Genomic DNA, 109,585 nt, shown 5'->3' with positions numbered 1-109,585 from the left:
CTTGAGTCTACATAATGATAGATAGAGTAAGTACAGTGATCCCTCGCTACTTCGCACTTCAAACTTCGCGCCCTCAGTCCACCGCGGATTTTTTTTCAACTAAAAAAATAAATAAATGCAGTATGTTAGAGAGCTGTCCTGATCTGATCACGTAGTCTCTCACTCTCACACCTGCCGCTTTTCTTGGTCAGGAAGTGCACTGGGTTGGCTTAATAAAGTTAACGATGATTGACAGACGTTAAGGTTTGATCTTGCCAGGGATGCTGGAAAGCTAAAACTTCAAAGCGCCGCATGCGTCAATCATTGTTTAACTTGTTAAGCAGTTGCTGTGGCATCTCCTTGTTAGTAAGTGAGCAGCTTGAGCGGATTTGAGCAGACTCACTCAATGAAGCATTTAATAAAGACAAGCATTTTTATACTTTATTCTTGTTTAAAAATAATTTGGTGGGACAGTAACATGTTTCAAACTTATAATTACTGTATTACATTTGAAGTGCTTAAAATCAATTTATTAAAATATACATATGGTGTTATACTTGTATAGCACTTTTCCACCTTTCAAGGCCCTCAAAGCACTTTACACTAAATCGCCATCCACCTACTGGTGACGCAGCATCAGGAAAAACGTGCGGTTCAGTATCTTGCTCAAGGATACTTAGACGAGTTTATCAGGGCAGAGAATTGAACCTACAAACTCTGGGTTGGGGGACAACGACTCTACCACTGAGCAACGCCACCCTAAATATTTAAAGTTTTTTTTTTTTTTTCCTCATTATACTTTGTGGAAAAAGTAAAAAATAATGTCTTATATGTATTTCTTTCCAGTGCTAAATCATTGAACACACCCCCGGGGGGGCGCTACTTTGCATTTTTTTCACTTATCGCTACGGGTTTTGGTCCCCATTAACCTCGAAGAACGAGGGATCACTCTACATAGTCGTGATTAATGTTAATTCATTGTTTTAATGGTAATATCATGCTAGCAGTGCTAGACTTCATAATTAGTCTATTACATTTGAAGTGCTTAAAGACATTTATTAATTGCTTAAAAACCATTTATTAAAATATATATATTAGGGCTGTCAAATGATTAAAATTTTAATCGAGATAATTACAGCTTAAAAATGACTCGCAATTCAAACCATCTATAAAATGCGCCATATTTTTCTGTAAATTATTGTTGGAATGGAAAGATAAGACACAAGACGGATATATACATTCAACATACTGTACATAAGTACTGAATTTGTTTATTATAACAATAAATCAACAAGATGGCATTAACATTATTAACATTCTGTTAAAGCTATCCATGGATAGAAAGACTTGTAGTTCTTAAAAGATAAATGTTAGTACAAGTTATAGAAATTTTATATTAAAACCCCTCTTAATGTTTTCGTTTTAACAAAATTTGTAAAATTTTCTATCAAAAAATAAACTAGTAGCTCGCCATTATTGTCAATAATTACACAATGCTCATGGTGCTGAAAGCCATAAAATCAGTCGCACCCAAGCGCCAGCAGAGGGTGACAAAACACCCAAAAACACAAGTAACAAGCGGACAGTACACTGTGCTGTCATTTTAATCTGTTTGAGCGGGGCATGTGGATTAAATGCGTCATATTTTAACGTGATTAATTTATATTAATTATACAGTATATATATATATATAATATATATATATATATATATATATATATATATATATATTAGGGCTGTCAAAATTATCGCGTTAACGGGCGTTAATTAATTTTTTTAATTTATCACGTTAAAATATTTGACGCAATTAACGCAGATTACCCGCTCAGACAGATTTAAATGACGGTACAGTGAAACGCCACTTGTTAATTGTGTTTTATGGAGTTTTGCCGCCCTCTGCTGGCGCTTGGGTGCGACCTATTTTATAGGCTTCAGCCATCCATGAGTATTGTGTAAGTAATTATTGACATCAACAATGGCGGGCTACTAGTTTATTTTTTGATTGAAAATTTTACAAATTTCATTAAAACCAAAACATTAAGAGGGGTTTTAATATAAAATTTCTATAAATTGTACTAAAAGTCTTTCTATCCATGCATCGCTTTAACAGAATGTTAATAATGTTAATGCCATCTTGTTGATTTATTGTTATAATAAACAAATACAGTCCTTATGTACCGTATGTTGAATGCATATATCCGTCTTGTCTTGTCTTTCCATTCCAAAAATAATTTACAGAAAAATATGGCATATTTTGTAGATGGTTTGAATTGCGATTAATTAATTTTTAAGGTGTAATTAACTCGATTAAAATTTTTAATAGTTTGACAGCCCTAATATATATATATATATACTGACCCTAAGAGTTCTTTTTTTCTATCATACTTTGGGGGAAAAGTGAAAAAAATGTCTGATATGTTTCTCTTTCCAATGCCAAATCTGAATAAATACATTGAACACACACACACACACAAAATGAAATTAAACTGGGAGTGTGGGGGGGCGCTACGTCGCGATTTTTCACTTATAGCTGCAAGTTTTGGCCCCCATTAACCGCGAAAAACGAGGGCTCACTGCACATAGTTGTGATTAACGTTAATTCAATGTTTTAATGTTAACATCATGCTAGCAGTGCTTGGTGAGCTAAGTATTTTTGCGGTGTTATTTATGAACCAAAACCTATCATTTCTAGCTCATTATCTCACTAGCTAATGACACTGTAAACGACACATTTTCGTGATTTATATTTTTGCGTTTTTGTTGTTTAAATAACTCATGGAGTGGGCATTTTTTATGGTGTCACTGAAAACAATAGGATTCAAAGGCGGTTAATTACTGTCAAAAACCTAGTCATATGGTTCAGTTTTTGTATTTTCTCGGAAAATACATTCTTAAACTATTATTTTAGGGACGTGACGATATTCAGTGAACAATAAGAAGTTGCCATGAAAACAATGGGCACGTGAGTTGATGCTTCTAACAGTCTGAGAACAGCAGCGCACGACAACTGTTGACTGCCTCACACAATGAAATTACTGCGCCGTTTTTCCTCTTCATTCCAATTCAAAACGGAGCGAAAAGCGGACTAATATTGCCAAAAATGATTCTGGACGCGTGAGTACAGGATTTGAATGTATATTTTGTCATGTTTTGCAGCAACGGTGTTAAAGGAGATTCAAATAGGTTTATTTACATGAGTGCGCTATCACTATATTCTTGAACAAAATGAGATCTAACATGCATTTAACTTTGAATGAGTTGAACAGATGTGGCTAAACTTAAATTCCGTTGGTGTTAACAACTGTCACTGTAATTCATATCAAATAATACATTTGCTTTCAAGGAAAGTAATCATAACACGAAACTACAAAGGATCAAGATGGATATGATAATTTAAACATATGTTGTGAGTTTGGATTTGAAAAGTGAGAAGGAAGTTGTATTACGAAGATCAGAGGGTTGAGAGTGTTAGAGTCGAGTATAGTAATTGTTAATTAGACGAGATGAATTCATAAAAGTTTGCAAAAATCCTGTCACAGACGTACATGGTGTTAGAGGGCACATGGTTGTATTTAAAAAGAAAGGGAAAAAAGACAATAGGCAACCACATAATAATGTGGTAAAAAATATTGGGACAGCAAACAATTACCAAAACAAAAAACACTTAGTATTGATTTAACACAGGTTTTTCAGTTACTTTTTTGCCATGTTCAGTATGTATATTATTCATAGTCACATAGTATGACTATTAAGATTTTGCTTGCATATTTACTTTATAGTATGGATCAAAGGCAGAGTTTGACTTTTGGGGAAGAGGGGGCACAACATGGTGATGACCCCAAAACGCAGTGTCAGCAATAAAATTAAATTACAAGAATATTTACAATAATAAGTTGACAACGAGCGTTTTTTGTTTCCCATCATTCTTGAGGGGAATTCTAAATCAGGCTGCTTAGGCAATACTTTTCGCCAAGATCGTCATCCATTGAATATGGTACGCCTGCCGGTGCCATGCCAATGTAGTTACCCCAGTCAAAAGTTGTATTGTAGATTTGTGTCTTTATTATTCAATCCAAAAAAAGTTGCTTCAATCAAAATAAATATTTTCAACCAAAAAAAAGTCGCTTCAATCAAAAAAAAAAAATGTGTTTGAATGCAAAAATAAATTGGAAACTCAAATAAAAAATGCATGTGAAAGCTATTTTTCTTTCATCTATTTATATATATATATATTAGGGATTGAAGTCAAGTTTTTTTTTTTTTTTTTGATTGAAGCAACTTTTTGATTGAAATAATGTTGATTGGTGTTTTGGGCCACATTTTGGCTAGAACATTTTTCTCTTTATTATTCAATCAAAAACTAAGTTGCTTCAAAAAAATATAGATTTTCAAAAAGAAAATCACTTCAATCAAAAAAAGAAAAATTTCAATCATAGAAAAAAGTTTTTGATTGGGAAAAAATATTTGAGATTGAAAAATTTGCATCTGAACAATTAATTTTTTGATTGAAATAAATATTTCAATATATTTTTCAATATATTTATTTCAATAAATATTTTGATTAAATAAAAAAATTAAATATTTTTAGTCAAAGAAAAAAATCATTAGAAAAAATATTTTCTTCTCTAATATATATATTAAATTATATGCAAAGCAAATGACTGTCTAAGGTGCTCGAAAAATAATTTCGACCCATTCTAAAAATATGTTTTCTGTCTATTTCTTTTATTTTTGTTTTCTTTAGTTTGCTTTACAACTTATATATATATATACATATATATATATTATATATATATATAGTAAAGTCAATTACATGCAATGACACTTTCGAGCCACCGGGGGGCCTTGCCCCTTGCCCCTGCCCCCCCCTTAAAATCCGCTTATGGTATGGATGTACTGAAATCCAAATTCTTGGCCAAAACTGAAAACCACATACTGGAAACACTTTGCCAAAAACCAAAAGACCGAATAATCCACCCGTAAACAATATTTTTTTTTAGAAATTTATTTTATCATTATTTTTCCAATTACAGATAGTTCCCAGTTTACGAAGGCGCTGGCGATGTAGCCCGGGTTTCCGCGTAAATCGGAAGTAACCCTTTAAATACCTCAAATACCCTCTAAATAAAAAAATAACTATTCAAAAACATGTATGTATGTATGTAACTGTCCTTGCCAAGATGTTGGCGCTAAGTCCTAGATGGACAGTGAGCTAAGCTCCGAAATGACAGTGTCAGACGTCCATGTGGTTTGCTGAATTTATCCAGCTGCTCATGACGTCAACACTTGCAGAATGTAAAAAAAAATGAAATTAAATCAGTCTCATCTTCAATAACATCATTTCAAATTTGCGTTGACAAGTAGCTGCTGATGCAGCAATAACAAACGATTAGCATGCATCAGTTAGCATCCGCACATCATCTAAAAACAATCACAGAAACTCGCCCCAAGTGTTCGATATGATTGAAAACGCACAATAAATGCTCCAAAAGGGGTTATATACAGCCGTCGCCACTGGATGATTCGCAAGCCACAAATGTGCATGCAGGCTGTCACCTCTGTCACTTGGCTGCTCTGTGTGTGCGGGGTCTGTAAATGCGCTCGCTTCCTGTTCTACGCTTCCTGCGCCAAATAAAAGCATGCATTACAAAACAAAAGTCAACATTAAAAAAAAAACAAAAAAACAGAAAAGTCAGAATCGTGTAAATTGGGTCCGTCGTATCCCGGGGACTACCAGGGACTAACGATTTAGCTCTCGAAAGCCTCCGCCACAGAAGGCGTCGGTATGCTGGGAGTGACTTTGTTTTAGTTAATGTGATCTTCTTACACTCCTTGTATTGTTTGTAGGACAGGTGACTGATTAAACCTGATGTGGGGAAATTCTTCTGTGTTGCACCCCCTTGAGACACTTCAACAGAACAGATTTTATAGATGGCTCTCCAAGCATCTTTCTTTGATACCTCAAAATACTTCTAAACAGCAGACATGTTGGCTGTATTTGCAAGACAGTGTCAGCCAGCGTGTTGCTTCTCGCGATTTTGATTACATCATAACAAGAGGACTAAGGTTCTTAGCACTATTCAGTTCGGTGACTTCGGTCTTCAAAACATTTCAACCGAAAACTGATCATGCATCTCTAATTTATAGTAAATTACATTTTGCCGTTGAAGAAAATTGAGTTAAGTGTCTGTACATCTATCGATTGACTGTATCTTGAAATTTTGCATGTTAATAAGTTCAAATTCAAGAACCGCTAAAGAGTGCAACATGACTCATAATGGGCTGAATTGATTGGTGAAGTCTTTTTTTTCTCTCTCTCGCAATGCTTCATGAAAAATGTTCTTAATGTTGTACTGTTATGCCATTATTTTTTGCTTCTTTTGTCATTTTAGAAATCAGTGATGGTAGAAAAACAACAGCCATGAGGTGTAGGGTGAAGAACGAGACACAGGAATGACACGAGCTGTCTCGCTGCTCTCTTTGTTGCTGGGGCTCATGGGATATGGTATGTGAGACTTCGTCGGAGGTTCTCAAAGTATGTTTCCTGCACCAGACGTTGTAGTCTGCATAAGACTCACCACATGAAATGTTCTAAAAAGAGAATTATACAGTGGTTTTAGCAATAAACTGCAGAACAATACTGCATGATTTAAGTTACAGCCATGTGTATCCACTAAAGAGGAGACATCATACAGTATCTGTGCTTGTCTTACATCGGGTTTGTACCTAAAATTAGTCTGGGACTAGTGAAGTACAATAGACCTTAACAGGAATCAGCCTCTTGCTTTTATCAAATTTGGGGCCAGAGTAGTCAGTAAAAAAAGTTCTGCTATAGTCTATAGGAAGATTTTTCTTGAATAACCTCTTAAACGGAAATTTGAATAGTTCAAATGGATTGGACGTCTGTCACTGTTAATGGCAAGAAAACATCGTTTACTGATCAAATTTCAAGAAAAAAAACTGGAAAAATAAGGCAGTTGTCTAATTACCATAATTTTCGGACTAAAAGGCGCACCTGACTACAAGCCACCCCCCTACTTATTTGACAAGAAAACGACATTTGTTTATAGATAAGCCACATTGGACTATAAACTGCAGCTGTCCTTACTGTATTATGGGATATTTACACCAAAAGATATTAACCGGTAACACTTTATTTGACAGCGGCATCATAAGCCTGGCATAAGACTAAATGAACCACCATGAAGCTTTGATCCAACTGGCTGCAAAGCTTCAATGTTTCAAGAAGCTTCATTTGGCCATCACTGCTCCCTTGGGAGAGACAGTCAAACTCTGCTGCCACCTGCTGTCAACACTTTTGTCGTCCAACATGCCTCTTAGCATGCATTGCAATGCTACAAACGTAAATAACAATTCAAAATTCATTTTCTGTGCTAATTATTTCTTCAGTTACTGTTCTAGTTGTTTCATTAATTTCTAGTTATGGTATTTGGTAACATTTTATTTGACAGTGATGCCATAAGACTGTCATAAAACTGTCATAATTATGACATGACACTATCATGGGCATTACTGAATGCTTATGACAGATATAATGAAGTGTAATCCGGCAAATTATCGCACTTTTTAATTGATGTAAAAGATCTGAGCTGGACATAAATTGAGTGAGTGACATAATTTGCCGGAAGACACTTCATGACATCGTCATAAGCAGTGGCGGACTTGGCAATTTTGGGGCCTAAGGCGAACATATCCAGGGGCCCTCTTCATGGGTCAGGGGTTAAAAAGGTGCGAAGGGTGTGGAGGAAATATGTTCCGGTACACTAGGCCTGTCCTAAATGACACATTTTCTCCTGATTAGTCAGCCGACAAGTTTTACGATTAGTCGACTAATCTAATAATTTTTTTTAATTTTTTTTACTACTAATTTAGAAATGAAAATTTTGCTGACGCTTATTAATTCACAAAACCATTTTGGAACACTTAAATTCTTTATTAAAGTACAAATAATCATGTTAAAAACAATAATTAATCACGAAAAAACAATGAGGTTGAATGCTGATAGCATCTGCTAGTGCAAAAGAATGGAAAGTAAACAGATGGAGAACCCTGACTTTGCCTTTCCAACATTATTCAAAACAATTCTTTTAAAAAAATTCAAGCATTATTATTACAGTATGCTACTATATGTAATAGTAGTATAATAATTATAATAATTATGCATTGCCAATCATATTTGTCATAAAGAGTGTCATTTGAAAGCTATTCTTAGTGTAGAATCTGTATTCTGTAGTATTTACTCAACATATTATAATATTAATTCTGAAGTGTGTGGGATTAACTCCAGAAATCGTTATTTATATGACGAACATGACGTGCTTTTATTTTGAAATGTTCACCAGAGGTACGTTCGCTAAACCGCTAACCGAAAGCTTTACACTCCATAAAAAAAAACATTCTTCGTCATTGCTTGTGGTGTCACTAATAGATTTAATTTTTTATTCATTAGCAAATGCTGTTAACCAGCTCTTAAGTGCTATTATATGACTGATTGGAACTTTACTGCATTGTTTCGCCACAGGGTGTGCCGTCGTGTATTTTATGTTCAGTGTGAAGAAGAAGAAGAAGAAAGTTAAAAGAGGCTAGCGGCCTGTTCTCAATTTCTCCCTCACTGCACTTTGGCTCTCATGGAAAGCACGTCCGCTCATGTTTTCGAAATAAGCGATAGCCGACGTGCAAAGTAGCAAATGAGCTGTAAAAATAGCGAGCTTAGTGGCGTGAAAAACACGGGAGAGCTAAGTGAAGCTAACAAATATCTAAGCGGAGCTAAGCGAAGCTAAACGGCGCTAAATGAAGCTAAGCGACTGATAGTGCGTGTGTGTGTGGGAGAGGTAATATACTGTAAATGCAGCATTCAAATGGCTTTCTTGGATGGATTTGTTTGTTTGGTATGCTGACATAATTATACATGACGAATAGTTGGGGGTGCTGCTGGCTCTTGTGACCCAAGCCCTTGCTCGTTGGGGCAAGGGCAGCTGGTTGGGGGGCCCCCTACAGGTTGGGGGTCTTAGGCGATCGCCTACTTCGCCTGAATAGTAGATCCGCCTATGGTCATAAGCATTCAGTAATGCCCGTGATAGTGTCGTGTCATAATCATGACGGTCTTATGACAGTCTTATGACGCCACTGCGTTACCTATTAACCAAAATAAATCAACAAATAAGCCGCACTGGACTATAAGCCACAGGATTCCAAACGAGAGAAAAAATTTGTGGTTTATAGTCCAAAAATTACAGTAATCTAAACATGGACAATTATCTGATATTCATTAGTGAATAGGGTTGGGAAACTCTGGGTACCTCACAATACGATTTGCGATACAAAGCTCACGATAGGACAATACAAAAATTATCTATACACTGGTAAAAAAAAATAAACGAATAAATAAAAAAGCTATTTTCATCCTTCTGCTGTGATTTTAAATGAGTTAATCAATCATGCACGTCCAATCCATTTGAACTGGGTGATTCGGCAGCGATGAAACGAATGTTAATTCTATGGCCGACAGTGGCAGCCAGTGCCATGCAATGAATTAATTCTGGGGCATTTTCATTTTCTGTTGTTTTTCGGTCACTTCCTTTTGCTTTTGGGACATTTTGGGGTAACTCCTGTTGATTTTGAAGCATTTACGAATCACACGTCACTTCGTTTTAATTTTGGGTTACTGCAAGGAAGTGACTCAAGAATGTCCCCAAGTGAATAGGAAGGGACTCAAAATCAACAAGAAGTATCCTGTAAATGGCCTAAAATTAACAAGAAGTGACCTGTAAATGCCGACAAAAGACTGGCTGTGAATGCTCTGGTTTCAGTGCCAATGACAGCGCTAGACATCCAATCCAGGCAAAATGAATTGGATGTCTAGAGCCGTCAATGGCAGCCAGTGAGGTAATGTAGACAGTAATCTAATTAAAGATTTTGGTAGCGACTTGTTGGTTTCTGTTTCTTTTAAACAGTGACACCTTTTTAAAATGATATATCGATTCTTGTTGGGAGCATATCGAAATATTGCAATATATCACCTTTCTGATATATTGTCACAGCCCAATTAGATAATGGTGTAAATATTACTTAACCCTTTCCGAACGTATCGCCGGCGACGTGCTTACGCATATCATCTTTGAAGCCTCGTCACGCTGTAAATACGTCAGCCACGTGCTGCTAGTTGCTCTCATTTAAAAGTACGGAAGTTGATGTCCACACCAGTTTTTATTTGAAGTCAATCGACCAAGTAAAACGGGAGATAATGTCATTTGAGTTTTATAGTTTTATTGCACTCATAAATAAGCATTAAAACGCTGCATACACCATGTGTTTATCTCCATATTTCCATCATTTCTTGTCCTTTTTCAAAACCGAAAGCAGCACGAAAGACTACATATCCCAAGAGCCGTTGTGAGGTCAAGAAGGACGAACCTAATGTGAACATATTTAATAATTTGCCGAGCGAGGCGCCACCTAAGCAAAGGGAGGCATGCGAAGCGAGCACCAGCCGGTTGGATTGAGCGAGCGACTTTGAAACGTGCGTTATGTATCGAAAACTAAATTTAGCGCAAGCTAATGGATTATTTCATTAACTCAAGGAAGAGGATGAGACGTTTTTGTCATTGTTTTCCTCGGATGAGTTGGCGTCTCGGCGAGTAAAAGTGACAGCGCGCAAACGGCGGAAGAGCGGGCTGTGCGACGTGTGTGTCGTAGCTTCGTGCTGTTCAAGAGGAAACTTTATTGAGTTGCAAAAAAAAAAAAAACTTTATTGAGTTGCTTGCCTGAATAAATTGAACTGAACTACTTGTCATTAATTTTTAAAATACTTTTTTTCAATGTTATATTAGATTTTTTTTCTTCATTATCAATCTTTTCAATTTGTATATAGATGTGTGTGTTCGAGAAGCTTGATTGCATGTATATACTTTTGATAAGGTGATGGGTGCAATACCTAACCTCACAAAGAGATATCCTCTAAACCCTTTTTGTGTTAGATGATGTATATATATATATATATATATATTAATTCTCTCTATTTTGCACTGTTTTGACCATAGTATGAGTAAAGGCCAAAAACGCCTATGACCATACCTGCTGTTTGTGTTGAATTGTCAAACCTAAAACTATTCCGTCTTATCTTTTTCTATTGAATGTTTATGCTAACAAGTTGAATAAATATTATCAAGCTTCAAAACGGTTGGTCGAGCATGTTTGGTTGTCAATGGGACATCAACATGACAAATTTTGAAAAAAATGTTTTGTTTTGTTTTTGTCATTTTGGGTCCAAAATGTTGATTATAATTGGTCAGTGAAGAAAACAACAGTTTGGACATGGAGTTTATGGTGTCCTGAAAAAGGGGACTCAACCTGGCAAACGCAAAGGCATGCAAATTCGGCCAAAATAGGCTTAGGTGTTAAAGGGTTAAAACACAAACAGTACTTTACATTACACCATACTTAGAGGAATCACTAATATTTTGCCCCTTTCATGTTTCATCTTGCACACTGACGTTATACTTCTTTGCATCCTGGTGAAGCTTTGGCAGGGCTCAACATCTGGCCCTCCTTCCACGTCGCCCTTAGCAACGCCAGTGTGTTCGTGGACTTCAACTCAAAAGCCAACAGTAGCCTGATCAGCCAACTGAGCCTCTCTCTGATCGACATGGACACCAACGCAACCCTCCTGACCAGGACACTGCCGAACAAATCTGTCGGTCGGGTGGAGTTCAACTGCACCTGTTTCCTGTACGCCGGAACTTTCCGCTTCCTGTTGAGGCAGACCAGCACCACTGAGGAGCAGCACTCAAACGGGACGAGGCGTTCGGAGACTACCGCTTGGTGGTGGAGTTCGGAACTACGCGTGCAGTGGCCAACGTTTCACATTGCGGTCGAGAGGGTCGGGAACCACTCGGGAGCTTTCCAGGCAAGTAAATTCAAGTAGAGCTGTCCGATGTTATTTGGTAGCCGATAATAGCATTTTAAAAAATATCAGATCATATCGACTTTGGGTTTTTTTCCATTATCGGTTTTGAGCCATTATGCATGTTGCCTTCAAAGTGAATGTAGAAGCCTTTTGCCTTTGTACAAGGGCTGGTTACAGCTTAGAACAGCAGTTATGCTTATTGATATAGTAGTGCAATATAGGCACTTTTTTTCCATAACTTCAGTTGAAGTTTTTGCTCTTATTTTTCATTGAATGTTTATTTGGAAAACCTGGAAGTTGTTACATTTATCATGATTTAACCATCCAGTAGGGATCACACTATAATTGACCATAATATGTTCACGACTACATACAGTGATCCCTCATTTTTCACGGTTAGTGGGGACCAGAACCCGCTGCTATAAGTGAAAAACCGCAAAGTAGCGCACCCCCCGCACACACACACAATTTTTGGGGGGGTGTTCAATGTATTTATTCAGATTAAGCATTGGATAGAGATATGTATTAGATGTTTTTTTTCACTTTTTTTCCCCCAAAGTATAATAAAAAATACAGTGGTACCTCTACATACGATCGCTTCGACACACGAACTTTTCGACATCCGACGTAAAATTTGACTCGCCATTTGTTTCTACATCCGACGACATGCTCGAAATACGACGACAATGGCAGCACCGCAGACGAATGCACGGCGGATTTTCTTGTGTGACAAATCAACACTGGTTTCAGAAAAGGTTGGTACAGGTGGTGAAACAAGGAAAAAGTTGACGCTTACCTTCTAAATGAAGATGCAAATGACAGAAAAATATGAGCGTAGGGTGGGCATCCGTGAAATGGCTCAACAATACATCTCCATGGTCCTCCTCCGACCATCGTTCGCCAGTCTTTATAAGTTAAGCTGACAATTCTTATTGTGGTAACATCTCCAGAGAAATCGCCAACTTCGCCACGTTTTTATCATTTATTTCACAACTTATTTAAAACAAAAACACCTTCTGTCTGCCGCAATTGACGGTGTTCTCAAGAAAACATTCAAAGTGAAAGTGAAACTCAAGCTCACCGGTCTGTCTCTGGCACGTCAGCCCCGCGTTGCGTTCAGGGTCAGCAAAAAACGTCCGCCACATTAGAACCCGATTCGTTACATTAATACAGGAATTATTATTATTATTATTCCGATTTTGATTTATAATTTATTTGTTTTGCTATGTGTAATTGCCATTTGTAATAGTACCAGCAGTATTTTTTTAAGGATTTAGTGAAGGTTTTTGGGCTGTGGAACGAATTAATGGAATTATAATGTATTCCTATTGGAAAATCCTGCTCGACATACGACCATTTCGACTTACAAACAAGGTCCTGGAACGGATTAACTTCGTATGTAGAGGTACCACTGTATATATATTTGTCTGTATATATATGTATATTTTAATAAATGATTTTTTAAGCACTTCAAATGTAATAATCGTCATAAGTTTTAAACATGTTACTGTCCAACTGAATTATTTTTAAAAAAGAATAAAGTACCGTAGTAGAAAAATGATTGGCTTTATTAAATGCTTCTGTTACCTCCCTTGGCTGTGACTCTTGGAGTGACATGTGGAAATTACAAACTGTTCAGGATCACTTTTAACATGTGCCGTTTATTGCCGCGAACACAACACGTCCGGCTGCCTCGAACGTCGCCACACACGCACACATTCATTCCAGCGCGCGCTTCCTTATCCCCCCGCCCACGCATACGCGCACAAAGCCTGTCTGTTCCAAGGCAGCACTCGCAACACTTCATTGAGTGAGTCTACTGAAATCCTCTCACTTACACACAATGAGTTGCCACAGCAACTGTTTAACAAGTTACACGATGATTGACGCATGCAGCGCTTTGAAGCTCGGTTCTCTGGTAACATCAAACATCAGTGTCTTTCAGTCATGGTTAACTTTAAAAGCAACTCCAGTGCACTCACTGCCTGACCCACAACGAGCAGGGAGAGGGAGGAGAGAGCGTGAATGAGACTAGGTGACCGGCTCGGGACAGCTCATCTGTGTCTTTTTTTTTTTTTTTTTTTTTGAAAAAAAAAAAAAAAAAAAATCTGTGACGGACTGAGAGCGCGAAATTTGAAGAGCGAAGTAGCGAGGGATCACTGTATATTGGTATCGGATTTTTGGAGTTGGATAATATCGGGATATCAGTTATTGGTTAAAAAGTCATTATCGGACAACTCTAACGTCAAGCCTCGATGAAGTAGTTGAATGAATTACGATTTTTCTTCTCTCTCCAGATTGTAATTTCCACCAATGAACACTTCCAGCCTTGCTCCGGCATCCTCGACCCTGCTCTCCTCCTAGAAGTCAGCTTCATGGAGTACAACCACGTTGGACGAAAAGGCATCAACAAGGTGCAAGCCCGCACTCAACATCCAATCAGACCACTCCGTTCCCAGAAGATCACATTTCCCTGTGCCTTCCCTTTCACGGAAAAAGATTTCATACAAGTGTCGCTCCGTTCTCCCCATTTGGCGCAAGAGTTAAAAAGTTCCGTTCCTCTCTACCTGTCACACATCTTCCCTTATAAGCTGCAAGTGGAACGCGCCAATACCTATAGAAGTGGGTGCGACGGGACTATGACGGTGAAGCTTGTAACTCCACCTTGCGCTCATATAGATGGGAAAGTATTGTTGTATCAAGACAGCATTGCTGGAAGAAGGGTCGGTGTCTCATCTGGAATGGTAGCAGGGGGAACAGCAGCCATGGGATTCGGGCAAGAGGAGCCGTCCTCTCCTCCGTTGGCTTTTAACTGGCTCACTCAAGGAGAGAATGAAACCGAATTCAACTGCTCTGTTTTTTACCCGGGAAGGAGTAAGTACTGCTTCCGATTTGTGTTCAACTACAGTCGCTCGCCTAGTCCTGCTCAGACCTGCCTGGTGGTGCACAGGAGTGAAGGTGAGACTCATTTACAGTGGGGCAAATAAGTATTTAGTCAACCACTAATTGTGCAAGTTGTCCCACCTTAAAATATTAGAGAGGCCTGTAATTGTCAACATGGGTAAACCTTAACCATGAGAGACAGAATGTGGAAAAAAAAACCAGAAAATCACATTGTTTGATTTTTAAAGAATTTATTTGCAAATCATGGTGGAAAATAAGTATTTGGTCAATACCAAAAGTTCATCTCAATACTTTGTTATGTACCCTTTGTTGGCAGTAACGGAGGCCAAACGTTTTCTGTAACGCTTCACAAGCTTTTCACACACTGTTGCTGGTGTTTTGGCCCATTCCTCCATGCAGATCTCCTCTAGAGCAGTGATGTTTTGGGGCTGTCGTTGGGCAACACTGACTTTCAACTCTATGGGGTTGAGATCTGGAGACTGGCTAGGCCACTCCAGGACCTTGAAATGCTTCTAACGAAGCCATTCCTTTGCTGTCCTGGCTGTGTGTTTGGGATCATTGTCATGCTGAAAGCCCCAGCCATGTCTCATCTTCAATGCCCTTGCTGATGGAAGGAGATTTTCACTCAAAATCCCTCGATACATGGCCCCATTCATTCCCTCCTTTACACGGATCAGTCGTCCTGGTCCCTTTGCACAAAAACAGCCCCAAAGCATGATCCACCCCCATGCTTCACAGTGGGTATGGTGTTCTTCGGATGTAATTCAGTATTCTGTTAGGTTTTGTATTGGTTTTCTCCTAGTGTCACTTGTCTCTGTGATTGCCCATTGATTTCACCTGTTGTGCCTGCTCCTAGCGTATCCTTTAACCTGCATCCTCACCTGTTCCTCGTTGTGTTGTTAACCCTTTTCTGTGTGTGTGTATATAAGCTCCCAGTTTCTTTTCACTCTTTGTTGCGTCATTTTCAATTTGCAGGTCCACGTTCATGACAGCGTTTTCCCCAGTTCCTCGCGTTCCTCGTCCTGCTTCTAAAGTAAGTTGATTTGTTAGCCTGACTTTTGTTTGTGAAGACTTTTTGGATTTCCCGGTCATTTTGTTGGAACTTTGTTTTTTGTTGGCATCAATTAAAACATTATTGCACCACCTTTTTTGCCTCGCTTCCCTTTTCCTGCATTTGGGTCCACACACCACCTGCCTGCCCGTTTCCTGACATATTCTTTCTCCTCCAAACACGACAACCTGTGTTTCTACCAAAAAGTTCTATTTTGGTTTCATCTGACCATAACACATTCTCCCAGTCCTCTTCTGGATCATCCAAATGCTCTCTAGCGAAACGCAGACGGGCCTGGACGTGTACTTTCTTCAGCAGGGGGACACGTCTGGAAGTGCAGGATTTGAGTCCCTTGCAGCGCATTGTGTTACTGATAGTAGCCTTTGTTACCGTGGTCCCAGCTTTCTGTAGGTCATTCACTAGGTCCCCAGTGTGGTTCTGGGATTTTTGCTCACCATTCTTGTTATCATTTTGACGCCACGGGGTGAGATCTTGCATGGAGCCCCAGATCGAGGGAGATTATCAGTGGTCTTGTATGTCTTCCATTTTCTAATAATTGCTCCCACAGTTGATTTCTTTACACCAAGCGTTTTACCTATTGCAGATTGTCTTCCCAGCCTGGTGCTGGTGTACAATTTTATCTCTGGTATCCTTCACCAGCTCTTTGGTCTTGGCCATAGTGGAGTTTGGAGTGTGACTGACTGAGATTGTTAACAGGTGTCTTTTATACCGATAATGAGTTAAAACAGGTGCCATTAATACAGGTAACGAGTGGAGCCTCATTAGACCTCGTCAGAAGAAGTTAGACCTCTTTGACAGCCAGAAATCTTGCTTGTTTGTTGGTGACCAAGTACTTTAATTTGGAAATAAATTCTTTAAAAATCAATGTCTTTTCAAGTAGGAGAACTTGCACAATTGGTGGTTGACTAAATACTTATTTGCCCCACTGTATCAATACTTCACTATTTGATGTATGATTTCATGGTCCATCTCGAAGAATCTTGGGGGCCCTGGAAACAGTGGAGCGTGTGCAGTGTGAGCTGTGGCGAGGGCGTCAGGGAACGTGTACGCGAGTGTTTATTGCCCTCTGGAGTGGAAGGGAAGCAGTGCACTGGAATGAGGAAGAAACAGTCAATTTGCTCCCTGGAAGACTGTGCAGGTCTGTGCAAGGGTTTGCCTTGATAAAAAGCTAAAAATGCAGTGAAAAATAACAAACATTTTCTATCCCTCAGCATTGCAGGGTCCTTCTCCATCTCTACCTCCGTTGATGGCAGGAGTTTCCCCCCTTAGTGGCAATATGGCAGTGTTTGCCGGAATTTCCCTCTGCCTTGCCGTTATTCTGGCCACCATCGTGATTACCGTCTGGAGGAAGTTTTGCCACAGCCCTCAGTGCAGCTCCGTCCGCAGGGGCTCTGCACATTCCCACGGCGGGCGCAAACTCTCTGAAGAGGCGTCCATTTGCGGCAGCAGCCTTCCAAGGTCGACTCAGATACAAGGGCCTTTCCTGGGTACACCTCTTCCTCAGACGACGGTACTGCCTCTCTCACAGGATCCAGAGAGGCTGTCCCCCACTGGTCAGAAGGTGCTGCCTCCCATTTTTGGGTATGTAGTTGATTCAAGTTTTAACCATTAGCGGATTTTAAGGGGGAGCCAGGGGGGCCAGGCCGAAAAGTGTCATTGCATGTAATTGACTTTCATATATATATATATATATATATATATATATATATATATATATATATATATATATATATATATATATGTCAAACGATTAAAATTTTTAATCGAGTTAATTACAGCTTAAAAATTAATTAATCGTAATTAATCGCAATTAATCGCAATTCAAACCATCCACAAAATATGCCATATTTTTCTGTAAATTATTGTTGGAATGGAAAGATAAGACACAAGACGGATATATACATTCAACATACGGTACATAAGTACTGTATTTGTTTATTATAACAATAAATCAACAAGATGGCATTAACATTATTAACATTCTGTTAAAGCGATCCATGGATAGAAAGACTTGTAGTTCTTAAAAGATAAATGTTAGTACAAGTTATAGAAATTTTATATTAAAACCCCTCTTAATGTTTTCGTTTTAATAAAATTTGTAAAAATTTCAATCAAAAAATAAACTAGTAGCCCGCCATTGTTGATGTCAATAATTACTTACAGAATGCTCATGGGTGCTGAAGCCTATAAATTCAGTCGCACCCAAGCACCAGCAGAGGGCGCCAAAACTCCATAAAACACAATTAACATGTGGACACTTCACTCTACTGTCATTTAAATCTGTCTGAGCGGGGCATGTGCATTAATTGCAACAAATATTTTAACGTGATTAATTTTAAAAATTAATTACCGCCCCCTAACGCGATCATTTTGACAGCCCTAATATATTGTATAAATATATATATTGTATAAATATATACTGTATATTAGAGGAAAAAATGTAATGATTTTTTTTCTTTGATTGAAAATATTTTTTTTATTGAAGCAACTTTTTGGGGGATTGAATAATTTAGACACAAATGTCCTAAACATAATATGGCCAAAATACAAAAAGGATTGCTTCAATCAAAGAAAACTTTTTCAATGAAAAATTAAGTGTTCAAATGCAAATTTTTCTATCTCAAATATTTTTTTTGCATTCAAAAACTATTTTCTATGATTGAATTTTTTCTTTTTTTGATAGAAGTGATTTTTTGAAAATCTTAATTTTTTTTGAAGCAACTTATTTTTGATTGAATAATAAAGACAAAAATGTCCTAGCCAAAATGTGGCCCAAACACAAGTCAACATTACTTTAATCAAAAAGTTGCTTCAATCAAAATATCAAAATAAATAAATAAAAATTAATCAAAGAAAAATAGCTTTTACATGCATTTTTTGGAGTTTCAAATTTATTTTTGCATTCAAACACTTTTTTTTAAATTGAAGCGACTTTTATTTGGTTGAAAATACATATTTTGATTGAAGCAACTTTTTTTTTTTTTTTGAATGAAGCACTTTTTTTTTTTTGATTGAATAATAAAGACACAAATCTACCTCCATGTGGCTCCGCCCAGGGGATACAATTTTTGACGGGGGTAGCTACATTGGCACGACACTGGCGAGCATACCAAATTCAATGAATGACGATCTTGGCGAAAGTTTTGCCTAAGCAGCCTGATATAGAATTCTCCTCAAGAATGATGGGAAACAAAAAACTCTCATTGTCAACTTATTATTATAAATTTTCTTGTAAGTTAATTTTATTGCTGACACTGCGTTTTGGGGTCATCAACATTTTGTGCCCCCCCCACCCCAAAAGTCAAATCCGCCTATGGTTTTAACACACTTTGAAGCATTTGAAAATCAAAGATTAATCAATAAGCTGTGTATCCCCAGGTATCGATTAGCTCAACAGCAGTTAAAAGAAATGAAGAAAAAGGGCTTAAAAGAAGCCACGCAGATGTACCACGTCTCCTCCAGCCCGGTTCACGACACGTCAGTAGAAACCAAAGTTTCGACAAACACCTCACCGATCGCGTTCTCCCTTTCGGAGCTTCCATCGCAAGCTTCCAGGATAACAGCAAACCGACTGAGTCCCAGAGCGGACCTTGTCTCGGCTCCTGGCTCCAAGTGGCACGATCGCACTGCTGATTGGGTGGAGATGGTTAAGAGGAGCGGTGTAGCAGATGTGACAGAGAGACCGATGGGACACGCGTACCTCAAGAATCCAAATTTCCGCAGGACCTCCAGTTTTTCTGACACAAAATCTCAGCTTCTATCTTCAGGACACTTCCGAGACAGGAGCATGACTCAGGTGAACATTTCAGATGTATTTATTGATATTTGTTCTTTTTTTTGGCAACACTTTATTTGACAGTGGCGTCATAGGACTGCCATAAGACCATCATAATTATGACATGACACTGTCATGCATTAACGAGGACACTTCATGACATCTGTCATAAGCAAGAGCATAGGTTTCCATAGGGATGGTAGGGGCATAACACCATCAACTTTTCAGGATGCTCAAATTGTCCCCACCAACTTTTAATCGACCTTATTTGCATTATATGAGACCAGTTAAACAGGTACTTGTCTTCTTATATTTTGTAAGAATAGAGTTGACCCTAAAATTATTATTATTAAGTGACATATTTTCATTATGTTAAGACTTACAGTGGGGCAAATAAGTAATTAATCTTACAGTGGGGCAAATAAGTATTTAGTCAACCACCAATTGTGCAAGTTCTCCTACTTGAAAAGATTAGAGAAGCCTGTTATTGTCAACATGGGTAAACCTCAACTATGAGAGACAGAATGTGGAAATAAACAGAAAATCACATTGTTTGATTTTTAAAGAATTTATTTCCAAATTAGAGTGGAAAATAAGTATTTGGTCACCTACAAACAAGCAAGATTTCTGGCTGTCAAACATGTCTAACTTCTTCTAACGAGGTCCAACGAGGCTCCACTAGTTACCTGTATTAATGGCACCTGTTTTAACTCATTATCGGTATAAAAGACACCTGTCCACAAGCTCAGTCAGTCACACTCCAAACTCCACTATGGCCAAGACCAAAGAGCTGTTGAAGGACACCAGAGACAAAATTGTAGACCTTCACCAGGCTGGGAAGACTAAATCTGCAATAAGTAAAATGCTTGGTGTAAAGAAATCAACTGTGGGAGCAATTATTAGAAAATGGAAGACATACAAGACCACTGATAATCTCCCTAAATCTGGGGCTCCATGCAAGATCTCACCCCGTGGCGTCAAAATGATAACAAAAACGGTGAGCAAAAATCCCAGAACCACACGGGGGGGACCAAGTGAATGACCTACAGAGAGCCGGGACCACAGTAACACAATGCGCCGCTCGGGACTCAAATCCTGCACTGCCAGACGTGTCCCACTGCTGCACGAAGTACACGGCAGAGGTTGCGCTAGACTTTTTCGTTGTCTGTCATTTTGACTGACAGTGTCATAAAAATCCGGTCATAATCTATTTTTACCCGTCACTTACATTTTTAAAATGATAATAATGACATATTCAATAGTATTTAGTTTTCATTCATTTTTAATTAATATTCTGTCCGAACAAGCTTAACAAGAGGCAAACAGACAGCGGAGTGCACCAATCAGTGACGGGCAGACGTGCCGTTAGCAAAGCGACGAGGGCAGGACGAGGGACTTGCGCGCGGAAGTAAACATACGAGGAGAACGGAGTCTATTCAACATGGCTAGCACGAGACAGACTGTTGTCAATGACTCGTGTCGATGTGTTTTAGCTCATTTAAAACTGAATTTACCACGGATTGGAACATATTCTCGGCTCTCCCGTTCGCCATCCGTGTTGTTATAGAAACGACTTTCGGCGCGCAAGAGTGACGTTGCTCGTGAAGAACACGTCACGCAAATGAACAAATCTGATTTGTCGATTGATTTTGTACCTACTCGAGAGGCTGTGTCCCAGACTTTTCTCTCAGTGTTTTAAAAATACAGGGAGAACAGTCTGGCCGTGCCAGGGAAACACTCCTTGACATTTTTCTGAGTAAGGCCAACGACGTCATGCAGAGACAATAGCTAATTAATATGCTCACTCGCCACCCTGTGGTCTGGGGTGTGAATTGCAACCTGTCAAAATGACAGATGGACTTCAGTTTTTTCCGTCACCGTTTTAAAAAACCGGTCAACGTCGGACAACATTCGGTTAACGCGACCCCTGCGTCCAGGCCCGTCTGCGGTTCGCTAGAGAGCATTTGGATGATCCAGAAGAGGACTGGGAGAATGTGTTATGGTCAGATGAAACCAAAATAGAACTTTTAGGTAGAAACACAGGTTCTCGTGTTTGGAGGAGAAAGAATCCTGAATTGCATCCGAAGAACACCATACCCACTGTGAAGCATGACAATGATCCCAAACACACAGCCAGGGCAACAAAGGAGTGGCTTCGTAAGAAGCATCTCAAGGTCCTGGAGTGGCCTAGCCAGTCTCCAGATCTCAACCCCATAGAAAATCTGTGGAGGGAGTTGAAAGTCCGTGTTGCCCAACGACAGCCCCAAAACATCACTGATCTCGAGGAGATCTGCTTGGAGGAATGGGCCAAAATACCAACAACAGTGTGTGAAAAGCTTGTGAAGAGTTACAGAAAACGTTTGGCCTCCGTTATTGCCAACAAAGGGTACATAACAAAGTATTGAGATGAACTTTTGGTATAGACCAAATACTTATTTTCCACCATGATTTGCAAATAAATTCTTTAAAAATCAAACAATGTGATTTTCTGTTTGTTTTTTTCACATTCTGTCTCTCATGGTTGAGATTTACCCATGTTGACAATTACAGGCCTCTCTAATATTTTCAAGTGGGAGAAATTGCACAATTAGTGGTTGACTTAATACTTATTTGCCCCACTGTACATTTTCCCCCTCCACCCACTTTGAAGAGGAGGGATATTAGAAGTTTTTCTTTTCGGCTAGCAGCAGCCACTCTAAGTAATGTAAAAAAAAACGTCAGTGTTATTTAGGTGGGGAACACACCACTAATTTTGCTACTGAAAGTCCGACCTGCATCAGCGTTAGCATAACAATAAACTGTGTGAAATGGCTAACCTGCAAAACTTGAGTAGGAAGCTGTTACAAGAGAAGTGTCCTCCTTTATGTGTTTTCATTAATTGGTAACACTTTATAATAACTATCAGTTTTACTAGTTAACAGATCATTAGTAAACTGTTGATAAATGAATTATTGGTGATTTGTGAAGTATTTGTTAACAGTTTGTTAAGCATTTACAGGGTGTTCCAATATGGTTGACCCCATTCTAAATGCCCATGCTAGTTGATGGATCTTAATAAAACTATATAGACTTTATGTTGAAGGTCATAAGTTTTATTGGTTAAATATACAAAGAAAAGTACAAATATTTGTTGGTTCTATGGCAGATTTTCATAAATGTGCAACATGAGCGCTGCCTGCAAAATGCCTTATCAAAATGCCTTTTCTTTTGAAGTGAACGGCATTTCTTAACCTGAAAAGATAAAACTGCCAAATGTTACACAGAAAAACTTGAAACGTTTCTACACAAACTGTGTTTCAGGTTAAGAACACCCTGTAAATGCTTAACAAACTGTTAATAAATACTTCACAAATCAACAATAAATCATTTATCAACAGTTTACTAATGATCTATTAACTAGTAAAACGGATAGTTATTATAAAGTGTTACCCATTAATTAAACTGTGAGAAATGTAGTGAACTCTGCTGGAAACTAGAAAAACGTGAGCAAAAAGCTGGTTAGAGAGTCTGTTTCACAGGAAAGTGTTGACAGTCAAAAACCACATGCTGCTGCTTTTCTTCTTGTAAACCGCCTGGTTTAGAATGGAAGGAAGTCTACAGGATGTTTAATTTACACTTTTGAAACCAAATGCCTATTCGTGCATTTATTCATTAATCAAAATGTATTAATATTCCACATTCTTTATTTTAAAATACTTTCATTTGCACCATATGCAGACATTTTGCAGATTATCATACAATAAGGTATGAGTCTTATGACGCCACTGCCAAATAAAGTTTTACTTTTTTTATAACCTTAATTTAGCGAGTCCCTTAAAATATTTCAGCTTTATTTCGTATAACGAGTACCAGCAGTAGTACATCGACTCCCTCTAGTGCAGTACTTCTCAAATAGTTGGGCGCGCCCCCCTGGGGGGGCGCAGAGCGATGCCAGGGGGGGCGCATGTGACCTCGGGGAACATGTATTTTTTTTTTTTTTTTTTTGCCGTACTGGAATAAAGTGTACTTGCACATCCACTCAGTAGGTGGCAGTGGCGCTCTCATTTTCAGAGTGCGCGCAGTATTTTTGAACTAAGGAAGAGCACTCAGCACACACAGACAACAAATATGAAGAGCAGTGTGCCACCGCCGTTTTCGAAAGCCTTTTCCGACCGGACTCACTCACGCAGCGACTCACTGTCTTGTCCGGTTCTCACGTCGCCGCCCGAGAAGTGCCATTTTCGGCTTGGGATCGTCACGACGACCGCCCTCACCTACGGTTCTACCTCGGCCGCCGTGAATGCGCTTTTTTCGTGCCGTTTGCCTTTTAGCTTTGACTTTTAATACAGTGGGTGATGAGGAAAGACCACTGTTTACTGTGTCTAAAAATAATTATAGCAGACAGCCAGAAGCCAAATCAATTAAGACGCCACTTAAAGAAAGACCCCAATCTCATTGTTAAGCCGCTTGATTTTTTCAGTGAAAACGTGCCGAATATTGCCAACAATCGTCCTGCTTTGTCAGTGTTATATCAGTAAACCAGTGAGCATTGTTAGCATGCTAATTGCAAAATAACTCATTGCAAAGGAGGAAAATACTGTGAGCAGCAAAAATAAAAACTCTCCTGTCCAAGGACACTTTTTTTTTTTTTCTCTTTTATTCAGATTTGTTTTTTCGGTCAAATTTTTTGGCACATTGTCCTCATGAGTGAATGTTTCTAATCAATTTTAATTTGTTATTATTTACTGATTTTATTACATTTTATTTTTCTGTATCAAATGGTCAAAAATGTACCTTGAGTGTATTTTTTAGTTTGGATGTGAATTTTTTTTTTTAATTCAGGCAAATTGATGCACGTTAAGTCTTCTCTGTTACAAACAAAACAATGTTAATAAAGTTATACTTTATTATAAGTTGATCTATGTTACTTTTTTTCTTTATTAGAAAAAAAGGACACAATGTTAGGCAGATGCGTATTTATAATAGTAATTTTATAGACAAATGATACTATTTACATTGGCGGCAGAGAGTTTGGGGGGGGCGCGAAACATTTTCTTCTTCCTTGGGGGGGCGTGACAGAAAATAATTGAGAAGCACTGCTCTAGTGGCACAACCAAGATTGACTGAATTAAATGTTGAAACATCCTTTTAATCCACTACAACTCAGTTGTAATTAACTTCAACTTCAAAAATATTTACATTTAAATATTAAAATTTAAAAAGTATTTATTTTGAGTTATTTATTTATATATTTGTTTTTCCTAAGTGCAGTTTTAACGCTCAAACTGAGGCTCATGGATACAACTTATTTTCTGAACATTTTAGCCTTCTACGCTAGCATGTCTTAAATCATTGTCTGCCATTGATGGCACGAGATGTCCAATTTATTATGTTTAGGAGTCATCATTCCGTGCCAGTCCCTATCAGTTATAATGGATTGGACGTCAAGTGCCGTTAATGGCAGCCTATTACTTACAATGTCAAACTTACCCTGCCCTCTTTTACCAGTCTTTCCTGTCCTCCCTCTTGCACATCTATTACTGTCAATTGTACACTTGAAATTATTCTCCTGTTCAGGTGGGATCTCGGACCCTTCCTGAAGGAAACTCGTGGACCAAAGAGAGAAGACAGAGGCCTTCATTTAGCTCCTATCCCATTCCAGAGCATGACACCCCAAAGTTGAGCCATTCTAAAGGTCACAGTAGCGACCAAAGGAATCCCAGGATTAAAAATTCCCCTCCACCTCATAGTAATGAAGTGAAGCACACAGGAACCAACACCTCACAGAGACACGTGGACCACTGTAATTTCGGGGAGAAAAGTAGCGATCTGGGAAGCAGGGCTCAGGAGGGAATCTCAGGGATCGGCGGTCCGCTCGCAAGTCCCGACGGTCAGTACGGAGCAAACCTGAGCGTAGAACGAGCCGAGCAGAACTGGAACCGCCGCGGTCCGTCGCCTATCCAGAGGAATATGCTGGCACGGAAACTAAAGGAAGCTCAGGCCTGCTTGAACGACAGAGGACGTCAGCGTAGCGCTACCTTTAGCGTGCCGACATTGTACCACGGGAAAGACAATGATCGACCACGTCCTGGTTCTGGATGCTATAATGTTGGCAACAAAAGCTCTACTTACAAGCTGAGTGAAGTGGAACAAAAGATGCTGGACTTTTCACCAACATACGCAGAAGAGGAGATTTGAAAAACAACAATTTATCACCAATATTTCCATGAGTTCCTTTACATCGGAGATTTGAAATAGACTTACTGTAAAGTGTTTATTAATGGCAGTGTTGTTTTTGGCAGCCCTTTTAATTTTCGTCTTAGTCTTTTGGACGATAATACTTATTAGTCTTAGTCATATTTTAGTCATCCCAAAATGTGTCTAATTTTTTGAATGAAAACTCAAGATTAATTTCGTCTACTTTTCGACATATACTAAAAATGTTTTCGTCTGTAAAATGAAAATAATTTACTCCAAAAATATTGAATAAACATTGACAGACTAGCACATGATGTAGCATCTACAAGGACAACGCCAACTTAGTGATAACACACACCCAGCCGGAAAACAGTACATTATTTTCAATGAATTATACCCACCTGGACGTAAAAAAAAGTTGTCCAAGAGTTTAAGAGGATGCTATTAGCATTAGCCGAATGCTAACATGAATGCTATGCTAACGCCATTTAGTGTGTAATGATCACTCAACACAGACCTTTAAAGTCTAAAGCAATGTTGTATATTCACTCTGGCAGAGAAATGAAAACAAATCTTACCGTGTGTGCAAGCAAGGGTGTGGGCCAGTACGTCACGAGTGACACAACCAGACACTGCTACGATGCAGGCTAACTCCATATATAATGTGACACATTCTGAAAATGACGGAAACTATTGCGTATTTTCTTATCGTCAGACGAAAACTGGCATCCGTCTCGTTACGTTCTAGTCTCCCAAAACACGTTTTTAGCTATTTATCGTAGTGTCATGATCATGACAAAAGTGTTTGTTGAGGAAAACAAAACTGATTGATGGTCCAGTACATTGACGATTTTTAAAAAACGGCGTTTTCAGTTTTTTTTTTCCTGGTGCTGACAGTTTGAACTTTGATAACACAGCGCTGTATAATATATAATACATTCACTAGTGTAGTATTGGATAGCACAAATGCAAGATAAGATATCCTTTTATTCAGGGGCGGAACAAATTTTAACAGAGCCCGGGTGCGATGAGTAAAAACGGGCCCCCCGAGTGGAACGTCTGATGGGTGGGGGTTGCTAGTTGCCAATTATTGGCGGGCCCCTCCTCAAGACAGGAGGGAGGGGGGCTGGTGCTAATGAAAAATTTGTTGGGGGCCCCTCCAGATGACCTGAGGGGCGGGGGTGCTGACAGAAATATTTTAACTCTACAGGTAGTGCCCGGGTTACAACGTGCCCGACTTACGTGATTTTGACTTTAAGACGCCAGAGTCCACCATTTTGTCTGCAGTCGTTTTTTTATAATGTTGATTTTTGTTTTTTGATGCATGCTTTCATTTTGGCATAGGAAGCGCAGAGCAAGTAATACTTCCGCATGTGAGTAACAGCGCATGTACACACGAAGAAGAACATACAGTATTAGCGCTCACGAAGAAGAGTGCATTTGCTCCCACAAAGACGTCGCGCAGCCAGGTGAGATAGAGAGAGGGGAAAGATTACAGCTGCAAGCCTGCGCGCACATTTGTTGCTTGTGAAGCATCCATAGTGGCAACAACTGTTTACACTGTCTATTGTGTATTTTCAATCGTGGTCGAATACTTAGGGCGAATTTATGTGATTGTTTTTGATGACGTGCGGACTCTAACTGATACATGCTCGTCGTTTGTGTGGATTTTTATTGCTGTATCGGCAGCTTGTTATAAACGCAACTTCGAATTGATGTTATTGAAGATGAAACCGGTTTAATTTCATTTTTATTTTAGTTTCATTCCACAAGTGTTGATGTCACGAGCAGCTGAATAAATTCAGCAAACCACCTCGACGTCTGATATTGTCATTTTGGAGTTTGGCTCGCCGTCTAGCTAGGACTTAGCTCCAACACTTGGCGAGGAGAGTATGTAACATACAGTACATATATTACATGTTTTTGGATAGTTATTTTGAGATTTAGATGGTATTTAGGGGTACTTAAAAGGTTAATTCCGATTTACGCCGCCAGCATAGGAACGGAAATTGTTCGTAACCCAGGGACTACCTGTAAATCACAGCTCCGCTAATCTTACCCTTCTTTTGGACCATTACCTCGGCGAACCACACCCCCTTTTACGCCTGCAAACCAGGCTCCCTTGAGGCCCGGGTATGGCTGCACCCCTAGGACCTCCCCGAAGCTCCGCCCCTGCTTTTATTAGTCCTACGATGAGGAAATTGACAAAATAATCTTTGTGTATGGGAGGTGTAAATACAATACAGTTACTGTATGTGATCTCTATTTTCAACAACAGTCTGGACATTATCCCTTAGGACAAACAGTTATTCACTCTGATGCACTATTTTTAGTTAGTGTTTTTTTTTTTTTTTTTAAATACAGTAGATATATTAGTTTAAAAAAGGTTTTTTTGTTTTTTATAAAGAATAAAAAAATTTAAAATTTAAAAAAAAACGTTCAAACGTCGTTCTGTTTCAATTATTCATTGCAATTGAGTAAAATGTAAAAAAAAAAAAAAAAAAAAAATGGAAAAAATGTACATTTCAGATAAATGGACATGTTTTACCTATGTGAAATTTGATAAAATTTGACAAATGTGTGTGTTATATTATAAAAGTTGTTTCATGAAAATGAGACATTAAATGACTGCTATAAATAGGTGAGATGCCATTTGTTTTAATTTTGAGTTACATTACATGTACATCTGATATATATTTCCTATCTTTCAATCATCTTCTGATATTTTACTATCAAAGAGTAATGAAACAGCCCGTCATCAGAGTTAATGAAATACAATATACCGTATCGTACCGTACCGCATCAGAGTATAAGGCGCACCTTCAATGAATGACCTATTTTAAAACCGTTTTCGTATATAGGGCACACTGCATTATAAGGTGCATTGCTAGTAGTAGTAGTAGTAGTAGTAGTAGTAGAAGTGGTTGGGGTTATGGTGTGTTACTAGACAGAGCTGTGCTAAAATGAATGTCATGCCATGATTAAACAATATTGATCCATATATAATGCGCATCGGATTATAAGGTGCACTATCGATTGAAGGTTTTTAGGTGCGTCTTATAGTGCTGAATACAGTGATCCCTCGTTTTTCCCTGTAATGGGGACCAGAACCCGCCAAAATAAGTGAAAAACCACAAAGAAGGCCCCCACCCCAAAAAAACTTTTTTTGTGTGTGTGTGTGTTCAATGTATTTTTCAAATTTAGTATTGGAAAGGATACATACATTATAAGACATGTTTTTTCACTTTTTTCCCCAAAGTATAATTTCAACAAAAAAAAACTTTTATGTATAAATTGATTTTGATAAATGGTTTTTAAGCACTTCAAATGTAATAATTATGATAACATTTAAACATGGTACTGTCCCATCTAATTATTTTTTAAACAAAAATAAAGTAGAAAAATAGTTGTTCTTATTAAATGCTTCATTGAGTGAGTCCACCCAAACCCGCTTAAGCTGCTCACATACACACAATGAGTTGCCACTAGAGGTGGGAATCTTTGGGCACCTAACGATTCGATTACGATTCAGAGGCTCCGATTCGATTATAAATCGATTATTAATTCACCCCCCAGACCCCCTATTTTTAATGTTTTGTACATTGGTTACAAAATTGTTCAAAAATCATCTCAGGCTAAACCAAACTACTATTTCAGTATCAACTTAACAGTTAAAAAAAAGTAAATAAAATGCTCAAGTCCCCATTCTGTATCAGCAGCTTTAAACTAAATTCAATTCATTTAATATTGTGAATCAACCGTTAAAGTTGTTAAAATTGCTCCCGTTATTCCATAATTTCCCTTCTGTCTGCTTTTGACATGTCAAAGTTTTAAAAATATTTCATCATTTAAAGATAGATTCAAGTCAAGATTTTGCCAATTTAGGGTATTTTGGATCAAAAGTAATTAGGTTCGCTACAACAGAGCCTTCTAGAGAAGTCCACTGCTTTAAGATGGCGGCTGTTTACTAGCGCCGGCAAGCCTATCATTTCGCATCTAGTTCTACATATATGTGATATCTACCATAGCCGTATGTTTCCGTATGTTTGTAGCAACTGGGCGCGGTTTGTAGCGGCTATCAGCCGCAGTCAGGTGTTTTTTCTAGGGCTGTCAAACGATTAAAATTTTTAATCGAGTTAAGTACAGCTTAAAAATTAATTAATCGCAATTAATCGCAATTCAAACCATCTATAAAATATGCCATTATTTTCTGTAAATTATTGTTGGAATGAAAAGATAAGACACAAGACGGATATATACATTCAACATACGGTACATAAGTACTGTATTTGTTTATCATAACATCAAATCAACAAGATGGCATTAACATTATTAACATTCTCTTAAAGCGATTCATGGATAGAAAAACCTGTAGTTCTTAAAAGATAAATGTTAGTACAAGTTATAGAAATTTTATATTAAAACCCCTCTTAATGTTTTCGTTTTATTAAGATTTAGTAAAATTTTCAATCAAAAAATAAACTAGTAGCTCGCCATTGTTGATGTCATTACGCCATGCTCACTCCCCAAACCCATAAAATCATTTGGACCCAAGCGCCAGCAGAGGGCGCCAAACAACAAAAAACAAGTAACAAGCGGACATTACACTGCAGTCATTTTAATCTGAGCGGGGCATGTGCGTTAATTGCGTCAAATATTTTAACGTGATTAATTTAAAAAATTAATTATCGCCCGTTAACGCGATAATTTTGACAGCCCTAATTTTTTCTTTTTTTTTTTTATCTGGCGGCATGAATTTAACATGATATTTACTCTCGGTCCGTTCCTCATTCCGTCCCGAGGACCGCGCTGACTGTGTTTTATTTCCGCTTTCATAAATTTGGATGCTTGTGAATCGTTCTCGAATCTTCCTCAGGCGAATCACGAATATTCTAAGAATCGGAAATTTAGCACGCCTCTAGTTGCCACAGCAACTGTTTAACAAGCTAAACGATTATTTCGCTTAGAACGTTTCGGCTTCTTTGGCAAGATCGAACCTTGACGTCTGTCAATCATCGGTAACTTTTATAAGCAACTCCAGTGCACTGCCTGACCAAGAAAAGCCGCAAGAGTGAGACTACATGATCGAATTGGGACAGCTCATCTGTATTTTTTTTGTTTTTTTAATTAGAAAAAAAAAATCCGCACTGGTCTGATCTGCGAGGGATCACTGTATACGGTACTTTGCAGAATGAAGTGACTAGTTTAGTTAACCTTCCCCGCCACCGCTGCCCATGGCATCCAAGAAAAGCAGGGGGCGCACTTTCATGGTAGTGTGCCTTAGGGAGTACCAAAGGCCCCTCCATGTGCCCCACACCACACCATTGTCATTTTGTCCTTTGTATTCCCCTTTGCGGTAGAACTTTCCGTTCAGATTGGCCATGTGGCATCTTTTGGCAGAAAGGAAAAAGCACTTTCAGCATTTGTCATCTAAGCAGAATCTTCGAGTGTTTCTCAAGTCTTACCTGTTGTACCACCAACCTGCATTGTTCTCCTGGGCACAGCTACCTTGAAGGTAACGGTCATTGTCCTGTTGATGATTATACAAAGAGTTCATCTCCTGGATTTATTTTAAATCCAAAGCAACTGAACTACTAACCTGATCCTTAGTGCTGAACTGCATGCCATTGAGGCCCGCGGACCACCGCTCCACCATGCCGCTTCCACCTGCCAAAGCATCCCCAGCTTTTCCACTGTAAAGCCTGTACTTGAGGCGGTAGCGATCCTAAAGATATAGTTTGTTAGATAATACAGGTACAAAAAAATAATGAGTACAACTACAGTATATTACATACAGCTTCATTTGTGATGCGGAAGTTCTCGTAATATGCGTGATTTCGCTGTCCCTCCCAGTCCATTAGGTCAATCTTCACCAAATTCTTACCTTTCCAAATAAATACGAAACAAATCAAGATGATTTTCAACACATAAACACACATTTCAACTCATATTTTAGACAGAAGTGAAAATGTCATTAACTCACTGACTGCCAATGACGGCAATAGACGTCAACGCAAATGAGTTAAATACAATGTTAATACTCAGTTTGCGCAATATGATTAGTCATTATGAATGAATCTACTGAACTACGCTTGGTAACGATATGAAACGTCAGTTCTGCCTAACCTTCCGAAAGCAGAGCATAGATGTGTTCATTTCCCAACCAGAACTCGTCATTCCACAGTTTAAAGTCACCAAAACCGTCCCGATAATCCACCCAGTCTCTATGAAAAGACACGTGTTATTTTAACAAATGGTTTTCATTAAATAATCATGAATCGAACACCTGTTAAAGTCAACTTTTCCATGTCGCCGTTTCTGGAACACCGTCCAACCTCCTCCATCGTCCATGTCGCAGTAGACCAAAACGGGCTCCTGGTAGATTCTGGGCCTGATGCGATAAAACCCGCTGGGTGGTCTTATTCTGTCAAACAGCTCAGAACAATCTAAAAATTCAAGGTAAGATGAAATAGTTGTTTATGAGTCAAATCAACATGAAGGATCATTGCAAAATGACTATTAATATTGATCTAGGTGATCATTTCAAAGGCGATTGGACTAGAGTCACATGGATTTGGACTCGAGACGCAAAGTTGATGACTCGCACCTTGACTCGGACTTGACTCACTTGAGCTGGGAGGTTCCAAGACACGACTTGACTAATGAGAACATGACTCAAGACTCGACAACCTGACTCGAAAACTTGGATCGTAGATTGGTTGCCACCAGCCAGTGATCCGCTTGGAACACCTTAAAGCCAGTTTATTCCCTGCAGACTACTGACAGTAATGTTTCCTTCAACGATAAACCTGAGTGCTTTGTGAGTGGGCAGAGAAACAATGGTGAAGGTATTGACTAACCTGCGACTCGACTGGACTCGACATAGCCTCGTGACTCAACATAACCTCGTGACTCGACTGGACTTGTCATAACCTCGTGACTCGACTGGACTTGACATAACCTCGTGACTCGACTGGACTCTACATAACCTTGTGACTCGACTCGACATAACCTCATAACTCGACTGGACTCGACATAAACTCGTGACTCGACTCGACATAAGCTTGTGGCTCGACTCGACAACCTCTTGACTCGACATAATCTCATGACTCGACATAACCTGGTGACTTGACTCGACAACCTGGTGACACGACTTGTCATAACCTCGTGACTCGACTGGACTTGACATAACCTTGTGACTCCACTCGACACGACATAACCTTGTGACTCGACATAACCTCATAACTCGACTGGACTCGACATAAACTCGTGACTGAAGTCAATATAAGATCGTGACTCGACTGGACAGACTTGTGACTCGAGACTGGACTTGACATAACCTCGTGACTCAACTGGACTCGACATAATCTCGTGACTCGACGTGACATAACCTCGTGACTCGACTCGACATAAACTCATGACTTGACCCGACATAACCTCGTGACTCGACTAGACTCGACATAACCTTGTGACTCAACTCAATATAAACTCGTGACTCGACTGGACAACCTCGAGACTGGACTCGACATAATCTCGTGACTCGACTTGACATTACCTCGTGACTCGACTCGACCCGACATAACCTCGTGACTCGACTGGACCTAACCTCGTGACTCGACTGGACTCGACATAAGCTCATGAGTCGAGACTGGACTCGACTGGACTCGACATAATCTCTTGACTCGACTCGACATAATCTCGTGACTCGAGTCGACAACCTCGTGACTCGAGACTGGACTCGATATAATCTCGTGACTCGACTGGACTCGACATAATCTCGTGACTCAACATAATCTTGTGACGACTCGACATAACCTCATGACTTGACCCGACATAACCTCGTGACTCGACTAGACTCGACATAACCTCGTGACTCAACTCAATATAAACTCGTGACTCGACTGGACAACCTCGAGACTGGATTCGACATCATCTCGTGACTCGACTTGACATTACCTTGTGACTCGACTCGACTTGACATTACCTTGTGACTCGACTCGACCCGACATAACCTCGTGACTCGACTGGACCTAACCTCGTGACTCGACTGGACTCGACATAAGCTCGTGAGTCGAGACTGGACTCGACATAACCTCGTGACTCGACTGGACTCGACATAATCTCGTGACTCGACATAATCTCGTGACTCGACTGGACTCGACATAATCTCGTGACTCGACATAATCTCGTGACTCGACTCGACTCAACTCGACATAACCTCGTGACTCGACTTGAAATTACCTCGTGACTCGACTTGACCCGACATAACCTCATGACTCAACTGGACTCGACATAACCTCGTGACTCGACTCGACATAACCTCGTGACTCGACATAACCTCGTGACTCGACTCGACATTACCTCGTGACTCGACTTGACATTACCTCGTGACTCGACTCAACCCGACATAACCTCGTGACTCGACTGGATTCGACCTAACCTCGTAACTCGACTGTACATAACCTCGACTTGACATAACCTCGTGACTCAATTCGACATAACCTCGTGACTCAACTCGACTCAACTTGCCCACAACATGTAAGACTTGGGACTTAATTGTGCCTCAGCTCATAGTGACTCGTGCAATTGTCTGTCATTTCCTACCTCTGTCATGGACAATCAGGTTTCCTGCTGGTGGAAGAGGCTTCACAAGGGTCGAGTTGGAGCTTTCCAACATCCCGCTGCCATTGTTGGGGCTTGTCAGACTCGGACTCGGTGCAATCGGACGGAAGAATTTATGCCTCTGAAAGTGTTCCACCTGCCAAGCGCCTATGAGGAGTTTGTTTTCCAGTTTCCGTATGCTGCGTTTGAGAGCTGTAACATCTGGACTGCATCCCTTTGGGTGCAGATTTTTGACAAAATGATTAAAAATTCATCGATCCCTCTACACAATAGATTGGTTACCTACCGAGGATGGGTTTGATGAAGAAATTTCAGTTGGCAAAATCAGGAAAAACAGGATAAAAACTGGAAAAGTCTGAAATGATTAAAGGCATAATCTCAGTTTTACAAAAAATAGAATCAGATTTCCAAGCTTGATTAATATCTACCTTCATTTCAGTGTTCCTTCTTGTCTTCTGTAGGCTCTGTGTTTTTTGTGTGATTTAAAAATGGGTTGGGTTGGTTCTGCATGGTCCACATTTAAGAAAATACCTTGCCAAACCAAAGTCCTACTCACCTCCCCTTCAAGTCTTTCAGCTTTCGGGAAGAGTAGCAGATGTCATTCTTTCCATTCCATGAATATTACTCGCATTCTTTATCAGCTTTGGTTTTTCCCAATAAAAAAAAAAAATGGACGTCCATCCGCGTAAATGCCAGCCAATGAGTTAGTAAATAAAATAAGGAGGATCATCAATATTTCATATATTCCATCAACACTTGAGCTCACCTGACTGTAAATGAAAAATTAACCAAATAAAATAAATTATCACTTTGGGCCAATATTAAATAATAAAAACATTACAGGTTAACACAAGCATGATCATAAACAAAAAATAAATAAATAAATAAATCTTGCACCACTTGACACACCTGCCAATAATTCTAATTTCCAACAATTAAAGAAATATATATACGTACGAATCGATCGACTCATTATTGCTCAAATCACAGGTTCTTCATTATTCATCATTTACTAACATTGCTTGCATACTCATTCTGCCCTATCACACTCCTATCTGACCTATATTCCCTACAGGGGCGGAATTTAGGGGGGTTTGACCGCGAAAAAGTTGCGTGCTTTGTCTCATAATGCCTTTTCAAATTGCTGCTTTTTACAAGCGCTACCGTTGTTCGGCCATTCCTTACTACGCGGCGAAACGTCTACACAACGCTCAGCGCGCTTGCGCAAGCATCCGCACGCATGCGCACATCGGTCAGAAGCGGCGAGTGCTCACTATTTTTGTTTTTATTTAGTTTTTTAGAACCTTTTCATTGCCTCAAAAATACTTTTTGCATGTATTACCCTCTCATACTTTTAACCATTGTGGTTTTTTGTGTTAGCTTTGAAGCAGTTTACCACATTAGTCACGTAACGTATTTAAACCGTCCTTATTTGGTATAACTGCATTTAAGTATTTTCTTAAAGGGTATGTCATGCCCTGGGAAAATGTTAATATTCCATCATTTATCCATAAACACATGCCTTTTGTATTCATATCATGCCACTTCGTGTAATTACACACAAGAAAATGAGAGAAATTTGGCTCGATTGTCAAGCTAAAACGACCGGCGCCCGAGATCTGGCAGATTGTGTGCGTGACGTCACGACAAGTGAAGAGAGTGCCACCGGCCACTAGGGGGGCAGCGCCTGTCTGCATCAATATAATTCCTTCTAGTGAGGGGAGAATTAGGGGTGTTTTGAGCTGTTTATGCTGATGCATTGTGTTCGTCCTGCACATATTCCAGGTTCCCTCATGAAGACACATGAGGATGAGAATTCAGAATTGACAGTGAGGGGTGTTTCTTCAACAAGAAAAAGGCTCAGTGCTGTAATACTGAATGGCGGCGATGATGGCAGACAATTTCGTTTCTAGTTTCAGCGACAAATCCGACGTAGAAGGACGTAACGAATGTTCATCTAATGGTGACGAGGAGCGTTATGAAGCTTTAATCGGTGTTTTAGGTTACCAATTTGAGCCCAAACGAACGCCAATGCAGCGTAATGAAACGGTCATTGAGGGGAGCAATGACACTGATGAAACATCGGCAGCAGATCGTGTGGGAAACACCAATGATTTGTTTTGCATTTCTTTTTGTGAAGCTGATACACCGTGACTGCAAAATAAAGGAATGCATAGAATAATTATCATTTATTGCGCTATCATAGCTTTTCGCTCTGCCAACAGACACAAATATGAATGGGATCAGAGGATTTGTTCTATATATTTTACGAACGATAATTTATACATGTGTCCAGTCCTGTATCCAATGCGTGACATTTTTTTATTATAAAAGAGTACTCACTCTGGCCATTTTGGGCTTGGCTGCTCCCCTCCTTTGCTTAACCTTAGCCTCCTTTGCCAGTCAGCGTCCTCTTTCCTGATATCTCGGGACATTTAGGTGGCTGCGCGTGTATGGTCGGCACCGCATCTCCTTTGAGCAGCAATCTTTTAGCAAAACACGATTTCACTTGTCCATAGTTCGAGAAGCTTTCAGGTGGAAAATGCGCACCATAGAAAACCGCGCCGGAGGCTGTGTCTAGAAAATTAGCCCTCTTTGCACGGACGAACTTTACCCATTGTCTGCGTGGTCCAGCTTTTTTTTTCGCGTTCAGGAACTCATGGATACTATATTCCGATAAATAGGTATTTGTACACCACATAGCACAGCAGTTTTGAACCATTCTAGTGATGTTTTGGTCAAACAAACCCGAACGCTACTCTCTCGTCGATCAAAAACAATGGCACCTGGCTCCGCCTCGACTTTCATTCACTTGTCGTGACGTCCCCGCCCCATTCAGCTGTTTCCGGAACACTTTCGGAAATGTTCGTATTTTTCGATCTATTTTCGATAATTGCTCATTAATGTGATTGATTTTTTTGTTAACTTTATCAATATTTGTTCAATATTTGTTATCTTGGCACATAACGGTTCTATTGATGTCTCACACCCCCTTTGCCGCTACATACCCTTTAAGGCATTTTTAGTACGTTCTGCCTGTATGCATCCAAATAAAACAAGTTTAGCGTGCACGGTATTACTTTGGGTGTCAAATTCGACTAATGTAGGACGTATCGCCGAAGTAGCAGATTTTGGCAGAACACCGTCTCTGAACAGAGGAGGCATGATAGTGGTCTTGTGCTGCCGCCAGGTAAAATGAACATGGTCTACTCCTCCTTAAACACTCTGTTTTCTGCATCAATCTTAAGTAGTTTTGAGGACGCCATTTGCCGTACCTTTTCGCCTCTTCCTCCAACTTCATTCGGCTCAGTATTTGGCTGTCACTGCGCGGAGTCTGGAACGCGAGTGTGAGACATGCTGTTCTAAAAATAACTTTCAAATGCTTCACTCCCATTGGCTGGCTCACGTGCGTCACCGCTTAGGTTTTTTTTTTGTTGCCCAACCCCGCTCTGCAAACCTGCAGAAAAAAAAAGATTTTTCACGTTGCGTGAAATTACTACAGAATGAGATCCGGTCCAGACAGCTTGGCGGTCCAGAACCGGACTGAGGTCCGCGGTTCCGTGACCTCTGATACACTGAATAGGAAAGTCAATTACATGCAATGACACTTTTCGGCCACCGGGGGGCGGGGGGGGGGGTCTGGCCCCCTTTGAAAATCCGCTTATGTCCAGAACCTTACCTATATTTCAAATAATTCCAAAAATACCAAGTTGCCAACAATAAAACATAAAAACACACTAAACTGCAAATAAAATCAAAGTGATTCTTTTTTTGTGCGTGTGTGTCTGACGCAGTAGTAATGAAAACCAGATGTGACCGAGAAGAGGAGGAGGAGGAGGAGGTGGCTTACTTTTGCAACAGCGACAGATGGGAAGAACAAAAAAATATCCAGGAAGTCCGAAACTTAATAAAAACCGCTTCGTTAGCACAAAAAAGGTGGAGGCAAGCGTCCGTTTAACCTTTGAACTCTCTTCCTTTTACTCCACGACGAGTCACAAGACAGATTCCCGGTGATTCTCCTGAATGTCAAAGCCAACGGTAAGCAAGCAAGGAGACACTTGAATATCCCGAAGAGAGGAACAATCGGGATTTGAATTCCTGCATGGTTTGTGCGCCTTTTCTTTGCTAATTAACGTAATTGACGACTTCGTTTTGCATGTTCACGCGTGAAAGTTTGCATCCACGCTGCTCTGTTCATTTATTTTTGTGAGGAAACCTTTGCATGCTACTTTTCTCCTCGTAGAAACTTCAGTTCCATCGCAACTCGTTTTTTTTTAAAAGTCATGAACACGGTCCACTTCCACCCGGGTTTGGATTCAGGTGTGAATGGGTGAGGAATTTTTTTTAAAAATAAAACACTCGAAACACATGACTTCCTTTGGGAAAGATTAACCATGAATGAGCATGAGTTTGTTTTACAGCACGGTTTAATGTTTAAGCGCTTTTATGTGTTACTTATTTTTAAATTGATTTTTTTTATTGTAGAAGTGTGGTAAGGATGGATGATGCCAAAGTGGAGATTGACAATGGGCAGGATGATGCTGTGGAACCGGATACAATGTACCAGTGAGTGGATTGAATTGCATTTAGTTTTATAACTACTAGGTCATTTTTTATATGGTGCCATTTGCCTAAATTTGGACAAATACTCATTCAACTTTTTGGTGTGTATTATCACTTGCCGTCTATTATAAAATTGGGCTGCAACTATCATTTATTTTAGTAGTCAATTAATCAATGAACCAGTTAGTTCCAATAATCGAGTAAACGGATAAGGAACATAAATAATTAAAATAACTAAGCTGAACCTCAAATGTAATAAAAAATAAATAAGGATCCAAGTACAACAAAAGAACAATTGGCTAACTTATATAGCAAAAGTCCGCTAGCTTAAATGCTATAAAAACCTAAGTTTTTTTTTTTTTTTAAACAATGCTCTTAACAAACACATATTCCCACAAAAACGCCTAAATATAGCTATAAACTAAATTATGAACTTAAGGGTACAGGCTCCTAAAATCCTATTTTTGTAATTTAATTTACTTCCGGTAAAAAGTTATGGAATTTTGCTATTTCCCCAGTGTTTCATTCATTTCAGTCTATAAAATAACTAATATAAGAAAAAAATAATGATAATTGTTATTTTGAACGATCTTTAATCATGGGTTGTTTTTAAAATAAAATATATTATTTAATTTACAAAAAAAATAAAAGTTTTCTGTTTGTCTTCAGTCTCACTGTCCACTCTGTTGAGTTTGTGTGCCTTTAAGAAAATTCCCCATTTACTAATGACGTCACTGTTTTGCGATAAAATCACAGCAGTAGCGGGGAATTCGACTGTATTAAGCAATTAAAAATCCGATTTTGCAGTTTTATAAATTACATTAATTGTGGTTGACGATAACGTTTCCACTCTGTTAAAGCTATAGATCAAAGACATTCATTGAATTGAATTATTTCAAATGGTTTATTTGTAAAATTATAGAGTTCTCATCAAGTATCCAGTCATGTTAGCTATTATGCTAACCAAGCCAACTTTGTGCTAGCTTTAGCAAAAATGTCCCTTCTGTTAGCGTCCACTCTGTTACATACAAATGGCACCCTATACAAAAATGACGCTGCTGTTTTTCTTTTCCCATATTATTGTGATATTTATATGATATTGAAAGCATCTTATTTTCCAGCAATATCAGAAAGAAGATTGCTCCATTTGTTATGTCCTTTGGATTCCGGTCAGTGTTTTACTAAATTTGAGAAACAATGTCTTATTTTGAAGACTAAAATTCTATATTATCCGCCATCAGTGTATTTGGAGTGGTTCTGATCCTCGTTGATATTGTGCTGGTCATCGTGGACATTTCTCTACCAGCCAGAAGCAGAGAAGTCGGGAACTCTTTGGAGACGGTCTCCCTCATCATTTCCTTCTTCTTCCTAGCTGATGTTCTTCTCAGGATCTATGTGGAAGGGTAAGACATGCAAACCCTGTTAAAGAGGAAGCAATAAAGGAGGAAGGAAAAGGAGTCCTAGCCTGTTTAAGGACGCATTTCATTGCGAAATTATCATTTTTTTCCCCTCTTGTGTTTAAGATTCAAGGTTTACTTTGGCTCCAAATTGAACATCATTGATGCCTGTGTTGTGGTTACCACTTTGGTGGTCACCATGAGCTACACCTTTACTGACTTGTCTGGAGCTAGCCTCATTCCCAGGTACTCCCTACGCGACATGAATTTCATTTAAGAAAAGTGAATGATGGTTTACTGTTGTGTTGAGTCACTTTTTTTTAATTATGATGATAACTGTACATTGTCACTTCTTTTCTAGGGTGGTTTCCTTTTTGCGTTTCTTGAGAGTTATCATCCTGGTGAGGCTGTTCAGACTAGCAGCTCAGAAGAAAGAGTTGGAGAAAGTCACAAGGAGGATGGTAAAAGCGCCTGGCACTGTCTACTAATAGCAAACTGAAGGGAGATGTGAGCGTCTGTTTTTCTCAGGTGTCTGAGAATAAGCGGCGCTACCAGAAGGACGGTTTTGACCTGGACCTCACCTATGTCACAGGTAGAAGCGGCATAGCTTGATAGCAATCCATTGGAGATTTGATTTATTTAGTTGGTTTTTTTTCTACAGATCGTGTCATTGCCATGTCTTTTCCTTCATCTGGGAAGCAGTCCTTTTACAGGAACCCTATTAAGGTATAAGGATTCATAGTGATTTGACATTAGAATTAGGGGTGTGAAAATATATTGTTTAAGTGATATATTGTGATACTTTGTAGCCCAAAAAGTCATCGATACGCTCCCGCCAAGAATCGATATCTCGCTTGGTGTCAAGGTTTACCAACCAACAGGTTGTTAACAAAATCTTCCATTAGAATATATTAGCTTTTTGGCTGCATTTGACAGTGCTAGACATCCAATTCATTTTGACTAGATTAGATGTCTAACGCCGTCAATGGCACTGAAGCCAGAGCATTCACAGCAAATCTTATTGCAAGGTTTCTACGGGTCATTAAAAAGCATTAAAGGTCATTAGATGGATTTTGTAAAAATTCAGGCCTTAATAAGCAATAAAAAACATTAAATGATTGAGGCATAAAAAATTATGCAAACGTGACGGTTAAAAACGTTTTTTTTTTTTTTTTATATAGTATTAGAAATACTACCGGGTAGCCTATATTATTGGCCGATATTATCATTTTAAAATGATATAATCATTTTCAGTTTTGGGCCAATATGCCTTCAAAGTGAATGTAGAAGCATTCTGCCTTTGTACAAGGCTGGTCACAGCTTAGCAGTTACGCTTATTGACAATTAGATGTCTCCAAACTATGATGCTTGGATTTCTTATGTGAGCAGACCATTTGCATTCATGGAGCAAAAATTCAATAAACAATAAATGATTGAAAAATAATACCTGAAGAAGTGTGCCTTTGTTGTTATTTTGAGACAGAAGCACTGTGCGAGCCATACGTCATATGGCAGTGCCTTTTTGGCACTTTGTAATTGCACTTAATCCAAAAAACTGATGTTTGCACTCTTTTGATTTCAACAATTTAGTGGTGCAATATAGGCCCTTTTTCCATAACTTGTTTTGGTTTATTGGAAAACCTTGAAGTTGTTACATTTATCATTATTAAAGTATCCAGTGGGTTATCATGATAGAATTAACCAGAAGATGTTTAGTCCACGATTGCGTATAATAATATCGGTTTGATATTGGTATGGAATTTTTAGAGTTGGATGATATCGGGATATCGGTAATCTTTTAAAAAGTCATTATTGGACAGCTCTAGTTACAACTTCTGTGTGTCAAACTATCTGCAGTTGGGCACGGGCATCCAATTATTTTAAAGTGGCATTAAATGAGATTTGCTGATACCTGTACAAACCCTGTATTGACATTTGCGGGCCACTTCAAGTTCATTTTAGGGCCATTCCAGGTAACGTCCTGTTGATTTTGAGTCACTTCCTATTCATTTCTGGACATTCCTGAGCGACTTCCTTTTCAGTAACCCAAAATCAACAAGAAGTGACCAAAAATCAACAGGAAATCACGGGAAATGCCCCAAAATTAACTCATTGGCTGCAACTGACTGCCATAGACGTCCATTCCGTTTGAAGTGGTGGGGGTGGCAGCGAATGAGCGAATCGTTGATTCGCTGCCATCCCACCCACTTCAACCGGATTGGGCGTCAACTGGCGATAAACTCATTCCGATTAACACCATAAGGATGAAAATAGCTTGTTTTTCTGTTTATTAGTTGTTTTGTAGAATACAGGTAATCGCTGGTTTACGAACAAGTTTCGTTCCTGCTCTGGCGATTTAACCCGGATTTCCGCGTAACTCGGAATTAACCCTTTAAATACCTCAAAACACCCTCTAAATAATAAAAATACTAAAACTATGCAAAAACATCTACTACTATACGTGATTTTACTGTCCTCGCCAAGTCCTAGCTAGGCAGTGAGCAAAGCTCCGAAATGACGATGTCAGATGTCCGTGTGGTTTGCTGACTTTATTCAGCTGCTCATAACGTCAACACTTGCAGAATGAAACTAAAACAAACTGAAATTAAATCAGTCTCATCTTCAATAACAGCAATTCAAATTTGCGTTTTCAAGTAGCTGCTGATACAGCAATAACGAACGATTAGCAAGTATCAGTTAGCGTCCGCACATCATCAAAAACAATCACATAAACTCGCCCTATTCAACCACAATTGAAAATGCACAATAAACAGTACAAAAGGATTTGTATTCATATAAGGCCTGTCAAATTTATCGCGTTTACGGGCATTAATTAATTTTTTTAATTAATCACGTTAAAATATTTAACGCATGCGCGCAACAACCCACTCATGCATTGCCGCAAACAGTCTACAATGGCGCCGTTTTATGTGTATTGAGAGCTAAGAGGCAGAGACAAGCGAGTGGACTGGACACAGGCATTCATTGGGGCCACGCTATATTTTGGCATAAGCTTTGGCATCTCTTCCACAACAATTATAACTATTGTGGCGAGCGACATGGGGAAGAATGACAGGAGATATTTTTCCTAACACCTTGCATTGAACACAACGCAGAGAAGATATACCATTTGCAGCCACCACTGACAGTCATGGTTGCCCAACTTCTCATTATGCATTTGGGCGGAACAGTTAAGTCGCTACAGTAATATCTACTGAAAGCACAACAAAAATAATCTCTCTCAAAAAAATAATGTTCACCAAGAAAACCGCTCAATGGAAAGCGAACTGGCATTCCCAATCAAAATAGCTATGCAAAATAATACTCAGACTTTGGTTAAACTCTATTCAAACATTTCGTTTAGCTCAACAAATACACTAGATGGCAATATTCAGTCACAATATACAAACTATCAGAGGTCTCGTACGTTGGTAAGTCAACACTAAAATGAACGTAAGGTACAATGAACCCGGAAACTACAGCGTCAGTCGAGGGGCAAAACGCACTAGAAAAACTTGGCTAGATCTCTGATTAATTTAAAACTCCCCCTTGACACCTTTTGGTGTATTTCAATCACTATCTTCCACAATGGCAAGGTATTATTTGTAAAATTTTCAATCAAAAAATAAACTTTTATTAAAACGAAAACATTAAGAGGGGTTTTAATATAAAATTTATATAACTTGTACTAACATTTTTCTTTTAAGAACTACAAGTCTTTCTATCCATGGATCGCTTTAACAGAATGTTAATAATGTTAATGCCTTCTTGTTGATATATTGTTATAATAAACAAATACAGTACTTATGTACAGTATGTTGAATGTATATATCCATCTTGTGTCTTATCTTTCCATTCCAACAATAATTCACAGAAAAATATGGCATATTTTAGAGATGGTTTGAATTGTGATTAATTAATTTTTAAGCTTTGATTAACTCGATTAAAAATTTTAATTGTTTGACAGCCCTAATTCATATATACACTGGATGCTTCACAAGCAACAAATGTGCGCACAGGCTGTCACCTCTGTCACTTGGCTGGTCTGTGTGTGCGGTGGACGGGCGCATCTGTACATGAGTGCTTCCTGTTCTATGCTTCCTGCACCAAAATAAAAGCATGCATCACAAAACAAAAGTCAACATTTAAAAAAAAAAAAAAAAACGACTAGGTCGAAATACGTAAGGTCGAAATCGCGTAAGTCGGGTCCATCATAACTCTGGGACTACCTGTATCCAAGAATGATTTCCTGACCCATGTATCGATAATCGTTACATCGCCATATTGTGAGATCATCATTATCATGTCATAAGGTACCCAGAGGTTCCCGCCCCTAGTTGCAATTAGACAAAGCAAGTGATCAGTGATTGTGAGTTAGTATTGTCTTTTCCTGTCATGTTTCCAGGAGGTGGCGAGGTTCCTTGACACGAAACATGATGGCCATTATCGAGTTTATAACCTTTGCAGTAAGTATCTCATCATTTACACTATATTTGTTGCATAATTATGGCTGGTAGCAGTTTTAAGGAGTAATAAGTGTAAAACTACATTCAGACGGGATACGATTCCCCCCCCCCCATCATTGCGCGATGTGTTCCCATTCAAAGTCAATGTACTGTAATCGACGCGATGTCGCCAGTTCTACAGTGGGGCAAATAAGTATTTAGTCAACCACTAATTGTGCAAGTTCTCCCACTTGAAAATATTAGAGAGGCCTGTAATTGTCAACATGGGTAAACCTCAACCATGAGAGACAGAATGTGGGGAAAAAAATAGAAAATCACATTGTTTGATTTTTAAATAATTTATTTGCAAATCGTGGTGGAAAATAAGTATTTGGTCATTACCAAAAGTTCATCTCAATACTTTGTTATGTACCCTTTGTTGGCAATAACGGAGCACAAACGTTTTCTGTAACTCTTCATAAGTTTTTCACACACTGTTGCTGGTATTTTGGCCCATTCCTCCATGCAGATCTCCTCTAGAGCAGTGATGTTTTGGGGCTGTTGTTGGGCAACACGAACTTTCAACTCCCCCCACAGATTTTCTATGGAGTTGAGATCCGGACACTGGCTAGGCCACTCCAGGACCTTGAAATGCTTCTTATGAAGCCACTCCTTTGTTGCCCTGGTTGTGTGTTTGGGGTCATGCTGAAAGACCCAGCCACGTCTCATCTTCAATGCCCTTGCTGATGGAAGGAGATTTTCACTCAAACTCTCTCGATACATGGCCCCATTCCTTCTTTCCTTTACACAGATCAGTCGTCCTGGTCCCTTTGCAGCCCCAAAGCATGATGTTTCCACTCCCATGCTTCACATTGGGCATGGTGTTCTACGGATGCAATTCAGTATTCTTTTTACTCCAAACAAGAGAACCTGCGTTTCTACCAAAAAGTTCTATTTTGGTTTCATCTGACAATAACACATTCTCCCAGTCCTCTTATGGATCATCCAAATGCTCTCTAGCAAACCGCGGACGGGCCTGGACGTGTACTGGCTTCAGCAGGGGGACACGTCTGGCAGTGTAGGATTTGAGTCCCTGACGGCGCATTGTGTTACTGATAGTAGACTTTGTTACTGTGGTCCCAGCTCTCTAGGTCATTCACTAGATCCCACCGGGTGGTTCTGGGACTTTTGCTCACCGTTCTTGTTATCATTTTGACGCCACGGGGTGAGATCTTTCATGGAGCCCCAGATCGAGGGAGATTATCAGTGGTCTTGTATGTCTTCCATTTTCTAATAATATACTAATAATGAGTTAAAACAGGTGCCATTAATACAGTTAACGAGTGGAGGCTCGTTAGACCTTGTTAGAAGACCTCTTTGACAGCCAGAAATCTTGCTTGTTTGTAGGTAACCAAATACTTATTTTCCACTCTAATTTGGAAATAAATTCTTTAAAAAATCAAACAATGTGATTTTCTGTTTTTTTTTTTACTCCCACATTCTGTCTCTCATGGTTGAGGTTTACCCATGTTGACAATTACGAGCCTCTCTAATCTTTTCAAGTAGGAGAACTTGCACAATTGGTCGTTGACTAAATACTTATTTGCTCCACTCTACCTGATAGGCCGCGCGTTGTTTCAGTGTGTTTCTCTAATAGTGTGTCGGTCTGGAATAGTCGTTTAAGCAATTTATGTTGGAAGAAGGTGTGATCTCTCCCACAGTAATAATTTGGGGTAAATAAGGTACAAGTTTTTCATCGTTGTTACCATGCAAGATTTTTCATGAAGATAAAAAATGACATAGACCTAAAATGTGCTGTGACGCTCATGCGAAAGCTTCACTTGGTTAATTCTCCTAAAGTCTTGGCTAAAAACCATGTTGATTGAAGTTGAGTAACAACTTTGTAATTAAAACGAAACAGTCTGAACTACAATGCAAATCCACGATGGACGATTTTCGTATATTGGCAGGTGAGAAAGGCTACGACCCCAAGTTCTTCCACTACCAGGTCGAACGGGTTTTCATCGACGACCACAACGTTCCTTCTTTGGAGTAAGTCTCTTATGATTTTTCAAATGATAAAATTGTAACTCATTTTCTTGTGCAAAGTCATGTACAATTGTGGTTTTTATGTTGGATATTTTACCAAACTAATAAACAGAAAAACAAGCTATTTTTATCCTTCTGCTGTGAGTTTATCTCTGGTAGACGTCCAGGCTGCAACTAACGATTATTTTTATAATCGATTAATTGGACGATTAATTAAACGATTAATCGGATAGACGTCACCTTTTTTCAATTACCTTCACAATTTACCTTCAAGTTGTTTTAGGGATGTTGTAAGTAACAATGTAGATAAAATGGATGACTATTTCCTTAAAAAATATTTTATAGCAACTTCCTGACTTAACCATAATCTACAACTGTACTGTTCTAAATACATAATAAATGTTTTGAGTATAAAACATACAAATAATTTATCAGTACACAAATCAGGCAAAAGTCCTGTTCATTTTTAATTTTTTTTAAGTGCTGCTGATTGACTTTTTTTTTTTTTTTTTTTTTATCTTGTGGGCAAAGCGCTGATAAAAAAAAAATTGTGTCAATGTCTCATTTATTTTCTTTAAACATGCTAAATAACAAAATCGAATAAGGAGGAGGCACTCTGAAATGAATGTTTTCTTTATCAAACAGTTGTTCATAAAAACATTCCAAATCCAATTTCAAAGCACACTCTTGTATGACACTTTACAGTTTGAATGGGAGTTTGTGTTGAAAAGAGACTTTAAGCTTTTATATGAATGTGTTTGTATGTGGTTTCTTTATAAAAAGAAAAGTCATAACTCAAGTGCTAATATGCTTCTCCAAAACACAATACAAATGGACACTAAAGGCACTGGTTAGCATAATCGCTAACTAGCTTAGCGCTCCGTGCTAGGTCGTAACATCTCAACGATAAAGGATACTAACAATACAATTGGCTTCATTTACTCACCTCTGACTGAGGCACATTAGATCCAACAACACACAAGGCCATCCAACTCTCGATACTTTGTGATATAATTGATTCACAAAACTGATTGTTAATGCTTCAGTGAAATTGACGGCGCTAGACGTCCAATCCAATCAAAGTGAATTGGGTGTGCCACAAAAGGCAGCCAGTCAGTTAATGAAGACTCTATTCTAATGGAAGATTTTGGTAGCAACCTGTCAGTGCCTTTTGTATTTTTTAAACAGTGACTCATTTTTAAAACGATATATCGATTAAGGCGGGAGCATATCGACAATCTTTTGGGCTACAAAGTATCGCGATATATCACCTTTATCACACCCCTAATAGGGATATGCTGAAATACACAGCCAGTGTGAGAGAGTGGATGTCAGCTGACCCGCAGAATGTCATCGCCATTCACTGCAAAGGAGGGAAAGGTTATTCTTCTTAGCAGTATGATGATCTTTTGCTTTACTTGAACTGTGCCTGATATATAACTTCCCCCCCTGTTGTTCAAGGCCGGACTGGTACTCTTGTGTGCACCTGGCTTATCGACAGCGATCAGTTTGAGAGTGCACAGGTGAGGCCAACTTTAAAGCGGCGCAAGTAAGGAGAAACATCATTATCCAGTGATGTTTTTTTTTTTTTTAAAGGACAGTCTTGAGTATTTTGGGGAGAGAAGGACAGATAAGAGTCGAAGCTCCAAGTTTCAAGGAGTGGAGACTCCCTCCCAGGTAACACATTGTTTTTTGGTCTTGTATATTCCAACCAGTTTGGTTCAATTTTGACTGAATTATTTACATTTTAAATTTAGTGATAAGCATTTTTTAAATGTATTTTAATTATTAGAAAGTGTTTATAAATCAATATTGTATTTTAATTCAGCGCATTAGAATTATCCATAACCAGATAAAACTCTTAAAAATGGCGCGATCGGCCAGATTTCCGATCACGTGATCAGATTGGGTTGTCCCTAGTTATACTACTAAATGTGTAATAGAAGTTTTTGCCAGGCAGCTTGCAAAAGCACCTCGGTTGCTATGGCGAGATATACGCTCCATATGTTATGTCATATTATTGAAACCTGTTTTATTGTTCTAAATGTATATCACTAACAAATGGAAGATACTTGGTTGGCTATAATGCCTACAGTTCTTCACTTTCTAGTTTATTCTGTGGGTTTTGTGCATGTTTGTACTACAGAGCAGGTACGTGGGCTATTACGAGATCATGAAGACGAAATTCAACAGGAGACTTCCTCCTCCGAAAAGTCTCAAGATCAAAAGCATTCGCATCCACTCCATAGCAGGTCTACTGAGATACAATGAATATTTCCAAGCTATCCTATTGTGACTGAGATTTTCTTAGAGATATGAAAGATTGTGAGTGTTCCTGTCATCAGGTGTGGGCAGAGGTAACGGCAGCGACTTGAAGGTGAAGATAATAGTGAGGAAAGAGCTTGTGTTTCAGTGTGTGTGCGCCACACAGGAGAACTGTCAAGTAAGTCACTTGCTGTCATCTAGAATGGGATCACTCGCAAGTGGTTTTTATTTTTTTAATTGTAGGTGTTTCCCGACGTGGCCGGCAATGCAGTAGTCATTAGCCTGCAGAATGGACCAGAAGTTCAAGGAGATGTTAAAGTCATGTTTGAGTCAACTGCCGTGAGTGGTTTTGCTTTTCTTTTTTTAAATAATGCTATCACGTGGAATTTAGGGGTGGGATATGATAAAGTGATACAATAATTATCTGGGATATTTGACAAAACCACTAATAAACAGAAAAGCAAGCTATTTTCATACCTCTGCTGTGAGTTTATCACTAGTAGACGTCCAATCGACATTGATATTTTTCCCCCTTCAGGGTATTCCCAAAGGATATGAAGACGTTCCATTTTACTTCTGGTTCAATACATCCTTTGTATCGGATAACAAGTACGAACATCGTCACTAATAAATATATATTATGATTACATGTTGTTAAACGCATGCGATTGTGTCTCTGCAGGCTGTTTTTAACCAGAGAGGAATTGGACAACCCTCACAAACCCAAAATGTGGAATTTGTACAAGGAGGACTTCGGCGTCACCATGACTTTTTCGGATATCTAATACTGTGATTGTAGTAATAATAAATGTTCAGCAAGGTGGACTGATCTGAGCTTTTTCTTCAAACCGTCGCTGGATGAAAAGAATGAACTGTGTACATAGAAAATAAATCGATGTCAATTTAGTCCTTGCTTATTAGTCTTTTGAGACAAATGTTTATGTAGTCAATTTCTAATACAGGCGTACTTACATGATATCGACTTTACGACACAGGAGTCTCGTACGCCAATTTGTCTTCAGTCATTTTTTTTTTAAGTCTCATAAAGAGTACCATATTGTACCTCACAGTATCTGTTCTGTCCTCACTAAATGTGAAGTTGTTCAGCTTTACAGACAGCAAACAAGGCAATTGTGCTTTTTGAAGCTTTGGACTTCTTTTGATATTTTTTTTAAAGCTGTAACACACTTGGCCACTTATGTTCAAAACGACACACATTTTAAAAATAACACTTGACAAAAAAGAGTGTTCAAACGTCCATCTAGTCTGCTCAATATGTAAATTTAGTAGATTAAATCAACCTCATTTGCCTAACAAAAGTCCGCTATCTTAAATGCTCTGAATGCTAATGTATTTACGATTCTCATAGCAAATCGCTCACACATAAGTCCACAAACTGTTGCTCTGAACTAGTGCTTCAGCTATCGAGTATTTTAGTAGTCGATTAGGCTTGCCACTCGTCCCTTGAAATACGGAATTGTTCCGTAATTGGGAATTAAAAGTTGCGTTCCGAATTCGGAACGCAGTTTATTCTGTATTTCACAATTGTCCCATGGGGCAACCCCGCGCGGCTCCGTGGAGGGGAGGGGAGGGGCGGGCGGCGGTGCGCCTAGCACATTCACATCTGTCACACGCAAACACAAACCCGCGCTCATAAGTGAACACTGAGCCAACAATAATGAACAAAAAGAGCAGGAGATATTAAAGACAGCAAAATAGTTACAGTATCTGCCTGCCTGCTGCCGTCTGCCCTGCGTTCCACTTCCGGGTTCGTTGCCTAGCTACGGAAGTTACCTCGCTCGCTCTGCTCTGTGCACCTCCCCGCGCGTTTTCAAAACAAAGATGTCTTTATTATCAGACTCTCAGGACACCCTACCTCGTCCTAAAAAAAGGAGAAAACGTCTGCAAGGCAGGCAGGAAAGTTTTTGCAGTGTCTCACGGAGGTGTGGCAGATGTGAAACAGCATGCTGCAGTGGACCTCCACAAACGGAATATAAGATCCCAGAGGAGCCTTCGTCACAATTTTTTGTACCTGAAACATCCCCTGAGCTTGATTTGGTATGTTATTATGCGCTTGTATATGGATAACATATAGGCTATGTTTATATTTAGCTTCATACAGCTTGCATTGATAGGAGCATGGCTAGGCTATTTCAGTTGCTACTATGCTTTATTATTTTCAGGAATGTTGATTTTTTTATTTTTATTTTTTTTTTGAAGCATGCATTTATTATCAATCTCGAATTAATGTACCTATAAAGAACATTTTATTTTGTTACGCTAACTAATGCTCCTCAATTGGAATTATTCCTAATAGATTAACAGCAAATAAACACTGAATAAATAATCCTACTGCAGGTACAGTATATACTATTTATTGATTGATTGATAGTGAATTTGACATCATCCCACTCCTACCCTCTAAATTACTGCAGCTGAGGTGACACAGGTATACCACACAGTAAAACATAGCCAGCCAGAGCTACAATAGTGCTGACTGTGGACACAGGCTCAATCAGAAGATTTTTATGTGATTCCAAAATGGTGAAGAAAATGACTTTGGGGAGAACAAAGCAAGAGACACTGTTGAAACAAGTCCTGGTTCCGAAGGCAGTGGGTGATGTGCTCAAGATCTTAACATCACCCATCCCATTCTCCATATAGACCGATCCCTCGAATAAATTGAGCAGGAAGATGTTTCCCCTTGCTGTCCAGTACTTCAGTCCAGAGTCTAGGCTCACCAACAAAACACTGGACTTCATAGAGAATGCAGACAAGTCAGCTGCTGGAATTGTAGCTCCCCTGTAACATTCCCTTGAAAAATTTGGCTTGTCAATGGATCACGTGACGACAACATAAATGTTAATTACGGTATTCACAACTGTTTTCACTAACCTGCAGGGAAAAAAACAAAAACAATCTGCTGCAAAGAAACTGTCATGCCCATATAGTGCACAATACAGTGTTCTTATTTAAACATAGATACATTTCCATTCATTTTAGGAGTTTTGAGGATGCCCCTTTTTTTTTTCGGCTGTAAGGCTTCGGGCGCGAGGGGGGCGTCCCTTATTTCTATTTCTGAAAGGTGGCAACCCTATAGTCGATTAATCTATCAACTAGTTAGTTGGAGTAATCCGATTAGGAACATTAAATGCATTGCAGAATAAATTTTAGATGTAAAACAAAGACTTGCTAAGATTGCACTTTTACAACAGCAATAAATGCATTCAAACATAAAAACACCCGAGCTTTGCCTCTAAAAACAGTATTTAAAAAAAAAAAAAAAAAATCACTTAGCAAAAGTCCGCTAGCATAAATGCTACACTATGCTAGTCTTAACAAATCGTTTAATGTTCCCACAAAAAACAGCTAAATATATCTACAATACGGTGTTGTTTGGGGGAGCCATTTTAATTTTCGTCTTAGTTTTTTGGACGAAAATACTTAGGCCTATTGGTCTTAGATATTTTAGTCATTTCTAAATGTGTTTGTCTTCGTCTAGTTTTAGTCAACGAAAAATCAAATTTTGTCTCGTTTTAGTCAACAATTCTCAAAATGTTTTGGTCTACAAATTTCAAGTTTTAGTCCATGAATAAAAGGTTTCCAACAATTTCAAATGAACATGACTAGCACACAACTGTAGTCTACAAGATCATCACCATTTCCATGATGATAATACACACTCAGCAGGAAAACAGCACATTATTTGCAATTAATTAAACTCACCTGGATGCTACAAATTGTATGTAAAATGTTTTCCAAAAGTTTAAGAAGACAGTCACTGCGCTAAATGCTAACGCTAAAACTTTAGTGTGTGACTCTGAGAGCACTCAGTACAGACCTTTAAACGCTAAAGCATCACAGCATATCTAGCTAAGATAAGAAAGCAAAACTTACGAAGCAGCACATTTCACAAAAGGAGCCTGGAATGGGCACAGGCTTACCGAGTAAGCATGTGTGTGGTGCAGGGGGATGGCGCAGTGACATGACCAAACACTGCTAAATGCGTGCTAACTACACATACAATAACAAAATATCACACATTATGAATTTATGACGGAAACTATGGCGAATTCTCATCTTGTGTCGTCAGACGCCAACTGGCATCAAACCTGTATTAGTCTCCAAGACGCGTTTTCAGCGCTTAATCGTGACGTCGTTGACATGAAAAATTTGTTCGTTGACGAAAACAACAGTTATAAACATAAATTACGAATGCATAAAAAAAAAACAAGCTGGATTCAGCAGTGGTAAATGAGTTATGCCATATTGACTGTTGCCACTAGAGGTCAGTGTATCAACCCAAATCAATAAAACGACCCTAATTTTTGCACTATAAGGCGCACCTGACTATAAGCCGCCACCCACCAAATTTGACACGAAAACGGCATTTGTTCATAGATAAACCGCTTTAGACTATAAGCCGCAGCTGTCCTCACTGTATTATGGGATATTTACACCAAAAGATAAGCGGTAACACTTTATTTGAAAGCGGCATCATACGACTGTCATAAGACCAAATGAACCACCATGAAGCTTTGAACCAATTACCTGCAAAGCTTCATTGCTTCAACAAGCTTCACTTGGCCATCACTGCTCCCTTGGGGGAGACAGTCAACCTCTGCTGCCACCTGCTGTCAACACTGTTGTCATCCTACATGCTTCCTAACATGCATTCCAGCGCTACAGATGTAAATAACAATCAAAATTCATGTTCTGTGCTAATTATTTCTTCAGTCACTGTTTGTCGTTTCATTATTTGCTAGTTATGGTATTTGGTAACACTTTATTTGACAGGTTCGCCATAAACCGGTCATAAGACTATCATAATCATGACATGACACTGCCATGAGCATTAATGAATGCTTATGCCAGATGTCATTTTGTGTCATTCGGCAAATTATTTTACTTCTAGATGTAAATATCCAAGCTGGACATAAATGGAGTTCGTGACTTCATTCGTAATGTCATTAATGCCCATGATCGTGTCATGTCATAATTATGATGGTCTTATGGCAGTCTTATGACCCTGCTGTCAAAGAAAGTTTTACCTATCACCCAAATAAATCAACAAATAAGCCACACTGGACTACAGGCCGCAGGATTCAAAATGAGGGGAAAAAGTAGCGGCTTATAGTCCGAAAATTACGGTAGATGCAAACACTTTCAAAATAAACCATTACAACGCTGCTCTAATTAAATGAGTACTCGAAGCAGCAAAAATGGATTCTAAGCCGTTTTCTAATCAAATTACTCGATTTAATCCATTAATTGTTGCAGCACTACTCTAAACTTAATTACAAATGCAAACACAAACACATATTAGCTGAAACAACTTACAGCCTTATGTGGGCCAAACCAGAATGCAGGTATCCTTTATCCATGTCAGACATCCAAGTCTTGTCAGTCATACAAGGCGGTAGTCCAGCCCGACCCAACGCTGCCAACAGAGGGTAGTGTATCCTCCATTATCAAACCCAAAAAATACTTTTGGACTTTTTGGATTGTTATTTTGGGTTACTTAAATGGTTTATTCCAATTTACTTAAGTTACCTTGCTTAGCAACACGAAGTTAGAATAAATAACTTTTTGTTTGTAAAACAAGTTTCATTTTCCAACTCAACCACTGAAATAAGTTTTCTACGTTTGAGAAATTGACAATGCCGCCACTAACATTAGTATGAAAATCTTATTTTATTCACAATTTATACATGAAATCAAGCTACAATTGGTGTCTTAATACAGATGGACCTTTTGTGTCAAATGAAGTAGAATACTACTGCATACCTCATTTGGATTCGCTACTTATTTGCTAACATTAAATAAAGTGCAGACAACTTTTGAGATTGATTGGGACCAAAAATGGTTGCATTTCAAGTCAACAGAGGACATTTTGAGCTGGAAACGAGCATTGACGCACCACTCGAATGTCACGGATATTCTCCCTGAAACAAGCTTGTCCTAACACAGAGTTTGTCTCATTTTGACACCACCGGAGAGGTGACACTGCTGCAGCAAGTCGTATCGTCCGCTTCTCAAAAAGCACATGGTGGCGGTTTTGCACGTCTCCTTGCACGGCTCGGAAACGTGCCCCTTGTGTCGGAAGTACCAAAACTTCTGGAAGAGGCGGTCGTCCGCGATGAAGCCCCGTACGAGGCCCTCTAAGTCAAGGGGGAAAAGGCTGGAGAGCCCGTAAGCCTCTGTGGCACGGTACAGCAGAGTCCACTTGGGTTTTCCTGGTGGTTGGTTGGCTTCGGTCAAGTTGAGGATGTAGGTCTCGTGGTCCACAACCAGTCGGGAACTTCCTTGATAGTTCCCATCTACGTAGTAGACACGGTAACCTGCAAAAACGATTGGTAAATGACTTCTGCGTGTACTCAAATTAACATGGAGGCCGTGACTCACTCACCGGGGTTTAAATTGATGTAGGTGGTCACGCTGGGAGCAATGAAGGCAACCCCCAACGGACGAGTCAAGGTCTCCCCATCATAAAACATCTGGAATTCGTCATAATGGGTGTGTCCAAAAAACTGGCCTGTAATAGTACTTTCATATCTGTAAAAACAAGTCCAACATTGTCTTAAAGCCTACACGTCAACTTGAGAAATAGTTCATATTTTGGAAGTCAACGGTACTTGGATACAGGTGGTCCCCGGGTTACGACGTACATTTTAACTAGGGCTGTCAAAATTATCGCATTAACGCGCGGTAATTAATTTTTTAAATTAATCACGTTAAAATATTTGACGCAATAAACGCTCATGTCCCGCTCAGAAAGTATTCTGCCTTTTGGTAAGTTTTACACTACAGCAAGGCTTTTTGTGCTGTCCAACAGCGAACTCTTGTGGTCGCTTTGCGACATGGTTTATTGTTTTCTTGCCAGTTCATTATGGCTGCACGACGTCTCGGGCTGATAATGTTGTGCTTATATGATCCTTGGACAAGATTTGTCCGTAAGTATGGTTGTTGTAAAGAATGTACATATTATGTTAGTAAGCGAAATGTTATATTTTTTGTATGAGATGCTTTTTGTTTATGTTCAGTGAACCTGTATAGCGTGCTAAGCTAACGTTATTGCTAATGCAATGCTTGTGTACTTTTATTTTGTAGTTTTACGACGGTCTAAAGAGGACAATGGTTTGAGGCCATTTTATTAATAAATCAGATGAAAAAGGAAGAAGTCTTAATTATTAAGGCGTCCTTCACTAGCTGTCTAGCTTTGGAAAAAGTAGACGCTTTGGAGTGAGGACAGCATAGACAGACTTAAATGACAGTAGAGTGAAATGCCCACTACAGTCCTTATGTACCGTATGTTGAATGTATTTATCCATCTTGTGTCTTATCTTTCCATTCCAACAATTTATTTTACAGAATATATATATAATTTACAGAAAAATATGTTTGAATTGCGATTAATTACGATTAATTAATTTTTAAGCTGTAATTAACTCGATTAAAAATTTTAATCGTTTGACAGCCCTAATTTTAACATTTTTTAATGTCAGGTAACAGTGTATGTTTGAGCTCCATATTTTTCTCAGTCTAACATGTCAAATTCCCATGCAAATATTTGTTTCGCCAATAAGGGGAGCTGTTGTCTTACTAAGGTTAATTGAAGCTTTACATAAACCCAATTTTTTTTTTTTTTTTTTTGCTGCCCGTGCATCGTTTTTGTTTTCCTATCGTCATTGTACAATTCTTGGGACTATATTGTTAATAAAAATTTGTTTAGAAGTTCAAATTGAATGGTGAAATGTATAAGTTTAACTGCAGTGAGCGCACACCCAATTAGGTCACTTTCTGTTTTCTACTAAGGAAGTAGAGTGTGATGCAGCAAGCAATGGTGTAGCATAAGTAGCTCGACCTCGTCTAAATTGCTGAAATCAAGGTCTAAATAAGCTCCATAAGTCACGTCAACCTACCTGTTTGTTCACTAGCAGGCCAATTTCCCCCCCCCAGTGTGTATGTGGTTTAAAAATAAAACTACAGTCAACATCAGTGAAACAGGAAGTGAAACAGGAACTCGGGTCTCCATTTGTGAACATAATCAGTGTACCTTTTTCACCATCCACCAGTATAGATGTTAAGTACAGTGTCTTCTTTTATTTTATTTTTTTAATCAATATGACGTATAATGAATGTTTTCTGAGTTATTTTGAGGTTTAGGGGGTATGTAGGGGTACTTAAAGGGTTAATTCCAATTTACATCGCCAGCATAGGAACGGAACTCCTTTGTAACCCGGGGACTACCTGGACTTATACTCTTAAGTAATTTTTTTGCCACTGTATCTGTACTTTTACTTAAGTAACAAGAGTTAGTACTCCATCCACCACTGGAAGTAAATACACCATCTGGTGGCTAAATGCAAACCTTTTCATCTTTTAAAATGAGTACCTGTTGACGATATGATAGTAGTTCCAGCTCCAGCTACTCAAACACAGACCAGGTGGAATATGACCAATGATGTGAACCTGCACCAAGAAAGACAATTACTAGAGTTGTCTGACACTGACTTTTTAACAGATAACACGATATTGTCCAAATCCAAAAAACAATACTGATATATGCATGACATATGTGCACTTAACATTATAGTTAATTGTATTGTGATGCCACACTGGATGCTTTAATAAAGATAATGCTCGCATAACAAATCCAAAGCATCTTAGTTTGGAGACATCTAATGGTCAATAATCATAACTGCTGTGCTAAGCTATGACCAGCCCTTGCACAAAGGCAGAAGGCTTCTACATTTACTTTGAAGGCAATATGATTATTGGTTCAAAACCAATGATAAAAGTAAAAACAGTTGTCGATATTATCCGATATAGTTTTATAATCCTTTTATTGGACGATATTATCGGCTACCTGTTAAAATTGGACAATAAGCAATTATGATCATGAAGCAGTGTTGTTTTCGTCAATGATGACGATAACAAAAAAATTTCGTCAACGAACACTTTTTTGATGACGATGACGACACGATAACGAGCTAAAAACATGTTTGGGAGACTAAAACATAACAAGCCGAATGCCAGTTTTCGTCTGAACAGTCGAAAATGCGCAATAGTTTCTGTCACATATTCGCATTGTGCAACATTTTATGTGAAGTTAGCCTGCATCGTAGCAGTGTCTGGTTGTGTCACTCGTAACATGCTGCGCCCTCCGACTTACCAGTGTCGTCTCCAGTCACTCCACCTTTCACACACGGTAACATTTGTTTTCTTATCTTGGCCAGAGAGAATGTACAATGTTGCTTTAGCCTTAAGAGTTCTGTGTTAAGTAATCATCACACACTAAATTAGGGCTGCAGCTATCGATTATTTTAGTAGTTGATTAATCAATGTAGTTAGTTCGAATAATCGAGTAATTGGATATGAAACATAAAAAATTAAAATACGTGAGCCTCAAACGGTACAAAAAAAAAATAAATAAGGATCAATGTACAACAAAAGAACAATTGGCTAATTTACATAGCCAAAGTAAGCTAGCTTAAATGTTATAAAATACTACTTTTTTTTTTTTTTTTTGCTCTTAAATGGTTCAGACACATATTCCCACAAAAATTGGCTAAATGTACCTTTAAACTAAATTACAAATGCATTAAAAAAACATTAGCTCAAACAAAAACTTAGCTTATATTGGTCTTAACAGGGAGCACCTGGATTCAGCCATGTTAAATGAGGCAGAGTAGAGGGCAGTGTTTCCACCCAAATAAATAAAACTAAATGACAACCCTTTCAAAACAAACCATTAAAACTCCACTTTCATTAAACGAATACTCGAAGCAGCAAAATTTAATTTGAATCTTTTTTTTCCTAATCGAATACTCGAGTTAATCGATTAATTGTTGCAGCACTACACTAACTGTAACTTGTAGCATTAGCATAGCATTCATGTTAGCATTAGGCTAATGCTAAGTATTCTCTTAAACCAGTGGTGTCCAAACTATTCCACATAGGGCCGCAGTGGGTGCTGGATTTCATTCCAACAATACCAGACGACACCTTTTCACCAATCTGGTGTCTTACAATTGTAATCAGTTGATTGCAGTCAAGTGCTGCTTGTTTTAGCAGAGACTTCATTGGATAAACTGTCTGTACACAATTGGTAGGAACAAAAACCAGGACCCACAGCGGCCCTTGAGGACAGGTTTGGACATGCCTGTCTTAAACTCTCGGACATTTTTTTTTTTTTTTTTACACACACTCAGTTCGTGGCGTTCAGGATGTTATAATTCATTGAAAATATTGTACCATTTTCCTGCTGTCTGTGTATTATTACCAATTTCGCGTTTTCCTTGTAGATGCTACAATATGTGCTCGTCTGTCAATGTTCATTTGAAATAGTTGGAAACCTTGATTGATGGGAGTTTTTTTTCTTTTAATTTTACAAAAATATTTTCTGCAAACGTCGACTAAAACTAGGCGAAATTAGTCGAGTTTTCGTCACCAAAAACTAGACGAAGATAAACACATTTTGAGATATGACTAATAAGTATTATCATCCAAAAGACCAAGACAAAAATTAAAAGGGCTCCCAAAAACAACACTGTCATAAAGAAACATTAAAATCATGCTTATAATTCCAAAACAGGACCATTTGCTAGTTGCTCCTCACCTTCTCGCTCTTGTCTTCGCTAGTTTGAAGTACATGGACCAGCCACTGCAGTTGGTTGGCGGGGTCGGTCGAGTTCACCATGAGCCAGAAGTTCTCCCGTGCGCAAAAGTTCATGTTGAGGGAAACTAGCCTCAAGCCCGGCTGGATCTCCGTCGTGTAAAATCCTCCGTATCTGCGATAACATTTGAGAGAAAACCATGTTAGGATAGTGGGGAAAAAAATTGATGTTCAAGATGCAATGCACCTCAGGGTCTTCAGAGCCTGCTCCGGCAGCCATGGCGACCACTCGTCAGCCATGGTGTCATAAAGCCAGGCGGAGGATCGGTTCCCGTGAACAAAAGGTGGAGGAAAGCTGTTTACTGGTGTGCTCTCGTGGTTACCGATGGAAGGATAGACCGTCACGTTAGGCCCGAGGTATCTGACGCAAAATGAAGTGGAGGAGTTCGTCTATTGGAGCCAAATTCAACATTGATGACTTGTTTCATCTTACTTCTGAATGAGCCTGGTGATGACGGTAAGTTCCGACAGCTGCTGTTTCCTGGTCTGAGACCAGACGTTGTGCGCCGGGATGTCTCCCGTCCAGTAGACCCAGTCCCAAGGGCCAGTCGCGGCGGCGTTTTCCAGGAGGTTTTCCACAGTCCTGAGGGGCAGGTCGCATTTGCTGTACGCTCCCCAGTAGCCTGCCTCCTTGCGCCGCCTTGAGAGCGAGTCGGAATCATTACGGCAGCAAAGAGGCTCCTTACAGTCAGCAGGACTCCCCGTCACGTATTCCTGTTATACAAAAGTAAAGGCACATGTTGGAAGATTGAATTTTTTGTTGTTTGTCCACTGATACCGTTACGAAACTCGAACTGTTCTGCATTATCTACATCTACATCTATTGATTTGTTGCTCTTGTTGTCTCATGAGGTTAAATTAGCAGTAACCAGAAGAGGGCGCTATTTCTCTGTCACTTCCAATCGAAGAAATACAAACAGGACGTAAACATTACTAGTTACGGAACCACCCAAGATGTACAGGTAGTCCCCGGGTTACAAACAAGTTCCGTTCCTACACTAGCGATGTATCCCGAATTTCTGGGTAAATCAGAACTAACCTTTAAGTACCCCGTAATCTCAAAATAACTATCCAAAAAGTCGAAAGTATTGTATTTTATTTATTGATGGAGGATACACTGCCCTCTGGTGGCAGCGTTAGGTGTGGCTGGACTGTCGCCTTGTATGACTGACAAGCAGACTCAGACGTCTTACATGGATAAAGGATAGCTGCGCTCTGGTTTGGCCCACATAAGGCTGTAAGTTGTTTCAGCTAATATATGTTCGTGTATTCATGTGCAATTAAGTGTAAAGCTGCAGTTTGTTGAGTTATGTGTGAGCAATCTGATATGAGAATTGTAAATATTCTAATATATAAATAGCATTTGTAGCATTTAAGCTAGCGGACCTTTGTTAGGCAAATTAGGCTAAGTTAGGCTAAGGCTAAGCTACATTTGAACACCAATTATTTTGTGTTAAGTGTTTTATTGTAAAATGCGTGTCATTTTGATCATAAGTGTAGCTATGTGTGTTACAGCTTTACAAATTGTCAAAAGTGAAGAAAGTAGAAAGCTTCAAAAAGCACAGTTGTTTTGTTTGCTGTCTGTAAAACTGAACAACACCTTTAGTGAGGCCAGAACACGTTATATTAATAAACTAAAAATATGACACTGTGAGGTACAATAAGGTAGTTTATGAGACTTAAAAAAAATATAATAAAATAAAAAAGACTAGACGTCGTAACCCGAGGACTGCCTGTATATCAATAAACATGTATTATTTTAATAATAGAGCCATTTTAAAAGACTAAAATCTACAAATATTACAGGATTGATAAAGGGAACCTTAGACCTAAAGAATTGTAGGCTTTAATAAGCCACAATTGTTCTCTTTTACCAAAATATGTTATTAGTAGATTCTACCGTGGAAGATTCACAAACATCCAAATTCCAATTATTGAATTATACCAGGTAGAGTGGAAGTAAAACACAGTCAGCGCGGTCTTTTGGACGCAATGAGGAACAGACCGAAAGTAAATATCATGTTCAGCTCATGCAGCTAGATAAAAAAACAATAATACCTGTCTGCGGCCGACAGACGCAACAAACAACGCCCAGTTGCTAGTTGCTACAAACATACAGGCACAATAATGCTACAGTAGATATCACATATATGTAGAGCTAGATGCGAAATGACAGACGGCAGCGTTAGAAAACAGCTGCCATCTTAAAGCAGTAGACTTCTCTGGCAGGCTCTGTTGTAGCGAACCTAATTAACTTTCTATCTAAAATACTCCTAAAAAATCTTGACTTGAATCCATCTTTAAATGATGAAACAGTTTTAAAACTTTCACAAGTCGAATGTAGACAGAGGGGAAATTATGGAACAACGGGAGCAACTTTAACAACTTTGACGGTTGATTCACAACATTAAATGAATTGAATGTAGTTTAAAGCTGCTGATACAGAATGGGGACTTGAGTATATGATTTACCATTTTGAACTGTTCTTTTTATAGTGAAATAGTAGTTTGGTTTAGAGGATGTTTGAACAATTTTGGAACTAATGTATGAAACATTAAAAGCAGCTAATAGCTGGGGCGGGGGAGGGGGGGTACATCAATAATCAATTTATAATCAAATCGTAGCCTCTGAATCGTAATCGTATCGTTAGGTGCTGAAAAATTCCCACCTCTAGTTTAAAAATCCACAATATTTAGTACATGTTTTGACCTATTGTTGCATGTTTTACGTGCACAATGCACGCTGGTGGGGATGACGCGGTTGGGCTGGACTGGGAGAACAACTGTGCTAGCTAGCAAGCAAAGCTAGTATGACTACTGGCATTATTTTGTCCCATTCTGCTGCAGGTCAGATTGTTTTGTTACAGAAATGTTGGATGAGTTCCCAATGTTGTACGTGCATCCAAATTCTAGCTCAGTAGAAGTGTTTTTAAACCAACCTTAGGCGGCTTGCCCAGATATTGCCTTGCTGCCTTTTGCCCGTTTGTATATCCCTTCTTTGCTAGTTGCATCATTGCCTTGGTTTTTTTTCATTTGTCTGCCTCTCACCGTGGTTTTTCCTCAGGTTTTTTATTTTTTTTAATTGATCCTGACGTATTGTCACGGACCCTTTTTGTGTCTCCCTTTTCGTGATCGCGTGTTTTTTTTTGTGTGTGTTCAATAAACCCTTTTACGCTATCATTGTTATTGTTGTCTGCTTGGTGTCTGAAGTAAGCCGCGTTTTCTAATTCCATGGTCAAGCCAGCCGCACTTTTCAATTGCGTTTCCCTTTCAGGTTTTACCACACGGACACACAACGCATGCTGTTTGCGATTTCTTTAGAGGGAGAAAATCATGACTAACAACACACGGAAGTAAAGATGTCCCGATCGATCGGCATCTCCGAACACGTCATTTTCAAAGTATCGGAATCGGCTAAAAAAATATTGGACATGCCTTTTTTTAATATATATATTTTTTTTATTTAAATCATTTTCTAATTGTATTTAACGTTACAGACAAAATGTCTTACACTCATCCAAAGTAGTTTTGGCTTAAAGTAGGGCTATCAAATTTATTGCGTTAACGGCGGTAATTAATTTTTTTAAATTAATCACGTTACAAATTTTACGCATGCGCTGCACGACCCACTCACGCATTGTCGCGTTCAATCTATAAAGACACCGTTTTACCTATAAACAGCGCTAAAGGGCGGTGTATAATGAGTAGAGAGAATTTTAACAGCCTTTGGAGCTATTTTCTATGTGGCTAAAGTCTTACAATACCTCTCTCAGCAATTAAAAATGCGTGGGAGGCATTGTGGGGAAGAAAGGTATTAGTTGATCATTTTCTTAACACCCTCTATTCTTTCCCAACGCAGAGAAAATATATCAATTGGTGCCCCTACGCTCGGTCATGGTTGCACTTCCCATCATGCATTTGGGCAGAAGTTACAGTGCCTTGCAAAAGTATTCGGCCCCCTTGAACCTTGCAACCTTTCGCCACATTTCAGGCTTCAAACATAAAGATATAAAATTTTAATTTTTTGTCAAGAATCAACAACAAGTGGGACAAAATCGTGAAGTGGAACAAAATTTATTGGATAATTTAAACTTTTTTAACAAATAAAAAACTGAAAAGTGGGGCGTGCAATATTATTCGGCCCCCTTGCGTTAATACTTTGTAGCGCCACCTTTTGCTCCAATTATAGCTGCAAGTCGCTTGGGGTATGTTTCTATCAGTTTTGCACATCGAGAGACTGACATTCTTGCCCATTCTTCCTTGCAAAACAGCTCGAGCTCAGTGAGGTTGGTGTTGGTTGGTGTTATACTTATATAGCGCTTTTCCACCTTTCAAGGCGCTCAAAGCGCTTTACACTATCTCGCCATCCACCTACTGGTGACGCAGCACCAGGAGCAATGTGGGGTTCAGTGTCTTGCTCAAGGACACTTAGACGAGTTCATCAGGATGGAGACTTGAACCCACAACCTCTGGGTTGGGGGACAACTACTCTACCACTGAGCCACGCCACCCCAAGATGGAGAGTGTTGGTGAACAGCAGTCTTCAGCTCTTTCCACAGATTCTCGATTGGATTCAGGTCTGGACTTTGACTTGGCCATTCTAACACCTGGATACGTTTATTTTTGAACCATTCCATTGTAGATTTGGCTTTATGTTTTGGATCATTGTCCTGTTGGAAGATAAATCTACGTCCCAGTCTCAGGTCTTGTGCAGATACCAACAGGTTTTCTTCCAGAATGTTCCTGTATTTGGCTGCATCCATCTTCCCGTCAATTTTAACCACCTTCCCTGTCCCTGCTGAAGAAAAGCAGGCCCAAACCCTGATGCTGCCACCACCATGTTTGACAGTGGGGATGGTGTGTTCAGGGTGATGAGCTGTGTTGCTTTTACGCCAAACATATCGTTTTGCATTGTGGCCAAAAAGTTCCATTTTGGTTTCATCTGACCAGAGCACCTTCTTCCACATGTTTGGTGTGTCTCCCAGGTGGCTTGTGGCAAACTTTAAACGAGACTTTTTATTGATCTCTTTGAGAAATGGCTTTCTTCTTGCCACTCTTCCATTGTTGTCCTATGGACAGACTCTCCCACCTCAGCTGTAGATCTCTGCAGTTCATCCAGAGTGATCATGGGCCTCTTGGCTGCATCTCTGATCAGTTTTCTCCTTGTTTGAGAAGAAAGTTTGGAAGGACGGCCGGGTCTTGGTAGATTTGCAGTGGTCTGATGCTCCTTCCATTTCAATATGATGGCTTGCACAGTGCTCCTTGAGATGTTTAAAGCTTGGGAAATCTTTTTGTATCCAAATCCGGCTTTAAACTTCTCCACAACAGTATCTCGGACCTGCCTGGTGTGTTCCTTGGTTTTCATAATGCTCTCTGCACTTTAAACAGAACCCTGAGACCATCACAGAGCAGGTGCATTTATACGGAGACTTGATTACACACAGGTGGATTCTATTTATCATCATCGGTCATTTAGGACAACATTGGATCATTCAGAGATCCTCACTGAACTTCTGGAGTGAGTTTGCTGCACTGAAAGTAAAGGGGCCGAATAATATTGCAAGCCCCACTTTTCAATGTTTTATTTGTTAAAAAAGTTTAAATTATCCAATAAATGTTGTTCCACTTCACGATTGTGTCCCACTTGTTGTTGACTCTTGACAAAAAAATTAAATTTCATATCTTTATGTTTGAAGCCTGAAATGTGGCGAAAGGTTGCAAGATTCAAGGGGGCCGAATACTTTTGCAAGGCACTGTAAATGGCTGCAGTATCATTTACTGAAAGCTCAACAAATATACTAGATGGCAATATTTAGTCCCAATATATAAAGTCACAAGTCTTCCTATCCGTGGATCCCTCTCACAGAAAGAATGTTAATAATGTAAATGCCATCTTGAGGATTTATTGTCATAATAAACAAATACAGTACTTATGTACTGTATGTTGAATGTATATATTCGTCCGAGTTTTATTCATTTTTTTCTTAATGCATTGCCAAAATGTATATGATCGGGAAAAATTATCGGGAATGATTGGAATTGAATCGGGAGCAAAAAAAAAGCAATCGGATCGGGATCGGCAGATACTCAAACTAAAACGATCGGGATGGGATCGGGAGCAAAAAAACATGATCGGAACAACCCTACATGGAAGTATAGTCCAATCAATGGTCTACGCGCCTGTCTGTCGCATGGGAAACGTGGGTTTGAATCCCGCTGGAGACCATTTAATTGCTTTTGCTGCTCGATGCTGTCCTGTTCATTGCTTTTCTGATCGGATTCAAATAGGAAGGGCAGAACTGACGACATGTTTATGTAGCTGGCGAGTGACACTGTGGAAGTACGGCAGCGCTTATACTAACATTTATCTTTTAAGAACTACAAGTCTTTCTACCCGTGGTTCCCTTCAATGATTATAAATGCTTGAAACTTCCCCAAAATGAAAAATGCTCACTTTGTCCCAATGAATGTCTGTGAGAAACAGCACCCTGCTCTGGGGTGAGCCGGGTTTAGGAGGTACAGGTGGCGTAACGGGAGGCTTGGGATCTTTGGGCAGAGTGACGTTCCACGCCGCGTAGATGTCAAACTTGCCGCAGGAGGGCCCCACTAGAACGGCGCACGCCTCAGTGGGCCACAGGAGGGACTCCTGCAAGGCCCGGATGAAGTCGTCCCGGAAAAGCTCGGTGATGTCGTGACACACCTGCTCGTCGGCTATGTGGAGACGGATGCAGGCCTCCCGGACAGCCCGCGCCACCCGCTCTTCATTGATGTCGCTCTGGAAAAGATAATGTAAAGTCAAGGTTTTTTAAATAGATTTAACTGACTGCTACAACAAGTCATATGGTCAAAGTGCAACTCACTCGATAAAGTCAAACCTCAAAGCACTGCAAGATATTCTTTTCGTGATGCAGCTCATATATTGCTTGAATGTAAAATAAGAACTGAGGTCAACCACAGCTTTCATATCTTTTTGGATGTGCAATAAAAGTCACAAGGAAGACTTTACAACAATGTGAACTTTCATTTTGAGTATACATGTGAAATAAAATAAAAAAATACTCTGAAAAACATGGCTTCGATTTTCTATTTGTTTTGGAACGCCTGTAAATGATTAAAGTATTTCATAGAACCGTAGACAAAACAGCTTATATTATGACAACTATACACATCTTATGCATAGACAGAAATCTCTGACTCATATTAACAAACATATATTTGGAATTAGCGTGAAAGCCGAAGTATGTTAACCTTTTGTGAAACCTACTAAACAGGAATCATGTTATTAAAATTCGGAATGCAATAGTTTCTGGCTATTTGCTTCTCTAATCGTGTTTCACATCCTTTAGATGATAAGTATCTATTTTGAAAATTAAATTAGTAGTTTAACAAAAAGCTGTTTTTGCGTGTAATGAGTGTCAATGTGGTGGATCCACATTCTATTAGCTTTCTTTGTGATGTCATTCAGTCCCTTAATATGATCATGCACAAAGAACTTGAAAACCAGTTTGAGCACTTCTGCTCCATATGAACCTGAAGAGCTAGTGCCAAGTAATTTTTTTGATGCTCCAGAAAAGATGTTACCATCAAGCAGTGTTGTTTTCATCTACCCTGGTACATCAGACTCACCGCTGTTCCAGTTATATTCTCATAGTGTTTGAAAAATACAGGGAGAACAGTCTGGCTGTGCCAGGCAAGTTTTCGTCAGCAATGACAATAACGAAAATAGTTCGTCAACAAACACTTTTTCATGACGACGATGCGACGATAACGAGCTAAAAACGTGTTTTGGGAGACTGACAAAAGCTTTCGTCACATGTTTACAGTGTGATACATTTGATGTGCAGTTTGTAGGCATGAGCCGGTATGAGATTTTGACGGTATGATAACCTTAAGCAAAAATACCACGGTTTCGAGGTATTTCTATTATAGTTCTCAAATGTGTTATTTTGAAATGTATGGTTTAATTTAGAGACTTAATAGTTTTAGAGTGCTTGATGTAGTTGTACATTAGATATCGTCAGAATGGCTGAGAACACTGCAGGGTTGTTATACACAGTGTTGTGCACGTTACTTTAAAAAAGTAATTACTTACATTACTCACTACTTCTTCCAAAAAGTAACTGAGTTAATAACTGAATTACTCTACAGTAAAAGTTACTAGCTACAAGGGAAAGTAACTATTTCCGTTACTTTAAAAAGAACTTGTTGTATGTAAAAGAATTTGAAATTTTCTGAGCAGTATTCGAGTCAGTGGAATAGAGAAGAACAGACAGGTAGTTAACTTGTTAGGTGCTTCAGCAGATTTGAATTGCTTACCACAGATGTCGACAAAAGCTTTGCCCCGGGACATAAATTACACATTACATCCAGGTTCTTTCCTTTAATTTCGACAAACTTGAAATAGTGTCTATATCTCCACCTCTTAAAGGACAATTTTTCTTCTGAATGCTCTGCCATCCCGACCCTGTGCATCTATTTTGCGTGTGTGTTTGCCGCACACGCTGTTCCGGTTTGCTTGTGAAATCACCGGCTCTGATTGGCTTACCACGACACATGACTCTAACCCTCAGCCAATCACAATCACTTCCATCGCATCTCTCGAGGGGCTGCATTTAGGTAGGCTCGTTTCCCGACAATTCACGTCACCTTCAAAGCGTCTGCCGTCCTCAAGATGGGAGCAGAATTATTGCTGGCTGACAGTGGGAGATGGGAACGAGGCTAGCATCAGGTGTAGCAAACACAGAAACGTTACCAAACTTTGGAAAGCATTGTCTAATTGAATGAGCAGGGACAAACAGCTTAGAGTCAGAAGGACGTGCGCTATTCTCGAACCTGAACGCACCCCAAGTCTTGGATGACAAATCAACAGAGCAGAGAGTCGACTCGACACAGCTGGTAGTTTCTTCAATTTATTCAGAGTAAGTAACACACTGCTTTTGGCCGTCAGTAACGGTAACAGTGTTGTAACGGCGGAAAAAGTAATTAGTTAGATTACCCCGTTACTGAAAAAATAACGCCGTTACGTAACGGCGTTATTTATAACGGCGTCACTCCCAACACTGGTTATACATACACATATATACACAGAGAGAGACAGAGAGACGATATGGCGACGCTTTGTTGTGGCTGGTGACGTCATTAAATGCCCGGATGTCCGACTTCCTCTATATTTGCTCGTCTGTCAATGTTCATTTGAAATAGTTGGAAACCTTCAGTTTAACTTTTGTTTTTGGAGTAATTTTTATTTTACAGACAAAAACATTTTTAGTAAACGTCGACTAAAAGTAAACGAAATTAGTCTTGAGTTTTCGTCAACAAAAACTAGATGAAGACACATTTTAAGATGACTAAAATATGACTAGGAGGAATAAGTATTATCATCCAAAGGACTAAGACGAAAATTAAAAGGGCTACCAAAAACAACATTGCCATCAAGTAGCAGAGCATTTAATTATTCACCATGCCTTTCACAATCTATTGCTAGCATGGCGTCATCTGTAGTTCACTCACAGCTGTTAAGACATGTAGCATTTGCATTATCAAGACTTTACCAGGAGTGCCACATCCAACATGGTGAAGAGTGCCTGACACACGCGGCAGGAGATGCTCGTCCAGTTGAATTTGAACATTGGCAGACTGAGACGCTCCATGACAAAGTCGGGCTGATCTGAGATGAGCGTTGGGTGACTTGAGCAGCACAAAGGTAGCAAGAACAATAGAGCGCAGGTCAGCATCCCGAAGTGCCACTGCGGTATGGGCAGTTGAGCCATTGTTCCAGCAAAAGCCTGTATATTTCGTCGTGTGTCGCTTCTCTGACGGGGACTCCCAAAGAATAGGCGTCGTGGAACTAAAGTTCTGAAGTCTTCGCACCCAGTTGCCGGGCGCTGTCAGCCGAGACCGCCCGCTGCTGACTGACTTCTCTTAAGGAAGTCACAAAGTCAGCTGATTGGTCACCTGACTAACACGTGCGCTGTGCTTGTTTTTATTATTTACTTTTTTTTTTTTTAAGACATTTTTAGTTATATTTCTTTTTACAGTCAACGGCTGTCAGCCAAAACTCATTTTTTTTAACAAGGAGCTGCACGTTAAACCCTTGTTGTTTTAAGGTTAGTCGACGTACTGGCTACTTGTTGTCACACTCTCAATGTTATGATGAAGTGTGCCCTCAAGCGGTTGTAATTGTCATGATATCCGTTTTTTTTGTGTGTACAATTTTTATAGGATAAAGGAAAAAAAAGTCCTTAAAATATGTCATCCATCTGACTGCTATGACAGGGTTGACCAGTCCACATTCAATTGATTTACTTTTTGATTGACTTATGCATTGATTTTTATTTGGAGCAGTTATAAAAGAAATACAACAACAACAAAAGTACAAACATTAACAATAATAGTAGTAATTATAATCAGGAATAATATCTTTTCTCGTATTTACTGTTTGACTGTTTGTATCACTCTAACACACCTAATATAATCAATCAGGGAATAGCATCTTTTCTCCTATTTACAGTTTGACTGCTTGTATTCCTGTAACACACCCAATATAAAATAAATTATAAATAATTTATATTATTTATATCATGGTTTAAGAAAAAATATGCAGTATATATTTGATATTATGAACAGTTGCACTTGGAATGATTAGAACTTGCAGCGCCAAGACAATGTGCAGATAAGGTCGCCTTCTGACCACGGCAGCCCAACCCGTGCGTCATGCAGCTGACTGAGCAAGATTGACACTGAATACCAGGTGATAGGCAAGACATCTACAAGCCCACCTCTGCAACACCATATCCTGCACTCAGCTCTTCAGGACAGTCAAGAACAAATGGCGGGACGTCCTGTACTACCACAACACCCGATAACAAAAACTCCAAGTTTGATAGCTCACCGTAGTTGCCTCATTAACCATGCCGTTTGATCACTGTCGACCTGAATAAATTGTCAACTTGTGTTTCGAAGCCTTTTTCCAGCTTTCAAAATGGAGTCAGTACAAGGGGTTAAGACTGAGGTGAACGCGCGGAGTTTGGCCTTTTAGCCGAGTTGTCGGTGTTTCGCCGGCCCGGGTAATCGGAGCTGCGCCAGCGTGGGTCCAGCGGTTCGGCTGGCGTGATTCCGGCAATCTGGCTGAAAGGTCAGATTCCTTCATGTATTACAGGTGCAACAATTAATCATTTAGGACCTTCTATACCTTAAAGTTGTCTAAATTCTTGAAATTATAACATGAATATAACTTCTCAGTTGTAAATATTATCAGATTTTTTTCATTATATTTTTGTTAAGTCAAAGTAGGACCTGAACAAAAATCTGCTTTTACTTTGAAAAACAACAATTCAGATTTTTGCCAACTTTCGGACATCTTACCGTCTAAACCAGCTTCTTAATAAGGCTGCAACAACTCATCGATTAAATCGATTAATAAATTAGTTGCCAACGAATTTGATACAGTTGTAGACTAAAGTTAAGTCAGGAAGCTGTGATGAAATATTATTTTTGAAGCAAATAGTCATCCATTTTGTCTTAACTGTTACTTACAACATGCCAAAAAAACTTCAAGGTAAATTGAATTGGTTGAATGGTAATTGAAAAAAAGGATATTTATCCGATTAATCAATTAATTGTTCAAAAAATTGTGATGACGATGATTGACAGACGTTAACGTTTGATCTTGCCAGAGAGCTTGCAAGCCGAAACTTCAAAGCGCCGCACGCGTCAACATCGTTTAACTTGTTAAACAGTTGCTGTGGCATCTCATTGTGTGTAAGTGAGCAGCTTGGACCCTAACCCAATGAAGCATTTAATCAAAACAAGCAGTTTTCTACTTTGTTCTTGTTTCAAAATAAGTTTGGTGGGACGGTGGCTGAGTGGTTAGCATGTCCGCCTCACAGTTCTGAGATCAAGGGTTCAATCCCGGGCTCTGGCCTTCCTGCGTGGAGTTTGCATCTTCCCGTGCCTGTGTGGGTTTTCTCCGGCAACTCTGGTTTTATCCCACATCCCAAAAACATGCATGGTAGGCTGATTGAACACTCTAAATTGTCCGTAGGTATGAGTGTGTACGTGAATGGTTGTATGTCTCATTGTGCCCTGCGATTGGCTGTAAAGGGGAAAAGATATCGTCATCGCACACACCATATAATTGTCTGCATTAGTCTAACACATATATAGTCTAACACATACATATGGTACAGGTTGGCACCGTCTAACTGTTTGCATTACTCTAACACACGTAATATAATTAATCAGGAAATAGTATCAGTTTCATATTTATGGTAGGACTACACTACTAATATAAAATAAATAGCACACCATAGTTTAATGAGAAGAAATAGAAGAGATACACAATGCCGTCTTATCACAATATTGACGCACCAACTCGAGCAATCAGCTCTCCCAGCAAACTCCAAGGACAAAGCACTTTGTCCTAAAACAAGTACAACCAGCCCGGACAGCAAAGTTGATAGCGGGTGTCCCAATCCGCGCACGAACCTAAGCCGCCTAAAACCGGCCACCAAGGGGAAGGCCCAAGGGCAACGCCCAGACCCACCTTCGGACGCGCCTTCGACATGACCCGCGTCAGCAAAGACTTTAAAAAGACTGGACACTGAGATAAGACAGATTTTTTCTGCTCGGAAACATGTAGCCTTGTTTTGGATCCAGAATTGTCCCTCCGTCGTCTGTTTTTGCCTTGTTTTTACCATTGTCGACGAATAAATTGTCAACCTGTTTTCGGTGAGTGTTCTTCAAGCTTTTGAAACATGGAGTCAGTACAAAGGGTTAAAATAAGAGGACGCGCGAGATTCGGCCTTCCCGGCGGGCGCACGCAAGGCAGCGTCAGCCGAGCGGCACTTGTTTTGGTTGGTGCTGTCCCCGGGTGCGTCTGGGCCGGGGGGGCGAATTTCAACAGCTGGCAACCAGTTCAGGGTGTACCCTGCCTACTGCCCATAGTTAGCTGGGATAGGCTCCAGCACCTCCGCGACCCTCATGAGGAAAAGCGGAATGGAAAATGAATGAGTAACATGTTAAGAACTTATCATAATTATTAAATTTGAAGTGCTTACATATACAGTATACTGTATGTATATATTCATAAAAGGTTTTTGTTTTTTTTTATTTATGGTTTGGGGAAAAAAGGGAAAAAACATATCTAATATCCATCTCTTTCCAATGATAAATCTGAATACATTGAACACACACAAACACACAAGAAAAATATTTTTTTTGGGTGGTGGGGGGCGCTATTTTGCTGTTTTTTTACTTATCGCGGCGGGTTCTGGTCCCCGTTAACCGTGAAAAACGAGGGCTCACTGTATGTATATATATTCATGTACATACAGTGCTGCTCAAAAGTTTGTGAACCCCCTCAACATTTTGGAATTTTCTATTATTTCAACCTGATTTCCTAATCAATCAATTCAGCAGGTTTTTTTTTGTTTTTTTAACAGTTGTGTTGTCGAGACTAAATTAAAAAGAGTTTTCATCAACTGATGTAGGTGCAAAATTGAACTGTTTGGTCACAACCAAAACCGCCATGTCTGGCGAAAAGTCAACACTGCATACCACCAAAAGAACCTTCTCCCAACAGTGAAGCATGGAGGTGGGAATGTCAAGATCTGGGCTTGCTTTTCATCCTCAGGACCTGGACAACTCCACATAGTCCAGGGAATCATGAATTCTGAGGAATATTGTCAAATCCTAGAACATAACCTGACGCCATCTGTTTTGAAGTTAAAGCTTGGCAGAAGGTGGATCATGCAACAGGATAATGATCCAAAGCATTCCAGCAATACAACCAAGGAATGGCTGAAAAAGAAGAAGATTCGTGTTCTGGACTGGCCCAGTCAAAGTCCTGACCTAAATCCCATTGAAATGCTGTGGCGGGACCTGAAGCGAGCAGTTCATGCCAGACGCCCATCAAACCTCTCTCAACTGACTGCGTTCTGCAAGGAAGAATGGGCAAAAATCCCCCAAAGTAGATGTGAGAGGCTGATTAGTCACTACAGAAACCGTTTGGTTGAGGTAATCTCTGCAAAAGGAGGCGCAATATCCTATTAACTGAAGGGGTTCACATACTTTTGCACACATGATATCTGAGTTTTTCTTAAATCAACCACTTTTGTTAAATAAAGAATGACAATATAACTATTTCTTTTGTTTCAGTCCATTATTTGAAATGTCAGTATTGTGGATTTGGGTATAACTTAACATTTAATAAGGTTATTTTAGTTTTTTTTACAAAAAATCTGACCATCGCTGTGGGGTTCACAAACTTTCGAGCAGCACTGTATACTGCTTATTGTAGTAATAATGATAATAACAAAATGATAACAATATATGTATATATTTATTGATCTATTTATGTCCCACTTCATATCTAGTCCTTAAAATTTTTAATGGGAGTGCAGTCACTTCTCAATATGTGTTTATGTTATTTATTATTTATGTACATTACTAGACAACTCAATGTAAAATATTTTTTTGACCAAGCAAGACATTTTTTAAAAATATACGTCATATTTTAAAGTAGGCCAGTATTTGTCATGCGAATTTCCTGTTGCCTGCCTTTTGAGTGACCTCTTTGTGGCCTTAGTGTTTTTTTTTTGTTTGTTTTTTTGTTTTTTTTGAAGGGGTGGTTGTGTGGTGGTGGGGTATTGCACGGTGGTGTCCGGCCCCCTGGGCAGTGACAGATAGCTGTCGGTCGGGACTGGGGGAGGCTATCTGGGAAATAATCTGCCCACTCGTTAAGCTGCTTTATCCTCGCCGAGCCGAGCCGACTGCTGCGCCTCCGGTTCACAGACAAATCACAACACCAGCGGGAGAAAAAAAGGAATCAAATCTCACGGTGCGAGCTGGACAAATTGCTTCCATCTTCAGAGTTGGGCAAAAAGAGCCCCGATTGGACCAAAAAGAAGTCGCTGCTGAGGCAGACCACAAGTGCGCACTGGGAACTGAACCAAGGAGGGAAACTGGCAAAGCTGGTTTGGGCATGGAACATATTACACTTTGGATATTCTTGATAACTATTTACATCTTGTCAGGTATGTTTTCCCCTCTTCTTTTGTTAGGTTTGTTTTAATGCACATGGTGGAAAATGAGAATTTTCAGAATTGCTTGATGTTATATACTCACCATTCACAGGTTTTGTGCATATGAAATACAGAACAAGAAATAAATGTACATAGATGACAATGCTCAAATTTGACTACATTGTCTAAATATTTGAATTATTACAGAGAAAGGTCTAACATGTTGCCCCTGTTGTATCGCTGTATTAGTTAAGCAGATATTTTACTGTAATAAAAACTGGCTCACAGTTCATTGTATTTGTGTTATCAATTTGAATGGTGAGTGTACATGTTTGTAGTAATAGTAAACATATGGCAAAAAAACAAAATTTGACATAAGCACTAGTGTTTATTTTACATCATTTAAAAGCTTTTCACAGTCCTCAACCTAGTACGTCAACGGTGTCATAGCCTCAAAAGCCCTCACTGAGCATCCAGCCAGATTCCCCAGAGCCACACCATCTTGGTTTTATTTTGAAATTGATCTTACAATCCATTTTGACTGTTTTTTTTTTTAATGATATGTCTTTGTCTGTTGAAATAGTTGATTACAGAATTGTCTTGAAAAAAACATTTTAGCATTCTGTTGCTCCGAAATAAAAACATTCTAGGTTTTTTGACGCTTGTCAGAACTATAGTTGTCCGATATTATCGGATAGCAGATAGTATCGGCCGAAATGAATATTTTAAAATGATACAATGATAATAATGACATCGGTTTTTCATTATCAGTTTCGTCCCAATATGCATGTTTCCTTCATTGTGAATTTAGAAGCCTTTATACTAGGGCTGGTCACGGCACCGCACAGGAGTTATAGTTCTTGACTATTAAATGTCGCCAAACTCAGATGCTTGGGATTTGTTATGCAAACAGACCATTTGCCTTCATTTTGTTGTTATAGTGCATTAATATACCCCGTTTCACACACATACAATAGGGCAAATAAATATTTAGTCAACCACTAATAGTTCTCCCACTTGAAAGTATTAGAGAGGCCTGTATTTGTCAACATGGGTAAACCTCAACCATGAGAGACGGAATGTGGAAAAAGAAAACAGAAAATCACATTGTTTGATTTTTAAAGAATTTATTTGCAAATCAATGTGGAAAATAAGTATTTGGTCAATACCAAAAGTTCATCTCAATACTTTGTTATGTACCCTTTGTTGGCAATAACGGAGGCCAAACGTTTTCTGTAACTCTTCACAAGCTTTTCACACACTGTTGCTGGTATTTTGGCCCATTTCTCCAAGCAGATCTCCTCGAGATCAGTGATGTTTTGGGGCTGTCGTTGGGCAACACGGACTTGCAACTCCCTTCTCACCCCTTGACGTCAAAATGATAACAAGAACGGTGAGCAAAAATCCTAGAACCACATGGGGGGACTTAGTGAATGACCTACAGAGAGCTGGGACCACAGTAACAAAGACTACTATCATTAACCCAATGCGCCGCCAGGGACTCAAATCCTGCACTGCCAGACGTGTCCCCCTGCTAGAGTAAGTACACGTCCAGGCCCGTCTGTGGTTCGCTAGAGAGCATTTGGATGATCCAGAAGAGGACTGGGAGAATGTGTTATGGTCAGATGAAACCAAAATACAACTTTTTGGTAGAAACACAGGTTCTCGTGTTTGGAGGAAAAAGAATACTGAATTGCACCATACCCACTGTGAAGCATGTGGGTGGAAACATCATGCTTGGGAGCTGTTTTTCCTGCAAAGGGACCAGGATGACTGATCTGTGTAAAGGAAAGAATGAATGGGGACATGTATTGAGAGATTAGGGGTGAAAATCTCCTTCCATCAGCAAAGGCATTGAATATGAGATGTGGCTGGGTCTTTCAGCATGACAATGATCCCAAACACCCAGCCAGGGCAACAAAGGAGTGACTTCGTAAGAAGCATTTGAAGGTCCTGGAGTGGCCTAGCCAGTCTCCGGATCTCAAACCCATAGAAAATCTGTGAAGGGAGTTGAAAGTCCGTGTTGCCCAACGACAGCCCCAAAACATCACTGCTCTAAAGGAGATCTGCAAGGAGGAATGGGCCAAAATACCAGCAACAGCGTGTGAAAAGCTTGTGAAGAGTTAAAGAAAACTTTTGGCCTCCGTTATTGCCAGCAAAGGGTACATAACAAAGTTTTGAGAGGAACTTTTGGTATTGACCAAATACTTATTTTCCACCATGATTTGTAAATAAATTCTTCAAAAATCAAACAATGTGATTTTATGTTTTTTTTCCCCCACATTCTGTCTCTCATGGTTGAGGTTTACCAATGTTGACAATTACAGGCCTCTCTCATATTTTCAAGTGGGAGAATTTGCACAATTAGTGGTTGACTAAATACTTATTTGCCCCACTGTAGCCAGGAAAATTCCCGTGTAAGGTGACGCAGGATTTACTTGCGTCTTTGCTTTCACACATATAGAGATGTCCCGAGAATTACGTGGGTTGGACACTTTCACAGACTTGTCCCGTGTTGCCCACTGGCGCTCTCTGTGTGGGGAGGGCTGCTGGCGCGATTTTATAAACAGGACATTACGTCATTTTTGGTCGGCATCGGCTGTCACAATGTTGGTTAAATCGTGTTTTGTTCCATAGGGAGCGTTCCCGACGTCGTAACTGCAGCCAATTCAAGCTCATCAAGACTGTATTTAAGCTCAGGTGCAGATGATCCAAGAGAAGGGTGTCTAGATATTAACTTGCTCGGCACCATTCGACACCTCTGCCACTCTTGTTTTGAAATCCCCTACATTGTGCTGGTATTTTATATCGACTGTCAGCCTACCACTTAGGTTAGTATTCGTGTGTATTTTTGTTTGTATTTAATAAACCCTTTAACGGATCCCTCCGTTTTCTGCTTTGAAGTACAACCTTGTTTCCGCAGTAGCGGACCCTAACATCGGCAACAAAATAAACCACACATTTCCAAAGATGGACGATAGACTCTCGTCCTCAGCTCTACGATCCCTTAGCAATTTAATTTCGTTATGTTTTCAGTTTAATTTAGCTATTTCCAGCTTGCTATGTTGATATTTGCGATGTTTTTTACCGCTTTTAATCTTACTGCGAAGACAGAGGAAGTGACAATTGGCCTGCCATGATATTTACGTGATCAGCCATCGTGCTGTGACCCGGGAATTTAACGCCTGCTTTGACGCACGCCGCTTCTCGGGAAAGTCCCAGGCATTATACTAAGACGCGACCCGTGAAATATCTGTGTAATCTCCGTGTCAGGTGACACGGGAAATTGTGTTCACATAGGACTGCCGCACGTTTAAATCCCGCGATTTTCCTGGTGTTTCAGCGTGCGTGAAAGGGACTTATGCTAGCTAAAGATGTCCCGATCGATTGGGATGCCGATCGATCGAGTCCGATCACGTCATTTTCAAATTATTGGAATCGGCAAAAAAATATCGGACATGCCTTTTTTTAATATATATATATTTTTTATTTAAATCATTTTCTAATTGTATTTAATGTTACAGACAAAGTGTCTTACACTCATCCAGAGTAGTTTTGGCTTAAAGTAGGGCTATCAAATTTATTGCGTTAACGGCGGTAATTTATTTTTTCTAATTAATCACGTTAAATAAGTATTGCATGCGCTGCACGACCCACTCACGCATTGTCGCGTTCAATCTATAAAAGCGCCGTCATACCTATATATAGAGCAATAAGGAAGCGTATGATGGGTAGAAAGAATTTTGACAGCCTTTGGAACCTTACAATCCCCCTTTCAACACTTAGATATGACGTGGGAGCAATGTAGGGAAGAATGGTTGTAGTCGATCATTTTCTTAACACCATGTATTTTTTCCCAACGCTGAGAAGATATATCAAATGGTGCCACTACGCTGAGTCATGGTTGCACTTCCCATCATGCATTTGGCCAGCTCAGTTAAATGGCTACAGTATCATTTACTGAAAGCTCAACAAATACACTAGATGACAATATTTAGTCACAATATACAAAGTCATCCTTTAAGAATTACAAGTCTTTCTATCAGTGGATCCCTCTCACAGAAAGCATGTTAATAATGCAAATGACATCTTGAGGATTTATTGTCATACTAAACAAATACAGTACTCATGTACTGTATGTTGAATGTATATATTCGTCTGAGTTTTATTCTTTTTTTTCTTAATGCATTGCCAAAATGTATATGATCGGGAAAAATTATCGGGAATGATTTGAATTGAATCGGGAGCAAAAAAAAAATATCGGGATCGGCTGATACTCTAACTAAAACGATCGGATCGGGAGCAAAAAAACATGATCGGAACAACCCCAGTTACTTCCCACCTCTGCACATGACTCCCTACTGAGTTTGGGCCTTTGTTCAAAAAGACACTGGGGTGGATCCGTTTTACGAAATTGGGCCAAAATTTGCAGTACATCTGGCTCATGTCCGCTCCGGTTATATTTTGCTATCTGGGATAGCACTCTCAAATCACTGTTTTAACGGATTCGGATGAATGGACTGACAAGCATCTGGCGTCAGACTTGTGGCGGCATCCCAAAAAACAGTAGATGGGGGTTGGGCTGGTTACGTAACGACAATAGTGACAGCATACGGATGTGTTGAGCTGCTCTGACATCTGCTCTGATTGCTTTTTTCACTCAAAATTGCCAGTAAAGCCCTCTCCATGCCATCTGAGCAGTAATTTGCTGGTGCGCTTACATGTGTAGAGTACATGCCCCTCTCTGTGTATGTGCCATGTGTTGAAGGACAGGGATTAGAGCTGCGCACAGAGGGTGAGACAACAAGATTGCTGCCAAAAGCCAGCCTCCAAATGTCTTCACCTTGTTCGCACTCATTCTAGTTCGCTTCACTTTCTGTTTTGTAATTATTTGCCACAAAAAACTGACATATTTCAGTGTAATCCACTGCTGGATCACCCAGACTAAAATCAAAACCCTTCTTGACCTCTTGCTCACCCCCTTTCTAAGTCCTAGCAAACCCATATTTATAATTGTCTTCCTATTATCTTTTATAAAGACATTTTATACACATCGTAACTTCTCATCCCCTCTCGTTCCCTGTGTTCATGTCCCCAAACGCATCAGCAAGAGTCATGCTAATCCTGTGAGCTTGCCCGGTTGAATGCAGGCCAAGTGAACACTCCACGCCGCCGTGCAGATTACATGCAAATATGCACACGGGCACTCTCAAACAATGACAGATTAAAGTATATGTTATGATTTGGAGGGGGAAAAAAAAGGGAAACCTGCATTTCAATCAGTTAAAACGGGAGCACGCAGGGATGTAATTTAGCAAAGTGGATGTCAGGCGTGTATTTTCGTCGTCGCTAAAGATGCTGTTCCTGCGGTGCAATCTGTTGCTTTTTGGGTTAAGATTCAGAGTGAGGAATCACATCATTTAGTGGCGGTCAGTGTCACAAACTAAGCAGAGGTTTTAGGCTGACGCACGCGTTTGTGTGTCAGTGTTTATTCGACGGTGTTCGCTGAGCGTCAGGTTCCGTCGCAGTAAATTACACGCGAGCAAAGCGTGTTAAACCCGGATCAATCACAGATTCGATGCTGGCAGGGATTATAGAGTTAATCTGCTGTCATTCTCTGTTTCTTTTTGAAACACATTCTTTTTCACTTTCAGAATGTACAACTAGCCATTCACATTTCTTTAAGTAAAAACACAGATAATCTTAACATAAAACACACAACAATTATATCATAACTGTTTGAAAAGAAAAGATTATACTAAGGATGTCCTCGATCCAAGGGCGTAGGTTTGGTCTCAACATTGGTAGGGATAGCATAACCTACATGTACGACACTTTTTGCTGGGGATGGGACATTAATAAGACCAAACAGATTGGGTGAAAGGGGTCAGGGCTACATTTCTCAAAAAATATGAAATTTATACATTTATAAAATAAATGATCAATGCATAAAAAATTTATATTGACTTCTATTATAATAGTATTATAGTATAGTTTAAGTTATTGTCAAATATTATGATTTAAATTTGCTAATAAAATCCAGATTTTTCTGGAAGCTTTCAAAATGTTTCCTATGGAGCCCCCCGGGTGCCAGGGTAGAAAAAAAAATCATAGCTAATCTGTACCCAAAGTTTAGTAATTTGTGGGTACAGTTTACTAATCTGTACCCACAGAATACTAATCTGTACCCACAGATTACTAAACTGTACCCACAGTTTACTAAATGAAACGAAATGAAAATGTTGAAAGAAAATAATCTTTATACGTATGGATAGTGAATGGATGGTTTAGTAATCTGTGGGGACAGATTAGTCTGTGGGTACAGATTAGTAAACTGTGGGTACAGTTTAGTAATCTGTGGGTGCAGATTATCTATGATTTTTAAAAATTTTTCTACCCTGGCACCCGGGGGGCTCCGTACTGGGTACAGATTAGCTAAGATTTTTTTTTTTTTTGCAATATTTACCCACAGGTTTTACAGATTACTAAACTGTACCCACAGATTAGTAAACTTTGGGTACAGATTAGTAAACTGTACCCACAGATTACTAAACTGTGGGTACAGATTAGCTACGATTTTTTTTTTCCTACCCTGGCACCCGGGGGGCTCCGTAGTAGTAGTTTGGAGTCCCCGCCAAACAATGGTGACTACTGTTTCCGGGTCATTGCTAAACTGTGGGTACAGATTAGTAAATTGTGGGTACAGTTTAGTAATCTGTGGGTACAGATTGCTAAACTGTGGGTACAGTTTAGTAATCTGTTGGTACAGATTAGTAAACTGTGGGTACAGTTTAGTAATCTGTGGGTACAGATTAGTATTCTGTGGGTACAGATTAGTAAACTGTACCCACAAATTACTAAACTTTGGGTACAGATTAGCTATGATTTTTTTTTCTACCCTGGCACCCGGGGGGCTCCATAGTACGGAGCCCCCCGGGTGCCAGGGTAGAAAATTTTTAAAAAATCATAGATAATCTGCACCCACAGATTACTAAACTGTACCCACAGTTTACTAATCTGTACCCACAGACTAATCTGTCCCCACAGATTACTAAACCATCCATTCACTATCCATACGTATAAAGATTATTTTCTTTCAACATTTTCTCGCTGCAGTCACGGTATTAACATCATAATGGGTGATGGCCCCCCGGGTGCCAGGGTAGAAAAACAAATCGTAGCTAATCTGTACCCACAGTTTAGTAATCTGTGGGTACAGTTTACTAATCTGCACCCAAAATTTACTAATCTGTGGGTACAGTTTACTAATCTGTACCCAAAATTTACTAATCTGTGGGTAAAGTTTAGTAATCTACGGAGCCCCCCGGGTGCCAGGGTAGAAAAACAAATCGTAGCTAATCTGTACCCACAGTTTAGTAATCTGTGGGTACAGTTTACTAATCTGCACCCAAAATTTACTAATCTGTGGGTACAGTTTAGTAATCTGTGGGTACAGTTTAGTAATCTGTAAAACCTGTGGGTACAGATTAGCTACGATTTTTTTTTTTCTACCCTGGCACCCGGGGGGCTCCGCAGAAACATTTTGTAAGCTTCCAGAAAAATCTGGATTTTATTAGCAAATTTAAATCGCAATATTTGACAATAACTTAAATTATACTAACATACACAATAAATACAAACTTGTTAATAATCTCTTAACAATCCAGGAACGCAAAAAATAAACATTTGACCACTCAACATTGTCTGTCTAAATAAAGAAATTAAACGTAACTGAAAAAACTTCTTAGTCAGGAAATAACATAAATAAAAATGGAGCCTTCCTTCAGGTAAAACACTACTGCTTTTGTCCACAAGCCCAGCCAAACTCATCAAAAAATGAAAGTTCATTTGGACTGCTTTAAGACCACATAAATAGAATAAAAATGAAAATTGCAGAGTAGGTGGTAAACTTCAGTTCACTACATTTCTCACAGTTTAATTAACAGTGGAAAACACATACAGTACTTCTCTCTAAGCAACTACCTACTCAGGTTTTGCAGGTTAGCCAATTCACAGTTTGTTATGCTAACTCTGATGTAGGTCAGACTTTCTGTAGCAAAACTAGTGGTGTGTTCCCCACTTCCACAACATTGACGTCTTTTTACATTTCTTACAGTGGTTGCTGGCCGAAAAAAAAACCTTCTAATATCCCTTCACTCCGAAGGTGGCAGAGGAAGCGGCATGTTGTTGACATTTCTGTAGCGGCTGTGATTGCTGTTGTGTGTGTGTTTTGCGTGTGTGTGTGTGTTGGGGGGGGGGGGGGGTTCGGTGAAGTCATCAGCCAATCAAACATGCAATTTAGGAGGGAAAAAATTGACTGGCACATTCAGCAAGAGAAAAGGGGTAAATTTAAGTCGAACATAATGAAAATAATCCACGGAATAATGGTAGGATCAATTCTACTGTATCCTTAAAACATATAGGAAGACAAGCTATATTCCCTATTTTACTGAAGTCATTATATAATGCAACTAAGCTTGCTTAAAAGTTGGTGGGGACAATTTGAGGATCTTGAGAAGTTGGTTGTGTTATGGCCCTACCGTCCCTATGAAAACCTACGCCCTTGCCTTGATCTGATCACGTAATTTTTAAAAGATCGCAATCGGGTGTAAAAGATCGGGTTTTTCAGATTTTTTAAGGGCTACAAGGCAACAAAATAATATATACATTAAGGATAGCGTCAAAATAAACAAAAAAAATTTTTTGTTTTGTACGATGCAGCATTTTTTTCCTACAAGATTGGAATCAGGTGAAACAGATCGGGTTTTTAACGGCTACAAAGCAACAAAATAATCAAGATGTGAAAGAATGTTGTCAAAAGATACACATTTTTTCATTTTTTTTTAAGGAAAAGAAAGTCGATTTTTCCTTTTTACAGGTTCTTTAATTCTCTTAACGAACAGGAGATGACAACACACAATTCAGCAACTAAAACAAAGCATTAATCACCCAAAATATATACATTTTTTAAGCAAAGAGTCATTTAAAGCTGATCGATCAGGACACATCTCCCAAAATATCACGAGGTGACCCCAAAAGAAGAGCCCCCAATCTCGGCGAGCATACCGTTTATATTTGCTGTCTAGTGCTGCCTATATCTAGACAAAACAATGGAAGCGAAAGTCCTTGTACTGTAGATAACTCTATGAGAAGATCATGTACAACCATGTGAAATGAACAGATATGTATTTGTGTGAATAAATGGAAATACATCTCTACATTTTATATATTATTTATATTTTCCGCACTATGAGGCGCATCGGAGTTTAAGCACGCCTTCGATAAATGGCTTATTTTAAAACTGTTTTCATTTATAGGGTGCACCGCATTATAAGGCGCAGTAGTAGTATTAATAGCAGTAGTGGTTGGGGTTGTGTCATGCCTCCACTAGATAGAGCTACGCTAAAGCGAATGTCATGCCATGATTAACTAGTATCAATCATTACAGTGGGGCAAATAAGTATTTAGTCAACCACTAATTGTGCAAGTTCTCCCACTTGAAAATATTAGAGAGGCCTGTAATTGTCCACATGAGTAATCCTCAACCATGAGAGACAGAATGTGGAAAAGAACCCCAGAAAAATCACATTGCTTGATTTTTAAAGAATTTATTTGCAAATCATGGTGGAAAATAAGTATTTGGTCAATACCAAAAGTTCATCTCAATACTTTGTTATGTAGCCCTTTGTTGGCAATAACGGAGGCCATACGTTTTCTGTAACTCTTCACAAGCTTTCCACACACTGTTGCTGGTATTTTGGCCCATTCCCCCATGCAGATCTCCTCTAGAGCAGTTATGTTTTGGGGCTGTCGTTTGGCAACACGGACTTTTAACTCTATCCACAGATTTTCTTATGGGGTTGAGAGCTGGAGACTGGCGAGGCCACTGCAGAACCTTGAAATGCTTGTTATGAAGCCACTCCTTTGTTGCCCTGGCTGTGTGTTTGGGATCATTGTCATGTTGAAAGACCCAGCCACGTCTCATCTTCAATGCCCTTGCTGATGGAAGGAGATTTTCACTCAAAATCTCTCGATACATGGCCCCATTCATTCTTTCCTTTACACAGATCAGTCGTCTTGGTCCCTTTGATGAAAAACAGCCCCAAAGCATGATGTTTCCGCCCCCACGCTTCACAGTGGGTATGGTGCAATTCAGTATTCTTTCTCCTCCAAACAGGAGAACCTGTGTTTCTACCAAAAAGTTCTATTTTGGCTTCATCTGACCAAAACACATTCTCCCAGTCCTCTTCTGGATCATCCAAATGCTCTCTAGCGAACCGCAGACGGGCCTGGACGTGTACTTTCTTCAGCAGGGGGACACATCTGGCAGTGCAGGATTTGAGTCTGTGGTGGCGCATTGTGTTACTGATAGAAGCCTTTGTTGCTGTGGTCCCAGCTCTCTTTAGGTTATTCACTAGGTCCCCCCGTGTGGTTCGGGGATTTTTGCTCACCGTTCTTGTTATCATTTTGAAGCCACGGGGTGAGTAGGGAGTCGAAAGTCCGTGTTGCCATACGACAGCCCCAAACATCACTGCTCTAAAGGAGATCTGTATGGAGGAATGGGCCAAAATACCAGCAACAGTGTGTGAAAAGCTTGTGAAGAGTTAAAGAAAACGTTTGGCCTCCGTTATTGCCAACAAAGGGTACATAACAAAGTATTGAAATTAACTTTTGGTATTGACCAAATACTTATTTTCCATCATGACTTGCAAATAAATTCTTTAAAAATCAAACAATGTCATTTTCTGTTTTTTTCCCCCACATTCTGTCTCTGATGGTTGAGGTTTACCCATGTTGACAATTACAGTCCTCTCTAATATTTTTAAGTGGGAGAACTTGCACAATTAGTGGTTGACTAAATACTCATTTGCCCCACTGTATTTGTTTAAGAAAATGCACCTAGTCACTCAGAGCCCGGCCTGAACTAGGATTTGGCTAGTTTCACAGCCAAATAACTTTCCAAACAGTCAAACAATTTAAGAAAGATTTAATTTCCTGAGTTCAATCAACTCATTTACCCTAATTGTCTTTCTGTATTCTGCATAGGAGTAATTTAGAAAGACTCGTTCACATGCGCGTCCCACGTGTAAAACAACATGACCATTGTTGTGTTAAGTTCCCATGCTGCTGCTGCTGTTTTTAGGTCATTGTGGCATATACTCATGAGGTCATTTCCCATCATTTTAAACAATGGACGAATGAATGAATGGACTTGGACTGCAGGAAGGTGAAACAAAGTGACGTGTGTTTGTGTGTCTTCATCTAAACCTCTAATCAGCTCAATGCTGCTCACTAGGGAACTTCCAGTGGGCGCTTGTGGTTTGTTAGTAATGTATCGGAAGGCATATGCCCAAAAATGGTATTGGTTTACATTTACTTGTAACTAAGATTGACCTGCCTAGGAGTTGGTTGGAATGATTACATGAAAAATCACTTGTTTTATATATGATGCATTTTAATATTCCTAAAAGATTTAATCTCCTCCCACTTTAGTCTGCATATACTGTAATCCACAACAAGCAGAATGCAATACAATGCATGTTATTAGTGTGACAAAGCATGGAAATTCCATTTGCATGACAATGTGAAATGATGCATAGTATTACTGTATACTAAATGTATAATTACATATGAACAGAATGAGGATTTGACTCTTAACTCATCTTGATTTTAATCAAATAAGAGTCGTTGACTATCTTTAAACCACGATATTAGGTACACCATTCGAAGCTAATCATATTTTGTATTTTAAAAAATCTTTTTTAATGCAACACTAGGTAACTTTTCAACTTTTATAAAATATTTTCATAACATTTGTGATGATATGTCGACTGACAACTAGTTGAATGACACCTCTTTTATACTGTATCTTGAGGGTAGCGGTTAATTTGTAAATCATAAGGTGCCGGAACGCAAAGTACATATGAGAGCGCAGGAATGACAGGTCCCGGAACATACGCAGAAAATGGGGCTGAAAACAACACGCAAATGCCCACTTGCCTTCGATCGATCGGGATGCTGATCGATCGGGTCCGATCACGTCAAGTATCAGAATCGGCAAAAAAAATATCGGACATGCCTTTTAAAAATTTTTTTTTTTTTTTTTAATTAAATCGTTTCCTAATTGTATTTAACGTTACATACATAATATGTTACACTCATCCAGAGTCTTTAGTTTAGGCTTAAGGTAGGGTTATCAAATTTATCCTGTTAACAGCGGTAATTGATTTAAAAAAAAAAAAAATCACGTTGAAATATTTAACGCAATTAACGCATGCGCTGCACGACCCACTCACGCATTGTCGCGGTCAATCTGTATTGACGCCGTTTTAACTATATATAGAGCTAAAAGGCAGCGTAAAATGAGTAGAGTGAATTTTGGCAGCCTTAGGAGCCTTTTTTTTAATTGGCTAAAGCCTTACAGTCCCTCTCCCTACGATTAGACCCTAAGTTATTTCCCAACGCAGAGACGATATATGAATTGGTACCACTACGCACAGTCATGGTTGCACTTCCCATCATGCATTTGGGCAGAACAGTTAAATGGCTACAGTATCATTTACTGAAAGCTCAACAAATGCACTAGATGGCAATATTTAGTCACAATATACAAAGTCACATTTATCCTTTATGAATTGCAAGTCTTTCTATCTGTGGATCCCTCTCACAGAAAGAATGTTAATAATGTAAATGCCATCTTGAGGATTTATTGTCATAATAAACAAATACAGTACTTATGTACTGTATGTTGATATATATTCGTCCGAGTTTTATTCATTTTTTTCTTAATGCATTGCCAAAATGTATATGAAAAATTATCGGGAATGATTGGAATTGAATCTGGAGCAAAAAAAAAAAGCAATCGGATCGGGAAATATCAGGATCGGCAGATACTCAAACTAAAACGATCGGGATCGGATCGGGAGCAAAAAAACATGATCGGAACAACCCTAGTATAAATGTTATGACAACAATTTACAATTATTTAGGATATACCCTGCACAGCACGGGCAATTGCGCACATAACCACAGGTGGGACTTACAGTAACGTACTCCCCGTGAGCAGCTGCCCTCATCGTTGGTTATTGTTTTTCTGACTCGTTTTGAACCATCTTCCTTCTTTTTGAAAAAAGACAGTAAAAGCAACTGTCTTTTTGGCAAGTTGAAATACCGTTTTATCCTGGATGACCCAATTTTCCAAAGTTTTTTTTTGTGTGTATTTTTTTATGTCAGGGGCTTGATTTGTTGGTCCAGCTTTTCATTGCATCAACAAATCTCCGACTCTTTCAAATGATATTAAATTTTATAAGCAACATGCAATTCTTGGGATTTGTTCTGTAAATTAAATTACGCATATTATAATTTTATTTCATACATTAAAAAAAAAAAAAAAAAAAGGTGCCGGATCTGCCCAAATAAGTCCCGGAACACAGGGAGGCCAAAATCACCATTCATTATAAAGACGTACACTGCTGGCCAAAAGTATTGACAACCCTGCAATTCAGTCAGATAATGCTCAATTTCTCCCAGAAAACGATTGCAATTACAAATACTTTGGTAGTAATATCTTCATTTATTTTGCTTGCAGTGAAAAAACACAAAAGAAAATTAAGTCATTATCATTTCTCACAAAACTCCAAAAATGGGCCGGACAAAAGTATTGGCACCCTCAGCCTAATACTTGGTAGCACAAGCTTTAGACAAAATAACTGCGAACAACCGCTTCCGGTATCCATCAATGAGTTTATTACAATGCTCTGCTGGAATTTTAGAGCATTCTTCTTTGGCCAACTGCTCCAGGGCTCTGAGATTTTAAGGGTGCCTTCTCCAAACTGCCATTTTCAGATCCCTCCACATGTGTTCTATGGGATTCATTGCTGGCCACTTTAGAAGTCTCCAGTGCTTTCTCTCAAACCATTTTCTAGTGGTTTTTTGGAGTGTGTTTTGGGTCATTGTCCTGCTGGAAGACCCATGACCTCTGAGGATACCCAGCTTTCTCACACTGAGCCCTACATTATGCTGCAAAATCTATTGGTAGTCTTCAGACTTCATAATGCCATGCACACGGTCAAGCAGTCCAATGCCAGAGGCAGCAAAGCAACCCCAAAACATCAGGGAACCTCTACCATGTTTGACTGTGGGGACCGTGTTTTTTTCCTTGAAGGCCTCGTTTTTTCCCCTGTAAACTGTATGTTGATGCCTTTTCCCTAAAAGCTCTACTTTTGTCTCATCTGACCAGAGAGCATTCTTCCAAAACGTTTTTGGCTTTTTTATGTCTCTGGGTCAGAAGTGGGGTCTTCCTGGGTATCCTACCATAGAGTCCCTTCTCATTCAGACGCCGACGGATCGTACAGGTTGACACTGTTGTACCCTTGGACTGCGGGACAGCTTGAACTTGTTTGGATGTTAGTCAAGGTTCTTTGTCCACCATCCGCACAATCTTTCGTTAAACCTCTCGTCAGTTTTTCTTTTCTGTCCACATCGAAGGAGGTTAGCCACAGTGCCATGGGCTTTACTTATTGATGACACTGCGCACGGTAGACACAGGAACATGCAGGTCTTTGGAGATGGACTTATAGCCTTGAGATTGCCCATGCGTCCTCACGATTTTGCTTCTCAAGTCCTCAGACAGTTCTTTGGTCTTCTTTCTTTTCTCCATGCTCAATCTGGTACACACAAGGACGCAGGACAGCGGTTGAGTCAACTTTAATCCATTTTCACTGGCTGTAGGTGTGATTTCGTTATCGCCACCACCTGTTATGTGCCACAGGTAAGTAACAGGTGCTGTTAATTACACAAATTACAGAAGCATCACATGATTTTTTTAAAGGGTGCAAACACTTGTCCGGCCCATTTTTGGAGTTTTGTGTAAAATGATAATGATTCAATTTTTTTCCCCATTCTCTTTTGTGTTTTTTCATAGCAAGCAAAATAAAAGATGATATTACTACCAAAGCATTTGTAGTTACAATCATTGAGAAATTGAGCATTATCTGACAGAATTGCAGGCGTGCCAATACTTTTGGCTAGCAGTGTAGGTCTATGCTAACACTTTTGCATGAATTCTGCCAAGATGGCAGCGCAACAGAGACTTTTCGGGGGAAAGTACTTACAGTTTTTACTCGTAAAGTAAATTTTAAAGCGAGTACTTTCACTTAAGTATTTTTTTGCCCCTGGATCTGTACTTTTACTTAAGTAAATAAGTGAGTACTTCATCCACCACTGCTGCATTGCAAATCATATTTATGACATTGAGTACGTAGATAGGATGACAAGTATTAACAACATGATACTAGGTTATGTTTTGTGTGTGTGTGTGAGAATGAGAGCAAGCATTGTTTAGGGCCTGTTCTGTTCAGCGTGCCACTCTGCTACGCTCCATTATGAATCAATCAGCAGGCTAGCTGCTTAAAAATAAGCCCACTTACTGCTGTCTGATCATCCAGCACAAGTAAACACGTGAGTGAAGTGCACTACGTGAAGTGGGGGGAGGCTGCAGTGGATTTGTTCCCAGAGGATCAGTCAAGTGGAGGGAAAAGTACCTTACAAATCACACTTATTTATACCTTAAGTGTAATCCACCACCTCTGACCCCAGGTCCCTTCTCATGATGTTCAATTGTATCACCTTTGACATACTGTAAGCTATGCTGACCACATCCTTTAACATGTATTGACTGCAATGTTCCTGCCATTCAGGTGGGAAACAATAAAGCTACGCCAAAAATGAAATTAGGGAAAAAACTGTATTCATGTGCTACATGAAATCGTGTTTTTTTAAAAACAAATGGAAGTGGAGTAGATTTTGGCCGCCCTCAGGGGGGCCTTTATCGGCCAGGGCCCCAAGCAACTGCCTGGCTTGCCTCTTCGTTAGCCACGTCTCTGATTATAAAATTCTGTCTTTTCTTTATTTGTTATTTTTTTTCCTTTCAGGCATGACAAATCCAAACAAACATACAGCGTTCATGTGTGTTTACATTTAATTCAACCCGAAAAGAAAAGGGCAGACGGGAGAAGCCGAAATATATTGAATCCCGCCCCCAGGATACCATAGGACGCAGAAATTATCGAATAACAATTTTTGACTTTTCAGATTGTGTAGTGATTGCAAGTTTTTTTTTTTTTTTTTTTCATTTTCATAATAGTCCTTGTCGATCGTGGCGATGTGCTCGTTATGTTGATCAAATCCAGTAGATTTGTCAGGAAAATGCGGGCAGGTAGATGGTGTGGACCCAATTGCAAGGAAACAAAAAGTAGCAAGGCAGGTGGCGGTGAACTCAAAAAATGTTTTAATAACAACTAACCAAAAGCACAAAGTACAACCAAAAGGACTGGGGATCAAAAAGGCAACGTTCAAACCAAAACTTACTTAAACGGAGGGGCTGGTACACGAGGGCTTGGACAGGACTTTAAATTGACGTTGACATAGACAATGACGCAACAAGGAGTGATAAGAAAATGGGAGCTTATATACACACACGCAGACAAGGGGTAATGAGACAACGAGGAACAGCTGGGAAACACATGAGGATGCAAGTTGAAGGATACACTAGGAGCAGGCACAACAGGTGAAATCAATGGGCAATCAAAGGGACAAGTCACACTAGGAGAAAACCAACACAAAACCTAACAAGATTAGTTCATAATTCAGATGTTAGTTCATTCAGTTGATTCGATCCAGAAGATGGGGAATAGCTGAGGACCGATGGCAGGCCGTGTCCGCCACCCCATTTCGTCGATTTAATCCTCGTGGCGGTTTTTATTCCTTGCTGCATTCCGACGAACATTCATTTCCAGGTTTCGCAGCTCTGTAGTAATTTTCATTACCATTCTGGTTGTGGCAGTGTTTTATGCCGCTAGATCATTCTTCACCTGTAATAAGTCATCACAGGCCTTGTTGAGGCTGGTGTGCACTCCGGCGATAGCGCTGCGGCCAATTCCACTGATCTCTTTTGCCTTTCTAACACTTTCATGATGATCCGACGAGTCAAGTGGGCTCCAAGCCCCTGCAGAAGAATCGCAGCCAGCAGCGCAACAAAAAGATACACATCCTCGATTTCTTCAACTTCAAGTGTGGTCAGACACAGCGGCCGGCATTTTCCCCAGCTATCCCCCATACAGTGGGGCAAATAAGTATTTAGTCAACCACTAATTGTGCAAGTTCTCCCACTTGAAAATATTAGAGGCCTGTAATTGTCAACATGGGTAAACCTCAACCATGAGAGACAGAATGTGGAAAAAAAACAACAGAAAATCACATTGTTTGATTTTTAAAGAATTTATTTGCAAATCATAGTGGAAAATAAGTATTTGGTCAATACTTTGTTATGTACCCTCTGTTGGCAATAACGGAGGCCAAACGTTTTCTGTAACTCTTCACAAGCTTTTCACACGCTGTTGCTGGTATCTTGGCCCATTCCTCAATGCAGATCTCCTCTAGAGCAGTGATGTTTTGGGGCTGTCGTTGGGCAACACGGACTTTCAAACTCCCTCCACAGATTTTCTATGGGGTTGAGATCTGGTGACTGGCTAGGCCACTCCTGGACCTTGAAATGCTTCGTACGAAGCCACTCCTTTGTTGTCCTGGCTGTGTGTTTGGGATCATTGTCGTGCTGAAAGACCCAGCCGCGTCTTATCTTCAATGCCCTTGCTGATGGAAGGAGATTTTCACTCAAAATCTCTCGATACATGGTCCCATTCATTATTTCCTTTACAGTGTGTATGGTGTTCTTTGGATGCAATTCAGTATTCTTTCTCCTCCAAACACGAGAACCTGTGTTTCTACCAAAAAGTTCTATTTTGGTTTCATCTGATCATAACACATTCTCCCAGTCCTCTTCTGGATCATTCAAATGTTCTCTAGCGAACCGCAGACGGGCCTGGACGTGTACTTTCTTCAGCAGGGGGACACGTCTGGCAGTGCAGGATTTGAGTCCCTGGCGGAGCATTGTGTTACTGATGGTAGCCTTTGTTAGTGTGGTCCCAGCTCTCTGTAGGTCGTTCACTAGGTCCCCCCCGTGTGGCTCTGGGATTTTTGCTCACCGTTCTTGTTATCATTTTGACGCCACGGGGTGAGCTCTTACATGGAGCCCCAGATCGAGGGAGATTATCAGTGGTCTTGTATGTCTTCCATTTTCTAATAATTGCTCCCACAGTTGATTTCTTTACACCAAGCATTTTACCTATTGCAGATACAGTCTTCCCAGCCCTGTGCAGGTCTACAATTTTGTCTCTGGTGTCCTTCGACAGCTCTTTGGTCTTGGCCATAGTGGAGTTTGGAGTGTGACTGACTGAGATTGTGGACAAATGTCTTTTATACCGATAATGAGTTAAAACAGGTGCTATTAATACAGGTAACGAGTGGAGCCTCATTAGACCTCGTTAGAAGAAGTTAGACCTCCTTGACAGCCAGAAATCTTGCTTGTTTGTAGGTGACCAAATACTTATTTTCCACTCTAATTTGGAAATAAATTCTTTAAAAATCAAACAACGTGATTTTCTGTTTTTTTTCCACATTCTATCTCTCATGGTTGAGGTTTACCCATGTTGCCAATTACAGGCCTCTCTAATCTTTTCAAGTAGGAGAACTTGCACATTTAGTGGTTGACTAAATACTTATTCGCCCTACTGTATATCCAGACTTGAAAGTTTTCCCGAGCAGGCGCGTTCTCCAGGTTCAGATCGCTTTGTAGAGAAGATCTTGTTCAGGGCACTCAGTGATCAATTGACCGGTTCCATGTCTTTACAGAATGTCACAATACTACTATTAAAAGTCAACTGCCTGTACACTTACAGAGCCAAATGAGTATCTGTCCTTGTGATGTCTGGTTGAGTTCTAACGTGTTACCCTATACTGTATGTTTGTCTTTTTTTTATGTCACAGGAGGGAATGGCCAAACCGTAGAAATGGATGATGGAAAGTCAGGGTACATGGGTTCAAAAGTAGATCTTCGCTGTCGGTTCATCAACAGCTCGCCGCCCGTCAAAATCTCACAGGTACTACAATATTTCAAGTATAGTATTACATACTATACTTTTGTTCCAGGTATGGATAAATATTAAGGTAGAATTCCAAGTTGTTCGACTTTTTAGGACTCAATTTGAAAAGCAACTCATTTGACTTTTATGCCACCCAAGGTGACATGGCAGAAACTGGTCAATGGCACTAAGCAGAACGTGGCCATCGCCAACCCGTCTCTCGGAGTGTCTGTGGCTCCGCCCTACAAGGACCGCGTTAGCTTTAAGAACGGCGCCGTGAGGCGTCGGACGCCGACCCTGGAAGACACCACCATCACCTTTTCCTCGCTGCGCTTGTCCGACGAAGCCACCTACATCTGTGAATACACCACCTTCCCTGCGGGCAACAGGGAGAACAAGGTCAACCTGACAGTTTATGGTAAGAACCATCGATATATGTACAAAAATCGTCATATGAAGTGGCGGATGCTGGTCTTTCAATGAGTGGAAGCTCATAGTGTGTCTGCCTGTGAGTGCTTTTTAGGACTGCACCCGCTGCCTGGTAGGGAAAGAAACTAGAGTGCCAGAAGTCAAGTCTCCAAACACACACAGCTACAATAAAAAAATCCAAAAAAACACCAGAAATAGAAGCTCCGTTTTTGTGTCGCTATGATGATTATGAAAGTCTCTGATTAAACTCAGAACAACAGAATGAAAATTGAAGTATGCCTATCATGGATGTTAATCAGATCATTAATTCACTCATTTCGCTGTCAATCAAAAATGAATTCAGCCTCAGGCAGACAATCCAATCATCACGCAGAGAAGCAGTGCGTCCAGGCCAGCCAAGCCCATCCCACTGACCATAGACCCACAGGGACGCACAGCGTCCAAAGGGCGGGATAAACCCAGCCTCTAGCCCTATGGTTCTTAACCTGGGTTAGATCGAACCCCAGAGGTTCGGCGATTAAGTCTCAGGGGTTCGGTGAAGGTAAAGAAAAGCAGAGTCATATTTTCGTATGCTGATTAAATCTAGGCAAAGTGGCTTTTTAGACCAGGTTTTGGATTGGTTTACTCCCACTTTGTAGGCTTAATCCATTTTTTTTAACTGCTAGTCCTCGATTTGATCTGGTTTGCTCAGTGGAAGGTTGACTCGCTCTTGGTATGAGGGAATACAACAGACCAATGGGCAGCGTGGTCTCAAATTTTGACCTGTTCATTAAACATGCTATCAAAATGAGAAGCGGAGCAGGAATTTGCTAAATTATTAGCTTGCTAGCTTAGATATATCGGTTTTTAATTTGAAAAAAAGGGCTTTATTATCTCATTCTGATGGGTTCAGTGAATCCACATGTGAAACTTGTGGGGTTCGGTAAGTTTAGTGAGGTTAAGAACTAAAAATGTCCTGATCGATCGGGATGCTGATCAATCAGGTCCGATTACGTCATTTTCAAAGTATCGGAATCGACAAAAAAATATCGGAGATGCCTTTTTTTAATATATATATTTTTTAATTGAATCGTTTTCTAATTGTATTTATCGTTACAGACAAAATGTCTTACCCTCATCCAGAGTCTTTAGTTTTGGCTTAAAAAAGGGCTATCAAATTTATTGCGTTAACGGTGGTAATTAATTTTTAAAAAATCAATCATGTTAAAATATTTCACGCAATTACCGCATGCGCTGCACGACCCACTCACGCATTGTTGCGTTCAATCTATAATGGCGCCGTTTTATCTATATATAAAGGTAAAATGCAGCGTAGAATGAGTAGAGAGAATTTTGGCAGTTTTTGGAGTCTTTTTTTAATTGGCTAAAGCCTTAAAATCCCTCTCTCAACAATTAGAAATATCTTGGGAAGCAATGTGGGGAAGAACGGTAGTGGTTGATCTTTTCCTTAACACCCTATGTTACTTCCCAAAGCAGAGAAGATACATCAATTGGTGCCACTACGCACAGTCATGGTTGCACTTCCCATCATGCATTTGGGCAGAACAGTTAAATGGCTACAGTATCATTTACTGAAAGCTCAACAAATACACTAGATGGCAATATTTAGTCACAATATACAAGTCACATTTATCCTTTAAGAATTACACGTCTTCCTATCCGTGGATCCCTCTGACAGAAAGAATGTTAATAATGTAAATGCCATCTTGAGGATTTACTGTCATAATAAACAAATACAGTACTTATGTACTGTATGTTGAATGTATATATTCGTCCGAGTTTTATTCATTTTTTTCTTAATGCATTGCCAAAATGTATATGATCGGGAAAAATTATCGGGAATGATTGGAATTGAGTCGGGAGCAAAAAAAAAAAGCAATCGGATCGGGAAATATCGGGATCGGGACCAGTTTATTAAACATGCTATCAAAATGAGAAGGGGAGCAGGAATTTGCTAAATTATTAGCTTGCTAGCTTAGATATATCGGTTTTTAATTTGAAAAAAGTGCTTAATTATCTAATTCCGATGGGTTCAGTGAATCCACATGGGAAAACTGTGGGGTTTGGTAACTTTAATAAGGTTAAGAACCACTGCTCCAGCCAATGACTTGTCTCGTTTCGCTGTAGTGGATCAATGCACTGTCAACTCTGGAGACGCACAGCTTCCACACTGTTTGAAGGACTGCACGAATGAAAGAAAATCAAGCCACATCGTAACCACTGCTGAGAAGCTAATTCTGGAAAAAAGTTGAGCAAGTTGTAGCGCATATTTAGTGAATGACACGTACACAAACTAGATACATTTGATCATTTATTTTTTTTGACAATTTAGGGGAATCTGACCTTCCCGTGCAGTCTTATGGTGGTTTAACACTAGCACTGTTTGGTCCGTTTTAAACGGATCAGAGTTCTTTTTCTCAGATAGTCCGCTTTGATTTGTAAATGCGAATGTGCATCTGAACTCTAGTTCGGACCAAACAAATGAAATGTGATCCGCTCAAAAATCATGGGTCTCGGTCCGCATTAAGCGCACCCTGCTTTGCTTGTGAATGCAACAGGAGCAGGGTGTGCTTTTGCTACTTTACGTGTAGCATCACAGCCTAGAGCTGTGATGCTACATGCAGGGCATCCTTGGAAGCGGAAGTACAACGTGCACGCAATTCAAAATCAACAATGGCAAGATGACAGACGATTAACAATGGCTAAATGTTGTTGTGTTGCGCTAAGAAGTTGCATTTGATGCACAGAATCAGGTTCTAATGTGGCGGTTGTGTTTTGCATGCTGTCCCTGAAGGCACCGTGTAGGTATGTGCCGGTATGAGATTCTGACAGTATGATAACCTTAAGCCAAAATGTCCAGGATTTTAACAGGATTTTTATTTTTCAAAACATTAGCAAATGTTATGCTAAAATAAATACAAATAAATAACAAAAATAATTGAAATATTTGAAATAGAAAAATAATTGAATTATTTTCCATAAAAAGCATGTGTGTATGACTCGTATCATGTTTACATTATACACACACTCTCTTTCTCAACACATACAGTACAGTTGCCAAAGACAAAAAAAACACGTTTTACCACCGCTAGACACACTAAACACGCTGGAGTTAACTCTCGTAGCTGGTGGGAAACGTTCATGAGAGTGTTTACTAACCTTTAATTTTGTATTAATGCTAAATTATATGAGTGGTATTGCCTCCTCGGCAGCCACCCTCCGCACACATGTTTTATATGTCGCTTGGCCCTCCTCCTCTAAGCCGCTGGCCGTCCGTAACTTCTCTGCAGCCGAAGTATTCCCATACAAGTGAATTCGGTTTCTTCGATTTGGGGGGAAAAGTTCAGGAGTTTCACTTCCTCCAGCCATTGTGTGGCACAGCTGACTCACTGACACTGAGCAATAACCGGTGGGGTAGGGTTGTGCCTTACAACTGCAAGCGAGGGATTTCTCCCTGCATTTTTTGGGGCCTAAGAAATAGCTAATACCGTAGAGACAGTACGACGTTTTCATCCCATGGTATACCTTGAAACCGGCAATAGGCACATGTCTAGCACCGTGTGAGAGTGACAGTGGATGAGACAGACGGAGCCTCTGTTTTGTGAGTCTCGCTTTCCTGGAAATGGTGACAATTTGACAGTCAAAAAAGTCACAAAAGTGAGAGCGATTGCACGCCTGTGTGACTTTGGGAGCCACGTGGTTCCTTTTTGTGGTTTTAATTTTTTCTTATGCATTTTTTATATACTCCAGCTCGCTCGGCATCGAGTCGGGAGGGGCTGCCCCTACAGCTATTTTTTATGTCCAAAAAATGTAGGGAGAAAGCCTTCGCTTGCAGCTGCAAGGCTCAACACTCCCCCACCAGGTTGTTGCTCAGTGTCAGTGAGTCAGCTGTGCTACACGATGGCTGGAGGAGGTAAAACTCCTGAACTTTTTTCCCCCATTGAAGAAAACGAAATAGCTGCTATGGGAATACTTTGGCTAGATATTTCAAGGTAACACATAGGATTGCTCGATCATGTTTTTTTGCTCCCGATCCGTTCCCGATCATTTTAGTTTGAGTATCTGCCGATCCCGATATTTCCCGATCCGATTGTTGTTGTTTTTTGCTCCCGATTCAATTCCAATCATTCCCGATAATTTTTCCCGATCATATACATTTTGGTAATGCATTAAGAAAAAAATGAATAAAACTCGGACGAATATATACATTCAACATACAGTACATAGGTACTGTATTTGTTTATTATGACAATAAATCCTCAAGATGGCATTTACATTATTAACATTCTTTCTGTCAGAGGGATCCACGGATAGAAAGACTTGTAATTCTTAAAGGATAAATGTGACTTTGTATATTGTGACTAAATATTGCCATCTAGTGTATTTGTTGAGCTTTCAGTAAATGATACTGTAGCCATTTAACTTCTGCCCAAATGCATGATGGGAAGTGCAACCATGACTGTGCGTCGTGGTACCAATTGATATATCTTCTCTGCTTTCGGAATTAACATAGGGTGTTAAAAAAACATCAACTACTACCTTTCTTCACCACATTGCTTCCCACAATTATTCTAATCGTTGGGATAGGGATTGTAAGGCTTTAGCTATTTAAAAAAAGGTTCCAAAGGCTGCCAAAATTCACTCTACTCATTTTACGCTGCCTTTTAGCTCTATATACTGTATGGGTAAAACGGCGCCATTATAGATTGAACGCGACAATGCGTGAGTGGGTCGTGCAGCGCATGCGTTAATTGCGTTAAATATTGTAACATGAGAAATGTAACAAAATAATAATTCTCGCCGCAACAAATTTGATAACCCTACCTTAAGCTTAAACTAAAGACTCTGAAAGAGTGTAACACATTATGTCTGTCACGTTACATACAATTAGAAAACGATTTAATTAAAAAATATATATATATTAAAAAAAAGGCATGTCCGATATTTTTTTGCCGATTCCGATACTTTGAAAATGACGTGATCGGACCAGATTGATCCGGATGTCGATCGATCGGGACATCTCTAGTAACATATTTTAGAGCTGTAATTGCAATACTGTCAAACCATATTTTGGCTGAAGGTTTTCAACCAGTGAGGAATCTCGTACCGGCACATGCCTAGTCTAATGTGAACCCGCCCATAGAGCAATCGCCACTGTATAAAATGTGGCTATATGTTCGTAATTTTTAACATCACCTAACGTCACGATCAATTTTCCTATCACGTTTAGTTCGTCCGACCACTCAGATGAGCTTATCCACACCGACGCTGGTGGCTCGCGCATCCAACCTGAAGACGCCGGTGGCGTCGTGCGTCTCCGCCAATGGGAAACCACCTGGTGTTATCAGGTGCGTGTTCATTAGATCAATCTGAAGTCATCATGAACCTTGATGAATCTATACTGGTATGCTTATCCTTTGGGCAGGTGGGAGACCAGGGTGCCTGGCGAAGTGAGCACCCGCGAGTACAAAAACTCAGATGGCACCTTCACCATTCAGAGTGACTACATTTTGGTGCCCAGCAGGGAAACACACAAGGAGACGCTCACTTGTGTTACCTCCTACAACGAGGAGGTGTTCACCGACAGCGTCACCCTTGATATTCAGTGTAAGTCCTCCACGCTAAAATGCACAATGAATGGCTTTTGTTTCTCAAACTACAAAACAGATGGATTGATCGTCCTTGTTTACATCTGCACTCCAGATGAACCTGATGTTTTGGTAGACGGCTACGACGGAAACTGGTATCTGAACAGAGAAAACGTCCAGCTGAGCTGCCAAGCAGACGCCAATCCGGCAGTGTCTCTCTATCAGTGGAGGCTGTGAGTAAAGAGCATTGAAAAAAACAACAGTAAATCTTTCCTTTATTAGGTTTCTCACTGTATCTTCAACAGGATAAACGGCTCCATGCCGAGTATTGCCGAGATCCGAGACAACGTCCTCATCTTCAAAGGTCCAGTCACGTACGATCTGCAGGGTACTTATGTGTGCGATGCCACGAACAGTATCGGGACCAGATCGGGCTTCGTTGAGGTCAGCGTTATAGGTAACAGACCGTTATTGTGCACTACGTCTCAAGTTTTCGAGTTGATTTTAATGTTGACACTTGCGTATGACTCAATTACAGACAAGCCGCTGCCGCAGATAGCGACCGGTGACGTCATCAGCGTGGTGGCCTTATTGTTGGCTGCCGGCGTTTTAATGGGAATTACCATCACAGTGCTGGTGCTCAAGATCCGAAGCAGAAAAGATGACAGCTCGTAAGGAATTGCTTTCATGATTTACTGGTCATACATGTACAATAAAGACAATAATAGGCCTGAATGATGTGAATATCTTTATAGTAGGGGTAGGAACCTCTGGATAGCTCACGATACGATTTGCGATACAAGGTTCATGATTATGATGATCTCGCGATATGGCGATACTACAATTATTGATACATTGGTCAGGAAATTATCTACAATATTTTATGATACAATTATTAAATAGAAAAACTTTTCATTGTTCCACTGTGAGTTTATCACGAGTAGATTTTTGATCCGTTTCCTCGTTTTTCGCAGTTATTGGGGACCAGAACCCGCCGCGATAAGCGAAAAACTGCGAAGTAGCGCTGCCCCAAAAAATAATTTTTGTGTGTGTTCAATGTACAGTCCCTAAGAAAAGTCTTGTCGCTTATCCAATTTGTAGAAACAATTGCTAATAACCCGACTTTTAATTATTCAATTGGTTTCAGAAATGGCTCATATGAAAGCTAAGACCCTCCCAAATGATGTTGAATGTACAAAAATATATTTGTTTCACTGAAAAAAGATTTATCATTTCATGAATACATAAAGTTCCAAGTTTGGCAAGACAAAAGTCTTGTCGCCTACAGAAAGTAGTGTGAAAATCGAACAAAAAATGTACTTCAAATACAAAAATATGTTACATAACATAAGCGAAGTAGTGGTGCTGTGAGATCCAAATTTAGTATTTTGTATGACTTCCATGGGCTTGAAGGACTGCATCCATGCGGTTCAGCAAGGATTCATACAAGTCATCAGGAACATCAAAGAAAGCAGTCTTGTATGCCTCCCAGAGTTCATCAACATTCTTGGGTTTCATCTTCCATGCTTCCTCTTTCATCCTGTTCATGTCTGGTGACAGGGCTGGCCAGTCCTGGAGGATCTTGATCTTCTTTGCCTTGAGAAACTTTGAGGTAGAGATTGAAGTGTGCGATGGAGCACCATCCTGCTGCAGAATTTGTCTCTTTTTATGGTTAGGAATGTAAGGGGCAGCTAAGATTTGTTGGTATTTTAGACTATTTATGTTGCCTTCCACCCTGCAGATCTCTCGCCCCCCCATACTGGATGTAACCACAGACCATGATTTTGCCACCACCAAACTTCACTGTTTTGTGGCAAAAAGGTGGATTTTTCAGATGAATCTTCCATTGAATTACACCACAGTCGCCGAAAATATTGCAGGATACCTACTGGAGCCTGCATGGATCAGAAATTCACTCAGAAAACAGTCAAGTTTGGTGGTGGCAAAATCACGGTCTGGGGTTACATCCAGTATGGAGGTGTGCGAGAGATCTGCTGGGTGGAAGGAAACATAAATAGTCTGAAATATCAACAAATCTTAGCTGCCTCTTACATTCCTAACCATAAAAAGGGACAAATTCTGCAGCATGATGGTCCTCCATCGCATACTTTAATCGCTACCTCAAAGTTCCTCAAGACAAAGAAGATCAAGATCCTCAAGGACGGGCCAGCCCAGTCACCAGACATGAACAGGATGAAAGAGGAAGCATGGAAGACAAAACCAGAGAATGTTGATGAACTCTGGAAGGCATGCAAGACTGCTTTCTTTGATGTACCTGATGACTTCATCAATAAATTGTATGAATCCTTCCCGAAGCCCATGGAAGTCATACAAAATATTAAATTTGGGTCTCACAGCACCAGTACTTAATTCGCTTATGTTATGTAACATATTTTTGCATTTGAAGTACACTTTTTGTTCAATTGTCACGCTACTTTCTGTAGGCGACAAAACTTTTGTCTTGCCAAAATTGGACCTTTATGTCTTCATTAAATGATAAATCTTTTTACAGTGAAACAAATATATTTTGTACATTCAACATCATTTGGGAGGGTCTTAGCTTTCATATGAGCCATTTTTTAAACCAATTGAATAATTAAAAGTCAGGCTTTTAGCAATTGTTTCTACAAAATGGACAACCGTCAAGACTTGTCAGGGGCTGTATTTATTTAGATTTAGCATTGGAAAGATATACACATAAGACACGTTTTTTTTTCACTTTTTTCCCCAAAATATTAAAAAACTAAACAAAAACTTTTATGGTTATACATATTTTAATAAATTGTTTTTAAACACTTTTTAAGATAATGTAATAATTATGATAAGTTTTAAAGATGTTTAAAAATAATTCGGTGGGACAGTAACAAGAATAAAGTAGAAAAATGCTTGTCTTTATTCAATGCTTATTTGAGTGAGTCCACTCAAATCTGCTCAAGCTGCTCACTTACACACAATAAGTTGCCACAGCAACTGTTTTAACAAGTTAAACGATGATTGACACCTGCGGCGCTTTTGAAGTTTGTGACTCTGGCAAAATCACACACAACAATTTGTCAACATTGTTAACTTTAATAAGCAACTCCAATGCATTGCCTGACCAACAAAGAGCAGGGAGAGAGAGGGAGGGAGTTAGAGGTAGACTATGGCCATGTCCACACGTAGCAGGGTATTTGGCAAAAAGAAGATATTTTTCTACGGTTTGACCTATCATCCATATGCAGATTTAAACCAGGGTTCTTAAAAACGACGGGGAAGGTGAAGATTTGCGAATTCTGCGTTTGTGGCTCCGTCATGTGGACACTGATAACCGAAGATTTACGTCACTGGCTGCGACAAATTTGGTCCTCACGTCACACATGAGACAAATTTTTACATTTGGAGTATATTAAACAGGCGCTTTTTTTGCTTCCTTTTTTTTTTTTTTTTTTTTTTTAACAAACTCTTGCTTTGCTTCTTATTGAATAATGGGTATTTTGGACAATTATTTTATTGTTTTGAATGTACTTAAAAATGAATGAAAGCGGTTGGCTGTGGAAGTTTGTTTTTTTTCTACACAAACGTGCAGATGTGGAAGCAATTATTTTTCCCCGACGTATTAGGGCAGAATCCTCGTTTTAAAAAAAAAAAAAAAAAAAAAAAAAAAAACTGCTACGTGTGAACATGGCCTATGTGATCGAACCGTTCATCCGTATTTATGTATTTAATTTTTTCATTGAAAAAAATCCGCAATGGACAGCGGGCGCGAAGTTTGAAGCGCGAAGTAGTGAGGGATCATTGTATTGTCACATCCCTACCTTACAGTCAGTGTGTGCTGTTTAAATGACCAATGTTAGCAAGTACTATAGCTCCACTCATTAGGTTTACTGTTTTTCTGTTCGCTCAGAGATGACTCCCCATCAAGGAAACTGTCCCAGCCGATAGGCAAAAGACCCGCTGAAGAAATTCAGGTACACATAACACTCACCATTTATTTACAATGACTAAAACCCAATTGGGTACAGCGGTATGTGAATTTAGGTCAATCGTTCACATCTCACAAACGTACGCCAAAGACTTCACTATCAGTTTACGGGGCTCGGGGCCGAGCCATAGGGGGCCCATTTTCAAAAACTTAAAATTCAAATATTTTCCAAACTAAAGCCACTAGCGACCTAAAACCAAAACAGGTACCTCCCTTAGGCATATATGAGTCTCTATGAGCAGCGACGTTGAAAAATTCAAAGTCGTTCCCTAATAAAATCGTGATTATTATACTGTAATTAATCCTGATAGAAAAATATGGCATATTTTATAGATAGTTTGAATTGCGATTAATTACGATTAATTAATTTTTAAGCTGTAATTAACTCGATAAAAAATTTTAATCGTTTGACAGCCCTAACCCACGGTGACTTTTTTATACAAGTATAACAAAACTTAAAATGGCTATAAAATTCTCAAATTTTACACTAGATGTGCAAAAATCACCAAATGCAGAGATAATCACCAATATTTTCAGGCTCTATAGCAATATTTAACGTATACGTTTTTGACCAAAATAGAAACTTAATTTTTTTTATTTCCTGCAAGTTTTCAACAGCTAATAAATCCCTCTATTTTCACATCAGAAACTTAATACTTGAGGAAAGCATGCAGAATCATCTTAATTTTACTCAACAAAAGCAACAAAAAAAAAAAACGCATTTTTCTATATACAATGACAACTTACTTAGGTTGAATTCAGCTATTGTGTAGAGATACAAAATCCAACATGGCGGCCGTCACAAAACAAATAGCTTTTTAAGTTGAAAATTCTTGTAAATAAATGCTGAAATTGCAGAATTTCTTTAGATAGGAATTGTAAAACAGTCTACATTCTTGGTTAAAAGCAAAAAACAGGCTGTTATCGTTCATTTTACGTAAATATTTCAAGTAAAAGTTACAGTATTGTGTAATCCAACATGGCGGCTGTCACAAAACAAAGCGCTTTTCAAGTTGAAACTTTTTGTAAATAAGTGCTTAAATCGCGGAATTTCTATAAATATGAATGTAAAACAGTCTAGATTCTTGGTTAAAAGTAAAAAACAGGCATTTATCGTTCATTTTACGTAAATATTTCAAGTATAAGTTACGGTATTGTGTAATCCAACACGGCGGCTGTCACGAAACAAAGAGCTTTTCAAGTTAAAAATTCTTGCAAATAAATGCTTACATCGCGGAATTTCTATAAATATAAACTAGGGCTGTCAAAATTATCGCGTTAACGGACGGTAATTAATTTTTTAAACTAATTACGTTGAAATATTTGACGCAATTAACGCACATGCCCCGCTCAAACAGATTAAAATGACAGCACAGTGCAATGCCAACTTGTTAGTTGTGTTTTTTGGAGTTTTGTTGCCCTCTGTTGGCGCTTGGGTACGACTGATTTTATGGGCACCCATGAGCATTGTGTAATTATTGACATCAACAATGGTGGGCTACTAGTTTATTTTTTGATTGAAAATTTTACAAATTTTATTAAAACGAAAACATTAAGAGGGGTTTTAATATAAAATTTCTCTAACTTGTATTAACATTTATCTTTTAAGAACTACAAGTCTTTCTAGCCATGGATCGCTTTAACAGAATATTAATAATATTAATAATAATTAATAATAATAATAACAGAATTAATAATATTAATGCCATCTTGTTGATTTAATTTTTATAATAAACAAATATCTGGGTTGGCCCCCTATGGGATGGCGTGGCGCAATGTCTGTGGAAGCTGTCTTGTCAACTGATGGTGGAGTTTATGCGTACGCTGTTGAAACTGACTAAAGGAAAGTTGCTAATAAGAGCTCTTCTAAACTTTACATAGCATTCTGGGCGTTTCTACGAGGAGCTTCCGAACACAGCGGACTACGTGAGTTACAGACTAGCCTGCAACAAGGAGGACTACCCGGAGCCCTACTCCCCTCCTATCAATCCTCCGCTGTCTTTCCTGCCCCAACACCCCTACCACTCTCCACAAGCCACTACGATCGCAGCCAGCAGCAGTAGCAGCACCAACTCGTCCAAGAACACCTTTTCTCCGCCCTTGCACTCCGCCGCCATTTTTAAGTACCCCTCAGTTTCGGGCATGTCCTCTCCTACCCCGGGGATCGGGACGTACACGTTTCCCAAAGAGCAGTACGTCTGAACCGGCGGGATTTTGCGGTGATCTCAAAAACAGAACACAAACTTTTCCTAAGAGGAGTTTGGAAAACTTGACAGTTTATTATTGGACTGTCGATAACACTTGGCATTGCAGCTTTTGGACTTTTTTTTGTGTCGACTTTGACAATACCTTCTCTGTCCTTGAATCCCGTTTTTTTTTTAAAGGGAATATTCTCACAGCCAAATTACTTGTCTCTTATTTATAGCTGTTTACCATCGCTAATTTCAAATTTCTTATGGAATCTTTTAATGTGGCTTGACCCATTTACTGATCCTATCTTTTTGTAAGAAAAACACAATTTGGAAAAACTCCTCGTCTTGTAAACATTGATCATTTCCAACGCTGAATCCCAGCATACCTCACCTTTTATGTCCTGTGTTTGTATTTTGAAGATACATTTTTATTGACTGGATATTTTTTGGAGAACATTTATAGTACAATGTGTCTTTATGTTTAATTTAGTATTCATTGACACTGGTTGTTGGATGAACTCTGAATTTTTAGCATTTCAATAAAAAATGGGCAAGAGGCTTGTAATCAGTGGAGTTTGTTGACAGTCAATCTTTACACACTTTAAAGTGCGTATGACACCAAAAAGCATGTTTATTTCATATTTCACGCAGTGTTTTATGCTCCTGAATGAAATGGATTGCTTGGATGTGTGTGGAAGCGATTGTTTTAAATATGGCGGAAAACAGGTGACTTCAAGTTCCGCTCTGAGACCTCCAGTTTGGCCAAATTTAAAAATTGTACGTGTGATACATCATTGGAAAGCTTAAAATGTCAATTTTCTGGGGGAAGAAACATTTTGAACTGGAGGGCATTTTTTAAAAAAAATTTAAACAGCGAAACCCTAACTGGAGGAGATAGCACGCGAGAGCAGAATTAAAGACGCCATGATTTCAACGAGATAATATCGCATACTAACCTCTTTTCGATCCAAAAACTCCATGTAACATGTATCATCGAGTGTCAAGGTACAGATGTGAATGGCTACAGCTGGATTTTTGGGGGATTTTATGGGTGAAACATGGTAATATAACAAGGGTCGCGATGCAGAAATCGCAGACATCAAGATGTGGTCGAGATGTTTTTTTCCATATATTTACCCTTTTAAACGTTTTTTTTTTCCAATTTTTCTATGTCTGGATCGATTATATATCATCTAACATATCGGGGAAAATGCGACAGTAACAAAAAAACAAACAAAATCAAGCCATAGTTATGAGGTAGATATCCGTGACTTATTTACAGACACAATTTTTGTCATTGTGACTTAATTTGTTTATAAGTAGGGCTGTCAAACAATTAAAATTTTTAATTGAGTTAATTACAGCTTAAAAATTAATTAATCGTAATTAATCGCAATTCAAACCACCTATAAAATATGCCATAGTTTTCTGTAATTTATTGTTGGAAACATGCTCTCCTGCCTGCAGCAGGGGACGAGCTGTAACTTGCTTGCCGCCGGGCGGGTTGCCGATTGGCAAAGACAACCGACAACCCCGCCGCTGTGTGACATGATCCCGAGTAGTTTTGAGTGCTTTTTCGCTTCGAAAGCCGAGAATAGACTTTGAAACATTACTCGGTTCGGGTTAGCATGTCGGCTAGCTTTCACGCTTCCTGGTTTGTTTACGCTCTCCGAAGCCGGGAAATGACAAAAGCCTGACTAATTCCGGTGGCATAAAATATCGTTCGGGAGGTGCGAAAGTAAAGGTGAAGTCGACAGTTTTGACCATTATGGAGTAATTTTGCCATGTCGTACTGAATAAATGCATTTTGAATATTTCCTATTCCATTTAGCACAAGACTAATTTGTCATGACCATAACATTTATTTAGCAATTGTATACATAGAATTATCAAAAAAGCCAGTACGTTTTTGTAGTTATCCCCAAGTAATTTGCCGAGGCTCTGAAACGGATCAGTGGCCTACATTTATTTACGAGACATCTCACCTTACCAACTAATGCTATCACTACAGTATTAGTTCTCTCCAGTGGCAAAACCTGGTCTTTCAGTAAGGGGAAGCTCAAAGTGTTTCTGCCTGTGAGTGCTTTGTGACGGTGGAGGGGCTCAGTGGCACCCGCTGCTCGATAGGGAAAGAAACTACAGTGCCAGAAGTTAACTCTGTAAAGTTGGCCCCACATCAGATTCAAATTTATAGAAAAATTATTAGGGTTGTTCCGATCATGTTTTTTTGCTCCCGATCCGATCCCGATCGTTTTAGTTTGAGTATCTGCCGATTGCGATATTTCCCGATCCGATTGCTTTTTTTTTTTTTTGTGCTCCCGATTCAATTCCAATCATTCCCGACAATTTTTCCCGATCATGAACATTTTGGCAATGCATTAAGAAAAAAATGAATAAAACTCGGATGAATATATACATTCAACATCAGAGGTTGCGCTAGACTTTTTTGTTGTCTGTCATTTTGACTGACAGGGTCATAAAAATCCGGTCATAATCTATTTTTACCCGTCACTTAAATTTTTAAAATGATAATAATGACATTGTGGTGACCCTTTGTTTGGCATAATTCACCTTCCGTACTTGTGTGTCCATTTGGCCGAGCGCGTTACCGGCTATGACACAGTCACGTGACAGAGACACTTAAGAGCCGCGCGCGTTCCGGCTTGAATAGAGAGTTCACAGAGAGCAGCAGAGCTACAGCGGCTGGACACAGCAATTCAAGCTAACAAGACTCTTAACATTGCATACCGCTTCAACATATTCAATGAATGAATGAATTCATATGAAAACTAAATACTATTTAGTTTTCATTCATTTTAAATTAATATTCTGTCTGAACAAGCTTAACAGAGAATCCACACCGTGCCATCACACATCAAGCAGATGAATATGTAACTTTTTCTCCGCAGTGACAAAAACAGCTGACTGTGGCCCCAGTAGGGAGGCTACATATGGAACAATGTAGGGCTGCAGCTATCGAATATTTTAGTAATCGAGTAATCGACTGAAAATTCTATCGATTAATCGAGTAATCGGATAAAACAAATATATTTTTAGGTGAAGAGCAATTATAAATATACATAAGAAAACAAGACTTTTCATCTAATCTTGAACCATTTTCCGTCAATCAATGTCTTTATTTTCGATGTATATTGTTGAAAACAGCCAACAATTGCATCTCAGATGTAACTAGAATTAAAAAAAAGACTAATTCACTGCTTTCACTCAAAAAACCTTTAGATCTTATTAAAAAAAAAATATATATATATATATATATATATATATACCTAAAAATGCCGTTACGCTTGATAACACACATCACTTAAAAGTTAGGATTTTTTCCCCACGTTTCAATTGAATTTCTATTTGTGTCAAGCCATTTTTAAGTTCTAGTTAAGTTTTAAGTTAGTCTAAACTGTAAGTCCTGATAGGATTTTGAGTTTTTGCAGTGTTCAAAATAAATGTATGGTACAGGCTGTATTGGAGCACATTAGGGACCAGTGCTACTTGGTGTTTTATCCAGCAATGACTACTGAGCTAAAATTGACAGTTAGCATTATTGAG

The 109,585-nt window shown here is 39.4% G+C and overlaps 5 protein-coding genes across 8 annotated transcripts; 3 read left to right on the top strand and 2 right to left on the bottom strand.

Annotated features, from left to right (window-relative positions):
* Positions 1-2,952: 2,952 nt before the first annotated feature.
* Positions 2,953-28,191, top strand: LOC130906095 (thrombospondin type-1 domain-containing protein 1). Its single transcript, XM_057820028.1, has 8 exons — positions 2,953-3,093; positions 6,372-6,484; positions 11,520-11,905; positions 14,203-14,863; positions 16,858-17,019; positions 17,093-17,462; positions 19,260-19,677; positions 25,213-28,191. The coding sequence occupies exons 2-8, from the start codon at positions 6,433-6,435 to the stop codon at positions 25,831-25,833; spliced, it is 2,670 nt and encodes an 889-aa protein (XP_057676011.1). The 5' UTR covers positions 2,953-3,093; positions 6,372-6,432; the 3' UTR covers positions 25,834-28,191.
* Positions 28,192-28,535: 344 nt separating this feature from the next.
* Positions 28,536-35,210, bottom strand: fgl1b (fibrinogen like 1B). The gene is made up of 9 exons (XM_057821178.1): positions 34,884-35,210; positions 34,742-34,810; positions 34,438-34,669; positions 32,120-32,279; positions 31,960-32,057; positions 31,629-31,717; positions 31,433-31,558; positions 31,299-31,363; positions 28,536-31,223 (listed from the first exon to the last, which is right to left on the bottom strand). The coding sequence occupies exons 1-9, from the start codon at positions 34,887-34,889 to the stop codon at positions 31,043-31,045; spliced, it is 1,026 nt and encodes a 341-aa protein (XP_057677161.1). The 5' UTR covers positions 34,890-35,210; the 3' UTR covers positions 28,536-31,042.
* Positions 35,211-38,281: 3,071 nt separating this feature from the next.
* tpte (transmembrane phosphatase with tensin homology) lies at positions 38,282-50,098 on the top strand. 4 transcript variants are annotated; one of them, XM_057820984.1, is made up of 19 exons: positions 38,282-38,493; positions 38,699-38,785; positions 38,941-39,021; positions 40,140-40,187; positions 40,260-40,421; positions 40,542-40,661; positions 40,777-40,876; positions 40,944-41,007; positions 41,077-41,141; positions 44,821-44,881; positions 46,831-46,912; positions 48,201-48,289; positions 48,371-48,432; positions 48,506-48,586; positions 49,056-49,161; positions 49,255-49,352; positions 49,418-49,513; positions 49,713-49,783; positions 49,857-50,098. In XM_057820984.1, the coding sequence occupies exons 2-19, from the start codon at positions 38,739-38,741 to the stop codon at positions 49,957-49,959; spliced, it is 1,536 nt and encodes a 511-aa protein (XP_057676967.1). In that variant the 5' UTR covers positions 38,282-38,493; positions 38,699-38,738; the 3' UTR covers positions 49,960-50,098. The 4 variants fall into 4 exon arrangements, with proteins under 4 accessions (XP_057676967.1, XP_057676966.1, XP_057676969.1 ...); XM_057820983.1 differs by having other exon boundaries at positions 38,282-38,560; XM_057820986.1 differs by lacking the exon at positions 38,699-38,785 and having other exon boundaries at positions 38,282-38,560; positions 49,857-50,097.
* A 4,751-nt stretch (positions 50,099-54,849) lies between these two features.
* smpd1 (sphingomyelin phosphodiesterase 1) lies at positions 54,850-69,800 on the bottom strand. The gene is made up of 8 exons (XM_057820012.1): positions 69,403-69,800; positions 66,306-66,626; positions 60,286-60,566; positions 60,040-60,213; positions 59,796-59,967; positions 57,570-57,646; positions 55,584-55,729; positions 54,850-55,515 (listed from the first exon to the last, which is right to left on the bottom strand). Exons 1-8 carry the CDS (start codon positions 69,619-69,621, stop codon positions 55,136-55,138), a joined length of 1,770 nt encoding a protein of 589 aa, XP_057675995.1. The 5' UTR covers positions 69,622-69,800; the 3' UTR covers positions 54,850-55,135.
* Positions 69,801-74,582: 4,782 nt separating this feature from the next.
* On the top strand, positions 74,583-106,597 carry LOC130906146 (nectin-1-like). Its single transcript, XM_057820126.1, has 10 exons — positions 74,583-74,886; positions 93,757-93,869; positions 94,011-94,269; positions 99,511-99,628; positions 99,706-99,887; positions 99,984-100,101; positions 100,174-100,325; positions 100,407-100,539; positions 103,752-103,815; positions 105,711-106,597. The coding sequence occupies exons 1-10, from the start codon at positions 74,835-74,837 to the stop codon at positions 106,029-106,031; spliced, it is 1,512 nt and encodes a 503-aa protein (XP_057676109.1). The 5' UTR covers positions 74,583-74,834; the 3' UTR covers positions 106,032-106,597.
* The last annotated feature ends 2,988 nt before the right edge of the window (positions 106,598-109,585 follow it).

This window comes from Corythoichthys intestinalis, chromosome 18 (genome assembly GCF_030265065.1).
Source record: "Corythoichthys intestinalis isolate RoL2023-P3 chromosome 18, ASM3026506v1, whole genome shotgun sequence".
In the NCBI taxonomy this organism is placed as follows: domain Eukaryota; kingdom Metazoa; phylum Chordata; class Actinopteri; order Syngnathiformes; family Syngnathidae; genus Corythoichthys; species Corythoichthys intestinalis.
Note: the sequence above shows the minus strand (reverse complement) of the source record. Positions and strands in the feature narration are given on the sequence as shown.

Excerpts from the sequence above, each read along its gene's own strand:
- fgl1b (XM_057821178.1), bottom strand. Across the intron at positions 31,559-31,628 it reads TCCGCATCACAAATGAAGCT|GATCGCTACCGCCTCAAGTA; the intron begins GTATGTAATATA and ends CTATATCTTTAG. Across the intron at positions 31,224-31,298 it reads GCAGGTTGGTGGTACAACAG|ATGCCACATGGCCAATCTGA; the intron begins GTAAGACTTGAG and ends TTCTGCCAAAAG.
- smpd1 (XM_057820012.1), bottom strand. The coding sequence starts at position 69,621 with ATGGCTCAACTGCCCATACCGCAGTGGCACTTCGGGATGCTGACCTGC. Across the intron at positions 59,968-60,039 it reads CAGGCTCTGAAGACCCTGAG|ATACGGAGGATTTTACACGA; the intron begins GTGCATTGCATC and ends ATGTTATCGCAG. Across the intron at positions 55,730-57,569 it reads TACTATCATATCGTCAACAG|ATATGAAAGTACTATTACAG; the intron begins GTACTCATTTTA and ends TTGTTTTTACAG.
- LOC130906146 (XM_057820126.1), top strand. The coding sequence starts at position 74,835 with ATGGAACATATTACACTTTGGATATTCTTGATAACTATTTACATCTTG. Across the intron at positions 74,887-93,756 it reads AACTATTTACATCTTGTCAG|GAGGGAATGGCCAAACCGTA; the intron begins GTATGTTTTCCC and ends TTTATGTCACAG. Across the intron at positions 100,326-100,406 it reads CGTTGAGGTCAGCGTTATAG|ACAAGCCGCTGCCGCAGATA; the intron begins GTAACAGACCGT and ends ACTCAATTACAG.
- tpte (XM_057820984.1), top strand. The coding sequence starts at position 38,739 with ATGAACACGGTCCACTTCCACCCGGGTTTGGATTCAGGTGTGAATGG. Across the intron at positions 40,422-40,541 it reads CTCAGGATCTATGTGGAAGG|ATTCAAGGTTTACTTTGGCT; the intron begins GTAAGACATGCA and ends CTTGTGTTTAAG. Across the intron at positions 46,913-48,200 it reads CACAACGTTCCTTCTTTGGA|GGATATGCTGAAATACACAG; the intron begins GTAAGTCTCTTA and ends CACCCCTAATAG.
- LOC130906095 (XM_057820028.1), top strand. The coding sequence starts at position 6,433 with ATGACACGAGCTGTCTCGCTGCTCTCTTTGTTGCTGGGGCTCATGGGA. Across the intron at positions 11,906-14,202 it reads ACCACTCGGGAGCTTTCCAG|ATTGTAATTTCCACCAATGA; the intron begins GCAAGTAAATTC and ends TTCTCTCTCCAG. Across the intron at positions 17,020-17,092 it reads CTCCCTGGAAGACTGTGCAG|CATTGCAGGGTCCTTCTCCA; the intron begins GTCTGTGCAAGG and ends TCTATCCCTCAG.